The following is a 116,713-nucleotide window of genomic DNA, read 5'->3' on the forward strand; positions in this document are numbered from 1 at the left end:
TCATGTGTTTACAGGAAAATGTAGATGAAGAAACATTTAAAGTTATTTTTCCTGTCTTACAGCCACCTGCATGCACAAAGGCAATAAATTGGACCATGCTTTCTGAAAGGCTCTACTGCTGCCGCCTGACGACAGCAATATATCCTAAGCGGGTGTAGAACTGGGTTAAAGTTATCTCCATTCATTAGCCACCTTTTGAACGATTATCAATTGATTTATTATCAGTGAAAACCACGATATAAGATTTAAGGCGAAACATGTCAATGGAAATGAAGACTTATTCTCGGACGGAGTCACCAATGAGTTTATAATGAGATCATTGTACCTTGTGGTGTTTTTGTTGTCTTCTGCGGGATCGCTCTAATATTCCTGTCGGGACCTGCAGTTATTGCTCTTGTACTTTAGTTAATACTCACTGTGATTAGTCATTGTTAGGAATCTTGTATTGTATAAAGCTGGAATCCTACGTCATGACATTTTTATTGTTTGTTATATTTTTTATGTAATATTATGCTGCATTTCTTCCTTGTAGAATTAAATCAAAAAAATGTCCTGTGACTATGAGCTTTTTATACATTGTAATTAATTCAAAAAATTCAAGTAGAGCTTGGCATAACTCCTGTTTACTAAACACTGTCTGAACATCTTATCATAGTCTTGACATTCAGGTTGCATGTCTCGCTGTTTATTTACTGCAGTTTCAACATTATGCAACCTTTGGAATCAGACTTCAGAGTGGAACTTTCCCACAATTCGCCCTCCCTTCCAGGTGCATGTCATGTGTTGCTGAATAGCTGTGATGCTGACAGGTTTGAATTGCTCAGACAGGCGTGTCTCAACTCTATGATTTATCTTCCCCTTCAGTCTGGCAACATGTCTATCCTGCTCTTATATGTTTCACATGAGAATATTTTTGCCAGAAGGTATGTCCTAAAACAGATCAGTAAATCTGCTTTTTGATGCGTAAGATTTGTGTATCGTGTATTTGTGTAATAATGGCTGACTTCTACCCAACAAGCAAGACAAGCTGGTCCTATATGAGGAGATGGTTCAACTTTATCTTTGTGTCAGGACTTGCTTTGCATAACTTGTCACCAATGATTGGCTTATCCCATCCATCAAAAGGTTATTTGAATACATAAAATAGAAGCTGAAACTTCTAAAACAATGAATGCTGTATTTTCTATCAGGAAAATCAATCTTACCTCAGTTTATGATTTGTGTGTAAAATGGTAAATATTTGATAATGATTTAATTGATTGTGTATTAACCAGCAATGAGCAAATGAACAAGGAGAATACTTAATTAATCAGTCTAGTGCTGCCTTCATTGCTTAGTAAATATTGTAAAACAGATATTCTTACCCTGGATATTTGGTTCAATTGATCATTTCTACATAAAACGACCCATTCATAGTATTGCAATTATTTAAATAATACAAACGATTCATAACAGATTAAATCAATTTTTTTTTATAAAAAAAAAAAAAAGAGGATATTCCGTACATTCCGATTTAAAAGCTGAGCCTGAACGGTGCACCAGAATGACAAAATGGGCAGAGACGCGCATGCGCAGTCACAGTGTTTGCATTCCTCCCTCCCTCCTCTTGACAGCTCGGTAGCTGCTCACCGGCAATGAGACAGCAAACACGGGCTCGGTAAGACACCTCGAGATGGACTTAGCGGACACTTTTCACCACTACAAAGACGGATATTATTTAGACAGCGTTGTCTGTTGACAACAGACAAAGTTTATTCCTCGCCAGGATTATTTTTGTTCGGGAAAAAGGACACTCCACGACGACTGATTTCCTGCGACATACACCGGCTAAGAAGCTTTCACTTTGAAGACCACCTGAGTAAATCTAAACTATTCTTGGCTTTTGTTACACTAACATCTGCAAAACATACGTGTTAAATAGAGAGCTGATACACCAAGTTGTGGAAGAGCGCGGCTAATCGCTGCTAGCTTCAAGCTAACCGACGGCTAGCTGGATTTTCTTTGTTTATTTTATTTGAATCATTGAATACAGTGTTTTTAATCTATCTGACGTCAGATAATACGTCTGCCAGGAAGACTTGCGTCGTTTATAACGACACCCTTGAACGTTCAGCTTTCTAAAGGACATAAATTATCTTGACTTCTCACTTATGGCTCGTTAGTATCGCGGTACTGCAGCTGACCCAGCTAGCTATAGCATCTGTTTTAGCCGTCAGCCACTTCTTGGCCTTTGGTAACTCATTGACGGCAAAGATGCACCACCAGGACTTTTCTGCAGAGAGTAGGAAAACGTCTTTCCACTACCGGAGAGGTAGCAGCGGTGCTCCTGCAGCCTCCTCCAGTGGAGCCAACACGGCTGAAGACAATGCCACCCAGGCTGGATCCAATTCACCCGGACCCCCCCACCACCAGCCACAGTCCCAGGTGGCTGGCGCTCAGGTGAAGAAGAAGAGTGGCTTTCAGATAACAAGCGTGACCTCGGCTCAGATCAATGTGAGCGGCAACAACAGTTTAGCAGATGACACCGAGAGTTACGATGACATGGATGAGTCCCACACGGAAGACCTCTCCTCCTCCGATATGCTGGATGTGTCCGTGTCCAGGGCCACGGATACTGGTGTGCCGGAGAGAAGCTCTTCTGATGAGACCCTCAACAGTCTTCATGGGGTCGACACACCTGGGATTGTGTCTCCTAACGAGCCTCTGCACCCTCATTCCATCCCTCAGGGGTCTCAGCCACACACCTCTATGGTAAATGGGACCATGCATCATCATTATTATCCTCAGCAACACAGCCAGCCTCACCATCATCACTCTGATAGCCAGGGAGGAGGGGAGCCCTCAGTGCCGGCTCTTCCCATCGCTCCCGTGGGTAGCTCCAGCCCATCTATGGCTTCCAGAGCCGGGACTAACCACTCACAGAGGCCATCGATGTTAGACAACAGTAAACCTGCAGGTGGGACAACCCAACCATCAGCCCCTATTGCTGATCCACAGCTACAAGGCAACATGAATGTTTCTAATGTGTCTGCTGTCACTGCTGCTGCAGTTCCTCCTTCTGGGCCTGCAGGTTTTGACAGCACTAGTGTGAGTGGGCACGTGGCTTCTGTTGGAGGAGGAGCAGGCCCGTCTGCTGCTGCCCTCAACACTCAAACCCAACACACACAGACTCAGACTGCTACTGGCTCTCGTTTTAGGGTGGTCAAACTAGACACTAACTCTGAGCCATTCCACAAAGGAAGATGGACGTGTACAGAGTATTATGAAAAGGAGGTTCCACATCCAACTACGTCTGAGGCACCAAAAGGAGTCGAGGTGGCTGTAGAGACTGATTCAGGTAATGCTCTTATTAGTCAGGGCGTACCTGCTGTACAACCACCACACACGCTCCAGCCCTACCAGCAGCCGAGCCAGGACTTCACCAGTCCACAAGCCATGCAGAGCCCACCACAGGGACTGGCCCAAACCTCTCCTCTGACCTATGGTTCACCCCAGGAGGTTGTTGGTGGGGCCAACATGCAGCAGCCAGTGGCTCCCGTCAAGCTCTCTACAGCAACACCACAGGCCGGTGTAAATCAGCATCCCCCTGTAATACCCCAGCAGTTGCCCTATGCTGTGGATACCCATGGCGGTTACCCTGCCTCTCAGTTCCATGCAGGGGTCATAGCTCCGGGAGGTGTCCGACAGCCAGACTTTATCCAGCCCACCGCTCCCTTCCAGACCCAGGTCCAGCCTCCGCTGCCGCATGTTACAGGAATTACAGGAATCTCTATTTCACCAGTTCCAGGGGTCATGGCACAGCCACCGATCAGCTTTACGCAGCAGCTGCCCCATCAAGGTCTGGTAGCCCCCCATGCCCATGCCCAGGCATCCTTTGCAGGACAGCTACAGCCACAAGTCCAGCCCCCCTCCACTGCTAGAGTCCCAGTAGGGCTCACCCATGCCACCCACTACATGCCTTTGACTGCTCTGCAAGCTGACCTCCAGCCTCTCCTCACCCTGGGAGGGAGCTCCATAAGAACATCCCACCTGGAGGATGCCCAGAAGCTTCTGCTACAGCACAAAGGCCTGCTGGGTTTGCCCAGGCTCGGGATGACAGCAGGTGGAGAGGGGGCTGCAGAGGCCGGCGGCGGTGCTGCTGGAACACTGGCCCACATGGGGATGTCGGCTGAGGCCAGTGCCTTCATGGTCGCTGCTGCTGCTGCCGCAGGCCTCAGGACTCAGCATGCTGACGGAGAGGACAGGTGAGAATGCACGGCCTGTTTATTCTAATGTAAGGTTTTCAAGTAAACATTGTAGTTCAGGCTGCTTTTCATCGTAACATTACCTCACAAATACTTTCTGTTGCACTATATTGAAGGGCAAAATGTGCAGTGAAATATATTTGTCTCATCACATCATTGAAACAACCAAGCATGACGTACACAATCTGTTTATAGTGCTGATACTAATAGAGGTTTTTATTCTACCACTGTAACTTTTCTGCTCTCCTATTGACAGCGTCCTGCAGCTGGTTTTGCTGACTTTCATTCAGGAGTCCAATGTCACATTTGGCCATGTTATTGTAAAGATGTCAGTGGCTGGAGTAGAAGTCTGCTGACTCACAGAGGGAGCTGGTGACTCAGCAGATGATCTGCCGTGTCTAGACCCCCTACCATCACACATCCACCTCTATCAGCTCAGGACTCTTTCTGTCGTCAGTAAGACTGCGTTTTCCCTGTTGAACTGCCTCTCACTCCCCCATCTCCCCTCAGGTTTAGTCTTTTATTAGACACTGGATCTGTTGATTCGTACCAACCCCGAGGGAGCTGTGCAAGGGTTTATTTATGTGTACAATTACTCAATCCTATGTTCCTGTTAGTTTTGCTGCTCAAATGCGGTTATTGCAGTTGCAGGTACTTTATAAAAACGCACGGTTGGTCTAAATCGAGTCATTGCCCTGGAAAAAAGCAGCTCCCGTGCCCCATTTGAAGACGCAGTGTTAGTCTTTCAGAGTTGTAGAGGGCCTGATCATGAGTTGTGTTGCATGAATCTAATAAACTCTCCCTGCAGAGAGATGGAGCAGAGAGATGGAGCAGTGTTGTGGCAGCAGTCTAGTGTTACCACTGCACTGTGTTCTGGTTTAGCAGGAGTTTCATGTTGTGAGTACAACAGTAATGCCTGCAGGCTACGGAGGGACTTTGACTGTGTGCCTCACCCAAACACCCATAACTGAAATACAAAACATAATCTTCAATGTTGTGGCTTTTATTTGAGCTGTTGACAACAAATGCTCCCAAATTGATGTCTATATCCTCCGACTTCTGAGGAGTTCCATGGTTAAAACAACAGTTGCTGTGCCAGTAAACATTCCTCTAATTGAATTATCAGCACAGCAGTTCATTGGTGAGCTGAACTGTTCATGTATTGTCAGCTGCTCACATTGTGAACGGAGAGACGCAGGGTGCAACAACTACTGGTTTGATCTTGACGTAGTCATATTCAGCTGCAGACAGCAGGACTGTATTCTTTGTGGAGGCTTTCGTCAACAATTCGAGGCATTACTGTGCGTGTCTCAGTAAGTGTGTTTCCGTCTCTCCGTCTGTTTGTCGTGAATCAGCCGCTGTCCTGCAGACTGTCTGAGTGTGCCGTCTTTGTTCATAGTCATGGTCATCTCACTCTGTGATCCTGCTTTGTCTCTCTTTTACTCATGTTCTCTGTTTAATCTCTCTTCATCACCCTCTCATCGTTCTCTCTGTCGCCTTTCTTTTTGCATCGTGTCAGCTGTCCAAGCTGTTGTCCTCTACCCTTTTCTTCTCGACAGTAGTCTGTCTGTCTCTGTCCACTCTTGTAATTTGTATGAGCAGGTAAGCAGTCAGTGTGATCTCACAAAGTCCAAGAACATCAACTGCGTGAGTAGTGACAGTGACGCCACAGTATGACGGACACTGCAGAGAGATTCTTGTTTTTGTTTTTCTACCATTTAAATGAATACGTTCAGAAATTAACACCAATTTTGAATGTCACCGATAGATTGAAACAAAGTGCTTTGTTTACAGTACAATATTTGGGTTCATGCAACTAATTATTTTGCTTTTTAAATAATTTTGTCCACAGAATGACGTCTTCAAATAGTGTTTGTCTGACCAACAGTACGAAACTCAAAGATATTCAGTTTCCAATCATTTAAAATGGAGAAAAGAAATCGGAGACATTTGGAAATCTGCTTAACGAATGACTTAATTGATTATTCAATTACGAAAATGGTTGCTCTAATTTGGGTCAACCCTAAACGGCGAGGAAGACAGTGACTGTGCTCTAAACATTTGTGACACATCCCTTTTTTCAATATATATATATATATATATATATATATATATACATACATACATATATATACACACACACACACACACACACACACACACACACACACATCAGTTACTTATTTAACAACTATTAGGATTGTTGTACCAAGAGCACAAATCAGCTGCATTCATTCTCATGTTCAGTTGTGAATACTTGTCGTGAGTCCAGTTTGGCTCTTTTAGAGCATCACGTTGCAGCTGTCAAGACTTTGACAACGCGTGATCCGGCACTGCTGTGTGCGTGATGTCATGTTGTGAAACGGCGATGTGGGCGCGTCTGTGTTTCCCAGGATGCTTTGCGGTCTGTTTGGCTATCTTGTCAGTGAGGTTGGTGTCAGTGAGAGTGCCGAAGGGACGGTGATATGAATCGGGGCCTTCGTCAGCTCCTTGTTTCTCCTTCAGCCTGCAGGTCGGTGACTTTTGGGTAGATGCCAACACTCGTGACTTTCACGTGCACACTTCCAGTGTGTTATCCACCTGTTGGCTGTGTGATATCTCTCTCTCCACCAACAACTACAGAGAAATAGGACTTTTCATACAGGTTGTAGAGGATGCATTTACTTATTGCTCACCACAGTTTGCAGATGTGAAGACGACACGCACTGTAAAAAAACAATAGTCCTCTTTAAACTGAGTTCTATTAGCTGAAGAGCTGTTTCAAGTTGCTTTCATGCAGAAATAGAGATTAATAATATCACAAAGCACTTCTTTTGTGAGCACAGTCTGCATCTTTCTTTTAGAACTTCATGTTCTAGTAAAAATAACACCGTACACTGGTTCAGGGCATTCTTTTAGAATCATTTACCTTCTATTCTAATAAGTATTTCCTTTAAGTGTGGATTTCCCATCTTACTCCACATCAAATATAAATGTAGTATCATAGAACATTTAGTGCGTTTTATTCGGGACATTTAACTGTATGACCTCATCCTTTGGAGCTGTAAAAGTTAGAAGTGCAGTCTTTATTGATTATTTGTTCCTTCTGCACACAGCATTATCAGTTGTATAGTTTCCTGCTGTTAAGATGAGAGTCTAAAATTGTGAAGAATAACATGTTAGTGTGGTCTCTTGGTTGATTTTAATATCTCGGTATCGATGATAAACCGCCTGTCGAGCTCGGCGGTCGTACCGGCTTTGGCTTGTGACGTTAATGCTGACGCGCGTGTTTTTAATTGGCTCTCCGTCCATAACAGAGCTTTCATGAGATCCCGACAGCTAGGACCAAATATGGATTCATGCTTGGAGCGACTGTCAAAAGAAGAGCTTGTGTTATTATGATGTTTAGACATTTTTTACTTTGGTTGGAGAACACATGCCAAAATTCGCTGCATTGTTTGTACACCCTTTAATGACAATAAAACGTAACAAAGACAAGAATAAGATGACACACATCTGCTTAAAGACTAAAACTTAAGCATCCGTTAAGAGATTACACATATATATGTTGCCCTTTCTCAACAAATGTCAGCGTTGCTGCCTGATTTGTCCAAAAGTGTATGTTACATTTTATATTAATTAGTCTTTGGAATATTGTAAAATATAGAAATGAAACCTCTGTGATATCCCGTCTGAAAGACCTCAACACAGGCACATCTGCTGGTGTGTTTTTTTTATCTCGGTGAACCCCAGGTAGTTAGAAACAGATGTGCTTCTATGGAAACTCGCCGACTGTAATGTCTGTGTGCAACCAGACATCTTGCATTTAGCACATCATGCGTGCAGTGTATATATATATATATATATATATATATATATATATATATGCCGCGTTCAGTGTTTTGCAGTCTTGGTTTCTGTTTAATCGTGTTGTCATACGTGTTTGGATCTTTAAATTCAGACGGCAGCTTTGTGAAGTCTCTTGCTCTGTTGTAATCTCCTGGATGTCGAGAGCAATAAATCACACCTGAGGGTAGTTCAGCCGTTTGTCTTTTAATGAGGCGATGAAGTCACGCTTCAATAGAGATATAAACCCAACTGTCAGTCTCCTCGCTCTCTCTCTCGCTCTCTCTCACGCCGTTGTACTGCTGTTACCCCACAAGGTGGCGGTGTTGCTTCACAAATCAACAGTTGTTTAAATAACCCTGAAGTGCTCTGACCTAAAAAGTGCCTGGCAGCTGAGTGGAGAGGTCTTTCCTGCACGCAATGTAGGACTCACAAAGAATCTCCAGTGCAACACACACACACACAACTCGCAGCTATCATGTGGATGCATTTGATCTGTTTTTTTGTTTTAGGAGACTGGTGTCCCGTTTGCTCGCCTTGTGCCTTCACGCAGAGCCGCAGATTGTTGAGAGGATGTAAAATGTGTCTGTGTCTGTCTATGTTTATGAGCTCGCCCATCAGGATGATTTCTGTGTACATGCGTGTGAAATGGAAGGTGTTTACGGGAGAGACGGTGTTTTTTTTTTAATGCTGCTTTTTCCCCTCCTGGCGTTTACACCGAGGGAAAACATGAGCACAGAGGAGGAGAGGCAACGATACTAGTTTTAACCGGTCTCGTTGCACACGTATTGCTGTTTTCTTTCCCTTTAAACTACTTTTATGAGGTCGGCTTCAGCACAGGGACAGTGTCTTGCTCAAGGGCTCTTCAGCAGGGCCGATGAAATCCGTCTCCATAATCTGTCCCAAAATATTTACGAGTCATCTCTCACGGAAGGCCTTTCCCCTTCCAGTTCCTTTCTTTTTGAAAGAAAAATGTGACGTGACCCCTCTACTACCTGTCAGAGAAAGACATTAATCCCCCCCGAGAGTGACACTTCCTGGTAAAGAGAAGTTCTAATTCTGTGGAAAGCCTCGACCCTCACCCTTGGGGTTTGTAATTATGGATTAATACGACATAATTGTTGATTTATGATTTCATCAGGACATGATTCCATTCAATTATCGCTCAGTCCTATACGTTCTTATAGATCTCCTTCCTTTAGTGTCTTTGTGGGTGCATACATGCCAGAGAATGAATGATAAATCTGATCTACGAGTCGGTCATCAGAAGAATCTAATTGGATATTCTGCTTTTTGGGATAGTAAGCTGGATATCTTTGGGATGTTTTTCCCGCATGTCTCCTCTTGACATTGTCTTCGTGATGATTTTATACATCACGCGTGTAGAAGGCAAACGGTCCGTTATTATTTTGACCCGTGTCTGCACTTCATAGAAGTTGAGGAATGTGTGAGGCTGTCGACAGCTCATCCATCACAAGAAGGCCCGTCTGCAGTGAACTAGTCGAGATGTTGGAGCTCGGCCTCCCGTCTCCCTCGTCTGTCTCTACCGTGGCCCATACGGCACAGAGGTTATGTAAGGCGTTGCGTGCATGGCAGAGACCGATTTCATGCTCCGAAGCTCTGTGATGCCACGGGAGCTGGTTGAGTTTTGGGTTGTTCCTGCTCTGTGTTTGGGCAAAGATCAAGGGCGATTATCAACAGGCAGAGGGTTGTATTTGATTGCTACCTTTGCCTGCTTATGAATTATACCTTCCCATAATTGTCACCATGTTTTTTTTATTTCTAAATTTGGAAGATCTAAGCACACTTCCTTTGTTTTAAGTGTGTGTTGTGAGGTTTATCTTGCTGTCGGCATTTGCTCTCCTCTGTGTAAAATGCCGGCGTTCAAAGCCTCCGAAAACCGGATCCCTCCAGTTTGCGAAACATAGCCTGGCACACTAAAATGGGACACACGCGAGTGCATGTCTCCCAACGGCCTGAGGACAAGTGATGCGGAAGGTGGCTGGCGAATCACGGAGCGGATAAAGAAAAAATAGTGAGGCGGAAGTGTTACTTACACTCAGCTGGGTGCTTTTGTGAATATGTTGATAAAGGAAGGGCTGTGGTAGAAAAGGGGGCGTCTCCTTCTAGTGCATGGACAGCGAACACACAGGGAGGCTTTTAGGCTTCTGTTCGCAGTATTTGTTCAACACTCTTCTGGAACATTTAGCCACTGGAGCTCAAAGATATCTCTTCTGCCTTCTCAAACTCTCACCTGGAAGGTGATTATTGTGGTGTGATGCAGAAAGTATTTTGTCGTTTTGTGTTGTTAAAGGCTTACGGGAGCCTGGTAATTGTTTGGCAGGGTGCAGCGCTCATTACCTAACTAATGAAGTCTGGAACATCAACACAGACCAATAAGGAAGATTTAATTAGGCATTTAAGTGACTTAAACTGAGTATTATTACATTACCACTACTTCTCCTGACAGCATATAAATCTCCCACGTGTAGTACAAGTATGTAGTACAGCTTTAACATAGTGGTTAGGTAATATATGGGTCAACCCTTTGCACACTAGCTTCGGACGGACGTGGATACAGCATGAATGTGATGTCATGGCGTCAAGGTCTCTCGCCATTGGCTGAGCTGAGTCCGTTGCGCCATCGCCGATTGGCTGAAAGTCTCTGGAACACTCCCCTCAGACGATCTCCGAGCCTTTTGTTCCGAGTGTATGCCGACCCCAGATCTGCAAGCACACGATGTACAGATGGATATGAAGAGTTTTCGAGCAACAAATAAGAAAAAACAGTCGCTGCTAATCAACGATGGTACCTTTTTTTTTAAGTCACAAAATTCACATTTTAGTGGCGTTTTATTAGTTTCTGCCACTCTCCCGTTGCTTTCTGGCCCCTCGACTGTTTCTCGGATTAGTGACACATGCAGTGGAGGAAAGAAAAGATGTGACATTCACCTAATGAGGTTAATACATTCACTGCGTGCATTGAGCTCAATCCCACCAACAAACACAACTGCGCACCATCTTCTGTCACGGTCGCCTCCTCCCTTTTGTTCTCTGAAGTTATGTTTTGAGGTACAGCGTTGATGCGTTGGAGTTTTTTGTGCCCTGATCTACCGTCTAGCTAGCCGTCTTGTTTTGATCGGCTTTGTTCAGACTGTGATGCACGCTTGCGTGGGAGATAACATGGAGGTACACGTGAGCCGTGCTCCAGTGGAGACCCATACTGTGTGTGTGCATCCGCTGATGAGGAGCGACAGGACGGCTGAAGACATGCTTGGTTCAACATACACATTCTCCTTAAGGAGGGGCACCATGTGAGGAAATGTGTGGAATGCAAGAAGTGGATGTTCGGGGGAATTTTAAGGGACCCTCTCGTCATTATAGACAGATACCAGGAGGTTTAGAGTAGGGTACCACGGCGACGTCCATCTCCATCACTGAGGATACAAACAGGAAAGACGTGAAGGGGCGAGAGGTTGCAGACCGATGGGAGTGGCTTGTAGGTGTGTGGTCATGAGGAGCTCATCCTGTTGGACGGATCACTGTAATCTCTGCTGAGAGTTTATAAAACAACAGAAGGGGAGGTGACATCCCAACCCACCCACATATCTCCCCTCACCAGACCCAGTCGTCTGAGAGTCGATGTGTGATTCAGGCTTCGTACGGAGGATTCACGTTCCTGTTGTACACACACACACACCTTCTCATCCCCGTCCTCCATTGTTGGTCGGGGCTCCCCCATGTGGATCTCTAACAGCTACGGGGAGCAGGGGATCGGGCGGGGGCGAGGGGTGTAGTAGTGGGGGGGTTCAGGTCTGAGGGATTAAGCCGGGGGCTTTGTGTTGGTGTGTCTGATCGGTGTGGTGGCGTCCAGTTGATTGGATGTTTCTCAGTGCGTTTGAGGACACCGTGTTCTCGCTCCTGCACATGCCTGCTGTTACACTTGACTGTGTGCGGGTAGGAGAGCGGGGCTGGCTGATGTTTATTCACCGTAACGTGGCCCTTCACACGTCCGGACACAAGACTTTATATCTCGTCTGCTTTCAGTTGAGCTTTTCCCTCCAATCTCAACTGCCAGAGATAAGCACCATGTTCCAGTTCCTCAATCGATCCAGTCGGCCCATGTTTGCTTCCCTTTGTTCAGTTATCACGCCACTAATAGACTTCAGTCTCCAATAAACCCATATTCATACAGCCTGTCCAACAACAAATATACAACCTGTAAAAACACACAATTATCCTCCAGTTGAGTGTTTAATATTTCCCATGACATACAATCCAGAAAACATGTGACTCTGCTCCTTTTTTGGAAGAAAGAAAAAGGAGAACAAATGTTCATTTCCAGTTCTCTAAAATCGCTAAATCCTGTCCGAGTTCCCTTTGACCGTTAAAGCCCTAAAATACAAACGTATACGCAGAGACATGAAACAATCTGTCAGATAACACATTTTATTATTAAGCCAGAAAAATAAACTGGTTCCAGCATCTCAAACGTGAATATCTGGTGGATTTCTTGTTCTTTTATGATATTAAACTGAATATCTTTGAGCTTTGGACATAACTAATAACTCATAGTTGCAGCGCACAAAATAAAAAGGTACATTTGGCCATTTTAATTCAATCAGTACGAGCTAACGGACGAGCTAACGAACTGTTGCTTCTTCACACCTTAGCTGTGTTACATCTGTCTCTGGATCAGTTGGTGGAAGTGTGTCAACGTGGGAGTTTTGAGACCAGAAACGTGGCTGAGGAGAAGACAAAACCCTTCTAGTGTTAGAAAGATAAGTCATTTAATGAATTAGTTGTCGGACAGAAAATTTGTCTTCAAGTTTTGATAATCAGTTAATCATTTTAAACATTTGTCAGGGAAAAATGAGAGGATTTGCCTTTTTTACGTCATTGTCAACTTGAATATATTTGGGGTTTTACACTGTTGGTTCAAATAAAACAATACATTTGATTTCCCTTAACTGATATTTCAGTATCATGGAGAAGGAAAATACATTTTCTTTTCTCTCACATTTCATATTTTATTACTCTATTCTGCAAACTTACAAATTAGTAGTAATTTGTTTCAGAAACCTGTGTGTGTGTGGATAGAACATTATATTAGCAGTTAACAACAACATATATATTTCTTCAATATTTAAGCCCAAGTATACTGAGGAATAGGGCTGCAATTAACTATTTCTTATCATTATCAATTTGTTTTAAATTATTTATTTGAAGAATCCCCTCGGAGACAATGGAAGTGTCTCTTGTCTTCCGTTTACACTGCACAGACATCAGTGTGTCCTCACGCGCGTGAGTTATCACCGACAGGTGGAGTCACTGTTTCAGTCACACTTTCTCCATCACCTGCAGTCCACATTTAAGACATTTTACAGGACAGTTTTGAGACAAAATAGACCAAAATGTCCGCTGTTTAATTTCTGCGTGCTCCATCGTCTCGCGGGTTTTTTTTTTTTTTATAGAGGACGGTGCAGCAGGTACAGAGAGACGTTGCTGAATTATTCCCACGTTATTACCGTCTCCTCCAATCCGGGAGCCGTCCTCCCACCGCATGCATTATGCTAATGAGCTCGCGTCTGCGCCAATCGCGCGGCTGCTGGCGCTGTTTTTCCTGCATGCATCATCCAGAGAGGGAGCTGCACAGCCCGCCCCGCTTCAGTCTTTGTGTGTCCCGGCTGTGAGCTCTGCGGTCGCCTGGAGAGCAGACACCCCGACTGCCCCACAATAATGCGCTATTTTTCTACTTTTATACCGCTGGATTTCCGGTTCGAGGAGTCGCCTTCGGGGGTTTTAATGGGAATAGCATGAATTCCCAATGTTACACAGTGGCGATGGATCTTGGCGTTTGTCACCTGAGGAATTTCTCGATATCGTTTCTGTCCTCTGTGCTCGGGAAGGAGAGCGCGTCAGTCCGGGTTGACAATAGGTAAAGTCACTGCGCATTATCTCTGTCGTATTAGCGCCGTGCTGGAGGATTGGTGACTTCATTTCATGCGTAAAAATGTTCAGGCTCATTGATTCTCCGCCATCAAAGCTTTCCTCGACCTCCATTTGCTTTGTTGCAGACACTGAATGGCGATATCCTCTTATTACTAACATCATTATTGTTTCCTCATGAAAGCTTCCAGCCAGACTTTATGTATTTATACTGTTTGCAGCATAAAACCCGCAGCTTCCTCTGATCCAACCCTGCGGTGTCCTCATGCATGCGGCTTATGATCAACATCTCTTTCTTTTCTTCCAGCTCTTCCGGTGCAAGTGTGGTCGCCATCGACAACAAGATTGAACAAGCAATGGTGAGCGTCATAAATCCAGTCATCTAATATAACCCGCACAGTGTTGGTAAATATGCCCGTTTGGCGCACAAAGGTTATGTAAGCAGAGCGCGCTGCAGCTGTTTAGTCATGATTTAATTGCCTGTTAAAGAATATTTTACGGATAACGTTATGCTTTTATAGGGAGCAAAATTGAGGAGTGAATGAATGAGAAGCATTATGGTGCTTTTTTTTCTTTCTACGTGGGTATTTTTGCTTATAAATCCAGCTGCTGATGCGCAAAAACATCATTTCCCGCATATATGCACCTGCGAAGGAGTTTCCTGCTCTCACGATGTAGACCCATGACCTCCGGCTTGCTGGCAAATTGAAATGGGCAGAGGTTCACACGCTATCCCGTCTCTCTCTTTCTCATGCATATACATACATAGTCTCCCCCCCCCCCCTCCCGCCCCGTGTTGCTAGGCAAGCAGCAGCCTCCCCGCGGCTCAGTATAAATAGCTCTGCCGGTGATAGGCTCCTCCCACTCCGGTGCAGGAACATTTTGTTCCCTCGCTGCGTACTGGGGCAGGGAGGAGGAAGAGGAGGGGATGCTCAGATAATTAAACCCAAATCCTCCTCCAGCCTTCATGAGGTTTAGGAGACCAGGTTTAGGAAGTCAAGAAGTATGTGTGGATCATGGAGTGTGTAATCCACTGTTTTAATTATCGATTTAATCTGGACATTATTTTTTCTATTAATTGATCCCAATTTAGTCGACAAAATGCCAATTATTATTCCTCAAAGACTAAAGAGACATTTAAGTTTTTTTCCTTCGTCAGTTGAGAAACGAACTATATATATAATGGATTGTCCACATAGTTGGTCAGTTAATTGACAAATGATTAAATGTCCCAAAAAAAATGTAAAATGCTCGTCACAATTCATCAGAAACAGAGATGAAGAAATTCCATCTTTTGTCTGACCAACAGTCCAAAACTCCTAAATATTAGATTTACAATAACAAATGAGAGAAGAGCAGTACGTCTTCACCTTTGAGAAGCTGGAACTAGCAAAGTTGGGAGATTTTAGTTTGAACAATGACACACAAGGGGGAAATAAATGAGTAAAAACATGAAAAATATCAACATATCTGCAGATGAGTCTTCTGACTGATCACTTCATTGACTATATGTTCACAGTCTCAAACAAGACTAGATGTTTCACACGACTAACCTCGTCTCTCTGTCTGCGTCCTCAGGACCTGGTGAAGAGCCACCTGATGTACGCCGTGCGCGAAGAGGTGGAGGTGCTGAAGGAGCAGATCAAAGATCTGATCGAGCGCAACACTCAGCTGGAGCAGGAGAACAACCTGCTGAAGAACCTGGCCAGCCCCGAGCAGATGGCTCAGTTCCAGGCGCAGGTCCAGACCGACGGCTCCCCGACCGGCACCGCCCAGCCTCCGGTTCCGGTCCCAGCCGGGGCGGCGCAAGTCCTCCCTTCCGCACAGAGCTCCGGCACGTCTGCGTAACACAGAAACTGCACTCTGGAGAGCCGCCTGAGGATGAGAGGTAGGAAGGAGGAAGAGGAGGAAGGAGTCGTGCCATACTGTGAACTGACTCTCATCAAGACCGACTTTGCCACCGTCTCAAGGCGCGCACACGTTCAACCGGAGGACGAACTTTTCTTTTGTTGCACATTTAATTTAACTAAAAGACTTCTGAGTTGCACCGACGTGTGTGTGTGTGTGTCGTCCGCTTTTATTACCTGCTCCAGACAATCGTCGTCTTCATCGTGATGACGATGAGGACAGTCGACCCATCGCCCAGCGGAGGAAGGAGCTGAACGAATCCCTCGCTGTGAGACCTGTGCAAAGCCATCGTCTTCGCCACACTCCCCATCTCAACCCAGCACTGTCCCATCAGCACACACCTGACATTTTTTACTCTCCTTTTTGTTTTTTAGTGCTGCGCTTCATGCACTTTTTTGTTTTGTTTTTCTTCAATCGATTCAAAAGCGGCGGAAGAAACACAGATTCGCACGACCCATCTGGAATGGGAGTCCTAAAGAGTCTCATTTTACTTGATGTGAAGACGAGGACGCGTCGTCTTAATGTTCTGGGTTTAGAGGGGGGGTTATAAAGAATTATTAAATATATATATATTAGCTGCGCCTCGTTGTTCACTCTGAGAACTCTTTGTTCTCTCGGAAGTTCTCGTCGCTGTCTCCCCCCCCCCCCCCCCCCCCCCCTGGATGCACCCTCCCCGTTCTCGGATGGAGCATTAAACATTCACGCAGGGAATCAAAAGTTTCTTTTGTTTTGTCTTGGGAAAGGTTTGTATTTGTCTGTTTATGTTTCCGCTCTTGTTGATGTAATTAGTGTCAAAGTGATGTGTAAAAATGAATTGATGGAAAGGAAAAATAAGTAGGACTGTTTCTAGGTTGTACATTTTGTACAGATGAAACAAATTCCAATTGAACTCTGCCAAGTGCCTGGTTTCCAACCATAGATACATATATACAAGCTTTTTTAGTTGTTTTATTCAAAATATGTAAATATATGTACATATATATTATATATATATATCTATGGTTTTGCCAGGTTTTGAACTGCCTGTGATGTTACTCACGGTGGCAACACACGAGGATTATTTACTGGACGTCAATGCTCCGCTGACGTCGCTTAACTTCATCTGGACTGTTTCACCGTTTTGGGGACGTGTGATATCGGCCTCTTTTGTGAATAATCATGGTTTCTTTTTTGGTTTTTTTTTGGTCTTTTGTTCAACCAAGTGTTTTGAGTTGCTCGTTGTGCAACTGGAGCGCTGAACACAACAAGACAATTGGGAACACAGAGAAAAGAAAGAGAAAGGAAGGAAGATGCCTAGCAGACGTATGTTGATGTTTCGTGCATGTTCCTCAGCCCATCACAAATGTGACGTTAGAATTGCACTAGACAGTTGCACCTCAAATAAAAAATGAAAACAAATAAGTAAAAAAACTGGACTCTTTTTCAACAATGTCGTGGATGTATAGAAATATATATATAGGCAGAAGTTTGATTTTAGTCATAAACGTACGAATTTTCTCCATTTAGAAACTATAAACTATGGATTTAAATCATTAAATTGATGCATTAATATAGTTTTCCCTCAAATGAACCATGTTATCCCACAAGTTCTAGCTAATAAACATCCCTCACTGCCTCCCAGTTCACCCACAGAAATCCCAGTTAAAATAATGAATGGCTGCGTCCTCCATAGACCTCTGCGCACATGCGCAGAAGTGTACCAGCATGTAAATATTTACTTAAACATCGACCTCTCATTGGTTACATACGACCGAGCCCACTCCAGAGTCGTGTTACGGTTACTCCGCCCACCGCACGTGTTCGTGCGCGCTCGTCGAGGACGCGCGAACGGGAGCGCGCAGATATGTGGGACGACGACGTCACGTGAAGGCGATTATAGGAGCTGAACATTACAACGTGTTTGTGTGTGTAAATTGGTTTTAAAAGCGCCTTAAACTGCAGTATTTAGCTCGGTTTGTGTTTATCACATAATAATAAAAGTATTTTTAATAGAGCATTCACAACTAGGGATTGTAAAAGTGCTTTAAAATAGAAAAGTAAAATGTCTAAAAGTAGTAACCTCTCTGTAACTAGTAACACTAGCTATATACTAACTATAACATAGGGTTGTTCTAGTTTATCCCATTTATTTTGGCATTTTTGATTAAATTCTCTCAAATCTAACATGTAAAATGAAATTTCCTCTCAATTCAGGCAATAAAAACAATATTTTAGAGTTTCGTAGTTGTTTTAATGAAAAGAAACTGCTTAATGTGATAGTTTTTGTTTTGTTTTTTACAATTCTGGTTGAAGTTTGACCTGGCTACAATGAAGAGCTTCCGTTTGTGGTGTCCTGGGACCAAATCGAATTAATTGAGGTCTTTAATCTAGTGAAAATCCATTTAGACGGCCTCGACCTGGCCTCCTCCCGCTCCTCAGGTCAGTCTGATCCCAGACCCCGACCTCGACGAGTCTGACTGGCTGGCTCGGTGGATCAGACGCCGCGTGGCGACAGAGCTCCTGTCCAGATGGCACTTTCACAAATCCCCTTTCATTGACAAAAGGTGTTTTCTTCAAGCACGCCGCCGCCGGGACAGGATGTTCTCCGAGGCAGAGGGACCACACGCGGATTAACCTCGTCTATTTGCGCCGCTCAGAAATACGCTTTGTACACACAGAGAAAAACCTGATAACACTCATTGCTGCGAAATCCCAAATATACACTGCGGATGAAACCAGATTAAGTAGTTGAGTTAAGAGGAAACTAACTAGGAAACAAAGGAATCCATGCAGATGGAGACCTGAGAGGTCACAGAACAGTTTGTTCTCATATCTCCTCTATTCCCGGCAGTGGGCTTCCTCCTCTAATCTCGTCTGTTATTGAACATTAGGACAAAAATATTGAGTAGAAGGAGATGTTTGCTCACATTTTTTCATTCACAAACAACATCTGCACAAACAAGGACCTTGACGGATGAAACAGTTTTGCTTAATGCACAACCAAATGTGTCAGGACTGAGCTGATGAAACTAAAATAAGCAAACGTTATAGATGGTGTCGGAAAATATTTGGCGTCATGTTGGCTCTGTTTGTGCAGATAAAATTAATTATTTTTCAAATAAAACTGTGAAAATAGCCATCAAAATAGAACCCGAACCAATCTGAAGATGCTGATACCACTAATTTGCAAACCACACACACACACACACACACACACACAGTATTTCATGGGGATTTGGTATTTTGTTGGGAAGCTTATGTTCAGTGTTCCCTGTCCTCGTTTGTCCTCCACCCAAAGTCATATTTGTCGGAGCCATGAGCCACCGCCGCCCTCTGAAATTACAAAAACAAACTGCAGACGGAAGCACGGGGAGAGAGAGGCCCGTCGCTGGCGTCCCACTGGGAGAGAGGGGGATTATGGGGGATTACGGCCCTCTCTCATCCTCTACTTGTCCTCCCCTCAGCACCTTGTCAAAACAAGAGAAAGTTTCCATCCTCCTTTCAGACACACAACAGATCAGTTAACCCGACTTCTTAATGACTTCTCTTCCCTCACTCGGCTGATTGTGCTTCTTTTCCGCGTACATCTGGTTTCACTGGTTTTCTAAAATGTCTGCGTCATTGTTTATTCAGCGGTGTTATCGTGAGAAAGCGGTTTCATTCGACAGCTGTAGCTCCAGTCTAGATGATTTGAATTCTTTCTTTGTTTTTGGCTGACACACATTTGCATGCGTCTGTGCAGCCAGACAGTCATTACACCGCTGTGGAGCTGACGCAGCAGGAGAGACGACGGCGCTTGGAGGACTTTTAAGTTCATGGGCCGTACAGTGGCATCAATAGCGATTGATTTCCACGGCCGCACGGCCTGACATCAACAGTTTGATGAAGAGGAGACGGCCCGTCCTCTGCACACAAATGTGCTGACCAGCAACGGTCGTTGGGGCTGTCGCAAAGCCAGCGTGAGCATTGGACGCGTCCTTCCTCGGCCTCCACGTGAACACTCTGCACTCGCAGTTCAGACGGGAGGAAAGAGAAGTTGACCTTGTGCGACAAAATAGCCTGGAACGTGACCTGATTGAGAAAAGACCTGCGTAGACTGTCTTTCAGCTCAGACCATGACACATTTCACGTTTCTCCTTTTTCTGCATATTCACCACAGCTGGTGTGTTTGAGCAGCTGTGCAGCAAATGGTGGACGAGAGGCCGAGGCGTGTTAAAAGCCATGCAGACCTGACCCTAGATCAGCCCAGCAGTTGAAGGCCTCATCTGGCCGTCTGTGCGGACACATCTGCAGGAGAAGCTCACAAATCCTCCTTTTTGTTTGCGGCGGGGGGGGGGGGGGGAATGCAGATAATTTAACACAGCGGAGTGAAACAAACCGTGACTTTTCCCTAAAAGCATATTTGTTCTGCGATCATCTTAGCGAGACTCTTCCTCCACAGACCCTTTCTTGCACAGCAGAACTACTTGGGGAGTAATTTTGCTCTCTTGCAAAAATAAACTGCAAGTTAACTGATCGATGGAGCTGATCCGTGTCCGAGATTTACTCCCCAGTGTGTTTTAATCCTCTTTCATTGCTTCTGAAACTCTTATTTCTGCGTATCATCCATGTCCTCGAAAGCCTCCTTCATCCAGCGTCTGGTACATCGTGTGCAACCAAATCTGAACACGCGCTGTCTGAGGTCAGCTTCTATCACTGCGCTGCTTCCTGTTTGCTTCCCGTTTCTGAGACGGGAAGAGAAATCAGCCGCCTCCTCTTCTCACCTCACCCCGGTTTCCACTTCCATTATCTTATTTTAAAAGCGCAGTGGGAAGACATGCAATTTCAACAACCTCTCGCCATCATTATGTGTCATTATACTTAGAACACTGTCCTGCAAATGGCATCTTCATCTTTATTTGTTCGTCTTGAGACAAACACGGAATGGACGTTGATTCTGATATGGTGAACGATTATGGCTTTTCCAAACCAACTGTCATGGCCTTTAAATGATGACATGGATATTAAATTAATGAATAAATCATTAGCAGTGGCGCTCCACCTTTCATACACGCACTTTAACATTAAATCAGACTTCTATTTAATTATTTACAGTCTGGTGTCTGAAGATAAAATGCCCCCCCCCCCTCCTTCAAATTCTTCCCTCGCGTGGAGCAACACCAGCAGGAAGAAAACGCAGGCGGAGGCGAGGAACAGAGAGCACCAACACAGTGGAGAGAGAAGCCTGCCCGTCTCTCAGGTGTGACATTTAAAGCTCATCATTTCCCTTGATGCACCAGCGTCCGTCTGCTGAATCACTGCAGCATCCGGCACGGGAGACGATGCTGCAGTGACATCACCGTTACTGCCAAAGACAAATTGGCAACGCGTTGCGACTGAATCGACATGAAGCAGCTATTACTTTGTAGAAACTGCAGCAGACATAAACACAGCAAACGGATATCCTTCACCATTGCAACTCCGCTTTATGTTCATTTACCAGGATTTACTGCACTACCACAGCCTATATTTCAGATATCAGGTAATTATCTATTTATGTTGCCACTGAGGTTTTCCATCAAGAAACAAGGAAAACAATGGGCATTGATTGCCTTTTTTTGCCTGAATAATCCCTCTTCTAAACTGAATTACACCACATGGATTGATACAAAGATATGCTGCGTTGATATGTAGGTCAAACACAGCTTACCCCCCTCCTCTCTTGAGGCTTCGAGAAGAACAAGGTGTTCTAGTACATATCGTATACAGCTGACTCGCACGCACCCCACTCGTATATGCACGGATAGACAGACGTTTCCATTATATGCATTGTATCAGCATCCCCATCGAAGACAGCAGGAGCAGCATTACATATGAGTATCAGGAGTGGGAAATAAATAATATATTCTAACGTGAGGTGAAGTAAAATGGTTCTTTAAATAGTTTCTGCACATGTGCAATGTCATTTGTCACGATTGATTTAAAAGCACGCTGAGCTTCCAGACTAATTCATATCTCCTCTCGCTCTGCAAAATGTTCCCAAGCAAGATCTTATGTCCCTCCTTTATCCAACGCCGACACCAATGCTGTATTTGTAACTTTAGAAATGTGGGAGCTGAAGGTTGGTGCGACTCACACCGACTCAGGCTGATGAAAACGTACACAAAGAAGCACACATTGAGGCTTTGAGAGCAAACAAAGGCAGAGGAGGGGTCAGTGTTTCAGCAGCAGGCACGATACAGCAGAGCGTGTCAAATACTGCAGATCTCAGAAAATCACTGACTTTTCAGGCGTTCACCTGCTCAGCATTGTCTGTTTTGTCGCTCTGTGTGATTGTTCTGTGTGAACAAGACATAAGCTGCTGCCACGGCTTACAAATATGAAGAAAAAGATGCGACAGAAAAGCTTGTAATGCGACACGTTTTCAAAGATTCACCCCCCGAGGGAGTCTCTCTGGTAGTGGCTGGTATGCTGGTATGAAACACCTCAGCATTGTGAAATAATCAGCTGAAATGTGCTTTAACGTTGACTGCGATGGGTGTTTTCGACTTTATCTCGGACTCCTCACTGACCTGCAGCCACTCGGCCCACTGACGCTCTCTTCTTCTAAAAAACACAGGAAAAAAGGCAAATATTGGCGTCTAAACACCCACACACACCTGGTGTACAGTACCGAGTGGTAAACAAGCGGCCTCTTCGCAAGCGGGAGTTGAAAAGGGCTGCTGGGTTTGTTTGCATGCTGTGTTTATCTCTGGTCTGGAACCCTTATTTAAAGTGACATAAGAGAAGCACAGCCACAAAGCGTGGCCACTCAGTTTATCATTGTTTTTGCAGCCTGCGGCGAGAAATGTCCTATTTTTAACCTATTTGTAGTGTTTGAAAAAGGGGATCCTGCAAAATGAACTTCCTTCTTCCAGAAAAAAACCAACTTGTCCTCGGCCGAGGGGTGAGCTTTGTGTTTTTTAGTTCTCCGTCATAGAGGAACAGTTTAGGAACAGAACAGGGTGGGTGGATGGGAGGATGTTCATGGCTTTGATTGGCGACGTTTGATGCCTTGTGAAGAAAGAGGGTGAAAAAAAAGCTGCTGCAGAGTGATAAAAGTGCAGCTGTGGTTTCTGTTTGAATAAATCGGGAACAGTATGTACGGGACGGTGCAGAGCTTTTCGATCTCTGTATGTCAGAGACAATAAAAGACACTGGGAGAGAGAGTATATTGAAGTTCCACTTCCTTCCCACCATTGCTTCCTTCTCAGTTTCATTCATAATTTAGTGTCTCACTGCTCTGCCTGCAATTAGGGTACAGAGAGGAAACGAGTCCAGGCAAGTCCCCTCCTCTTGCTAGCACGCACACTTGTCCGTATGACGTCATGCTCGACCCGGGACTCCCTGCTGCTCCCTTTAACTAACCACGATTACAGCTGGAGGGTTAAAAGTGCCTTTACAAACATGACTCACTGCTGCGTGGGTGGGTGAGAAGCACAGACTCTGCCCGCCTCCACATTTTGGCGGGGGGACCAAAGACATAAACAGAATACTGTATATATGTGTATATATATATATGTGTGTGTGCAAATAGATTCATGATTCATTTGAGTCTAAATGAATCCCTATTAGTCACGATGCCTGTCACAAGTGGTCACGCGTCTCTCAGCGAAGCTGCACGCCGCCCACATGTGTTCAGTAATGTAAGCTGGTTTTTGGACAAAGACTTGCTGAATGTGTCCTAACATGCGTTTTTAGAAAGAGTCTGCTAGCCGTGGATACCAGTGCGTTCGAGCAGTGATTCTCAACTGGTGGGTCGCGGACCCGTTTTCAGCTTTGCCTGACAAAAAAAAAAAGAAAAAAAGATTTTATTTTGAATGGCATTTCTTATGCAGCGGAATTATTCCAGCATTTACGGCACTTGTTCAGCGGTGCAGGAAAAACACCGACCAATGCGTTGTGAATCACATCACGTGATGAAGCTCAGCCAATCAAATATAAGTATTCTGACAAGTTTCCTGACTTGAGTGAGATGTACACACACCGTGACACACGGGGGGAGACGAGGACATATGAGCAGAGCAGGACTATTTATTGAGGTGTGAGTCGTGAAAGTCAAATCATAGGACGATCTCCAAAAGAGAGAAATGGCCAGAGAGACCAGAGTCATGAGACTCTGAAGAGTTCACCTCTATGAGTCTGTCCAGTCAAACACTAATTTCTTGTTTTAGAAGATGAGAAAAATATAATATTGTGGCTTTTTCACTTCATCCTGAATGAACTGAATTTATTGCTGCAGGGCAATTCAGTGAAAATTATTTTGCTAAAATGAATTTCGTTAAGTAATTTATTTTATAATCCAGCTGTTATTTTACTTGAAATGAGAAGAACATTTATTTATGTATTTCTATGTATTATTTATAATCCATCCAGTTAAATTTGAAAAATGAGAATATTTGTTAAAATATAATTGATGTGTGCTTTCTTTATTTGATTTGACAGTTGTTTACTACGCAGAGACGTTACTACTGCTAGACTTCTTGAATCTAGATATACCCAAATTATATATATATATATATATATATATATATATATATATATATATATAATTTGGGTCGTGGGTCCCGGCTTGTCATTAAGGGGTGATGGTGGATCCCGCAGCCAGACCAGTTGAGAACCACTGCGTTAGTGTGTGTGTTTGTCTGCGTTGCTCAGGTAGCAGGGTGTGGCTCCGTTATGGGTGCGTGTGTGTGTGTGTGTGCGTGTTAAAGGTTTCGTTTATTACATATATTTTTGGCCTGGGCTATTTCCTGAAGTCAAGCGAAACCTTTTCGGCATGTCACGCTATTACATTAACAATTCCCACATTCCTGATGCAACGTCACACACACACACACACACACACACACACACACACACACACACACACACACACACACACACACACACACACACACTGTGGACCAGTCTGAAGCCCAGCCACACCCTTTAATAGCTCTGCACACCTTCACCTGGTTTCTTTGGAAAATGAACGCCCTCGTTACCAAATAACTCAGACGATTTGAATCATCAATGAATCACATGCTGACAATAATTACTGCACATCTAAGCACATTACAGCAATGTGAAAATCAGGCCACGATGTTTAAAGTTGGTTTCGAGGTCAGCCGGTAAACAGCAGGCTGGTGTTGTTTAGTCTAACGAGAACCAGTGGGAGCAATTCGAGGCCAGCAGAGTCACACTGGTTCCCCCCGTGTCTTCTGAGGGATATCCCTCCTCACCTCTTTTTAATTTGGCTGGCCACACACTTTGTTTCCCCCTCCCTCTTGCACAAACACAGACGTAGAGCTGTCTCGTGAGTCAGGATGAATCAGCTTTGTGGGACGGACCCTTCTCCGGAGTTGCCTGGATAACTTTACAGAGACGGTAATTACTTGCACAAACAAAAGAAGGTCAATGAACTCCCTCGGGTCTCTGGAGGTATAGCCATCCTCAAGTGTACTGAGCCGGCGCGTGAGGCAAACAATTACTGGTAGCACGGAAATGTAGGTTTCTCTGGGACTCTGAAACGGGCGTCCATCTTTCTGAGATCAACTAATCCTGACTTCTCTCCTGACTGCTGCGACCTGGAGAAGAGCAAGGAGGTTCACTTTGTGACTGAACTGCTGATGTCAGAGAGGAAAACTATACTCGGGTGTGTTTATGCACACAGAAGCTCAGCTGATTTCGAACCCACACTTGAGTCAGAGGAGGTGAAGAGCCTCCCACCACTCACCAGCTGCTGGGTGGGAGTCAGTTGTTTATGACTATTAGATATCAGCAAGGGGTCTGGTTTCATGATGGCTGAAACGTTTTGTTTGTCTTTTATAAAAACCCCGCAAGCATCTTGAACCGGAACCTGTGGCTCCTGTAAAAACAACAGCAGATGAGTCACAACACATACTTTCACAACACGTTTATCTTCAAACTGACTTGTTTTCTAAATGGCTTTCACAGAAGACAGTATCCCAGTCTATCTCATTGCAGTTTAGATAGCGTCAGCGATTTGGTTTCCACCTCTATACCGCTCTGCCAACACTCAGCAGTCTACCACACACGACGGATTGGCACGCACTCCAAGTCTCAAGTCTTTTACAGGGAAAATATAAACTCCAAATTGTCATATCAGCTCAGTTTGTTTGTAAATCCCTAAACTCCCCCTTTATATTTTAGCGGCCAAGTGGAATAGAAAAATGTGTCGCAGCCAAATAAATAAAACCAGCAAGTGGTCGAGGGCTGGTGTTACAGTCGTTCCCTAATCAGCGAGGCTAAAATAGCTCAGCCTGGATGACATTTATGTGGAGTTTCATATAAAGGAGCTCACTGCTCCCCAGTGTAGAAACCTCTTGTTTTGTTTGTGCTACACAGTGCGCTTGACAACAAATTAAATTGCATTAGTGTCGTCGCAACAAATAAGTGTTTTATTTTAAGAGTGTTTTTGCCCACATTATAGAATCAAGAAAGAAATATCGTGTAGAAATAGCCATTTGTTGTGTATTTTTAAAAGGCTTCAGCCTCTCTGCCAGTGGCATTCCTACATACACTGGCCTGTCCTTTCTAAGAGGACGTTTTGGGCAGTTTGCTGGACATTAGCCCGTGACTTCATGCGTGTAATATACTGTGTTTCGGGGGGGGGGGGGGGGAGCGGAGGGCCGTCCGGCTGAGGACGCGCTAATAAGGTCAGCCAGACAGAGCGGCACTGCGGTGACGCAGGGAGCCAGACCGGCTGGACGGACTCCCCAAGTGCACCTTGAAGGAAGTGGCCCACCAAACTACATATTTGTGGTTGAGTGGGTAATGAAAACACATTTGCCCGTCACCTCACACACATTCAAACAGACTCCCTGGTTGTGGAGGAATGGCCACGACAAGAATTCTCTTAAAAAAAAGGACAGTTTCATTGTTGAGGTAGTTTTGAGTTCTGGTTGAAGTGGCACAGTCCCGCCCTTGTTAGGGCGGCAGTGGGACTGTCACCTCGCATCACCATCACGCGACCCAGTGGAGCGGAAGCTGCAACAGCGTGTACCAAAACAACACCATCACATCGACAGTTAGAGGAGACACTTGGCTTCTGTTTTGCATGGGTCGCTGCTGGAGAAAATCGATGAACTGTCACCACCCGACCTCAAATCCCATCCCACGCACTGCTGATTTAGTCTCGGAACAGCAGAACAAAGTGCATGCTGTCCTGTTATTAAAGGACAAACTATTTGAGAGCGGAGACATATTTTTAATACTTCTATCGCTCAGACAAAACGTGTGCATTTCATGGATCACATCCAGCAAGAACGGTTGTGAATATCAAACTACTGAGGCTTTTCTGATGACATCGATTTGACACTGCTGCCTCCTGTTGTTCAATTGCAGTAACAGCAAACATTCCTGGTCAAACAAATAGAACTACAGGCGTACGTTCAACCTGACAACAAATGCATCCTAATGTTAAACGGCATCATAAACCATGTTGATTCACGTGGGACTTTTAAGGACCACTGACCGCTGAGTCCTGAGATGACTCCAGCTGCCCTTTGAGCTCGGCTAGCTGTCTCTCCATGTGGTAGACGTCTTCAGACATTTGCCTGAGCGAGTAAAGGAGTAAATGTACTTGTGGTTTGTTACCAAAATAACACATTTGTACTTGTTGGTATCCTCATATAGTTGCATTTATTTTTTGTTAACCTGTGAACTGCCTGGGCCCTGCTCAGTTGGCAGTGGAGGCGCTTGACGATGGCTTCATAGCGCCTGTTCTGGATCTGAAGGAGCGAAAACAAAATTACAATCCTGGCCTTCAGTCCTGATATCTTTGCTCGTGGTTTCTCATAGATGTCAGTCATGTTGACTTCCTTCTTGCCTTACCTCTATGTCTTTCTTTATCCGAGTATGGGTCGCAAACTCTTTCTGCACTTGCTCTCTCTCCTTCGCGATAGTCTCCCTCCTCGCAGAGATCTCCTTCTTCAGAGCATCATTTTCACTCTGCAGAAAAGAAAAAAGTAACAATTAACGTGATTTGTAAAGTTTAGAATATCAATATAATTCAGTATCATCCAGTTATTTTTACTCCACCGTTGCCATTTGCACCGTGTTTCCATTTGGATTCTCCAAATCTTCCTTCAGCTCCTCTTTCTTCTGCGTCAGCATCCTGACCAGTGCTCTTTTCTCCTCCAGCTCTTTATGGGCCTCCGTCTGTTTCGCCGCATGCAAAACAGCTGCTCTGTGACCCTCCATCTTGTTTCGGTAAGTGTTGAACCGTGCCAGTGCCATGTGAGCGTTCTCCTCCTTCTCGCTAATACTGATCTGGAGTTCTGTGTTTTCCTTGCTGATGGCCGCAGAGCGGTCATGCAGGACTTTGGTCTGACGCTCCAGCTGCTCCATCTCGCCCTCCAGCATGAGGAATTCCCTCACTTTAGATCTCAGGCCCTGCTCTGCCATCTCACCTTTCCTCTCGACATCTGAAAGAGTTGCCTGGATGAGGAACAAACCAAAATGTCCAAATCAGTGTCGTCTCTGCAAATATTCATTTTTGTGATATAAAGGCATTTGAAATAAGCAGGTAGATGAGATGAAAGAGAGGTCAATGTGTCTATTCCACAGTTGTATTGCATGGATGCATATGCCTTATCATAAACTATTTGTAAGTGCAAAAACTTCAAATTGAGTTAGATATGTTGTACCAAATGTACTTTTTGCACTATTACATTAAACCATACAACATTCTGCCTCTTTTTTGCTAAACTACTCCTGCATTTGTCATGTGTTGTGTGTTTCATGTGACTTTTGAACATACAAACACTTCATTTTTAAGCAGCTGAAATATACGGCCCTGTGCCACCACAATATTGGCAATATATTAAGTAAAACCAGCATATTTGGGGCATCAATTCCACACTAATACCAACTATTTCTACTGTTACTACCACTGCTAATAGGAAATGTGTACACAGAATAATGTGGTTTACAAGCAGTGTTAGTTTGAGTCGACAATGAATTAATCTAGGGGTAAAGGTGAACCTGCAGGGAGATCAGTGTCTTCTGTTTCTCTTTCAGGGACTCGATCTGGGCAAAGCCATGTTGGCTGACATCCTCCACTGCCTTGGTTAATGAAAACCCACGTTTCTCCTGTGTTCCTGAGGGACACATAAGTATGTTTAACCAGCTGACTGTTAATGCCTTTAGCAATCACATTTAGAAAGCAGTATAAAGCTTTGTTGGCAGCCAAGACGTTAGGTCTATGTAGCTACATGAACCCATAGCTAATTGTGTTATGGCTCCAGTTAAACAAGCACATCAAAGTTAATGGTGAACAAAAAAGAAGCTTAAAAAAGGTCTACAGTAAGCTAAAATCATGCTAGTTAATAATTGGCTGACAAGGTTATGCTAGTTAGGATTAGCCTACATTTATTCATTGTTAAATCACCTTTCATAAACTCGGTTGAACATAGTTTTATTGATTTATGTGATCATGTCTAACTATAAATAATATCTTACCAGCTTCACTCTCTCTAAAGTTAACGGTAGACATTTTGACCGTCAGCTAACGTTACGTTTGCGAGCCTTAAAGCGGTTTAACCATTGACGTGCCAAAATGTTAACGTTAAACGCTAAGCTAGGTTAGCTAACACTCCTCAAATTGATGCAATAATAACATTTGTATTTGAATGATTAAGCAACTGAGCTTATGAAATACAATTTATTGAAAAAATAAGCCAACTATTAGCTAGCGTTTGTTCATTATATCAATGGGCCGAAAAAATAATGGGCCACTACATTTCCCAGAGTTCAATTCGCTTCCTCGACCTCGTTTATCTAACTACATCCGGTTACGGCTAGCTACAGTAGCATTGATCTTTGCAGCACTTGTAAACACTTTAACAACACGTGTGTTAATTGTTTTACTGAACTCGTTGCGCTCTAAATGTGTTACAATGCTCGTTAATCGCTGTTTTCGACTGTGCTCTTTTTGTAGCCGTGTGGTTTACAGCAGCAGAGGAAGAAGAGCAGGATGGAGGACACCTACAGGACGCACCGGTCTGAAACATGTTTACATCACTCAGGTGCAACACTTGGTCACAGAAGCACCACGACGCCTCTATCACAGGGATTTGGGGGACTTGTACGAGACCGAGTCTGTTCAGCGGTATCTCCAGCAGCTCATGGAGGAGTTCAGAGACATTAACAAGAAGTTACAGCACACATACCTCAGCGAGTCGGACAGAAAAGTGCTTCTGAAGAAACACACAGAGCTGCTGCCTCTGGCAAATGAGTTTGAGAGGATGGAACAAGCCCTGAAAGACCTCGAGGAAGTCCTGTCACTGCTGCATAGTAAGTGTTTGTTTCGTTTCTGTCAGTTAAAGCTGGCAAATATTAGTATTTGTCTTGACATTTTGAATTTAAGGTCTTAAACTGTATTAGAATGTGTTTCATGTCAATAAAGGTATTGCAGTCTGTATTATTAAGCACAGTTGGCGTCCATGGTCTTCTTAAAGTCACTCTTAAATTTGAGAATGCTAATACCACGAGCTGCATTCCCTCCTGACTGCAGGTTCAGCCGGTACCAAAGATGAAGATGAACAATTGACCCAGCTGTTGAAAGAGGAGGAAGCACACTTCTCCTGCAAGATTTTGGCCTCAAGGAAAGATGTACGAACACAAAAGCGTGATGAAATAAATGTAGAGATGTGTTATAAGGCAGTTAAAGAGTGAATCTTCTTTCTCTCCAGTTGGTCAAAGCTCTGGTGCCCACCGACCCTCTTGACTCCAGTAATATTCTGCTGGAGGTTGTATCAGGACGAACAACAGGAGGTACGAAAGAATGCAAACTGTTCCTTCCAACTGCTGATCAGTAACAACATGCAGTATGTTTTCTTAACATCTGTTCATGTGGTTTCAGGTGACATCTGTCAGCAGTTCACCAGAGAAATGTTTGACATGTACCAGGGTTTTGCCTTTTATAAGAATTGGGACTTTGAGCATCTGAACTACACGCCTGCTGAGTTTGGTAAGCCACATATGTGTCTGTACTCTATTATTATGAACTAGAAAATGCATTTCCTGCTGAAAATGCGTTGGAATGCTGAAAGGAATCTCAAAAACATTGCTGAAAATAGATATCCAACTTTTAAAAAATTGCAAAAAGCTTAATAATTCAAAAAGTTGAAAGATTACAAATATGAAGTTATATCACCCCTCTCCTGAAAGAGCTGAACATTTTGATATTCGAACGGTTTCTGTAGCTTAAAAGAATTACAGCGGTAGTGATATTTGTTGTAGTAGAAGTTGTAGCAGAAGTATTATTAGCAGTATAAGTATTAGTAGCATTTGAATAAGTACTAGCTGTAGCAGTAGTGATATTTGTAGTAGAAGTTGTAGTCGAAGTATTAGTAATTAGAAGAAGTAGTAGTATCAGTAGTCGTAGTAATAGCTGTAGTAGTGGTCGTAGTATTTTATATAACAGTAGTGGTAGTATAATAAGCAGTAGTAGTAATAGTAAAGTCAGTTTTTGAAGTAGCAGTAGTAGTAGTACTAGTAGCAGTCGTACTAATAGCTGTAGTAGTATTAGTACTGGTTATTAGTACTGGTAGTAGCAGGAATAGCAGTATTAGCAGTTGTGGTATAAGTAATAATAGTAGTGGTAGTAATAGCAGTAGTGGTAGTAATAATATTCATGGTAGCAGTAATAGCAGTAGCAGTAGTAGCAACAGCAAAAGTTGAAGTAGTAGTAGTAGTAGTAATACTAGAAATATTAGCAGCATTCCAACAATTATTTGAGCCTTCGCAGAGCCATATGCACATGACCAGGGAATATTTTTACCTCAATACGCTTGTTCTTTTGGGAACAAGCGTATTGACTTGACTGTGGTTCTCAGGTGGTGTGCACCATGCAGCAGTGAGAATAGCTGGGGACAACGTGTACAGACATCTGAAGCATGAAGGAGGAACTCACCGGGTGCAAAGGATCCCTGAGGTGGGCCTCTCCTCCAGGATGCAGCGTATCCACACAGGAACCATGACTGTCATCATCTTGCCTCAGCCAGTGGAGGTACACTTTACCTTCTGCTTTTCATCAGTCTGTGTAATATTAGCATGATTTTAAAAAACATAATTTTTTTTGTGCCCTGTGCTCATAGTTTGACGTCCACATTGATCCAAAGGATCTTCGCATCGACACATTCAGATCTCGAGGTGCCGGGGGTCAAAGTGTCAACACCACAGACAGCGCGGTTCGCATCGTTCACCTTCCCACCGGTAAAACATGCCAGAGCAGTTCTGCAGCCACTCCAGACTAGAGACGGTTATGCTTTCATGTCTTCTAAACGTCAGACACCCTTCAAACAGGTACAACAGCTGAATGTCAGCAGACTCGCTCTCAGCTGCAAAACCGAGACACTGCCATGCGTGTGCTGAGGGCCCGGCTCTACCAGAGCATGATGGGTAAAGAGACCGTGCAGAGGCATACAGCACGGAAGCAGCAGGTGAGTGAACTCCTCTTGAACAGGGAAATAGTAATATTCACAGATCCTTGTCTTTTTAAACTGTCTTCATTTCCTATCTGTGTCTTACTCCAGGTGGGCACACGTTCTCAGTCAGAGAGGATTCGTACTTACAACTTCAGCCAGGATCGTGTCACAGACCACAGGACTGGGTATGTTACTCGAGATATTAAGGTAAGATATTAAGGGAGTGTTTCAAAATTCTCCATAAATCACAGGAAACCTGTACATTTTATGTTTGTCATTTTCAACCAGTAAACTTCTCGCAAAACTGATCTGTCGTGTCTTTATTTGTTTGCCTTTTTAAGTCTGCTTCTCATGAGTTTAAAATCAATGCCACATGTGTTCTGCTCCATGTGTAGGAGTTCATGAGAGGAGGGGAGGCTCTCCGTGATCTGATCGCTGATGTACTTGAGCATGCAGAGAGGGAGGCTCTTCTGGAGGTGGTGGAGAGCAGCAGCAGCCCGAAACCAGCGCAGTCTGGCCAATCTGCAGACTGACACGACTTCCAGCCGAGTGTGCAGAACATGCAGTATGCCATTTAGTGGATGGGGGCTAAAATATACTTATTTATTTTAATATAAATATTAATGTAAGCTTGTGCAATAGTCACATTGCAAATGATGCAATGTGAGCCAAACTGCAGTTCACTCATACTTAAGGTTTTTATTTTTTAAATAAAACTTTGAATGATGAATTAATATTGTTTCGCCTTCATACAGTTGCATTTCAAAATCATAATTTACATTTTCAGTATCCGGATGGTCATCATTTATTGAGATCACATGTTTCCATCTTTGATCTTGCTGCTTTATGAGAGTTTGAGAATCAAATATGTTTCCACAATGATAAGAAAAATACAAATACGGAAAATACAAAACATTAGAATACCTGTATATAAGTAAATCTGCCTGTACCAGACAACGGGATGAAATGACAATATTGTATACATGAGATAAGACTAGAAAAGTGTTGCACACCTTCATTATGACAGATGTCCGTACAAAGAATGTGGATTGCGTCCAGTGGGAGACATTTTTATAATAAGAAATAAACATATTTTAAGCTTTTTTTTTCATTCTCAGCTCAATTTTTCCTAAAAAAAGATGTGTGCATCTTATGTAAAGAAAAGAAACACCAATACATTTAATATGCTTGAAAAATGTTTAAAAAAAAAAGTTCCTGGAAAGTTTGTGTAAAAGTCTTCCGCTGCATGAAGTTTTTATGTATTTGGGTCAGTCGTCGTCGTCGTCTCTCCGTCGGAGGCTCCTGGATTTGCCGTTCTGCGTCTTGTTTTTCCTGAATGAAGCGGGTCCACTTTGCCCTCCGATGGATGTGATGATGCGCTCCCTGAACTTGGGCTTTGGCTCTCGCGGCAGCTCGGCTGGAGCGCTGGCGCTGCTGTTTCTGCTTCCCTCCACCTTAGGCAACTGTAGGTCCACCTTGGCACTGCAGAGGGAAGACAAAGAAACGGTCAGAGCTTCTTCAGTAGCTGCTGGCACATGTATCAGGGTCTGTAGGCTACATATACAATCATTGGATCAATCAGCACTTACTATGGATCCTCCTCTTCCCGGATCTTTTCCCAGGTCCCATATGGATTGGCAGTTTTTGGCCTTCTGGCTTGTTTCTTCACTGGTGCCGCCTCTACCTTTTTCTCTTCAGGTTCAGCCATTGTGCGTTGGACCTCTTCCTCCTTTTTCATCTCTTCAGCCTCTTTAGGAGCGTCATCACTCATTTCATCTTCTCCCTGCTCCTCTGATGGCTCGGCTTCTGCTTTCCTTTTCTGAAAACAAAGGAGGAGGAAAAGTGTGACGTCTGGATTTGTTTTTGTTACACAGAATCTTGATAAGCAGAAGATGAATTCCTCCTCTCACCCTGAGGCTGATCTTTGCAGCGTTGGACTGCTGGCTTTCTTGTTCAGGGACTTCAGGCTCCTGAGGTACCAGGGCTGCGCTGGACCTCTCCTCTCCTCCTGGTGGGGGCGGCTCCTCCTGACTCTCTCCCTCTTTGTTGGGCACAGTTCCAGGTGCTTCAATTGAAGGAAAGCCTGCTGGCTTCTCCCAGCTGGTCTCTGTGAGGTAAGGAAGATAGCGCATGTGATTATCAGACAGTATCTCCATAACGAAGACGTGGTAACAGGGGTTTTAAAAAATATTCCACCTCCAGTCTCTGAGTTGTAGTAATATGTATAACCATCAGGACTGACAGCTTCCTTCCATGGACAGCCTGAAGAGCTCTAAAGACAAACAATGTTAACATATTAGCAAACAACAATTTGAAGTAAAATGTATAGACTAAAAATGCACAGAAACTATGACAAACATTAACCTCTGTCCGTCCAGGCTGTGCAGAAGCCGGGTTTTCTCCCCGGACACCCTCTGGGTTTTCTCCCCGGACACCCTCTGGGTTTCCCCATTTAGATTCTGTAGTTAAAATACAACGACAACATAACGCCAAAACCAGGTTGGAAAGACCCAGTTTGTATCAAAATAATATGAGAGTATGTTGGTTGTGTTTTCAAGTTCTTCTCACCTCCAGTTATTGTGTTGTAATAGTACATGTGTCCATCTTCTGTCCGTCCTTCAACCCAAACCTGAGCCTCTGTTTGGCCTCTGGACTTCCAGCTCGCTTTCGCTTGATTTTTCTGTTTTTTGGCCTGAGGTCCTGCCCGGGGTCCGGCCCGAGATCCGGCCCGAGGTCCTGCCTGAGGTCCGGCCCGAGGTCCTGCCTGAGGTCCGGCCCGAGGTCCTGCTTGAGGTCCTATCTGAGGTCCTATCTGAGATTTTGACTGAGGTTTTGCCTTTGGTTGTGGCTGTGTAGTTACTTGGGCTGGTAATCCTAACACAAAAACATATATTTAAAGTTATGAAAGAGCAGAAGCTCCTCCTGCGTAGGAACACATTACATTGTATTTGAATGAAATGTCAAATTACCTGCCGACTCCCTTTCCATCCTCTTCAGATCTTCCTCATATGCCTTCAGCGCAGCCTCCTCCATTGCCGCAAACTCTTTTGACATACGTGCCTCCTGCTTGGCCTTATCGATGCTCTTCTTTTTAATCTGCAGGAGGAAAGATAAAATGAGACGAGTGGTAGAGGCTAGTAGCCAATAATAAGAGAGCTTTAGAGTCGGAGTGTAAAGTCTGGACCTTATCTCTCCTGCCAGTCCCGAGGACAGTGCCAACATGGGCATGTTTTTCTTAGCTGTGTATGTCACTGAGAACCGCCATTGATTACAAACACAGAAAGAGTCAGTACATATGAATGTTAATAATACCTCAGAGATCTTTGCAGCCACATTTTCTTTGTGATTCTTCCCTCTTTCGTGGAACTCAACGCTCTGCAGAGCAAAACAAACATGAGGAGACACATTGGCATAATATGTGGATACAGTCTTCAGCAACATGAATCTTTCGGCCAACTCACAGGCTTATTGTCTGCGATCCAGCACTTGCAGTACTGGCAGAATTTCCTTGGTTGTGACTTCCAGTAGTCAGCCCTGAAAATGCACAAAATTATCATTCATTATCGAAACAAGTATGAATCATATCATCTTTAGCCTGGACAGCTAACGCGGCTAACTAGCTGGAGCTTTTCATGCTTCTTTATTCAACATTATATTGTAATAATACTCACTAAACTTACAGAAGATTTCTCTGATTGTATCTCAATACTTACATTTCAAGCCTTGGCGGTTTAAAGTACGACGAAAAGTATTTAAAACGAACCAAATAAAAAGACAAACGCTTCCCACATTTCAGGAGTGACAACAATGGCCGTTTATTATGACGTCATCGCCAGTCGCCGTAGAGATGAGTCCTCGAGCTGATATATAACATATTGAAAAACACATTAGAATTAAATATATATTTATATATTAGAGTTGATACATACATAAAACAAGTTTTGATACTGATGGAGAGCTACGGTTTCGGATTTGGTTTTGAAAGACGTTGGTTATCCTCTTGTTTTACACTCGGTATCGTTTATATTTTACTTCTTATTCTCTGGAGCCATGCATGCTGTCCCATATGGTCTAGCGGTTAGGATTCCTGGTTTTCACCCAGGCGGCCCGGGTTCGACTCCCGGTATGGGAACAACTTCTTTTAAACTCTTTCTAATGCAAAGACTGAATTTTATTCATATAAAAGCTGACGTTTAATTTAACTGGAAACTATGTCACAAAACATGAACTCATAGAGCTTAGTTAGACAATTAAAGGAAATAAACGAAGCCGCTGGACACAATATGGTTAATTGTCCATCTCCCAAATATTCAGCAGTATCTTTTGAAATACTTGTGAGAAAACTTTAATTTCTAAAAATGTATTTTGCATTGAACACAAAAGCACAATAAATTCAGTATGAATGGGATATTATTCAAATAGAATAACTGTAAGAGAAGAGCCAGGGCTATATCAAACTCTTTTTGGATTTTTGAAGAAACCAAACCCCAAATTTCCCCTAACACTGTTAAGTATTTAAAAACAAAACGTGTTTAACTGCTTTGAATATAATCACGGAAAGAGCCGTTCGTGTTTATCTGTCTTTTTAGAATTTCTCCACATAACATATTTTGCTGTTTGTCACTGTTGCGCGAGACTGGTTTGCGTCATCATTGTGCACCCGGGACAAATAGTGCGTAGAAGTCCGCGACGGACCACGCCCCCTCAGTCTCTCCTTTATCTTGAGCCGTTTTGCCGGTGTTTTGCCGGTAATCAGTCTTCTAATCCAGTGGAGAAGCTCTCGTGCTGCCCATGAACGGGACCATGGCCGCGTGCTCACACCGGATAACGTTAGGGCCGTTGGTGGCTGCCATCGACCAGGGCACGAGCTCCACGCGGTTTCTGGTAAGAAGGGAAAGGTGTTGGAGACAAATGGTGAAATGTTACCATTCAGAATGCCATTTAAAACTATATCTTGCCATTAAAATGTGGCTAAACTCATTTATTATTGTTTATTGATACATCTTACTTAGTCCATGGCAAGTATAGCAAAACACAAGTGTATTTAGTTTTTGCTCTCCAACTAGAAGGAACAGATGTTTTTATGTATTGTTCTGGTGTGTGGCCATTTCTCGCGACGTCGTTTGGATAGCTCCTTCGTGTCATTTCCTTGATGTGTAATGACCGCTGGCAAACGAAAGAATGATTTCTTGTCTCTATCAGCTCTGCTGCCACAACCAAAGACAGCACAAAAGTTCACCACCGATAGGTTATGCGACTCAGCCGTGCATGCCAATGGCTTTGTGTGTACTCCAACATGGCCGACAGCTAAACTGTGACGTCACACGAGACCACTCCATTGCTAAATATCGGACCAGATCTGTATATATGTACTCTTCCAATGACGAGAAGAGAATTGTCGACGACCGTTGCTTTGACGTCTCGGACCCATCCACTGACAAACTGATTATAAGCGTCGAGCCCTTTGTAGCACTCCAACTCGTCTTTCGTGTAAGGACTGGGGGTGTTCACGAGATACGCGTAGATGTTGGCGTAGTTTACCGATGGAAGATAAGTAGGATCGGCACTGAAACGATCTGCACTCATCGTATAGGGATCCAAGTTACCAATAACCTTCAATTTGGCCAGGTAGCGAACCTTTGATGCACTATCCAGTGATTCAAAGTATTGTATTTTCGCCGCACTTCCTTGTTTACGCGCCGCCATGTAGGATCTGTATGTACTCCAACATGGCCGACCGACCTCGTAACTAAGGAGATCGTGACGTCGGTGAGACCACTCCATATTCAATGTTTACTCAGCGCAAACAGACACGTGTGTTTGTTTACATTGTACGTGCATGTCATTGTGTGCGTGTGTGTAGGAATTCACTTTCAACTAACTCCTAACTTCATCCCCCCCCACACATATATATATATATATATATGATCCGACGTTAAACTCATATCACGCAATGCTGAGGCTGCATCTCTGTGTTTCGCCTGTTGTACACGCTCGACACGTCTCTGGTACCGACTGCTGTCACGGGCCGATGAAGCTTCGGTAACCTTCTCATGTCCAAGTTTAATTTATATTTCCTTTATTAAATACTGTTCACAAACGAATTTGCAAATAAAATCACTGACCACTTATAAAGTGATCCGCACATACTCTAGTGTACGCCAAATTCCATTCCTTTATATCTCGAGAGATGCGTGACAGCCATTTCTCGCGACGTCGTTTGGATAGCTCCTTCGTGTCATTTCCTTGATGTGTAATGACCGCTGGCAAACGAAAGAATGATTTCTTGTCTCTATCAGCTCTGCTGCCACAACCAAAGACAGCACAAAAGTTCACCACCGATAGGTTATGCGACTCAGCCGTGCATGCCAGTGGCTTTGTGTGTACTCCAACATGGCCGACAGCTAAACTGTGACGTCACACGAGACCACTCCATAGTTAATAGGGCACCACAAGCACAAACTGTCCCACAAACAAGACACATGGTCACAGATTCTGTTTTAATTTATCTGTGGCTTCTTATTAGAGCTTCTGCCATTTCTCTCTCTTTGCAGGTGTTTGATTCAAAAACAGCAGAGCTCCTCAGCCATCATCAGGTGGAAATCAAACAGAGCTTCCCCAAAGAAGGGTTTGTGTAAAGCTCCGATACAACTCCTTAAAGATGCTTACATCATTTAGAAACGTGTAGATCTGATTTGCTGGTTTTTTTCCCCTTATTTTCAGATGGGTGGAGGAAGACCCCAAAGAAATTCTGCAGTCGGTGTACGAGTGCATGGACCGGACGTGTGAAAAGCTCACCCAGCTCAACGTGGACATCTCGAACATTAAAGGTATTCATTCACACGTGGTGTTTATGCTCCCCTGGAGACGTGTTCATTTATTTCAAAGACGCGTTAACGATCTAAAATCTTCGGAAATTGTTGCTTGAATCTGTCCAGCTATTGGAGTGACCAACCAAAGAGAGACCACGGTTGTTTGGGACAAAGAGACGGGGGAGCCCCTCTACAATGCCATCGGTAACGTTGTGTTTCCATTCATCCTGGTACAGATGTGACATTCTTTACGAATGTAAGCGGTCTGGATGTGGACACAAACAGCAGATTGATTTTTTAGTTTGTCGTTCAGTTTGGCTCGACCTGCGGACTCAATCGACAGTTGAACGTCTAATCAACCAAACTCCAGGAAAGAATAAGAACCACTTGAAGGCGAGTCACGCTCCGCTCTCTCTTGTTCGTTCATCGTAACGCGTCGTTCTTAATTCAAGCACCTTGCTGAGTCGTTTGTTGTCGTCCCGCAGCATAAGACGGGGCTCCCCATCAGCACCTACTTCAGCGCAGTGAAGCTCCGCTGGCTGATGGACAACGTGGACGAGGTCCGCGAGGCCGTCGTGTCTCACCGCGCCATGTTCGGCACCGTGGACTCCTGGCTCATTTGGGTTCGTAACAGTTGTGTAGATGTCATGATGGTGACAAGTGCAGAAACTGACTCTTTGTGTGTATTATTTTATTTTTTTCCAACAGTGTTTAACCGGGGGCAAGTCAGGCGGAGTCCACTGCACAGATGTGACCAACGCCAGCAGAACCATGTTGTTTAACATCCACACTTTGGACTGGGACCCAGAACTCTGCACGTACGACATCCGGCTGTCACTCAAAACACTAGTTTATCAACATTAATAGCCTGGAAATCATTCTGATGCTCTTTCCCGTCAGGTATTTTGGTATTCCCATGGAGATCTTGCCCCGAGTGAGGAGTTCTTCTGAAATCTACGGTCTCATGGTAAGCATGCATACAGTAAACCCTGCTTACAATGAGTCTATCATATTCCTGTTTTATCCTAATATCTTCACTGCTGTGTTGAAAGAGTGGTGTTCTGTTTTAAGTGCATGAATGGTTGACTGATCAATTATTTTAGGCTTTTATCTTGTGTGCCATTGTCTCCCCTCTCTCACTGGTAGAAAATTTGTTCTAGCCGGGTAAGTAATACTCGCCATCGCATCATTTGCCTCATCATGCACAGCAACATGTCATGCTTTTCTGTGGACACGCCGTCACACAGTGCATTTCCAAGATTCACGCGACGGCTCATGCCTCCGTAAAACGTCCTGCAGCGCTGATAAATTCCCCCGAAAATAGAAATGTGCGCTACCTGCTCGGCAGCAGACAGAAAAAGTTAGCGACTAGCTGGTGAACATGGAGGAGCATTTAGATATTTCACACAGGAGTTAATGCAAATCGAAACAGTTTAACCAATCAGACAGCAGAGAAACGGCTTGGTCACAGACATTTGTTCAGTGACAGGACCCAGCAACACACACACACACACACACACGAGTGTGTACATGTACGGTGTGTTGGAAATGTACTGGATGCTCCCCGTCCCTCATTGCTTCTGTGGTGGCATGTCAGCCTGACACCGCGTTCATCTAGTTCATCCATTTGAACAGTCCATCCTGTCAAAAGGAATAGTTTGAACCAAAAATACAAGTAGAATCAATGTGACTTCAGCATGAAGTTCCCGGTTCACTTATTAAACAGTTCATCTCTTCTTTTGGCAGAAATCCGGAGCTCTCTCAGGTATCCCCATTTCAGGGGTAAGTTCATCTCTAGTTTTGCTTTCCAGCGTTGTCTCTCCATCGCAGTGTTCAATGGCTCCACCTGATGGACTTATGTGTGACTCAAACGCAGTGTCTTGGCGATCAGTCGGCAGCGCTGGTTGGACAGATGTGCTTTCAGGACGGGCAGGCTAAAAACACGTCAGTGGCTCTGTGTGGTTTCATTCTCTTCAGATGTGTCGGTTCTAGTATCAGTAGTTTGATGTATTTTGTGTTTTTCAGCTATGGAACTGGCTGCTTTCTCCTGCGAAACACAGGAGCCAAGGTACAGTACGACAGATGAGCATTTTAACGGTGACATCTGAGCACGTTCTGCACACAGTGGCGTTGTTCTTCTGTCGTTCGCAGCCTGTAATGTCTGACCACGGCCTTCTGACCACTGTGGCTTACAAACTTGGTCGAGACAAACCTGCCTGCTACGCACTCGAGGTACAGCATCTTAAATGCACTCATATTCCTTTCATTATTATCAGTACTTCTAATCTCAAAAAGATCTTCTCTCTGGTGCTTCTTGCCAGGGCTCTGTGGCCATTTGTGGAGCCGTGGTTCGTTGGCTGCAGGACAATCTGGGGATCATCGGATCGTCTGAAGAGCTCGGTACGCGTATAGTTCTGACGTTTCTTCACTGATTACTTGAGTCTTTATATTTAAGGAAACACGGGTCTGTTTATGTATTGTGGTTTACTTTTGGTGAACCCTTTTCCCCTTTCTTTCCCGTTGCAGAGAAGCTGGCTGCATCGGTCGGTACATCCTACGGCTGTTATTTTGTTCCTGCTTTTTCAGGTCTTTACGCTCCGTACTGGGAGCCCAGTGCTCGAGGGTAAGTCCGAGATCTACCCCGCAGCGCAGCTAAGAATCAAACCATCGGCTGGAGTTATTCACGCAGCCGTCCTCTCTGGTTCACAGGATCATTTGTGGGTTAACGCAGTTCACCAATAAGAGTCACGTTGCCTTCGCTGCTCTGGAAGCTGTGTGTTTCCAGACTCGAGAGGTGAGCGCTCTCTGCTTCTCTAGAGTCCTGCAGCCTGGCACATGATGCACACGCTAACTAGCCCAACCAACTTGTATAATACTCAGTTTTAGCTGAAAAGGCATTTCTAAGTTCATATAAAAATGTGACACTGGGGTGACAATCGCCCTGAATGCTTGTGATATTTTTTGTGTTTGAATGCAGATACTGGACGCCATGAACCAGGACAGCGGCATCCCGCTGACTCAGCTCCAGGTGGACGGAGGAATGACGTCCAACAGGCTGCTGATGCAGCTGCAGGCAGACATCCTCTGCATCCCTGTTGGTAAGATGTCCATTCATGTCTCATCATGTTTGTTGGCTGTATTGCGACATGATTGTTCTTCTTCTTGTCGTCCTGACTGTTTGCAGTGAAGCCGTCCATGCCCGAGACCACAGCTCTGGGTGCAGCGATGGCGGCAGGAGCAGCAGAGGGGGTGAGTGTGTGGAGCCTGAGCCCAGAGGACCTGAGTGAAGTCACCTCCGAGAAGTTCGAGCCTCAGATCAACCCCGACGGTACGGTGAGCCGCCGCCGCCGCTGACTGGCAAAGACGCGTCCTCAGTAGCCGCCGCTTTGAAAAGTGAAAGGTCTGTCTGTGTGTTCTCAGAGAGCGAGTTCCGGTACGCTCGGTGGAAGAAGGCGGTTCAGAAATCCATGAACTGGGAGACGACGGAGCCCGTCTGTAATGGAAACGGTAGGAAGTTTAGCGCTCGCTGACGAGCCAAATTCAGACTCTAAAAGTTGAATAGATGTTTTCCCAAATATTAAAGGATAAATATAATGCCTCCTGATATATGTATGACTGTCTGTCAGTAGGTTGGTGTCTTTGTTTTGTTGTATAACTGCTCTTCTCGCTGTTTAAATGACCAAAAGGTGAGGCGAGTATCTTCAGCAGCACCCCCCTGGGCCTCTACATCATGGGCAGCATGTTGATGTTAGTCTGTGCCAAATACCTCGCAGGTCAGTGTCGACTGGATGATAGACGGCTGCATTTCTTTGTGTGTTTGACTTTTAAGTGCATGTGGTTATTACGGTTTGATGAGAAATAACAAAGCAAATACATTAAAGTGAACAGTCATTGATTTCTTTGTATTGTGTTTGTTAAATTAACAAAATGTTCTGGTTTCTGTCCATCAGGCCCCGACTGAACTCGTGGAGGCGAATTGAAACAACGCTCTTCATGCCGGACCACCACTTCACTCATGGGACCTTTTCTTTATCGTCTTCTCTTTGAATGTATTTTTCTGTGCAGCGGGCATTGGTACATTGGAGATTCATTTCAGCGGGAGTTTGCGTGCAGTGTTTATTTCAGTCAAAACTCTACCAATAGTAGTTCATGTTTTGGTAACTCTGCGTTCCGTGTTATTCCAAACCCTCCACTATGAGGCACAGAGCACTTTATGTTGTCATCCTGTTGGAGCTGTGTTCTAACAGAGTTTAATATATTTATTTTTTTCTGGAGTGTTTGCAGTTCATGGAGTTATTTGTTGACCTGAAGGGATGAAATCACTGTATTCAAAGTGCTCTTTTGGAGTGTAACCACACCTTACTGATGGATATTTATGAATGAATTGAATATAATGGAAAAGTCGTCTTTCATGTGCAAGTAAAATTAGAGAAACGGATTTAAAATGATGGCGAGCATGAAAGCAAAGTGTGCTGCCAATCCGAGCGCCGACTGTGGAATTTGAAGAGGAATTGTTACATGTGGAACAATGATCTCGCTGCACTTTGGCTCCTCCCTCATTCCCTTCATCTCACACTAGATCCGAAGAGGAAACAAAATGCAGCCGGTTCAGTTTGACACGTAATCGGGGAGGGAACCGGGTGTGCTTGTGAAAACCCCTTTATGAATGGAAACCGGTTTTATGGGGGAATGCGTGTCATGAAAATAAAGTTATGTACTTGTGAATTGTACGGTTACTCTTTGGTTTCATGTCTTTAAAGATCAGAATATATAAATGAGGCTGTGTTGTGCCACTTATGTCCAGCACTTGGAGCTCATTTCTATATTAACTGACCCTCAATGGAGTATCGGCGTGAGGGCTGGACTTCAAACTGACTGTTTTTGATGTTCTTTTGAATAAGCACAGGCTGACTTCATGCTTCTTCGTCATGTTTAAGAACTTTGTTTTGAAACTGGTCTGAGCCTCGCATTAGTAAGCTGTCAACCAGGAAGTTGAGTCAGGTGTGTGTGGCAGTTGATTTGTGATCTTGCAGCGACAAGACGAAAGTTGCGGACAGGTGAGTCAGGATATTTTGCTTTTATTATTTGCTCTGCCGCTTTACATTCCAGGTGTGTGGGAGAAGGAAGAACTTCAGTTGTGTTTTATGAGTGACTCCTTAAACATTTTAGATCCAAGAGGGGACAAAACCAGAGGACAGATTCTACCAATGGGGACCAACGATAACGGTCAGTTTGTAAGATTATGGATGTTTTTAAAAATGATGAAAGTGAAACCAGATACTCTTCTTGTTCCTGAACATTTGATACCAGTATTGTTCAAAACAAGGGAATGAGGAAGTCCACCTATTGAACGTATCTCACTGACATTCGAGGACATTTAAACGAACCAAACAACAACTTGGAGTTGTTTTAACATCTGGACCTTGAAGCATATTCACCGTTGGGTGGGAATGTAAAACCACACACACACACACACACACACACACGATAAGCAATCTTCCATGGCTGCTTTAAAAAACCTTCTATGGAGGACGGACACCTTATCTGCTTTAATATACAGCTTACACATTCATGCACAAGTATTAATCTAACAATGTCCATTACTGTTGATACATCAAGTACAATTCTGAATTCAGGACTTTTACTAGTAATGGAGTATTCTTGTAATTTGAGTTACTTTTACTGAAGTGAAGGATTTGAAAACTTCTTCCACGCCTGTTTGTTTGCCAACTACCTCCAATGTATGTATGATGTCTATTTAACAACTGACAGTCCCCCCCCCCCCCCCCCCTCCCCAGGCTTTCTGATCACTGATCCCAGACCACCAGAATACTTCCAAGCTTTACAGAAGAAGACCGTGAAAGAGCTGCTCGTGATGAGACGCCAGGTAAGTCACAGGTAGAAGTCGACTTTACAGAAAGATATTATTTCTTCATAAATGTGTTGAATCTGGTTTTGGAGTCGGATTATTCAATTGACAGCTCGGGAACTCTTCTCTTTTAGAGATGGAACTGCTCGCAGGACGACAGCAACTTGGTGCACGCATTTAAATCTGCAAAATGTGCAGTTCGTGACAATGAGCCGAACCATTTTACGAATCGTCTCTTCACCGCCTCCGCTGGAACTGCTCCCGTTACCCCACAGCAACCGCACCGTCCGGCTCTGCAGCGACGAGCGGCTCCGGCTGCTGACGCGGACCTTTCCTTTTTTCACTGGCAAATACAGCGAGAGCTGCAGAGGGTCGGAGGAGTTCCCCCTGAGCTGCTCAACACGCAAGATGCGGATGGGGACACGTATGTACCCATGAAGAAAGTGTGAAAATAACATTTTCATTTGTGTTCATTTGTGTTACTCCAAAGTTGGTAGTGGCACTTATGCAAACCTGAATGAAGTAACATTTGTTTGCATGTGTCTTATTTCCTTTCCACTTGCCAGATGTCTTCACATAGCAGTGGCACAAGGCCGACGGGCTCTGGCTTATGCGCTTGCTACCAGAATGGCTCGATGTGGCTCTCTGGACATGAAAGAGCACAATGGGCAGGTACAAAGGCTTAGCGAGTTCGTTTAATTCGTGAATAGTACCCATTTAACCCACACGCGCCGACTCTTTGTACGTAGACCGCTCTTCAGATCGCAGCCGCCACCAATCAGCAGTTGATAGTCCAGGACCTGCTGAGACACGGGGCGCAGATCAACGCGCGGGACTGCTGGGGCCGCTCTCCTTTGCACGTGTGCGCTGAGAAAGGCTACTTTCTCAGCCTTCAGGTGGATTTAACTGCTCGGTTGCGTGCAAATGTCAATGATTGAAAATCAGTTTGGCACATAACATGATCATTTTGGGATATTGAATGTTTTCTACACTGTCTTAGAGCATCTGGAGGACCCTAATGGGGAGCGGGCAGCCAATTGACATTGAAATGTTCAATTATGATGGTGAGTACGTCTTATCCGAGTTAAAACCTGCTGCGACTCTTACGCAGAGTGTCTTTGTGATGACGTGCTGTTCTCTGTCTGGAGGTTTCACTCCGCTGCATGCAGCAGTGTTGTCTCACAACGCTGTCGTTAAAGAGCTGAAGAGTCCGGGGAGTCTTTGTGCATATCAGGCGAAGGCGCTGATGCAGAAGACACAGATGTCTGTGGAGTGTATCAAGACTCTGCTGCTCATGGGCGCCTCCTGTGGGACAAAGGTAACTGTTCAAACCACACTGATTGGTATTAAAAAGCCACTGAGCTTGGATCTGAGGGAATTGCCTTGTTTTTCATTTACGCAGGACCTAAAAAGTGGAAGGACGTGTCTTCACATGGCTTCTGCGGAGGCAAACGTCGAGCTGTTTAACATTTTCCTCGCGCAGCCCTCTTCACTGTCGGTCGTCAATGTTCAGGCAAGTTGTTTTATTTTGTGACAAAATCGACTGTGACGTGAGCGTGGCACATACAAACTGCGTGGAACGCATCGCGTGATTCTGCGCGTGTGTGTTTCAGACGTTCAGTGGGAACACAGCCCTGCACATCGTCAGCTCTTTGCAAAATCATGACACTCAAGTGGAAGCAGTGACGCTGCTGATGAGGAGAGGCGGCGACCCCGGGGCCAGGAACTTTGAAAATGAACTGCCGACTCAGCTGGTGCCAGGAGGACCCGTTGGTGAAAAGGTATTAATGATGACGTCATCTTAATGTGAGGCAAACACTGTTGCGCAACACCGGAAATATATTGAAAATACCATTTAAGTAGTAAAATAAGTCACATTAATTCATGTAAATTAAAGTGCATGTTGTTTGAGAATCAGTACGAGTGATGATTTGAGTTTTTTTTTTTTTTTTTTTCTAGGTGCGGAAGATCCTGAAAGAGAAATATTTGAATGCGTGAAGCTCAAAAACACTGTCAGTCAGACAGTCCGATCTATCGTAATAATATTTGCCAAAACAAGGCAGATGCAGTTTGTTTCTGTGAAACATGCCATTGTTCATTGCTATGTAATGCCCAAAGAGAAAGTGGAGATATGATTTGTATTCTTTTGTTAATTAACCTTTATTTGCATTATGACTTAAGGTGGTACGTTTAAGATTGCAGTGCAATCGGCAAACTTGCTCTGTAAATCTGTTATTGCTGGAAACAGTTTAATATTTCTGCAGGATTATAATCGTGGGTAGAAATGTTACGCTGCATATCATTGTGTTTGGAAATACATTAACAGTTTAACATCTTGTCGGTTATTTTCTTTTTAGTAATTGTTTTTGGTGTTCATAATCTTGTTTGTTTAAAACATGTGCATGCATTTTCTCAAAGGTTTAACATGAATGTAGGACACATTCTGACCACACACCTGTACTACATTTTATTGGGAAAGGGTTATTGTTTGAGGTTATATTCTGATATAGTTTGAAAAACATCAGGTATAATTTGGTGTTCTGGAATTAAATGTATCACTGTTTTGAATATGTTGTCTTTTCATGAATTAATATCTACAAAGTCTTGTCAGCTTTTTTTTTATCAGCTATTAATACTTCATTAAGAAGAGGGAGAGGAGGATCATTATTGGATGTTCACTTATCTCCCCTTGTGGTTGTTTATTGAACCTACATATCAGCGACACTTCAGTTTAAAAGGAAATATCCTTTTTGAGATGTGCTGTTGCAAAGATTTTGGACAGCATATCGACAAACTGAGTCAGTTGTCTCCATCACAAGGACACCAGGACTTAAGGACATTTAGTACTACTAGATAATTTAATCATAACATTAAATTAGGAAATGAATGAATAAAGAAAAAAATACAACATAAAAATGTGTCGTGAGAAAGAAGAGTACTTAGAATGCATTTCTCAATAATCAAGTAGTTTAAATTATTTTATTTTATTACTAATGTGTCGAGATTCATATGGGAGGCCTCATGAGAATCATAAAAACCTACACTTAAGGATTTCCCAGCGAAGTTATACTGTTTCAAAGATATTCAACAGGACTGTGATGGGATACGGTCGACGTTGGGCCCAGTTCCAATTCGTAGCAGAGGGACCTCTGTGAAATACGTAGTCGTCTTTTCTCATAGAATATGTACTCTTATTCTGTTCCAGAAGTCAATTAATCTTGTAGTTGTATCACTGCGTTAAGTGAGATGACATATTGTGTTTTAGTCCGTAATGTAGTGGTGAATGAAGCCATTTGGAATGCGGCCATGACTGGGTCCGTTGCGTCACACCAAAACAGGAAGTTCTCAGGCTGCGGGCTACATCCGCATTCTTTAACAAGTGTTTACATCGTGAGGACTATCTGTCATTGGCACAAACGACAAACTAGGTAGTAATTGTGGTTGAATGCGTCTTTCAGCTCATGTTTTTGGTATTTAATTTAAACAGGCACTGTCACAGGGTGCTGTTTCTGCACGATTAGCGTACAGGGTTCTGCGTTGAGTTACAGTGCCTGCTCTTATCCAGCTAACCCAGACAGCCCCGTGACATGAAGTTATGGAGGAGCGTAAGCTAAAGAGAAAGAGTCCCAGGACCTCCACCAACACTGCGGCCCCGACCGGTGGCTCTGGCCGGAAGACCAACGCTTCCTCCGGGGTACGGCACGTCGGCTCCAGCCAAAAGAACAAAAATAGGAGGTAGATATCATCTGTTTACCTTCTTCAGAAATAACAGTGAAAGTGTGAGGTTGCGTGTCAGATGTTTGGTTAAATCTTTGCACTACTGTTTAGTTATTTAATGTAATATTATATTTCATTCAATATATTGTGCATTTGATGTTTAATATTTTATTTACCTGTACCATAATTGCTGCTGTAGTGAAATAAATTCCCCTTGCGGGATTACTAAAGTATCTATCGATCCATCGATCGATCAATCTGTTGTCACGTTTTCTGTTGTTTCCTGTCTCTTCCAGGGGAGTGAGAGACAAACCCAGGCATCATGTGGGCTTGGGTGGGAGGCCTAATCAGAACCAGGGCCTGGCAGCACCGATCATCCAGCACTCCTTTCTGACCGATGTCTCGGATGTACAGGAGATGGAGAACGGCCTGCTCAGTCTCCTCAACGACTTCCACTCGGGGAAACTACAAGCGTTTGGTAGTTTGGACTTTTCACCAGAAAAACATATGGTCAGAGAGCCATAGAGCCACAGATACAGCTGGACCTTTAATATGGTATGTCCCCTCTCCCTGTCAGGCAACGAGTGCTCCATTGACCAGATGGAGCAAGTGAGAGAGATGCAGGAGAAGCTGGCGCGTTTGCATTTTGACCTCCACAGCGAGGTGGACGAAATGCCCGAGGACCAGAGGAAAGTAGCCTGCGACACCAACATGGACAACCTACTTCTTAATGTACGACCGACTTTATCCTTTCTGTGTTTTTGTTCACGTTTAAGCAGTAGCAACACACCCAGATGTTATAGCTTGTGATGTCGTCCTGCTCCTGAAAATCCGATGTGATACAGCACGTTGAACTCCTTGTACTTGTTAAAGTACTTCATTGATGTGGTGGAGCTACTCAACATCCCAGCATTTAGCTGCTTATTCCCCTCCTAAGTGTTAAACTCTTAAAGAGTTTAGTCAGACGCTTGTTGCATGTTGAAACAGGATCAAATATTTCTGTACAAACTGTTTGCATGTATGACAAAATCAAAATGTTCTTTCTCTCCACAGCTTGAGGAGCTGAGTTCTTCGATGTATCCTTTTTGACATTCAACATGCTTCAAGCATGATATTCGTCCTTATAGCTTTTGAAATAGAAGTCAAACTTCTTTGCCGTCAGGTTTCCCGACAGTCCAGCACTAATCTCGTTTAAAGACGTCAGACTTTTGGCTGTTTTTCCTTTACCCGGCTTCACCAGTCAGAAACTGAATCTGGCCGACTCCCAAGAGATCCCGAGGACTGCCAGCATGTGATCTTCTCTTCTCAACCTCATCTGACCCAGACCCATGTCACCTAGAGGGGCTGCAACAGATATGGTGGCGTTGAGGCAAGCTGGAGGCTCTATTCCTCTTTAAGTATTGTGGCAGTTCACCAGCGTTCCCTGTCTGTAAAGCAGCATGGATTTATTGTAAGACGTCACAACAGGGGTGCAGCAGAGCCTTATTTTTCACTGCCTACAGTAAATATAGTACAAAACAGTTATAATGTTGTCTGACTAAACGACAGGATGACAGTAATTAACCTCCTGAGATATGATTGAATGTATTCTCTTATAGTCAGAGTTGTATAGAGGGAGTCTACCATATGTTAAGCTACTGGCTGACCTACAGTACTTTAAATATTGTTTAGATTTGCAATACATTGCTAACCAAAGTGATATTGATATAAACTACTCACCAGCAGTTGATTAATTCACAAGTCCTTGAAATGACATCTTCAGTGTTTGTTTATTCGCTTTGTTTTAAGTAAACTGACTTCAAGCTTGCTCCTTTAGCTATTCTCATACATATATATATATATATATATATATGTATGTATAACCTCACTCTGTTGCACTTTGTCTTGTTGTCACAGGTCACTAAGTGTCTGTAACGCCACAAACTAAAGACCCGGAGCTGAACTTCTCAAAATACAGATGCAGAAATCATGTTAATAACTGTTTCTCAACATATCGCTTTGAACCCAATCATGTATCTTATTTTAGAGACAATAAAAAAATGTTTGAATTACAGTTAAATCTAAAAAAAATAACATTTAAACACTAGAAACTGCACCGTTTTTTGCATATGACTTCTTGCTACATGCGAGTGGCCTGATATCAGCTCCAGCACCTTGTTCAGTGTTGAATATATATTTGCACATATCCACGCAACATGCAAAACACACTGCACATCATCACTCGTGTTTGTCGGGTTTGACGCTGGAAAATACTGAATTATCCAAATGTTGACATCAGAAGCATGCCTTAAATTTCTGATTTAAAGCATTTTTGCCTTATTGGTTCGAACCTTTTGAATTGACTTGCAGAGAGCAGGTTCTGTATTGAGATATGTGATCATGTGATGCTGCTTTGATTGTAAATCCTACTTTAATTTGCCACTTCTTATTTTAACCAGTGTTGTTGGGGGATTATTTCTGAAGTGTTTTACTCTTTTGAATGTTTGGTGGTTGTATTTTTATTGACCTAATAAATGTGTTGTCTGAATCTCCTGGCTACATCTTCTAAACCATCCGAGGATCCTTGTGAATAATAATATTTTCATTTTACTGAATGTATTAATGCACAGATTATTGATTTGGCAGCAATATGATTTCATCAGTGGTGGGCCGTCAGGGCCAGCTAAGCCTTCTCTGCTGGCCGAAACAGAATCACAAAGTTATAGCTATTTTATAATTTAATAATAATAAAGATTCAGCCCCTATTTCTCTATGCTATGCTATGCTAACCTGAGGACGCCGAACGTTCGGAACACCGAACGTTTTGAACCCGGAACAATAATAAAAAACAGCTGGGGCCGAACATTCCCGGCGTTCCGAACGTTCCCGGCGTTCCGGACGTTCCCGGCGTTCCGAACGTTCCCGACGTTCCGGACGTTCCCGGCTTTCCGGACGTTCCCGGCGTTCCAAACTTCTTCAACGTTCGGAACGTTCCCGGCGTTCCGAACGTTATACACGTTGAACGCCGGGAACGTCCGGAACGCCGGGAACGTTGGGAACGCTGGGAACACTGGGAACGCTGGAACGTTCCCGGCGTTCCGAACGTCCTTTTGAACCCGGAACAAAAACAAAAAAACTGCGTTTTTCGGAACATTCGGAACGGCGAACGTTGGGAACGGCGAATGTTGGGAACGCCGTTCCCAGCGTTCCGGACGTTCCCGGCGTTCCGAACGTTCCCGGCGTTCCAAACTTATTCAACGTTCGGAACGTTCCCGGCGTTCAACGTTATACACGTTGAACGCCGGGAACGTCCGGAATGCCGTGAACGGGAACGTTGGGAACGTTGGGAACGCCGGGAACGTTGGGAACGCTGGAACGTTCCCGGCGTTCCGAACGTCCTTTTGAACCCGGAACAAAAACAAAAAAACGGCGTTTTTCGGAACATTCGGAACGGCGAATGTTGGGAACGGCGGCCCCAGCTTTTTTTTGTTATTGTTCCGGGTTCAAAAGGTCACACATCCAGTTGTCTGTTACATCAGAATCAGACTCAGAATCAGCTTTATTGGCCATGTATTTATTTATTGGCGTACATGGAATATGTCTCCGGTTTCCACTCCGCTCTCAATGTACAGACAATAGGCTACACTATTTTACAATAAACAAGGAAAAAGATATAAGAATAAAAAAGGGCCGCAAAAAAGTATTTTACAATCAAGTACGTTTCTCTGGCATTTATAGTTTTCTACTGTACCGAAACGTACCGAACCGTGGCTCCACTGTATAGTACCGAACCGTGAATTTTGTGAACCGTTACACCCCTATAAATAAGTATCAATATATCCCCAAAAAAGTATATATATATATAATACAGTAGTGCAAACAGAGGTAGTCGTGCAATATTATTTATTGTTCATGAGAGTGACGGACAGTGGAAAGAAGCTGTTCCTGTGTCTCGTGGTTTTGGCGTACAGAGCTCTGTAGCGCCTACCAGAGGGGAGGAGTTGGAACAGCTTGTGTCCAGGGTGTGAGGGGTCTGCAGTGATCTTTCACTGAACCCAGTCCACCGAAAACATTATATTTCCCACAATTTAAGCTTCTGCATTTTCCAAATGCACGAGTATTATTCAAACGTATAGTTCGGTTCGTAAGCCTCGTACCAAACGGTTTAATACGAATAACCGTAGCTCACAGCACAGAAGGCCCAGGCATAAAATGCACGGCCTGCCACTGGATTTGATGCTTTATAGACTTTTATCCATCCATAAAGGAATGCACTTATCAAAGAAGTGTGGACAACATGAATTGACAACCTGTTTGCTTCTTACCATCTTGTTACTTGTTAATGCGCAGGAGGCTGTGCAGCCTGTGTGCAGGAATGTGCACATCCTTCTGTTGATGCGTCTCCAAGGTAACTGAGCAGAGCGCCACACCAGCAGCCTGTTGTTCAGCACTCAGCGTTTTATTACAGAGCTACATTGAAGTTGACATATTCGAACATTAGAACCTCAAAGCGTGCGCGAGAAGAACAATGTCGACCCCTCACTCGGTGAAGCGGTGGCAGCTCAGCGGGACGGACTACGAACCGCAGCGAGGCCGCAGCCTGCAGTCCGGAACCCGCTTCAGCACCTGGACCCCCCTGAACAACAGGACGAGCAACCTGCAGGTCAGGACGAAGCCACGCTCGAGGCCCGAAACACTGTTGTTAAATTCGATTTCTTTCTGTTTATAACCAGCAGATGGCAGGGAACACCACGTTATTTCACTGTGCAGCATATGTGATTTAAATGATCCGTTTTAATGTGAAGTAACGGTTTAGCTGGCCAATTAGCCTGATTGCAAACAGGTGCACAAACCGACTGAAAGTCCCTCTCGTTCTGCTTCCGGTCGCGCGACAGAATATATATTATTGGCGTGAAGGTAACGTCGTTATTTGATCATTCAGTTGCACATTGTGAATTGTGTGCAGAGGTGGTTTGAGGCGTCCCGTGTCCTGCAGTAACTGCATACAGGAAAAGGCACGTTGCAACTTACTGAACTGTATTAATAATACAGTATTATTAAGGGTGAAGATATGTTGAGTTGCCCAATCAATGTATGTAGAAAATGCATGGAAACTAAGATAGAGGACACTGTTCAGACATTTCCTTTCTTTATTTTAAAGATCATGACTGGTCATGTAACGATCTTAGTTGTCCAGTGTCTTGTTAGCCAATGTGATGCAACAATAAATAAATATTGCAGCTACCAAAGTTCCACATCCAGTAAGGTTGTTTGCTCTTCTTAAAACTGAGGGATTTAATCACAATCCCTTAACCAATCGAGCATGAGCAGTAATATATGATGCATTATTTGACACCAGAAAATAACCCACATCATGGGAGGACAGATGCCTTTCACATTTATTTCAGAAAAAAATAGATCTAGTTGTATATGTATGATAAGAATATTGTAAAAGCACATCTTTGGTCTTTTTGTTTTGAGTTGACTTGAGTGACAATGCTAATGTTTATTTTATTGAAGAAGATACGAGACGCAGCACAGCCAGACTCTTATGCAATGAGGCGCGCCTTCCACACGTTCTTCACTGACTGTATCAAGCTTTTTGGTTTCCTTTTTCCCCATTTGCTCCCAGTTATTTGAGGAGAGGATCAACCTTGTGCTGCACTGGTTTGACCTGTGGACTGACGGACAGAGGAAACAGCTGTTGCACACTCTGCTCACACGATGCACCAAGTCCCAGCTCAAGTAAGCTTCCCCTTCCCCTTTTGTTTGTGTATTTGTGTCATCACAAGTGAGACCAAGGTTATTGCATTTGTTTTGTTTTTCAGGTTCTGCAAGGATTTGCTGCTGGAGACGGTTCCTGTGACTCAAGTGGACTTCACGTCTGTGCTGCCGCGCTTCTTGTCCCTGTATGTGATGTCGTTTCTGTCCCCCCGTGAGCTCAGCGCCGCTGCCCAGGTCAGCTGGCACTGGAGGGTCCTTGCTGAGCAGGTGAGAGGTGAGATATTTGATGTTTACTGGAGTTTCCACGCTTTACATTAAGACATTTTTCCTCCTCTCCCCTCCCAGGACTGTCTCTGGGCCGGCCGCTGCATCTCAAGAGGCTGGTTCCTTCCCTACACTCCCGTAGAGAAAGAGTTTGGAGCGTGGAAGAACCACTACGTCTCCTGCGTCTCCACGCTGGACTGGCTCACCCCCAGGGAGGCGGCCGAGCAGTACGGGACCCTCAACCACCACAGCACGGGGATGACGGAGGAGGAGGAGGAGGAGGAGGAGAGGAGGAGGAAGGAGAGGAGGATCAGACAGATGATCAGAGACAAACTACAGGAGGAGAAGAGTGAGTAGAAAAGAAAGACATCAAATGATACAAGATCAGAAAATGAGTCACACTTTTTTGAGGGTGTCATCAAAGTTGCACGTTTATCTTCTAAGCAGAAATGTCTTTCAGTTGCCTCACAAAGCTTGTACTTAGAGACCAGTGCTGCTGTCTGTGATGTTTCCAGAACACGCTTTGAGAACCAGGAAAGCCTGGGGCAGCTACACCAAGCCCGAAGGAGGCAGAGGTGGAGGAACTCAGACAGGGAGGCCCGGCTCTGGAATAACATTCAGCTCTTGGCCCTCTCTCTCCTGGCCTCCGAGGACTGTTGGGTCTCCCAGCGTCTGTCTCAGCCTGGACAGGGGACAGCCTATGACTGCAGCCCAGAGCTTGGAGGGAGTCCAGACCTCCAGTCCTAGCAGGTCTGTTGACGGTGACACATTAGCTTCCCCTCGACGATATCAGCGTTTTATGATACAATACATGTTATAATACAATGCAACCCGAGAGAGCGTAAACCAGACCTCCATCTTGTCTTTCAGTGAAAGACTGAGCAAAGCCAGAGGAGCGCTGTCCTCCTTCACCAGCAGCCCTCCACTGCCACACAACGTCTGCGTGACCCCTCCTGCCCTCTTACTGCTGATCTCCAACAGGATTCCTGCCTATGAGGTAAATAACAAGTCCAGAAAGAGTCTTAACTCAGCATCTACTTCGTAAGAGAAAAAGCAGCGATGAAGAGAGTAAAAGTTGTCAAGTTGAGCATCTCATATTTCTACCCGTCTGCGCTGTTTCTTTCTCCCTGTGCTGCATCTAGTTGGTGCTGAGTGGCGTGAGGGATGGAGTGGTTGTGGTTCTGTACGACCACAGAGGGACTCTCGCAGCTCTGTTAGCCCAGGTGGAGAGGACTATTTCTGGGCAGAGAGCTCAGAGGCTGGGCCTGCTAGCTCCAGGAGGAACGGAGGAAATCCATCTGCTCCACGGTGAGAATTAATAATCCTGCGTATGTTAATGTGTGGAAACACTGCCGGGGTTAGCTCGAGTCCAAGTTCAGCCTCGAGTGCTGGAAGTTTATCTCTCAGGATACTGTGAATCACATCTGCTAAAACCTTTTCATGGCTTATTTTATTATGATTATACCTTCTCTCTTTTTTTTTTACAGTAAGTCTAAAGCTACCTTGGTCCCTTGGCCCAGGACTAATCATCATAAATCTCATAAAATCGATTTTACATTTTTCATGCACCTTTTTGTTTCACTATTTTTTTTATTTTTTATAAAATGATTTCAAACACAGAGATACACTCAAAGACTCCACAACATAACTCTGTGGCACAGTAATTAATGTACTTATTCACAGTTATCCTTTCTGCCTGTGAAGTCGGGATAATTCTATGTATTTTTATTGTTGACTTCATACCCAATTTGTCAACTTACCTTTCAAACTTGACTGGTTAAAGTTGAATATGCGCGTTGCTCAAACTGAAAACTCTTTTAAGGAACCTTATTTTTCTGCTTACAAATCCTGATTCTGTTGACTCTTCAGGTAGTAGCCTGTCAGAGAAGACATTACTGACCCCCGACCATAGAGAATTCTGGGAAAAGCTGTGTGGCTGGGTGGCACCAGCTGAGGAAGGAGGAGGGATTGACATGTTCTCCCCGTTGGCTGCATCTGGTAGGTAGACACAGATGTTGGGACACACACACACACACACTTCTCTGTAATCTGCATCTTCCGTCACTGTCTCGCGAACCTCCACTCTGTCTCTTGCTTTCTCTCTCCTCCTCAGCATCGGGAGTGGCTCTCATGCACACTCTCTCTACTCTGACGGGTCTGGAAGTTCTGGCGCCTATTGGTTTTGCCACCGGAAGTTTCCAGAACAGTGAGTCACCATGCACAAGACTGAAACCCCTCCAAAAAGACATCTCAGATGTGAAGCATCATGTTAAAGCCACAATAAATAGTGTGTTTCTTCACCCTCTCTCAGTCCTGAGTGAGTGGTCTGACGGCGGTGTGTGCAGCGGACTCTCGGAGCGTCGACCAGAGGCCCCGCCACTGCAGTTTGTGTGTGAGAGTGTACTGCTGGGCTGGTGCAGACAGGCTCAGTGGATGGAGGAGGCTCTGGGGGAGCTGAAGGGCTGCCGGGGGCCGCAGCTACAGCGCGTCAGCCTCCAGGCCAGGGGCCGGGCGCTGGGTAGGTTTCACATGCGTTTGGATTTAAATGCACCCACACACATGGCAGGTGTAAACAAATGCCTGAATACTCCGTGTCCTGTAAACTGTCTGAGGAATCTATTCATATATTTACAGGTCATTTTCTGTGGGAGAAAACCTGCCTGGAGGAGCTGTGTGTGTCTGAAGATCTAAATGAGGCTCTGACGGAGGGACTCACTGCTCTCACAAGACAGGAAGAGGTGGACATGTTTCATACACTTGTACAATACAACAAGAGCAAAACATGTTTGTTTCAAGTTGCATCATCAACTGCGGATAACAGGGTGTGTTTCTTTATTTCTGCTCTCACATCTTCAGTCCAGACCTCTGGAGTTTCTTGCCGCCTTCCTGACAAGATGGAGTGAGGGGAAGGAGGGAGAAGAGGCTGGTGGAGGGCAGAAGGGGAGAAACAAAGGAGCAGATGATTTCTCATTGGCACGACGCGACTCAAAGAAACGTGTCGGCCTGATACCTGAGCTACCACAGGTGTGCGATTTTAACTCGTCCATTCGGAGAAGGTCGAAGGAGCACACTTGATCTTTACAGCTCGTTTTGTCTCTTTCTCTCTGCCTTTAGATCGTGTTCGATTGGAGAGGTGCAGCTGCCAGAGAGCTCCACCACAGCGAGTGTCTTTATCTGGGGAGACTGGGCGCGGTGCTGAAGGTAGCTATAGACTGTAACATTAAAAACACCAACAGCAAATTGAGTGAGATTTAGTTTCGATGCGGAGAGGCCATTGTTTCAGGTGCAGTTCCACCTGACATTAATCAGACTGAGAAATATTTCCTGAATGTAATGATGTCAAATCAAGTCCAGAAAACAGACGCAGACAATTTTTAGGAACTGGACCCTTTCAACAAACTACAGGGAGTTTATATCGTCCCTTTTTAAACCAGGTGTTGGTTGATGGCTCTGCAGCTGCATGGCCTATTTGTCCTCACTTTGTTATTAGAATCTCATCTTGAGAAGGATTCTTTTGAGATGTTTGCAGAGCAACTACACATCAAGCAAGTGTTGTTTGTCAAAGGTTCAGAGATCGCCAATGTGTTTATCCGATACCTTCCCTCTTGTGCTGAAGGTGTACCAGGAGCCTCTTACAGCAGCTCTCAACTCCAACAGAGCCATCCTCAGCTACGCTGACATCCACATTGTCCTCAGACCTGTCACACAAATACTGGCGCTCAACAGGTACACACACACACACACACACACACACACAAGTGTTTGTATGAGACTGTCTTGTTTGCGTGCCTCTGTGTGGACATGATATATGTGCGTGTGTTTGCTGCAGGGTCTTTCAGGCAGATTTACAAGCCAGACTGCAGCAGTGGGGTGCAGAGCAGTGCGTTGGAGATGTGCTTGTGAAACTGTGCTCAAAACTCAGAGTTTACACCAACTACCTCAACAACTACACCACCGCCCTCAGCACCATCGACAAGGTACAGTCAGACCATGCATGAAGCACGTAAACCAGGTCTAGAGTGTCCAGCGGTCTGAGAAAGCTTTGCCTGTCTGATCTCAGTGCAGGGAGACGAAGCCTCCGTTCCGGGCTTTCCTGAAGAGAGCAGACAGAACTCTTGCAACACACATGCTGAGGTAACACGTACACTCGTCTTTCTTGGTTTTCAGGGCAATCGTCGGACAACTAATTGATTGTGTGTTTGTGAAGCCTGCAGGAGCTGCTGCTGTGTCCAGTGTGGAGGATACAGGAGTATGTGACGCTGCTTCAAGTGCTGTCTTTGCACACGCACCCCGGCCACCCTGACCACACGCACCTGTGCTCTGCCCTCAGCACCCTGCTGGGATTCAGAGAGTTCATACAGAAGGTGCAACCGCCACACGGAGCGTGGAGGCAGTATCTCGCGCTGTCCTTGATTCATTCAGCCTTTCTCAGACGTTTGCTTCTGTTTCCAGTTGAAGCGTAACTCCGAGAGAGACGGGCTGATGGAGGAAACGCAGCAGATGATCCGAGGCTGTCCGGTAAAATCACAGCTCCCTCCTTTTCCCCACGCTCTCAAAACAACATCTAAAACCAACATGTTGAAGTATTTTTATATTAATATGGTGTGTGTGTGTGTGTGTGTGTGTGTGTAGAGCCTCAGTGAAGGAAACAGGCAGCTGATAATAACACAGGATGCTGCTTTGCTCAGGAGCCCTGATGAACAGATTCCTGAATCACTCAGGTGTGTGGTGATTTTTATTTGTATTCACTTAGTAGATGTTTGACATGATATTTACTTTTTCGCTGAAGTGACACTTTCTAATGACGCATACATTGGGAAACCTTTGCACAATCAAATACCGTATGTTTTATATTACAACACTGCAGATTGTAAATCGAATCAAGACGTTTTTTTCCCCACTTTGTGTTTGTGTGCATGATTAGGACCTTCGAGCAGGTGTCTGACGTGGGCCTGTTTCTGTTCAACGACGCTCTGGTGCTGACGCGGCGAAACGTGCAGCACACGCCGTTCACGTTGGCTCACCGGAGCGCACACACTTTCCTGGCCTCTGTGGCTCTCTCCAGCCTGGCTGTCAGAGCGATCACACACTCGCGCTGTGAGTTTGTGCCATTTAAAGAATACAATGTGTGAATGTTGCCCCAGCTTTCATTCTTTTCTGTAATCGTCAGTGTGTCGTGAATAACGTCGCTGGTGTTTTTGATTACCTTTGTCAGGTTAACGGGTTATTAACGTCTTTCTCTGTAGATGTGCGTCACGCTTTTGTCCTGGAGGGTCCTTGTCGTTCTTGGGTTTGTGCCACAGAAAGAGGAGAGGAGAGAGAGCACTTCCTGTCTGTGCTGCGTTCAGCCACAAGCTCTGCTCTGACTGGACACCAGTGACGGCGCCGTGACGACGAAACACCGGCAAGACAAGAAGAGGTTTGGACGCCACTGTTTGCCTTTTTTTTTTTTACATGATAAGTTAAAACAAATGTTTTTCGGAAATATCAAACGGCAGTTATTTGTCCACAGCACACGTGATGTCAACACGTAGCCCTCCTGCCACGGTGTCACTGGTGTTCTGAGTGTCTCACGTCAACCTGAACAGTATTCAGATTGTAGTTTATATTATTAGCAGAGTATTCCTGTTGTCACAATAATTACTTAACATTAGCATACTTCAACACAATACTGTTGAGAAAACAAATAAATACATCAAAATGCTTTGACAGTACGGCTGATGTTGCTCATTCAAATCAAAGTGTTATTTGGGTGCCGTTGCATGGTGGACCTGTTGTTTTGCAGTGTGTTGATGTGTGATCGCGTTGGATGTTGGAAAGTCGTTTGAGTTATGTTTGCCCGTTTAGTTTTGTCTTTTGTGTTGAGTAGCTTTGTGTAATAACACTCTACACGTACTTACTGTAAACTAAGAATATTGTGGGTTTTACTTTCAATGTAATCACGTCATGCATTCATCCCTTTGACATTAAACCAGTAGCATTAGCTCAACAATCCCAGCATCACAAGTAGCATCTTTCTTTTCCAGGTATAAAAAGTCTTTATTGATAACCAAAAATAACACGACTGTCACATTTCAGATATTATCACTATCATGTAACTGCATTACAACACATCACCTATACACGTATGTACATGATTGCCACCTATTTAAAACCTCCACGTGTTCCACGAGTCATTATCCGCACACCTCAACAGATACAGTACTTAAAGATCAATACCAAGGCTGACGATACAACATGTAACACACCTAATGTTCTAGTATTACTCTTCGGTTTACTTTGTTTTGATCACGGCGACATCTTCACACCAATCTGTGACATTGGAACTACTTTCTAAAATGTTGCGTAGGTTTATTAACAGCTAATACAATGTGGGCACATTGAACATCGACACAAAGCATTGTTGTATGTTGCAGTCTTCAGAGCACCACAGATGAGGATTAGGTAACAGTGGAACAGTTCTGTTCTTAAAAGCATAAAGCAATACTTTGATCGTTTGAAATTGAATATGATTATTGACTATTTCATTTTTTATATCATTTATGGTTCAGTTTAATATCTGATGTAACTATGAGCATGATGTAAGCTGGCCTTTTACAATATTCTGGTGTCTGTGAAAGCATCGCTGTTGTCACAGTTTGCGGTCAGCTAGATGTGGGTTGTTGTCGTCGTCGTTGATTTGTGCTGCGGCCGCGTGTGTGTGCTGCTCTTTCCCAGTGGCTGGATGAGCGGCTGGCGGCTGGCTCTTGCTCGGCGGCGCCACGTTTGCTGCCGTGCCGTTTGTCCCTTTCTGGGAGCCGTAGCCCTTCGGTTTGGGGATTCTCGTAGGTCCTGGTCGTCGGAATGCTTCTGGAGGTATCTGTGGAGGTAAAGTGGGGAAACGAGTGACTTGCAGCAAAGAAAATGAGGAAGAAGTGGGGAGGAAATAGGATACACAGTATAGAGGGGAGTATTGTGACTTTCTCCACAAGCTGAATTGTTTCCAGTAGCCTCGTAAAGATCTGATGCAATACTGATGATGACCACTAGATGATATCAAATCATATTTTATGGGCAGTAAATGACCACAGTGCCAAGCTGTTACTGCATGACTGCTGCACCTTTAAAATGCATAACATCCTTTCAACCATGTTGCATATTCTTACATGTTCTGTAAAATGTGATGAACATTGCGAGCTGCAATAATTGTGTTTTCTGTTGTCTGTCTTTTGTACATCATTTAGTGTCCTTTACCGGCTTTAACATGTAACGCTGCAACAATCACTCGATTAATCAATGAAATGATCAAAAGCTAATTTAGCAGCAGCTATTTTTATGATCTTTTATGATGTTTTTTTTTCCTATTCTCTCACATTTTATAGAAGATGAATCAATAATGAATAAAAGTTGTGAGTTGCAGCCCTCGAAAGGGTTTTGTTTTAAATCTTTACCTCGTTTACTGTGTGAAAAACGAAGAGATTTCTGTCTTGCCGATTGAAGACGTTTTTTTTTTTTCAAAGCTGTCCCTAATATTTGAGTTTATCTTATTGTCTTATTTTATCAATAACAGCGTGTTTGTTGCCTAGAAACCAGCGTTTGTCCTTCGGGGCACAAGAATATCGTGGGAAACATCACATTTCTCAGATTCTCAAACAACTCACTGCTCCGTTTACTGTGTAATCACATTTCAATCAGCGTGTTTACATGTGCTGCAGCGTGCCAGCAGGCTGAGGTAGTATCGGCACTTCTAGAAACAGAATCCTGTTTACTGCGACATCATGAGTCACCTCAGCAACAGCTGGCACACTGAGCCATGTACACTCCTCAGTCACAGTGCCTGTTGTGCTCTTCTTGTAAATAAGCAAGATACTGTGATTTTGAGAAACAGACACGACCTGATATGAGCAAATATACTTGTGGATGTAACCTCACGACCTGCTTTTAATGCAGTATTCTTGGAGGCTGGCCACAAAATATTGCGTTCAATTTTGGGTTTTTATATTGTATTCATGTGTCTCGGTTTTTAAATTAGCTCATAAATCATACAGTTAATCATTTTAAGAACAAAGGTCAGCTGTCGGAGTCTCTTTTATCCTTTTAAAGCTAATAGTTTGCCTCAGGTAATTCGTTTCTTCAAAGTTATCGAGGGATCTAATTGGCTTGAGGTTTTGAGAATTAACAAAAACCTGCAGTGAACTACATCCTTAAATATTCATACGGGGTATAAATGTCAGAATAAGTCGTGTCTGTGCTCCAGCAAAGCTAATGGGCCAGAAAATCTGTCCGGGCTCCGCGTCACGGGAGTGTTTGACATGGAGAGAGGCCGTAATGTGCGGCTTTCTTCTCTCGTGTATCAGCGGTGCAGCAGGAGTTCAACTAAGTACTTCCTCTGCAACACTGGCCCGGCTGTTCCTGTGGCAACCAAACAGGAGGTTTGTTTTGGTGCTTGTGTTGCGGTGGGAGCGAGGCTATGCTTTCACAGTGTCTACCCCTCTCACGCGCAGTATGAAGCCTCGTGTTTGGAGGAAAAAAAGGGTTCCACTGCGGTTATTAGCATTGTGGGCTCTCGCCTGCAGTGATGCTCATCTTTCTGGCATACAGTTTGGTAATTAGACTTTCTCGGCTGCGCTTCGTTCACATCAGAAGCTGATTCAAACATGTTTATAATGTTTCATCGTGAGTTTGGTGTGATTACAACCTCTCACTGTAGCCTTTTCAATGAAATGCTCTTTGGCTCCCAGCGTGTCACTGGATACTCGTCTTATCAGTCTGGCCGGGTACCATGAGCAGATCTCTGTCTTCCTTGGCTGAACCAGATGAGTACGGTTTATGAATCAAGAAGGTCTGAAGTGAGTCAGGGAGTAATTGAGGTCGCAGACAGTAATCCCAGCTGCTGGATGCCTTCTCAAGTCGTGGTCTAATGAATAGCATCTTGTTTAGCCCCTGCATCATTGCGCCCAGACTGCTTTGTATCCGGTTTCTCCAGCTGTGCTCCTTCACACTCATTCAATTTAATGCTTGATTTAATCATGTCCTCCTTGTATCACTGGTGTTTTATCAGCTCTGTCCGTCTGTTTGTTGTACGGTAAAGAGTAATGTTGCATCTAATTCAAGCTCTTCTGATTTTAATTTTCTGTTTTTGTAAAATGTTTGTAATGAGAGTTTGGAAAGGAGGATGAATCCTGGACTACTTTGTGACATTATTTGCCTTTATTTCTCTGGACTGTTGGCTACATGTTGAGCTCAGTTAGCTTTCTGGATGTGTATGAAGCAAACAGCACGAGTCAGTGTCTGATAAACACACACGTAATCCCCAGAAATATGCAGTTTGTATCAACTTGCTCGGCATGCATTCTTTTCCTGCATTAGCGTTGCATTGAGACGAGACATTAATGAATGTGCTGTGACAGATGCAATCATCCCACATCCTCCCCTCTGTATCCTCTCCCACAATCCCTTCCATTCCTGTCTTTCGGTCTCCATCCCCTCATCATCATCATCATCATCATCATCGTCTGGCCTTTGGTACAGATTCAATTTAACAAATCGCACGTATGTGGTAACTTTTCCACCGTGGGCACATGAAACCACATGTAGAAGAATGCATATACATGGAGACACATTCGAACGTTGTACTGATGATTCATGGGAGAAATCAAAATAAAACAGAGGTTTTGGGTTACTACCCAATGAATAGCAAGCTAAGTGAGACTTTCTGCTGAAAGACCACTGAGGTTAAACTATCAACAAATACATTAGTGTTTCTGAGGAGGTTCAGCTTTTCTGAAAGGGCTTTTTATGTGTAAAGTTTCCCGGGGGTGCGTATACATATAAATGGGCAACAAATGGCAGTTTTTCTCTTTCTTCCAGCAACGAAAGATTTGATTTGAAGCATTTTCTTTGTCATAACATGTCAATCCCAGATGGATCATTTTTAGAGGAGTGCCCCAGCACTCAGTGGGTATTGAGCGTCTTGCTCAAGGACACCTCAACACGTTGGATGATGGCCAAGGTAGTAAACTGAGTATTAATATCTGAAATAACCACTGTTTTGATCTGCTGTTGATTTAGTTTGTCATTGAGGACCAGAGAGAGAACAACGTCTCTGAATGTTTTTTGTCATTACATTTTTTTAAATGTTGTGTAATATTGTAACAGACTATCCTGTAACATACTCACCATGTTCTAGTTTTATACAGTGGAGAAGAGCAACTGTAATTCTACCAAATCTTGGTCTTTTTTAGATTCACCTCCAACAGCAGCTTTTTGGCGCAGCAGTCTGAGGTTTAAAGGTTTCAAGCAGAGTTTCCGTTGTATCATCTAAGAGAACACCAAGTTCACGTCCCGCTGGTTTTCGTTCTCGGTCTCTGGGTTTCTGTGTGCTGGATGTTAGCAGCAACTATGACATCAGACCGATGATTTTAACTCAAGCAAGCAAACACATGTGAGAATCCCAGAAGGTTTGTTTTTTTTGTCTTGTAATCTGGACAAGTGCGAGCACAAAGGTTTTTACAGACAACTCTTCCACTTGGGTATCATTTAATTAGGTCTAACAAAGTCTTGACAGTCTTTATGTTCAAACCTGAGAAAGTGAATTGTAATCTTTTGACTACACACGGTGTCTCAAGTGTTAAAAGGTTCCTGTGCATGCACCAAAAATCAAATCAAACAACTGATTTCAATCTAATCGCATTTTTCTCAGATTCTTTTTTTATTTTACGCATTCAGAACATGCTGGATTAAGTGAATCAATGAAATTGGCAAGCATGGATGACAAACTATAAAACATAACACTTATTTTCGCACACTTTAATTCTCAGAAAATCAAACAACTTAATCATAATGCAGTATGTGTAATATGAAGTATAAAAACTGGTATGATACATCAGTGTGAATAGTCAGACTACGTGGCAAATTGGCCACTGAGTACAATACAGTAAGTGCACATAAATTAAAACCTGGTGTTATGTCAAATTAAATCAAATGTTCTAGTGCTTTCAAATGGTATTGTTTTCTCATGCAGGCAAACACTTGTTGGAACTTAATCACACATAACCAAGCAAAACAAACCAAAGTAAAAAGGAAACATTCAAACCCTGGTTTAAGAAAGAATCATAAATCAAGTAAAACAGACATGTAAATGTATCGTGGTATAGATTTGGGGTTTAAGGGTCAATGGTTGAATTGGATCTCATGGGCAGGATTCAGCAACAATGGATGGGATGGAGGGTTTGGGGGATTATCAGGTCAATCATAGACATTACTTACTGTAATTTGTGATGGCCTTTGGATTGGGGTGGAGGTGGGCTTAATCGTGATGCTACTTGTGATTTTGTTGTTGCCTTTTGCAGTAGGAGTACTGCAATTTGCAAGCACCTGAGTCCTTTGGTCCTGCAGTCCAGGTGTGTGGCACGGACTCAGTGTTTGTGACTGTGTGCTGATGCTCTGAATGAAGGGGGTCCCTAAGTGAATGTGGATTTTGTTGTCCTCCGTGGTGATGACGTTTGGCCCAGAGCTGTTAGACCTCTGGACCTGCCAGTTGCTTTGCCTTTCTGGGGTCACGCGGAAGATGGCGTGCCCTCCATGAACCTCCACTGGCTCCGTGGAGAGGGAGCGCTCAGGGGTGCCGGTCGTGACCGACACAATTTGTATAGGTGACATTGCTCTGTCTGGTGTTACAGAGCCACACGAATCTGGAGTTATTGCTCTCGAGTATGTAGCCATAGTGAAAGGTGATAGGGCCCTATCTGGTGAACGCAGTTCGTCAGAGATTGGGGAACCTTTAGATTTGGGGGAAATGGATTTCGCAGTAGGGGATATGGAAGCATTCTGGATGATGGTAATTCTCTGTTTGGGTGGACCTCCACTTGTGGGTATGACGGCAGTGCTGGTGAATGACTGGGTGTTTTCTGTGGTCGGGCTGGTGATCTCTAGCGTTGCTGTGTTATGTCCGTGGTCAGGAGTCACTTTAATGTGCAGAGGCTGCCCAGGACTGTGGGTCAACACAACGTCTCCCGACTGAACGTGGTTGCCGTTCTGTCGCGGTTGCACTTTACCGTTCACCTGATGGGGCGTGTCTTTGTTTTTCAGGAACGGGACTCGGGCTCTTCTCAAGTTGTTTAGATTATTTACGTTAGTAATCAGTGCGGGGCTGCATTTGGTGAGCTGAATCTCGTTGCTGTAATTTGCGTTATCTTCAGGTTCGCTCTCGTCGTACAGCTTCCCATTAACCACGGCGCGTTCCAGTGGGGCTGTCTTACAGCTGGGAGACATGACGTCAAGTGGCTCTGTTTGAACTTCCTTGGTAGAAACATGAAGGTCTGAAAAGCGCCTTCCGTTCATGCCGGGGCGAAGACTTTTGCTAAAGCGCCTGTATCTCTCAAGCTCTCTCGTGAGTGTCTCCATTTCTCTGGCCAGTTCTTTGTTTCTGACCTCCTGTTGGGTCAGTTTCCTCTGGATTGTCGAGTGGTCAGTTTTCATGTGGCAAATGGACTCCTCTGTTCCCATGTATTCATGGATCTTCTCTTTCAGAGCTGCTACCTCTCTGGTCAGATGACTAGACTTTGCCTCCTCGTCCTTCAAGCGTTTATAAAGAACATGCTCTTGGTTGCACTCTTTCTTCTCAGCCAGTTGGTACTTTGAAAGTTCTTTTCTGGATATTTCCAGCTCCTCCATCAAGGCTTTACCTTTCTCTTGTTCATTGGTGAATCTTTTCTCCAGTGATTCAAACTCCTCTGTTTTCAAGAGGTCTCCTTCTACCAACTTCATGTCCTTTAATTTGCGTCTGAGGCGCTCAACCTCTTGTGTCAAATCCTTTACTTTGTTGTCTTCTTGTTGGAAGCGGTTAGCAATGGGTGTTTTGACGTTCTCCTCTTTAGCTTTGCTTCTCACGTATTCTCTTTCTATGTTCTCAAGCGACTGCAACCTTTTCGTCGTCATATTGATTTTAGACTCCAAATCATTGCTCTTTTCCTCTTCAGCAAGCAACTTCGCCTTCAAGTCATCCCTTTCCTTTGTGGCGCTGCACATTTTCTCCTCCAGCTCAGCCTTTGACCTCAGTGCTTTCTTGCTCTCATCAATTAGCTTCTCTGTGACTGACGTCACTTTGTCCTGTTCAGCTTGAAGTTTGCCAGTGCTGTTCTGGACCTTGTTCTCCATTTGCTTGAGCTTCTCTGCCATTGCCTTCCTCTCATCCACCAGCATGACTGTCAGAGTCTTTAACTTGGTTAGATCTTCCTTCAGTGTCAGCTCTGTCTTTCCCAGTTGGCTTTCAGCAGCCTCCAGTTCTTTGACCCTGACTTTTAGGACTTCCAGCTCACTGGTCAGAACCTTTGACACCGTCCTCTCCTTCTCCAGGTTACTTTTGAGTGAGTTGCATTCTTGTTTGCTCTTGCTGAATGCGTCCTCTAATCTCTCCAAGTCCATAATTCTGTGGTTCAGTTTATCGAATTCGGCCTTCAAGCTTCGGCTTTGATTGGCCTCTTTCTCCAGTTTCTTGTTGAGGTCCCTGCAGTGGTCCTCCATTCGGATCAACTCTTCATCCTTTCCCTCCATTTCAAGTACCCTTTTCCGTAACTCTTCAAGCTCAGACATGAGGCTCGAGTTTCCACACTCACCACGGCTAATTTTGTCCCTCAGCTCCTGCAGGTCCTCCTCAGCTCGGCGCAGGGTCTTTTTGGTCTCCTCCAGCTCATCAAGCTGCCTGCTGAGAGTTGACAGCTTCTGGCGCATCTGCCTGCTTTGGGCATCCTCGCTGGTCAATTTGGCAGTCATGGCCTCTTGTTCCTGATGGTATCGACCGCCTTGGTCACGCAGCTCAGCCTCCAAGCGAAAGACCTTTTGCTCCTCTTCCTGCAGACGGGCATTAGCTGAGCTGAGCTCCTCCTGGGCTTGTGATGCACTGGCACTCAGTTCTTGGACCTTTGCGGTTTGTTGAGTCAGCTGCCCTGTGAGACGCTGCTGTTCATCCACAACAATCAACGCAAACGACTTGAGTTTTGTCAGCTCCTCCTTCAGACTTGTGACCTTTTGGTTGTTCTCGTCGTCCTTTCTTTCTTGGTAGGCCTTATCCTGATCAATTAACAGCTTCAACCTGAAAAACAACAAAAACAAGGCAAACATGTTTTTCGAGCAATCCAATTCAAAACCTGCATATGTACATAAAACAGAGAAAGTGTTTGTTTACTCTTGCAAAATTGTTACTTTCCCCCTGCAGTTGCATTTTCCAAAAGTGAATATTGGAGCACCATATATTTAACTGATAATTTGAAAATGTCAGCCTTCTATATTTGGTTACGTTATGAAAGGTGCACAAGAAACTCTACACCCCCACTGTCACTACCCATTGGGCCCACTTCTTCAAGCACTGACACATCATAAACACTGTTATTTCCCCCGCATTTCTGAGGCAGACTAACGTTTTTATGTCATGGAAAATTTAACACATCATAAAAAGTATTACTTTGACTCTCTCAGGTTGGGAGTCTGAAATACCAGTGGTTACATTTCTTTTTGTTCCCTTGTTGCCAGCTAATTCTCAAATGGTTTGGAAACCTGAGTTGCTGCTGTAAATATTAGGCCTTCAGTTTAACGATCAGTTTCCATCGTATTTGACGGTGTAACATGTGCCCAATAAAGTCCTCTGGGAAATAATATGAAAAGGCCGACATGCAGCCAAATGTTAACCTCTGAAAATGATCTCACCAGATAAGATGAGCTATACTGTCAAAATGACGACGATATTTCTGACTAGGATGATGTTGAAATTCACCACTACAGACTACAAAAATCAAAGGCCGTGAGGTAAAAAATCGTTGAGAAAACGTATATGATATTTATATTTCCACAACTACTTTTATCTCGTATTCCTACCTACAATACCATGATGGGCTACAAAGTACTCATATTATGTCCAGGTACAACGCACATGTGCCTTTATAAGCAGTTGCAGTGTGTAGACGGGGTCAGTACATCTCACACATGCCAAAGTGCCTACAGTCCCAGAAGAAGGTATGTCATGTCTGCTGTGTGCGCAGCTGCCAGGCATTTCCACACAGATGGCCCACTGGCATGGAACAATTCTTTAATTAAGGGGTTCCTCTCGACTACCAACCCTCCTCCCCCTTACCAAAACCACCACCTACCCTCCCTGTTTTTCTTCTTCTAGACGTTTAAAGGAATTCCCCCTGCTTCAAAGGCAATTACAGTCCCACAGAGTTCACACAGAACCCCCCCCCCCCCCCCCCCCCCCCCTCACACACACAAATGCACACTCTCAGGGATCACTTATTCCACATGTACACTTGGATTGTGGGCCATGATGTAAGTGTGGAAGGGTGGGTCACGTCTCAGCAGTATGTCACTTCTTTCTCCGGTAGCCGCTAAACGGTGGGAGCGCGCGGGGGGGGGGGGGGGGACACACATGTAACTGCATCCATGTGTTGCGATTAGATCCAGACCAAACAACACTCAATGAAGTATTATAAGGGTATGCATAAGAGTCATTAGTAGTGTGGCTTGGGTGGATTAGAAGATTTGTGTGGCCACGGTTCAAGAAGCAGATTGTACGACTCCTTTCTATTTTAATGTCTGTGAGTATTCCAGGTGCTCAGATGATTGTTTCTGTCTTGCTTTGTTGACTTTAAGTTTTCCCTTGTTACGGAATATACTGGCTGCCTGAAAGTGAACTATTTTAATCATCTTAACTTTCAAGGACTCTGGATAAGAGTGTCGTGCAGGGAGCCTTATCTTGGAACATGCGTGTGTTGAAAAATTACATTTTCTTCGAATGGATTGTGGACGTAGAAACACTAAGTTGCTAAGTGAAATAAACAGACATCTTTCCTGCGAACTAGCCTGTCGCCTCTAATCACTGTTTATTCAATCTCTTATCTTAGGCCTCGTTGTTTTTCTGGTGATGTCATCAGCTAAAATAGTAGGGGCTGGGAACTTCCAAGTCCTGAACTGGATACTAATCCTGTCTACTGCTGCATTAAAGGGCACTTTGCACTAATAAAGGCAAATCCTTTGAGAGGAAACGACATGGCTCATGTGCCCAAAAAACACTGCTCGCCTCACACCTGTGAAATCACTTCTAGCCCTTTATGGGCTATTCCCTCATGTACTTTGTGGTACATACAATGTTGGTCCAGAATAACCTCATTCGGGACACACACATAGACGAGTGAATTTGGCCGTCAGAGCCACGTCTGAGGCCATTTTTGGAGTTAGATATAACTTAGTGACAGTCTGCATGTTATACAGTTGGAAAGACAGTAGACGAGTCACCTTTGGGGAAAAGAATCCTGCAGCTGACCCTTAAATAATGCTGGAGACCCAACCCTACTTTAAGGAGTAGTAATAGCTCAGTAATAGGAGTAGTAATAGCTCAAATAACCAGCTTTCGACATCAGCTATAAGTCAGCAGAAGCAGTTGCCACATGTGTTCAGGGAATACATAAATATATCAGCTGATCCACAAAACATTTCTCCCCATCACGATGTATCTCACGTCGTTATAGGGCAGAGCACCGCACAGCTTGAAAGAACATCATTTTGGAGGGATAAATAGTCAGGTGCTGCACATAAAGCTGGTGACATAACTGTTTCATGGCTGTCAACATTACAAGGCACCTTACCACCCACTCTGCAGCCTGTACAACAGGCACCAATTTCAGATTGGTTTCCCCTTAAAATAGATGCATGACCGCCACCGGGGGCCGTTAACATGTCATGGAAAAAAAGGGTTGCATGGATTTAATTGGTGGGGGTAGAGGGCCAAAATGGGATTTCTAAACTTTACAGGATTCATTCTGGCTTTGTTGCAACATAACTGACATTAAAAAAAGAAAAGGAAACAGCAGTCAGTGAGTCACAGCCAGCCACAGATTCACAGAGGGCTTCCCTCCCTTGACGTGGCTCCCGAAGCTGGAAACTGTGGCTCACCCGCTGCTTAAAGCGGTGTTACACGTTCCATATGTCATTTCCTAACCACAAGTGATGAGGTCATGTATGTACAGACCGATATATCCTGTGCATTCACACATGGCCACCTCCGCTTCAACATGTGGATGGTGGGCCGAGTGCCCTCATGTGTGACCGGGTTTGAAGGGGGGGACGCTGATTGATGCAGTGTGTGGACTGTATGTAAAGGGCACTCGGGCTAAGTGATATGCCCCCAGAGTGCAATCAGCATGTGTCAAATATGTAACTCTGATTTTGATGAACTTCCTGGTTGTGGTGGTGCGATGGTTAATGGAGTGGTGTGTTTCCAAAAGAGACCTAGATGTCATGTTTAATGAATTAGATGACACAGCGTATACATTATGGAGCTACCAGAGGTGGAAAGTAACGAAGTACATTTACTCAGTGCTGTACAATTTTGAGGTACTTGTACTTTACTGGAGTATTTCCATTTCCTGCTGCTTTATACTTCAAATCCACTTCATCTCAGAGGGAAATGTTGCACTTTTTACTCCACAACATGTATTTGATAACTTTAGTTACTTTGCAGATGAAGATTATATATTTAAAAATATGAATAAACTAATAAATGATCTAAATTTAAAAAGCTACCCAACAGTGTTATATATAATATATATATAACATTAAGGTGCATAATGAGTACTTTTACTTGAGTGCCATAGTATATTTTGAGACTAATACTTTGACTGCAGGACTTTTACTTGTAACATAATATTTCTACACTGTGGTATTACTACTTTTAGTTTTGTAAAACACATGAGTACCTCTGGTTTCTACATGGAATCCCCTTTCAGTACTTTAACACCACAATATTCTTTCCTCCAAACACAGCTTCTTCAGAGGACTAATTGAATTCGTATTCATTTTATTTACGTGATATCAGTTGTTGGTGACAATCAGATGAGTTATTATTTTCATATCTCTTCGTGAAATAGAGATGTTTACAACCACCGTCATCTGACAATAAAAAGCCATAGAAAGTACTTGATATCTTAAAATACTTAATGCCGTTCTAAAAAACAGAGGGCTGTACATCCTGCATGTATTAAATATACCGTCGTATAATCACAGAATGTGTACTGTAGTGTCTGGCATACTCTGTCTCTTACGCTGTCTTTTTATTTGGCTTTTCTTTGCCACACGATCCTTGTACTTGTATTTATTATCCTATGTGTGGGAAACTACGTTGTCAGTATTTCTACGATTATGCTACCTTGAACAAATTCCTGCCCTGTAAATTTGCAGAGCCATAAATGTGACTTGCTCAACAACACTTTCCGGCAAGACTGAGATTCATTACTGTCTAAACAGTGAATATCTTTGGACTCAGCATGTTAGAATAGCTGCTCCAACATGTGTTTCAGCATTTCTTTATGGATATTTCAGGTCTTACATGATATAAAACCCCTTGCTTCAAAACATTAATGAAATTCCTGCCATCGTTTATATACTAATACACTTTTTAAAAAGACTTTAAAACTTTTCTAGATTTCGTTAAATAGATTGAGGGACTTTTGTTGTTGGCTTCTGCCGACTAAACAAAAACCTTCTGGATTTAGAAACTTCTTTGACGAGTTGTTTGAAAGAGAAACGTTTCAGAAGTAACTTACAGCAACTACACAAAAAGAACTAACTCTAAAGCCGAAAGAAGTACCGTTAAAAACACACTCTATGAAACTTAATGCAACAAGGTACACAAGAACGGCAGCAGGAAATGATGCTACTTAACATCTGTACGTCTCCAATCCAATCAAGAGAACGATTTAAAAAACAAGTTTTGAAAGTTTTTCCCCCCTAAATTGAGTTTTGTTTGAAAGCCTACCTGCGCCGAAGGCTTTCCCGTCTTCACTGCCATGAGCTCATTATCTTCCCGTACAACACTCGACCCTCAACTCTTCCTCTCTGTGTGTGTGTCTCACTCTCTCGGTGCCTGTAATGCGGGCATTCCTGCAGTCAGACCAAACAATAAGGGATGTGCTCCCTGCCTATGGACCATTACATCATCAGCATGTCCTTATATGGAGCTTTGCATTGCAGAGGCTCGCAAGAAGGGGGTGTGCTTGCTCACACGTGTAACTGCGCGGTGTGTACCTGGAGGTGCGTATTTCTCAGGGTTTGAGCGAGTCTGCTGAAGTAAGTGTAACTAAAGGATGTGGCAGAGGAGAGGGAGAGGTTCTTCTTGACGTATGTAATGTGTGAAATATCTGGCCGGTCTGTCGATGCTCAGGAGGCAGGGCAGTCGGCGAAGAGAGACAAGGAGTTCGAGTTACAGTATTTCCTCCTGGCTCTTGTCAGCATCAGTCATTTATTCAGCCGAGGAGGGAGGAAAAGAAGAATCGGCTTGCAAAGTTAATGAGAAAATGTTGGAAGAGGATTTGTAATTGAAACCAAAGCTCAAGACAAGACATGTAACACGTGTCTTTGACGTGTTAAAATGTGTATTCACCTTTAGCTTAGCTGACTGGAAAGAAAGGGACACAGCTGGCCTGAAGTAAATAACAAAACAACAGCTCTGAAGCTCATATCTTGTTTGATTTATCCCTACAAAAATAAGAAAGAAATACAAATTGCACTTGCGCACAGTACTTGGCTGCATGTACTCTGTTCATTTCCACTCCTAGTATGTACTTCGTCTTGCTGCCAACATTGTGAGAATATCTGAGGCGAGGGTTGGGTCGGTACACACCTGTGGGTGTAAAAGTGGCTTTAAGCTAATGGCTCCGCAAACAAAATAATGGCTTTTCATGCAGCAGTGTAATGGCAGCCAAAGCCAACACACATTGCTCTTTATCAGTGGCACATTGTTCAGCTCACAATGCCTCAGTCTTTACTTCCATTATCAGATTGCTTTTACCGAACTCACGCATGTCTCAGGCTGTCGCTGGCGACTATGTCATGGCTTCACAATGGCTGAGGTCACTGTTGCTAAATGTCACGAGCTCTGCCAACCCAGCCGAGGGACAGAGAGATTTGCTGGATTCATTTTAAAGCCGCACTCGGCCGGATTTTTATGTAAAAAATACAAACGTACATCTTTGATAAGTAGTCAATCGTCGCACGTCAACCAACCTGGCTTCATGGCTCGACTGAACTTCTGCCAGAAGCTACGTAGCACAATTACAAGTCCCCGGTTGTCCCCTCTGTGCTATCATTCATTTCCAGCTTTAAAGGATGTAATTAGACATCAGAAGTGAAGTAATGACAGGAACCGAGGCTGGTTTGTTCAGCTTTAAGTCCACACGCCATCTCTCAACCATCGGCACAAACTTCTGGCCAACTCTGAGTTCAGAAATGTAAACCAGAAAGCTTCCATCGTAGTGTACTCTTAAGCTGAATTGAATTAGTTGTTCTCTAAATGTTGACAAATACAACAAATGCCAGTGTAGACACTGTGTTTAGTGGCAGATGGAGCAGCTTTTGTGAGTCACAGCCGGAGCCAGACTCACGGACAAACTGAAAACATGTGGCCCTACGACTTATGTAAAAACTTGCAATTAATCACAGCGCCTTCCACCAATTGGAGGAGGCTGCTGTTGGATGATAATGAATGAGGCTGTGTTAAAAACAGTTTGGACGGCCATCTTGTGCACGCAGCGCCGACAGAAGCCAAAGATAGCATTTGTGTTTGGTCAGGAACACGCCATGCTGCCTGTGCAAACACACCACATTTCATTTGGTTTGGGGAATACTGCAAGTCTTAAACCTGCCACTGTGACGAGGAAGACTTTTCTCGAAGCGCCGTGTGGTAATTGTCACGTGTGTTGTTGGAAGTCAGAGGGCCAGAGGGATCAGAGGCTGGAGAGGTGGTTGAGCTCCCTGCTGGGACTGAAGTCTCAACTCTTTCCCGCTTCTTAAAGAAACCGGTTCCTGTGTCCACTCGAAAGTATGACAACTCGATTGCTGAGAGAACATTTTCCCTGGATCACTCTTGAGCCTTTAAAGTAGCATCTTAATACCTTTTCACCAGGACCATGGGCACCAGGGAGCTGTAGTGCACACTTGGGTCAAGCAGGATTGATTTCAGGCAATTTAAAAGATTGTGTCACGCAGACCGACAACTGAGCCCAAGCTCTTAACTATGATGTATTTTAGTTTTGTGCTCTCTCCCATTTCCTTGCAAAAAACTGTTTCTTCTTGGAGCAAACAATTCAGTCGTCCAAAATTAGATTCTATTTCTGGTTGTGGACATATTCGGGGCCAGAGTACTGTGTACTTGAAACAGATGTCAGGGATCAAACACGAGAGCAGGCCACACAAGCTGTGACAAACCTCTGCCAAATGACAAACAGTGGCGGGATGAAGATGTTTTCTGTAACCTCTGTGGGATGACTATCGCGCTGACAACACAGAAAAGTACGTTGAGGTTTGGGATTTGGTTTGCATGAGCAACGTGTGCGGGTCGTCAAAGGTGGTCGTTCAGTCCAGAGGGGCGGTCCTTCGGCATTTCGACGTGCTGCCATGTTGTTCTCAGCTGAAGCTACCTGAAGATTCCAAGAGTCGAAACATGAGCCACACGGATTAATGAAGGGATTTATCTGCTAAATGATGCAGCAAATTGGAGAAACTAGGTCTTGTCCAACTGAGATCTGCCCTCGAAGGCTGAGTTCAGACCAACATTATGACTTTGTCTCGCTGTTAAGATGCTGACCACATCATTTTCCAATTTGATTGTGACTGGGGACCCGTGTTGCAAGTCGTACCCCTCTCTCTGCATTCATGTCTTTTCTTTTGCCATTTTCTGAGGGAAATGTGGTAAAAATGAGCGCTGCATTTCAATGGAAACTCAACTAAAACTGTCAAATCTTCTCGCCTGTACCTGCAACAAAATGTTGTCAACAATGCAAGGAACTATATTCGGTGTGAATGACCACAAAGACTTGGCTTCTACCTTTAATGTTATATCAGGGAACACATGATATGAGATATCCCTGATTTCTGTTACCGAAACAGCCTGCGACCAAACGTGACGAAAAGCACAGCTGTCATCCGAGCGCATTGGTGTTGTGCGGGAAAAGACACCTGCCTGAGAGTTTGTAAGTGCACGTGTGTGTGTGCGTGCGCGCTGGCTGGTACCTGATATCTAGCATGAATCTGATAAACCATGAATTAATGACCAAACCAGATGGAGGCCGGATATTTCCTACCTCTGTGAGAGCTGCAGCAGTGAATGCTCGTCTGTGTGTCACACATTTCCACGTTTTTTTTGTTTTTTTTGTTGCCCTGCAGTGATGTGTGTGTGTGTGTGTGTGTGTGTGTGAGTTCAGGAGCAGCAGAACCAGACAAAGACACACACACTCACCCTCTCCACCGAGCGTGGCTTTGTGTTTGGTGTGATTTCTGATGCACATCAGACAAACCGTCTCAGCCTGACGCACACATGCTGCCCGGGGCTGATTACCTGATAGGTGACATCATCGACTTGTAATCAAATCCATGTGTCTCCTTCCCTCATCCCTATCTCTCGGTCTGTCTCTGTCTCTCGCTGGAATTCTGTCGCTCTTTGTATCCACCCATGATTTTGTCTCCACATTCCTCTTTCTGCTTGCTTTTCTTGTATCCCTTCTTCTCTCTTGTCTTTCTCTCCCTCCCCTTCACACTCTTTCTCCGTTTTTTGTCTATCTGTCTCTTGTTTCTCATCTCAGCCTGGGCTTCGATGTTAAAATGTGATTTTCATCGCCTTTTAAGGCCAAAATCTGTTTTCATGGCTTACCACCAACTCCTTCCAAAACACGTTTTCAGAACAAACTTCTGTTGCAATTCTCAAGTCTGCCATCAATGCTGTGTATCCAACTCCCACTTAAGATACCTGCCCCATTTGCTCTTCCTCCGACTTCTCTACAAACACTGTCCAGCATCTTTAAACACAGGAAATGGCTTTCCTAATCTGGTCATCCTTTCACGACGGCATCAATGGATGAAATCCAAGAGCCCAGCGAAATACACTCCGCTGGTAGGGGTGTCACCACATTGCTCTTTCAGCTCCAAAGGCCGTCACACACGAGGCTCAGCATGGAGTCAGAGGAGAGTGTGGATGGGCTGCGTAGCAACAAGTTGCACAAGGACGAGCCAGGTCTACTTGTTCCTGGGTCTGTGACATCATAACCCTATTCATTCATACATTCACACAGTCGGTGATTTATTGCCAGCTGCCCTTTTACTTTGATTAGCTACTATCTTCTTCATATTTGTTAGATTCATAGTTAGAATCGTAGCGTATGTAGTTGGCAGGTCAACAAAATCAAAATCCATTTTGTCCTTTATGTGTCTGAACAGAGAGGTTGTCGACTTTCGTAAGTACACTGAAGTGCATTCCCCTGCCTGTGTGCCACAACAGTCGATGACGCACCGCCGTCTCTCTGCAGATGTCCTCGTTCATCATTTATCTGAACCCTCTCATAACGCGTTGCCTCTGTTCTCTTCCACCGAAGAGCGAGACCTCGCATGACACGCATGGTTTTTCAGAAATAATGGCGCACACGTGGGGGGGGGGGGGATTAGAGCGATTGGAAAGAAATGACAGGTGATCTGTTCGGTTCACTGGAAAGATGGAAGATCGGATTACAACAAGTGAAAAGATGTGGCAGGACTACGTCACCAACAATCCCCGCCTAGCAGACAACGTGTCTGACCATTCCACAGATGACTCACATCAGTGTAACCTGCCACCTGTTTTAAGTTTGATGGACGCGTCAAGACAAATATAAAAAGTGTGCACAAGCTTCTGCACATTCAGCCGACACTACACCAACTTGATGATTTATCTCTCCCTCTCCTTCCCTCTCTCGTCTCTCTCTTCCTCTTCCTCCCTCCCGTCTTATCTTCCTGCTCTCCTCGGCAGCCTTTCCATCACAGCCAGCCAGCTGCTCGCTGCGTCCCGGGATCCTCCCACTCGCTGCTCGCCTCTTTGTGTTCAGGAGGAATGTAAATGATGGTGATTCGGGATGTGGGGTGTGACGCTGGAATTTACTTAAGTGAGACAGAGCCGTGATGGACCGTGCGTCTGTGTGCTCGTCTGTCTTAGTGGGCGTGTTCGGCTGACATCACTCTCCTCCCAGAGAGCTCGGAGGGGATGACACCCCGGCTGGGCGGTGGTTTGGGATCCTGGACACAAGCTCTTTCTATTGTCTGCTCACTTCCTGTCCAGGCGTGCAGCTGTCATTATCCCAGCTACTTGGAAACTGGCCTAAAATTGCCTCTGACTCTTAATTAAAATATGAGGAGAAGCAGACTGAGGCTCAGCCGTCATCGTTTCAATTTCTCATGGATTGCCGTCCCATCGATGCTGTTCTTGGCAGCGTGTCGCCCTTTTGTTTCCCGTGGGTTATTTCCTCACAAAATGATTGCCATAGAGTGTGTCACATTTAATTGAATTGAGTGATGCAAACCGCTTGAGCTAATCCTCTGTAAAATAGATGGATGCTTGATTGCACTTTGTGTTATGAGACAACTAAATAGCTGCTTGTGTGTCATGTATCTCGAGTCACAATGCAACATGATCTCATCCTCGTCGTATTTTGCCGCTTGATTTTGCAGAAATGACGCAGAAGGATTGCGCGTGGTTAACGTCGTGAAACGCCGCAGGTTAGATTGAGGCAACAAAACTAGGACTAGTTAGAAAAAACATGATGTTAATATAATACAAGTCTTTGCTTGAACCACACACCCCTCCCTCCCTCTTTGTGCTCACCGTCTAACAATGACGCAGATGGGTTCACTGTACTAGTTGAAAGCCTGGTGCGTCTCATACACAGACTAAGGTCTTAGTGTTTGATGCTCAGGCAGTGAGACTGCAGACAGGAAATGGATATCTTTTTTTAATGTTCTTCAGGTCACCTTTTATCCTGCAACCTGGTTTAGGTCCAGTCTGCTCCCTTTTGTAGCTGGTTTCAACCATGACTTTATGCCACGCCAGTCCATAAAATCTGAAACCACTCAGGGAAGTAAAGGAAGGAGCATGTTAGGGATACTGCGGTAAAGTGCAGCCCTGGTGTTTTCAGGTCTCTTGGCTGCATCAGGATCCTCGTGGCAGAAAACACTTCTAATGTCGATGAAGTGCGCCGGCGGGATGCCTCTGTTCACGTCGAGGGGCTGCCTGAGAGGCTCCGGTCAGCAGCGTTATTAATGAAAGACCTGAATGTTGGATTTTAGCCCGTCTCTATTCTGGGTGATGTCACCGTCTGGATAGACACGACGAGCCTCACCTCAGTGACTGAACACAACACAGGGCTCACATCTGGAGGGGTTCCAGAGAGGCGTTACAGTGAACATATACACCTGGGAGGTTGCTAATGCAACAGCAGTCTCACACTGTTGGCTGCTCAGCTGCTCCACTTGAGTAGTCGGGGCTTAACTGGGGCTTAAGCTCCCAAAGGATGCCCAAAAGCACTTTTTGGGCCAATAACATTCCCATCACACGCCTACTTTTCAACATTTGGTCTCCCAAAGGCACCAGGGCCTTGAGCTCTGGGAGCCTGGTGAAAAATGACTCTGTGGACTCAAACCTAATTCCAAATCAGTTTTTCATTTGATCCAAAAATTTGCATTTAATTTGACCCTTCCCAAGCAAGAGAAAGGCTTCCATTCAAAGTGTAATCTTAAAATGCTGATGCCGTGCAGTTTGTTTGAAATGACGCCAACGCCTAGCAGAGCAAACGATTAGCTGCTAAATCTGATTTTTTTTATGATATTTTGGCTTGAGCATAAAACTGGCGGTAATATACGGCTCCTCGAAATGTGAGCTCATATTTTCTTTGTTTGAAAGGAAAAAAAAAGCACCTCAGGAATGAGCTCATGCTATACTTACATTAAATTAGAGAGATCCAGGCATAGCATTTATTCTCTCTTGTGTTTGCTCTTTGTCCAGACCGCAGATACCGTACCTCCTCCTTGGCACGCTTAACCCTTACAAGAGCCCTCCTGTTGGATGCTTTTACACAGATTATAGGTGATGTGAGGAGATATTCTCTGCACTGGCACTGTGGCACTTCAACACTTTGTGGGCTGATAATAAAACAAAACATGAGTGTCTTCTGGAGGAATGAGATGAGGAACTAGAACAAATAAAGCATAAAACATTTAATGCCACACTCAGCTCTGCAGAGGCCTCTTAAGGGCAAAGTATCCAACCTTACTTGTCTCCTTGCTGACATGGATACTTCCCCTTTCTTCCACTACACTAAACCATGAGAGCCTCCTGAAACTGGATAGACCCTTTAAACCGTTTTTCCACCCTTTAGTCATACTTCCCACCCACCCTTCTTCACCCTCTGCCAGGAGGATTTGCTCGGTTTCAAGGCCAAAAACATTTGTCCTGAGATATCAGCCCCTGGACTTTCAAAAAAAGTCTGATTTCATTACACTAATCTTTTTATGGTGGAGCACACAAACAATTTTAAATCCTGCCGCAACCCCTTAAAAAGAAGCAATCATCTCCTGGACGTCCTTCTGGGGTCAGCCAGCAGTTCATGGCTCACCAGGTCAACGCAGCATCTTTAATCTTGGAAAAATACAGTGTAATTGAGGTTTTGGGCTTGGATCAAAAAGACCGTTTTACTTTAGAAAATGACATGTAGGACGAGTGCGGTTCAGAGTTTTTGGGCGGAGGAAGGGAAGGTGGATGTTGTTTGTTTTGCTGTTATGACACTGCAGCTCAACACGTGTATTCTCATAACTTATCAACCCTGGGAGCCATCACAGTTGTTGCACTGGAGTATTAATTAGCTCTGCTCTGGTCTCATCTCCTGCCACAAGACGACTTTGAGGATTTGGTTTCCTGTTAAGCCCTGCACATTATTGAGAGTGAAATTACATCTCTGCAGAGGCTTGGTAGTCTTGTAAAACATTCAACTGTTAAACATTGCTTCCACATGTTTTATACAAACATTACTCACAGCTACATCATGATTCAATTGGAAGGATTTCCTTCAGATATTTCTGAAATCATTCGTTATTTGAGGGAAAGGTGTGTCTGAAACGATAATGTTCACCCTCGTATCTCAGCCTTGTAACAGGCCAGCTATTCTCCAGTCTCGTAGCCTTGCAGCAACGCCTTCTCATCAATCATCTCCGGCACCTTGCATCGGATCTGGGCGGAGGGAATTTAAACCCCAACTGTGGCTCTTATTTCCTGGTTGGTCTGAGAGTCCTGTCAAAGCCCAGGATGCACTGCGGCACGGTGGTCCCTCTGACAGCTCTCTATTGTTGTCCGCCAAACAGTCAATCCCCAACGTTTTACATTTTGGTCTCCATATCACATCTTGACACCCGACCGCCTCAGTCTCGACAGGTCCTCGAATACAGCCTCCCACAACAACCATCAACTGTTTTACATCTTTAAATTCCTTTGAGATGATGAATGTTAAACATCGTACCGATACAAGAAGATCCAACTCCCTTAGCTACCAATAAAGAGCTGTAATTACTCGGACCCAAAAGCAGTGGCTTTGTTTTCCAGACAAACTTCGTCAAGGAAAAGTAAATTAAACCCTGCTCCGTGTAAACACCCGTCATTACCAGTTAGCCCCTCTAAATCAGGTGCTTTACAAGAGCTATTTCCAATTTTACTCAAATCCCATAAAGTTCCTGCAGACACAATGACTCAAGAAGTGGATCTTTTACTGGATGTCAAAATATTTACCTAAAAATAAATATAGATATTCTAAGACAGTTAAGAAGGTAAAAAAATATATAAAATTCAATTTTGTGTTGTATTGTCTGTTGAGGTCGTTTAAGGTGAGGTGAAAAGCATCAATCCCTGCTTTGCCTACACAGCAAGGTGTCCGTCATCAAGATGAGTGACGTGTGGCGGGGTGTGAACTTCCCAAATGAGAGGGAGGACTTGTACACGAGTTCCATTGTGTAATGAAGTGAGAGAGAGAAAAGATAACTGAAAGCGATCCTTTTTTTGTGTGCCAAAAACAGGGTTTTATTGCCTGTGAGGCTCGGCTAAAACGACTCTTCCTCCCAGTGGCTGAAACAGGATATGAGGTCATGAGTTGTGCTGACACAAACGTCCTGAGTGGACTCATCTGCCAAGGTGTTGCCGGAATACTTTTTCGTAATATATTCTTATACACTTTATTTTATCTCCCCATTTAGTATTCATAAGCAAAAAAAATAAACAATTAATAAATATTTTTAACACACTTTAAATTTTAAACAGTTAAAACAGTTATTTAATTTATCTTATAATGAATTTAATTGTTATTGTTATTATGTTGCAGGGCGAGATCAAGTCTTTAAGTTTGTATATAATGAATTTGAAGCTTCCATAACTGGTGTATAAACAATTTAATGATTATCAATATAATGAAGTATGTATCGTACTTCTATTTATTGTTGAAGTACCGGTATATATATTTTCATTTCAAAAACGTTTTTTTACTCCACCCACTGTTGAATCTATGCAATGTGGCCGAAAGCTCTGGTGCATGTAGTAAGTGGACCTTGAGTCCATTTTAGAGCACATTTATAATCATATTCTTTACACATTAGTACAATCATGCTGCATACAGCATCCATAGATATAATAGCAGCTTTGTAATACCATTATTACTTATCCATTAATCCAAACACTTTTAAGTATTTATTAATGTATTCATTAATAAATACTTAAAAGTGTCCTGCTTACAACTAGATAATATGTAAATCAATCCATGTACAGCGTTTGAATACCAAATATGTAATGACTATATATTCCATCATGTTGACGGCCTGCTACAGCACAGCAGCAATCCTGTCTTTGTTCAAAACAAAAGGGGGGAAATGTCACCACATTGATTCACTTTCCCTGTTTGCACAATCCACCGAGGCCACGTCCAGATAGCCCGTTCCCCACAATGAGACATTTGAGTTGGCAGATGCAGGCGGGCTCTTCCCTCCCTCCATATTTCACTCACTATCTCGACACCGAGTTGGCTGCGAGCGCAGGCAACGGGCTCATTGTTCAGACGCTGCAGCTGCCAGCTACGAGGACGTAATGTGCAAGTTTCTCGCTGTCGCTTCCTTGCAGCCTTGACGGGACGGGAGGGAAAAATTGCTTCCCTTTGCCATGTTTTGCCAGGCTGTAACTCAAGAAGGCGTCTGCCAGAACAAATGTGAGAAGAGGGTCAATCGGAGAGGTTAGCCCTCAATGTATCCTCTGCAATGCCAAGCTCGGATGTCGTTCTTTGGATTTTCTCCGTTGCCTGTTGCAATTTGAGTCTCGCCATCATTCGCTGTCTCCAGCTCTGGCAGAGGCCCCGCACGGTTCACAGCAAGCGTCGAAATGTCATGCTCACTCTACATTAGCTGCATTTTTTTTTGACTCCTTGACCCCCGGCCCTCCGCCCTCGCTGCTATTTCCTTTCACAAATAGAAGATTAGCTCGTTCATCACTCCTGCAGCTTCCCAGTCACCAGAATCGTTTGTCAAGCTCTGTCCAGTGGACTATTCAGTTTGTTTTGTTTTTTTTCCAAACGCTGACAGACGTTACAAATAATCCGTCTTAACACTGTGGCTCAATTTTACTGCAATATTTCATGTGTTGTCAAACAGATGCCATTTTGCCATCAACAAAGCACCACGTCACTGCAGAGACACGATCCGGTCTGATAACGCAGCCCCATACTGAGGCTCACACCCCTTAAAAACAGAAAAATGCACTTTAACATACATACTGGTGAGAAAAATGACTTTTCCCACAGTGTTACAGCAGAAAATATGCCTTTATTTGGCCACCTTCTGCACTCCTGTCTGTGAAACGAGAAGCTGATTTCATAGATTTCTTCAAATGATTCCACACTTGCTCTACAAAACCAGTGAAAAGACTTTCCCAGAACAGAAACAGCGTACCGTACCGCATTTAAGTTCTATTTGAAGGCTTCTCTCCTTTTTTAAAGCAAGTTTTGAAAAAGGTTGGAAAATAAGGAGCAGCGAGTCTCGCGTCCTTGTGGTCGGTGAGGTCTAATCGCTGCATTCTGTCAGGGAGATGTAATCACATTACGCCATGCAATGACGACTCTCGGGGCCTAATTACCACCTAGTTTGCAGATGTAGCGGAGTAACACACACTTTAAATAAGTTTAAGATTACCTTCATATTTTAGCTGTGAAATAATTCCACGATTAAAACAAAAACGCAATAAAACACACAAAATAAAACTCGTCAAAATCTTTGTTCGTCTTTCCACTGTTCCAATAATCATCAACTCTGGTTTGAGAGTTTGAAAGAGGCACTGAATAAGGAACAGATATTAAAAAAAAGAAGAATTAACAGCTGTCTTTGTTTTACTAACCCTGTTCTCGTCAGTTTGGTTGGAAAAGGGTATAACTGCAGGAAAACATTTCAAATAAATCACTCTGCAGGCCGAGTCAGTGTCTTACAGTTTATAGATAACGTTGTGCAGTTCAACAGCTTTAAAGGTTAAAGTGACAGCAAAAGAGGATGAGTTGCCTTGCGTTAATACCATCAGCCTTGTCTCAGTAGAGTCAGACAAATGAGCCAGAGGTGGAGGAGACTGTGGAGCGTTCTGCTCCTTATCTGGCCAAAGCCGAAGGAGTGTTGGCCGACCAGCCCGAATTAGGTCAGTGGCCACTCAGTTTTTCCTACGATGTGGAAATGATAGTGCCGAGTGTCTAGATACACAAGCAAAGCATTCTATGTTCCCATCCCATCAATACTTGTAGATCATACCCCAAAACGTCATTTTACTTTGCACAATGATGTCAAATGTCGGTGACTGTACACATGGTTCCCTATATCGTAAATACGGAGTGATTTTAGATACAGCAGTTCTCTAACTTGGTTCAATTATGTTCCATCTGTGGAGCCAATCAGTGCTCAGAACGAACACAGGAGGACCAATCGGATTCAGCGCCTTCCGCATGTTGCCCCACGGTTCTGTGCCTGCACTTGAAGGAGCTGAGAAGATATGAAATGGTGCTTGAACTGAGATTTTGAGACGTTAAATATGTTTGTGTTATCAAAGAAATTATCAAGGCAAAGTTAACTTCATGATTGATTCATTAATGAAAAATTCCAACTTGGTATTGGTATTTTTAAACGAGTTTTTAATCACATTAGCTACAATGCTAGTCAATTGCACAGGTGCTGCTGTTTGTTGTCACCAGTAACTTAAGTTACTGTTGAGTTGCAGCAGTTAGCAAGAATATACTTCATTGTTAAAGTCACAGGGACTACGGTACTTAAAGAACCACAATTTAGATCAAACTGTCGCTGTCAAATAAATGCGTTGAACTCGAAAATACTTTCCCTCTGACATTTATTGAAGTTGAAATAAATGTACTGAATTACTTTCCACCACCGGCGACTGATGAAAAAAAATCCAATTTTCCTTGATGAACACATCAGCTGTAAATCTTCTTGAAACCTTTTTTTCTAATGATCGTCATAAAGGCCAGAACATCACATCATTTTTGGCAACGGAGCCACCGTGAGCCCAACGCTGGTGGGGCTTCAAAAGCGTACAACTGCAAATATCTGAGTCACGTCATATGCTGCAGTCAGAGCGATGAGTAGCTTTCCTTCCCATAAAAGGAAAGGTTTCAAAAACACGTGCTTTTCCTGTACCAACATTTAACAAACAGAACATATGTTCCCCGAAAGTTTAGAATGTCTGAGTTTGAAACTGACCAGACAATTTCTCCGAAAACATATCTCATCTTCTCATGCATCACATCAAAAAGTTTGACGCTGGCTTTGAAGAGGAATGTATAAAATGCACCAGGCTGAGACGTCGTTGGGAGGAACACAGGTGTGCTCCTCCTCCGAGTCAGGAACAGACGCAACGGCCTCAGCAATCACACGTCGGCTACAGCTGACGAATGAGGCCGATTTCTGTCTCCTCACCAACAGTTTTCGGAGTACTGATATCTTAACAGCGCTTAGGTGAAGACAGATCCTGCTCATGCATGCACTGGAATATGTGTGTAAACAGCAAAAACATCTGCTTGACAACTTCCTAAAACACTGTGTAAAAGTTTACAAGCTGCCTCTAAGGCAGGCATGTCCAAAGTCCGGCCCGCGGGCCAATCACGGCCCGAGGTCAGATTTTATACGGCCCGCGCCTTCTGTCTTAAAATGCATTATTTATGGCCCGCCAGCACAGTCAAAACGGAATGAATAAATCATACAAATTCAACATGCAATTCTTCTTTTTACCTCATGGTGGCAGCACCACTCTGTAACTGTCTGGCTGTTTGAAATTGGCTCTGACCCTTGAACTGTTATGGCTACGGCAAGTAAAAAAAGGAAAGTCGATAACGAGGGCCGCCGCTTCCAGGAGAGGTGGAGATCGCAATATTTTTTTCACCGAAAACCGAAACAACTGTGTCTCCCTAATTTGCCATGAGACTGTTGCCTTGTTTAAGGAATGTAAATAATAAAAAATAATGTAAAGAGACACTACGACACCAAACATGCTAATGCTACAACTAGCTATCAGAGAGCGTCCGTGCTAGAAAAGTGAAGCAACTCCAAGATAACTTGGCCACACAGCAGCGGTCCCTTTCACATGAAAACATCATCAAAGTAAGCTGCGGAGTGGCCGTGGTAATTGCTAAACATGACAAACCTTTTACGGAATGTGAGTTTATCAAAGACTGTGTTATGAAAATAGCAGAAAACATTTGCCCCGAAAAGAAAACAGTTTGCTAATGGTTGCCTGGCTCGTAACACTGAAGAGCTATCATCAGATACTAAGAGACAACTTGATTTTTTTCGTTGGCCTGTTTCATGTGTGTTGAACTTAAATGTGAGACAACTTTTCATCACCCTCACTAAGTCATATTTAAGATTGTCTTGAGGTGAGAATATTGATCGGTTCCTATGTAATTAGCTTTTAGATGGCTTGTTCTTTGTTATCTGACTTTCAAGATGTGAAAGAAAGGCAGAATAGTTGTTGAGATGTGTTCACACATGAATGCTTACATTTGGTTACATTGCTATTTGCTGCCTTTGAAAATAAAATGATAAAATAACAATGTATGTATAGGCTACTTGTATTGTTTAAAATAATGTCAGCAGGGACTGTTGGCCCTTGGGCATTTTCACATTATCAAATTTGGCCCTCTTTGAAAAAAGTTTGGACACCCCTGCTCTAAGGTGAGCTGGCAGAGACGGGAACAGGAATAATTAATAACCCCCAAATAAATCCCAGATCGCTGTGCTCTGTTTCAAAAGAACAGGTCCGGGTAATAAGCATCTCAGCGACGGTGAGGACATCGCCGAAGAATGTTCTCCATCGGATCCACACTAGTGACGTCGCCACCGCTGCAGTTAAGTCAACCAGATGGCATGAAGATATATTGTGTGCCCTGCAAAGCATTAAGACGAGGACGTGTGGCGTCACGTGAGCAGCTACTGTGCTTTTTATCTCCAAAAACTCCCCCTGATGATAATCATAATAAATACTGATTTTTGCGCCAGCACGTTTGTCTCGTTTCCTCTACGGGCTGTTTTCCCATCACACCCTTTGTTTCTGTGGCAGGTTCACAGCTATTGCACGCGCTCATGAAGGCCCTGATGCGTTGTGCAAGCGTGATGACTGATGACATCCAGAAAATGCTGGGAAAGTACGCACATTCTACGACTGTGAATCATAAAATGTTGCTGAAATAAGAGTGACATTCAACAAGTCACAGACATCTGATTTTAAAATGTTTCAGCACACTGAAAACACACCGACTTCAGTCAGTGGGATCCCAACGTGAGCCGGGATTTAAGTTTCGTTGCGCTATGCATGAAATCAGAGGATACAGATGGTCATAAAACGAGTTTCTGTGCAGAAGAACAAAGGCGAGCAAAATGCCTGCTGTGGCGAAGCTGTATGCAGCGAATGTGTGTGTGTGTGTGTGTGTGTGTGTGTCTGTGCGCTGAAGTCATGTCGTAGGTAACATCTGTTGATGGTTAAGATGCCGCTCTCGCTCTCACACCCCTGCTGCTCCTGCAGTATCTGGCGCGTGATGAGGTCATCTTGATCGCCAATTAATCAGAGGGGAGCCGGGCTCCTCGCCAGGGTGAACCGGTCAGCAGTCAGAGTCAAAACCCTGCTATGATATGAGGTCAGAATAGACAAACAAGTGATGAGTAGAGTTTCCTCTTGGGGGGCAAAGCTATTTTGGGGTTTTCAGTTTTTCTAGCCCTCTGTAATAATGTTTTGGACGGAGTGCAGAGCAGAACAGAAGCCGCTGAACAAACTCTGGGTTTTGTGCTCGGGCGACGGACTAAAATGGCGTTTACTCAAGCTCCTCTGGGATTCTTTGCTTCTTCCTGAGGCTGCCTTGATGCCATGTTCTACCGCTACATCTTTAGAGGAGTAGTGGGCTGTTACATGAAAGAAATGTATCTTCTTGTTCAAACTTTTTTTTTACTGGAAGCTTTGACAGCACACGGGAGTTCATCCCCAATTTGATTGGCTGCTGGACTGCAAGTTTTAAAAGATGAGTCCGTTTTGTTTCAGCTTGGGTCTGATTTAGTTTTGTTCTGGGAACACAGAGACTGAAAATATACGCCCTCATCAACTGTTTCCGTGGTGATCCGGCGTCTTGTTGAGCATGCAGAGTGATTGATGCTTCTCAGAGCCATTAGCTTAGTTTTTCCTTTTTTTGCTCTCCTCTCAGTCGTATAAATCTTTCGCTTTTTCTCACGCGGTAATTAGCTGGACCCTGGACAGAGGCCTGTTTTTCATGGCAGCCTGTCCTTCCTGATCTGCCCGGTGACAAAGCGCAGGCCGTCGTCACACAGTCCGCCGGTCCAACTCAAACATTCTGCTGCAATGATGTGAGAGACGATATGAAATGTTACGTTACGAAATGAAATGTATGCTGAGTTTTGTGTGTGTGTGCGTGTGTGTGTGTGATATTGCTGAGGAAGCAGTAAACAGAACACTGCAAGTGACTGCTCTGTATTTGACATCCACAGAAGATACGTGTTTCCACCTCATTGAACACGTTATCAAAAGGCAGCATCAACAGAGTTCAGTAAAAGGTGAAGACGCTCGTACCGTCAGGACAGAGGAGATGACGGATGACTGCAGCAGTCGTAGTTTGGAAGACTGCCATCTTTCCTTAGGGGCTCCCTGGTGTTAACTCGTACACTGACCTCTCGCGCTCCTGCTCCAGCAGGTTGGTGAACTCGTCGCTCTTCTTCATGAACTCTCCGTGGTCCCTCTTCTCGTCCTCCAGCTTGTACAGGGCCTGTTTGTGCGACTGCTCCACCATCAACAGCTGCTCCAGCATCCGCCGGTGCGTCTCCCTCTGCTTCTCCACTAACTTGTCCAGCTGTGGGGGCAGCACATAGAAAACACCTGTCACATCTGGACTGCTCTGTGTCAGTCAGACACGGTCACTGAGGGTGTTTCAGGCCCTGTATCGAGTCTTTTAATTGAGAGTTGGTGTTACCTCTACCATGGGCCTCTCGTAGATGTCCTCCTGGAAGACGTCAGCCTTGCCCTGGATGGCGTCCCTCTGCAGGGACTGCAGGACTGTCTGTGGTGTGACGAAGCCATATTTGGCCTCCAGCAGGGCCATGTCCATTTTCTCTGCCTTCAGCACTGTGATCACCTCATCTCTGGCCTGCAGTGGGGGAAGAAAGGGGCGCTTGGTCCGACTCAACTTTGTGAAACAGGATGAACAAACAGCAGACTTAAAATATGCAGCAGCAGGATTACGTTTTAGCAGGAGAGCCCTTTTAAATATTATATATATTTGCTTTTCTCTACCTTGTTTCCTTGTATCTAGCTTCTTTAACCTCAGCGATAACGCAGACTTTGCCGTGTTCCTATCGTACAATAACATTGATTGATTCCTGGATCCAGAGCTGGAATGACAGGAAGTAGCCTCAGCTGTTGGCTGTCTATTAACACAGGCTTTTAGTCTTTCTCAAGTGCCCACTGAGCCACCGTGTCTGACTCTATGTCATCTCTACAGCCTGGATTACCTGCAGCTCTCCCTCCAGCAAGCTCAGTAGGAAGACGAGGTCATCTCGGGACAGGTCCCTGCCCTTCTCCCTCCGACCTGCCTTTGCAGCTCCGCTGGCGCTGCTACTCCCGCTCTCACTCCCACCAGCACCGGTGCTGTTCTTAGCCGCCTTGTGATTCCGCTGAATGGTGGCGGTGACGTCCGGCGGCTCCCGGTGTCGGCTGCGGCGCTCGGCCCTTCCCGAGGGCTCCTCTCGCTCGACAGATCGCTTGCGTGTGTCGGCCTGCTGCTGCGCCGCCTTGGCCTTGGTTATGTCCTCCAGACTGCTGCTACGGGATCGCATCTTCCTCGACCTGTTGGAACGAATGGAAGATCGAAGGATGAGGCTGTTTTTTTTTTTAATATCCTTCATCCAGACGCACACACTGCACCACGTCTCCTGTTAGTGTCTAAGTGTCTTGCATTAGTCTTGTGTGTCTTATGCATTATTTATCTTTGCATTAAGTTAAAACAGAGGCAACGCAACAAACAGAATACATGATGTGCCACATTTGAATCCATGACTTTGACTTTTAAGGGCTTAAAAGAACGCTGAACAGTCTCAGATGCTCTTACACTGTCATGTGTAATCAATCTGTGATGTTTGTTTCCTTCCAGGAGTTACTGTGTGACGAATGAGATACCTTGATGTACATTTTCTGGCCGGCTGAATTAAATCAGTCCCGCCAGAGGATTTAAGCGCTGTGGTCGTCTTGTGTACCTACTTTGTCTTTTTTACAGACGACGATAGGTGGTCCGATGTGTTTGAGGCCGGCGAGTGATCGGGAAAAAAACGGTGATATCAGAGTAGATAAACAGCATCGTGGCTTCCTGCCAAGGTTTGCTTGGAGTGTATAGTTTGTCTTTGTGACATCTGGTTCATGAATGGGCCTTTCAGTGACTCACTGATTTAGATCAATCAAAAGATGATAAATAGGTGAACGCTGTAAGCTGCAGACTCGCAGGCAAAGCAACTCCTTTGTCAAGTAGTGTCGTGTTTCCAGCGTTATGCTCGGCTAAAGTAAATATATTCAAAAGGCAAAGCCAGGACTGCGATGAAAACATGCTGAGACTCATTTGTACGAGTGTTTGATGTGAGAGAAGGCATTACATCATCCATCCGTTTGGAATCATATCAAATTGTTTCCAGCTCAAAGGTTTGTGTTCTGGCTGGAGACAGAATTTCACAACAGCAACTGACTTTCATTTTGTCAATTTGTCAAGAAAGTAACTTAACTTGGACTTAAAGTAAAAGATACTTCTCCCAGCACGACTTTGCAAATGAATATTCTCAGCCTCAGTGCAGTTGCCGCTGAGACAGAAACGAAAATCTCACCACTCCAGCCGAAATTTCCTAATTGGACTTTCGGAACAATATGTGCAAGACTCCTGCAGTGTGTGTGCAGCCTCCGTGTGAGCCCCTCTGACAGCTTATGAGTAAGAAAGATGGCTGAGCGATTGCGTTGTGCACACTCTCGGCAAGGCGCCACATGATTCAGAGCTGAGGTAATTCCCTGCAGTCTAAGACAGACTCCACCTCGACTCACTCAGAGATCGGGGCTACAGGCGATGGACTGAACAGTGTGTGTGTTTGTCCAGATGTAGGTGATGGACATTCATATCGTTCATGTACAATATGTTTGTAACCTTCCCTTCATTAGAACAGCATGTAACCCCTCTAATGAGTAACTAGGTACGTAATTAAATCTGCTCTCAGTTACTCCTGACGGTCCTGGTCTTTAGTTATTGGTTAATTGAGCGAAGCAGTAAACACAACTGAAATACTGGAATGGTGAGCACGAGTTTAGAAAATCTGACCCAAGCTTTTCTGATTTGTGTCCATGGACTGTCATTTTTTAAAACACCTTTCTTTCATTACCAATTTGTCATTTGAAGATTTGAATGAGATCAACCCAAAGCCGTAATTCCACTTAATGTCCCAAAATGATTAGTTTAACACAATGAGCTTTTATTTGAAGCTATGACAGATATATATACCCGTCATAAACATTTTGAATGTGAGAAAAAGGAAGCAAACTGGTCAGACTTAAGTGGATTGACCTACATGGAAGCAGAGCTTCAAACCTCATCAGTTTCACAGTCCAAATCTAAATTTAAAAAAGGTGTAAACAGACCTCAGCAAGCAACAGTGCCAAATGAAAGCACAGCTTAAAAGCAAAGATGCAATTTGGAAATTGCATCGTGTTGTCTATGTCGTCAGCTTGGTGAAGGTGTGAAGACAAAACACAAAGTTAATTGGCCACCATCTGGTTGAATAACCCCGACGAAGCCTTATGGGGCATTTCTTTAGCAGATCGAACCAGAAATATTCATGGGAGTGAATCATTTCCTCGAGAAAACGTCTTTGGAAAGATGTTTTTAGTTGGAAACCTGATCTACACAGTCCAGTGTTTCTCATGACTTTCAACCTACAGTTATCATGTTTGTACCTGTGCTTCTGACGCAATATTCATACATCATGATCTCCATCTGTTGAAGTACTCACGGACAATAAAAGCATGAATGAACGGGTGTGTGACATGTGTCAAACGGCCCAGAGATGACTTAACCGTGCTTACTAATCCCATCCAGCCAGTGTGCCGCGTCTTTTTGTCCGAGCAGCGTGAATAAACGACAATCATTTTCATTTTGTTGGCGGGGGGGGGATCAGTGCCAGAAAGTGATGTTATGATTAACAGGTGCTCAGATCTTAGACAAGGGACTTGGCTGCTTAGCTAGGTTTTGGCAGTTAAGTCAACATATTGGAAAGAATCGTTCAAGCACAAGCCTGATAAGCACCGAGGGAGGATTAATGAATGTATTCTTTTGGTGTAACAGTTCCGATGACTTTTCATTTCAGGTATGCATACATTTATATACGGACATATAACATGTGTGCACACAGTAGCTTTTGTTGACGATCAGGGTTTTTGTGGTGGACCGCTGCCATCCGCTACACTCAAAATTAGCAATATTAATAGAAAAACAGCTTATTCATTCATGAGCTCTCTTTCCTTTTCCCCCTCCTTCCCCGAGGCCCTTTCATTACCTTGTGCTCTCATTAAGCAGTCAAGACAATGTCCAAAGCCAAAAGCAAAACTGTTCCTGGAAACAGTTGGCAGTTTGGACTTGTCTCGCCGAGACCACCATAGTTTCTCCGACTAGCTACCAGGTCAAAAGGCTCATTTATTCAAAGAGTTTTTACGCAATGAACTCCTGCCAGCCAGTCACTAACTCATAAACCCTCATGAAGTCCGTCTACAGCAGCCATCAAGTCATTTGATCACACATCTGAACACTTCAGAAAGCGATATAGCTTGTTATTTTGGGGCATTTGGATCTCTTCTGTGACTGTTGGGACCCACAATCTAAAAACATCTGGGGAAAAAAAGCATTTCCCAGATGTTGTCGATACACCTTTAAGTACACTCTCAGCCCATGCTGTCCCTGAACAAGGTGGCGATGACTTCACTGTTTGCGAAGCAAAGGGAGGGTCGTTCATGTCAAGAAGGTGAAAGGTGAGGAAGCAGGTGTGCTAAAAAAAACAAAATACTCCCCTCTTTCCTCCAGCACACACACTTACTATGCATGGAAACACATACACATGCAAACAGGAGCCTGTTTGGTCAGTAACGCACAGACGCTCTGAGAACATATGCATCGCACCCACACACACACACACCGCTGCACAGATTACAGAGTGGATTCCTGCAGCCTGACATCATGCTGCCGTCAATGTGATTGAGGGGGAGAGGAACGCAGATCAAAAGAGAGGGGAGAGAGGGGAGGGAAAGATGGAGGAGCTGCAGTAGATCCTTTGGAGGTTCTGTATGCTGTACTGAGGAGCTTATATATGCGATATATGGATACATACCCACAAGCTGGTTAGCATCTGAGCACATTCGTCTGAGGCCTGAGAGAATTGCTGGTTTTGATATCGGCTTCTTGTTTTATGGCCAGAAGTTTTGCCACAAAATCGCCACTTTTCCTTTTGGCTCAGTGGAAGGCTCACATCGTGTTGGCTGGGCAGAGTGAAAGCATCTTGAAAGAAGCTCGATAACAACATGAAATAGTCCATATAATGCATGTTCCTGTTTTTACGGTGCAGGAGTTAATACAGCTACGGGCTGTATTTACGGAAGAGTTGAGACGCTTTCAGAGCCCATTAATACAGCAGATACGCCATCTATGAAGACTGTAACCTTGTCTGTTTAGGAGCAGGTGCTTTTGAGAAAGGGAGGATGGGGTTTGAGTTGGCGATGGTAATATCACACGCATCGCACCATAAGAAGGGTCATCCGGTTCAGGGGCAGGCTGGCTTCGCCTGGCAGGAGACTCTAAAGCTGCATGAAGAAGTCATTTACAACTAAAACTGCTTCTGATTCTTTCGCTTTTTTGTAGTATTTGTTTGTTAACCCTCCTGTTACCTTCAAATTTACGAACATCTTTTACTATTGGGGTCAATTTGACCCCAGCAATTTCAACCTCCAGGAAATGCTCATAATTCAAATGTTTCTCCAAGTTTATGTATTTGGAACTTTTTGCTTGTTTGTTGACGACCTAAATAGCGCATTCAATTTTAAAAAAAAGACACCCACCCCCTTAAACATCTGGGAATACCTGTTAAGCGACGATGGAGAAATATGCAGATCAGAATAAAATCTCACTGATTGACATATCATTTAAAAGAGATCATTTGTTGGTGTTTTAATGGCTTTATATTATCTCTAAGTACATATTTTTGTCATCTGTAAAGTTTGGAATGAAAAACGATTTCTGTTATTAAGACGAGTAACATTCGTTATGTTCCGGGTCAATTTGAACCCAGGAAAAACAAAACCAATTTCCAAAATTTTGAAGGATTTTATTTTTGTTAAAGAACATCATCATCATCATCATCATCATATTTAGAGACGTTAAACATTGAATGGGGTCAAATTGACCCCAAAAGTAACAGGAGGGTTGTGATCCGAGATATACTTCTTTGAAAAAAAAGAAGAGAAATATATAATTTTCTTTTACTCTCACCATAATTGTAATAGCCAGCGTCTGTAATCAGGCTACACATGATGTCATGCACTTATGTAACTGTGGAAATACGTTTTGTTTTACCTAAACCTTTGAAGAGAAAATAAATTGCACCGCCTACACTGGTCGCAGGGAAAGCTCAATTACCTAAAGAGATAAAACGAAGCAACGCACGAAACTAATTTGCACCCAATTCACATGAAACGCTGCCAGAGATGCAAATTGTGTTCCCTGTGAAATTAGATTGCCACCGTTCAGGTTGATAGAAAGAGTTGTTTTCCCCCTGATTAGGCAACATTTAAAAAACATCCAGATCATTTTCCCTGTTTTCAAATCCAATCCTCTGTTCCCCCCCCCTTTTTTCAGCTTCCTGTGCAATTCATGCAGCCTGGATTCCACAGGAGGAGAATAAAAGGGTGTTGGGTACTGGTCAGTGTAGGCACATGGGTTGGCTGCAAGAGACGGAGAAAAATAGATGCATGAATATGAAAGTAAACGTAACCCAGGAGCACTCACTATTCAGAGTCCACCAAGCATCCGAAAATGAATGATGTTTGCCACTTACTGCACAGTTTGTTGTCGCAGGCGTTGGGGCAGTCACCGCAGGAGGGTCCTGTTGTGTAGGGGCGAGAGTACTGGAGGTTTCCGCTGTAAAATAGCCCAAAGCATCAAGTATTAAACTGCAGTGCACATATATATATATCAGGCCAAACATGCCGCAGGCAGAACAGCACCCTGACTAACTATTCAGTGATGTGTAGAAGAAGAAATCAGATGCAAATTGCAGTTGTTCGTCTCATCACAGAGGTTTTTTGCTTTGCATCCTCTAATGATGTTTCTGATATCTGGCTGGAAACGTACAACAACTAGAACACTTTTATTAGAAAAAGAAAATGTGTGTATCTGCATCATTTAATCTTTTTACTCATATGCTGCAGAAGTGATTTGAATGCATCATCGGGATGCTACCATCTCCAACATGTTGCTCGCACTCGGCCGAACACCTCTTCTCAGTTGGTTATGCTTGTTCACAATCTCAGTCGGGTTAGTTTGGAATGTGGACAACTTTGTGGATGCTCCTGCGGGGCCTAAACAACCAAAAAACAAGATTTTATGAAGTGTGAGTGTGTCTGATTATAATCAATAACAATAGTAATATTAATGATAATATAATCGTGATCATTTCAAACACTCACCTCCCTTCAGGTATGGTTTTCAGAGAGGGGAGAGAAAGAACGGTTGGTTAATTCCACATTAGGAGCAAAAATAACGGACGTTTAGAAAAATGCTCGGAAACGTAACATAACAGTCAATATCGTTTCCTGTTAGAGATGGAAATTGATGTCACTTACCAGCTCGGCACCGAAGGCCAAGGCAGCGAAGACGCCCAAGGCGCACAGGACGGTCAAAGTGGTGACATCCAAGAGCCACAGGTGTCGCTTATATACGCAGTACCGCACCGACACGTGACAGACCAACAAACTGGAGGGCAACATGGCACCTGTGAGATGCCCTTGGTGAGGTATGGCACCCATCTTGAAACGCTGCCTTCATTTTGATCTGAACTACACACCCTGTAACGTTTCTTGACTGCAGCTTGCGTGATGCTGTCGTCCTGTCCACAGACATGTATACGCCTCCTGACAAAGTACTCGCACCTCGCCTGTGGAAGTTGCTGCTACAGTAGTTGTGCTTTTTACAACGATGGCACAAACAGACTGACATCGTGAAAACAATATCTTCAATATTTGCGTATTACATGTAAGTTATTTTGTATTCTCTTTATTCAGTCGATGATGGTGTTTTTTAACATCCAGTGTCCATCATACATTCTGTTCATGATGATTCTGTATTAATGTTACCGAGCTTGCGTGGAGCCTTATTTGGGACCCTTGGCTCTGTTCAGCCAGCAGAGGGCAGCACTTTTTCAGTTTTGGGAGTGGCCTTTTGGAGCAACAAAAAAGAAGTATCAGCATGCACTCATTCATCCACTGGTGCATTCTCAGCACCCATCAGAGTAGTGACAGAGGATTGACTGTAGAGAATTACAGGGTCACTGCATCCATCATCTGGTCCACATGCTGTCACACACACCCTGCCTCTCACTGAAAGATGAACTCAGAAGTGTCAGTCATTGAGTCACGTGTTGACTCAGAGTGTGTGATTCTCCAGACATCACAGTCACAGTCAGCTCCAAATTGTATTCTATGAAAGTTTTAGAATTAAATCTGGATTGTTGATATGGCATGAGGAACGATAACGTCGCTTCTCAAATGGACACGTGTATATCAATACATGCACATGCATGAATATGCATCATTAATTGGCAGGTAACCCGTAGTAATCTCGTCAGCAAGCATAAAGATGGCGATGTCGGTCAGTCTACCGCTTCAGTCTGGACTGAAAAGTCGTTTTTCTTTGATTGACTCCCAGAGGATGAAGGCAACTGACTTCGGTGAACATCTGGCTTTTCCTCTCGCGCCTCCAGCAGGCTGACATTTGTGGCTTTGACAGAAATATCTCCAGAACTATTGAACGGACATGAAATGTGATCACAACACAATCCAATGAGAACAGTTGCTTGAGCTTGAACTCAAATAATCTGTCGTTAGGGACATACAATATGAAGTCACAAACTAAACAGAAATGTTATATTTCTTATTATCTCCCAAGCTAATAACTGCTGCGTCTCCTCCTTTTAGCCTGGAATCCAATCTGTCCAGTAGCCGACAAACCCCCGGGCTAAAATTAGGGGTCATCCAATCCCCTGCACAGTAGAAGCGAGACCAAGGCAAGAGCTGAGGCATCGGGGAACTGGACTGTAGTCTGCTGCATTCGTCCTTCAGCTGCCAAGGTTTCATTTATCGAGTGATAAAGGGGTTTGCCACCGATCAGCCTAAATCACAACGTACAGTCGGCTTGTAATTGAGATTCCAAAATGAAGTGTTTGAATGAACTTAAAGGAGGAATTCAGAGCTGTCGCTTTAACAGCAGTGAGTCTCTTCACCACCTCCAGACACCAACACACATCAGTTCATCTGCAGCTGTGCGTTCCAGATGTCCGTGTCAGTGGAACTGTTCGCTTCACTCTGAAGACAAATCACATTTGTTGTAGTTTGCTTTTTTCTGAAGTGTTCCCGGAGCTGTTTTTAAACTGTTGGTGAAGTGCATTGTGGGAGAGCACAGCTCTCGCTTCCTTTCAACACCTTATATTTAAACTTCCTCATCCAGGCAACAACTCTCAATTTAACGAATCAAAGAACACTAAAAATGATAATTAAATGTAGCCTTTGCTTCCTTCCATCTCTTTGTCCCTGCAGGTTTGCCCCCAGCCCAGTTGCCCAGCAACCGCCTCATTAAGATTTGCGCTGAGTCATTCTTGCGTCTTTTTACAAGTCATATGCTGTTGTACATGCACACTACAGTGTGCCACAGTCTCAAGGATAATGCCAATCAGCAAAACAATTAGGTGGACTGTGTTGAATTTCCAAACATGTAGATGTGATTTGTTTATAATGAGCAGTTTGTGCATCCAACATGTCCCCCGTCGCTTCCTGTTGGCACACTGTTACGGGGGATCAAGATCTCATTACAGGGATATCTTGAGGGGAAGTGAGGTGATTGTAATATTGCCTGCGATGGTCGGTCAGTTCAATCACATTCGGAGCTCAGACGTCTGTGATTTGCCGCTTCATCGGCTCAGCACACAGTGTGACAACGAGGATTTTGATAACCCCATCGATCGCTTGCTTTGTACCACAGGAGACAGAGTTTGTCCTGAGGTAACCCCAAAGTGAGAAAATAGACGGTGATAATGCGGCTCTCTGGCTTGCGAGGATATTTTGAAGTAAAAGCGCGTCACTTTCAGGATGAGCTACACAAAGCCGCAGTTCATCCTGCACAATTTCCACGGCAAACTCTGGAGCACTATTGTGGCTTTGGCCTCCTGCACTGCCTATGAGTCATCTTGGCAGATGGGTGTAATGCACCCTCCTTCACCCTCACCGACACTATGCGCTGTCGAGCCCTGGGCCTCCTCCCTGCAGCACTGCTGCCACACACAACCCCACTCTGAACAAATCACACCCATTTAAATCACACCCAAATCTGTCCAGTGTTGTTTGGACTAAAGTGAGTAAATTAACAGGCTGCAACGCTGACTGTGACACTCCTGTCCTTCCCTCTTCTGTTCTTTTTGCTCTCAACATGTCTCTTGAATAACAGGGAGCAGGGGAAATGTTAGTGGGTCAGCAGTAAATAGCCTGATAATTGACCCTGTCATTTAGCGAATGCGAAAGCTACGCAAAGTCACAGCGCCATGCTAAGCCCTCTCCTGTCAGCCGGGTCCGTTTCTGGAGCAACAGCAAACACAGAGTGGGGCAAGAATGGCGGCTTGAGCTCCAAGAGGAGAGCTCCCAGCAGGGCTTCCTTGTTTATTTTTCCTCCGGTGCATATTTAGCATCAAGCTGCCACCTGTGTCGCTTTATACAATCATGTTACATATGCCAAGAATTTCACAGCCAAAGCCGAGTCCCTGGTGGGAATACAACGCAGAAATAGCAGCGAGATGTTCATATTGACGTTGGCATGATTCAGAGCTCTGTAAGGAGTTCCTTTACATGATGTACGGCTACAAAGCAAGCTATGCTAAGGTGCACCCATGGAGAACACGCTGCTCTTTGCTCGGGTGCAAGTTTAGTGAACTTGTAGTTTTTCATCAGTACTTTATAACTGCATCTAGTGTGCTAAGAAGGTGATAATAATGCTGTATGTTATTTATACTTTTTTAAAGGAACAGTTTACGATATTTTCTTTCTTGCAGAGTTAGGTGGGAAGACGGATACCACACATCTGTTTGGTGAATATAAGGACATAGCCAGCAGCTGGTTAGCTTAGCTTAGCTGGAAACAGGAGGAAATAAGCTAGCCGAGCTCTCTCATTTGACTCAGCCATTAAAAAACAAGGTGTAAATACAACCCCTGTCTAACAGCTGGCAGAGGAATCTTTGTGGTATATTTAACAAAGAACATAGGCACTAAATAAAGTAAAGGTGGTGACGCACTGACAAATCCGAGCTACGTAGGATGACTGACTTTAATAGCATCCGGAGGTTAAGCACTTTTTTTGTTCAAGAAGTGAAACGCTAGAAATATGGAATCATAATTATTCTACCATCTCCTTCTTATCATGCAGAGCGGTGCTCCTGATGCTCTCTGCTGGCTCTCTTCCTGTTTAGTTATTCTTGTCACGGCATGTGTTGCGTGTGGAGTGAAAATAGTAAATTTGTTTAAAATGTGATCGAAGAAGAACTTCTTCTCTCAATCTACGGAAGAACAGGACTTAGACATAACACAACATTGGTTTGAGCTGTTTGACTGCTGTTAAAGGAAACGTGTCAAACGTCTTCAGTTGCTCTCATGGGAACGGGTTCTGCGAAAGCACCTCCCAGCTGGTCTTTCAAAGCCCACGCCGCTGCACAGACTGATCTCAGTGGGATTATTTTGACTTCTCGTCAAACTGTGAGACGCACAGAGAGACTAATGTGGGACAACATCGTGCGCTTCTCTCCGGGTGTATTTATAGTGCTCTTTTCCCAGAGCTGTGAGCGGCTGGTATTCTGTGAGAGAAACAGGATCCACGGGACTGAAACAAGTCACTGTTTCTGCAGCCAAACACCATGTGTCCCTCAGTCAACGCTGCTCTTGTACTGGGTGACCCCACCGGAAAGAAATCGGCTTGTAGATGTTTTATGGCGGTTTTAGACCTCAGGGAATCAAACAATGGGCCTCTCCTCTAGTGTATTTTATTTTCTTGTATTTGCAATAATGTAAACACAATTTACGAGTGGTTCAGATCGGTGGTGGGGTCATGTGCAGTTAGTCTGTTGTTATCCAAATCATTTTACTAATACTAATACTTAAGATAATGTATATTTGATTACTTTTTTGATTACTTTGAAGTGGTTTTGAGATTTAAAACCCTAAACGTTCTGGGAATGTTTTTGCCAAATGTTCCGTGAACGTGAGCTTCTCCCCCAACCGTCTCCTCGTATCATGTGACTGTTATCTGTTTTGTGGCGCAAAACAAGGCATGATGGGAATATGAGAGCAATAAACCGTGGGAAAGTTCTGTTCATCCGCACTAGAAGCAACTGAAAACTCTTTTTCCAGGGGTAGTGTTCAAATCCCGGAGGATGAAAAAGCAAGTTTGATCTATTTTTCAGGGGCTGCTTTGATTAATGCATCAAACACCGTCAATAAAGCCTCAGAGCCGGATCTTCTAATCCGACCTGCAGCTGGTGAAGCTCAAGGTGCCAGCAGGTTTGCCCTAATGCGCGTCACCCTAACCCTAACCCTAACCCTAACCCTTTGAATGCCAGTGCGTCCCCGTCATGTTATGACCATAGACGTCACACTTCAATGCTATGATACGTACTGAAACAGATTAACCTGTCACTTCTAGTGGCATGCCAAACCCCAAGCCTTTTAAAGCTGCATCTGGAGCGTGCTGGGGTGTCCTTCTGTCTGCCCCAATATTTACTCACAGGAGGGGAGTTTGTCAGAAATGGAAGCTTTAACACCTGTTGGTTCATTTTCTGTTTATTGTTGTCGATTAAATGTCAGGAAAGAAAAGGGAAAATGGCAACGCGGCATCTTCAAATTGCTTATTTTGTCCAACAAACAGCCCAAAACCCAAATATATGATTTAGAATACAGAGAAAGCAACTATGAATGCAACTGTAAGCTTCATTTATTCATAGCCTGTGAGGTTCACACAAACCTGAATGGATGGTGATGAACAGTGAGAGCTATGCTAATACTGTCTCTTACATGCTTACCACCACATACCAACACATCATCAAACTGTGGACGTCAGCGCAGGACATCAAATCTGAGCACCATGACCATTTTGTAAAAGGAAACGTGGAAAAATAATAACGTCTGCGTCCGAGTTTTACAACTTTTTTCCAAACTGAGACACGATAACCTGGTAACCTGACCCTCGCCCGTCCTCCCTGCACTAGGAGCTGTACGACGAGCTGCCCTTTGGAAGTACCCTGGCTGCAGCCAATACTACCCGTCATGCGACACCAGCGTCCGCTCAAGACAGTATCGCCGCACACGAGCGGGTGAATTATCACCAGGGCTTTGATGTGGTGGGCCGACTGACCACGGGGGTGCGTTACCGTCGCCAGGGGAACCTATCGCGTTTGCACTCGTCAGCAAATGCTCTTGAAAAGCGTCGGTGATTTACTGTGAGTGTGCAAAACTCAAGTCTGACTTTGAGCTCAAAATGCATCTTTTTCAGCAGCGCCATGTGCAAATTAAAGATGCATACACTTTGTTATTTAGATCTCTTGTCTCCTCGCAAAATATATTCAACCCGATTAGAGCAAATTGCATCGAGTCAGATTAAAATAAGATCAGCAGACATTCCCTGTGACCCCCTGAGCCTCCTGTAGTCTCTCTCTTCTGGTGTCTAATCTCTATATCTGTCTAATTAGCGACAACCTTGCAGAAAAGCTGCCACAACGCAGATTACATATACCGCTTATACATATACATATACTTAGTGTTCTGTCAACCCACTCAACATGTCAGTGCATCTGTACTTTAAGATATTGTTCACGAAGGCAAACTGCACCATGTATGTTTGGCAGAAAAATAGAATATCCAGATTTTGAATGAATGAATAGCATGTTGAATATTCAAATAGATTATATTGCCAGACGGAACAGCAGTGATTTTTTCTTGTTAAAGTCACGTGATTCTCTAAAATGCTGACTAACCTTCAACACACAGAGATGCAACCTTTTGCATATTTGCCTCCAAGATGAAAGATGAATATTGGGCTCTGTCAGGGTTTGAGCATGAACACACACACACACACACACACATCCTCGGCCACACAGAGCCTCCCAAAGCAAAGCCTCAGTCTTACCTCTTGCAGCGAAGCTTTAGCCCACTGTGCTGTTGTGCCTCTGCAGTGCCACCGGCTGTGTCTTCAACCTGCCGCCTCCGATGAAGCGGAATCCTCACTGAACGTCTGCTCCGCTCTCCTCCCCGCCGCTTCTCTCTCGATTCCGTCGCGTCCTCAGCTGGCCTCTCGTACAATCCAGGTGGTCTGATGAGGTGGGAGAGAAGAAGAGGAGCGCGTACTGACAGACCGGGGGAGCTGCTGTGTGTGTGTGTGTGTGGCTGGGGACTGTGAAGACAGTCTGTGTGTGTGTGTGTGTGTGTGTGTGTGTGTGTGTGTGTGTGTGTGTGTGTGTGTGTGAGAACGAGAGCAGAGGGGAGAGAGACACGACCTGTCATGCAGATATCAGCCCTGTTGCAGTTAAATTTAAACCACCCTCCCTTCTGACACCTTGAGCCACGGCTGCTCTCCTTCTCCGTCACACACACACACACACACACACACACGGACACACACACACACGGAGCTCTGACGGTACCATATGGCCCTTGGCAGAAGACTGAGCCCTTGGGAGTCTGTGAGTGTCCCCGAGGACACAAAGAGCGAGGGGGGTGCGGGGTGGCAGGAACAACATTTAGACAGGATATTTTTTCAGTTGTTGGTGGGAAAATGAAATAAAAAATGTCCCCCAAAACTGCCACGTCATGCATTCCCTATACCCTGCACGGTTTGGATACAAAATGATGTGTCACATCACATATTATATCTGAAACTAACGTATCTAATGCTTGCCACTGTCTTCGGGATGCACCTTGGTGGATATGTCTTGATATTACTGTCACTATGGACAGTTTAAAACGAAAAGAAACCTTTTTAGTGCATCCCATTCATTCTTCTTCATTGTCAAAACCTGGGGCCTGCATTACCCACAATGCAACTCAAGCCTTTAGTGTGTCATGCAGACATAACTCCACTCCCCCAGATTTGTTCCAATGTTCAAACGCGTAGCTTTCAGCCCCAACCGACGCTGACTCAAGTGACATCACTTAAGGCGAGTCAATCGATTTTGCGCAGTTGCTTCTGGAGCCTCACACAGAGATGGAAGCAGCCTTTCATGTGTTCCCCTTTAACTCATTTTGTTCAGCTTGCAGTGGAGCGGAGTGTGTACCTGCATTTAAGAGCTGAGCGCTGCACCGGTTTAAAAACCTGTGTTACTTTGTGATGCAGTCAGAGAGTCACCGACTGTTGAGTCACCGACTGCAGCGTCTTTCTCTCAGCCGACATCAGAGCCACACAATGGGCATTGTTCAGCTTTAGAAGGCATGCAGAGCTTAAATGAACTGCTTTTAAATGATTTAGTTTTACATTCAAAGTCTGCTTTTATTTTCTGGATTCTGGTTATTTTCATCACCCACGGACGGTTATGTGTGTGTGTGTGTGTGTGTGTGTGTGTGTGTGTGTGTGTGTGTGTGTGTGTGTGTGTGTGTGTGTGTGTGTCCTGTTACTTTACTCTCATTCTATCCGCCCACTACCATATTCAGTCACGTAGTTTGTTTACTTTGAGGGTTTTTTACGACAGATTGTTTCTCTGGTGATATCAGGAACGTCTTGAGGGAATTTCTGCAAATCGTCCACTTGGATTCAAGGATGAACTGATTCGAAGTTTGATGCTTACAGGTCAATGTGACCACGAGTCAAGAATTCACATGCTAATTGTGACAAAAAATGATGAAGTGACGACTTTATTTGTTGGTGGAGGCAACAACCACAAGGCAGTAATTCTAACAATGTGAGATAAGATAAGAGGCCGGGAGGTGGAGAGGTGCTTTTAATAATATGACGTTATATTCCTCAATTGAAAGCTTTATATCTGAAAGGGACACCTTGGTACAGTTTCTTTCGAGTCAGCGAGTTACCATCATCTGAACAAGTGGTGACTCATGAAGTCCGATCATTTGACCTCTAAACGGGTCCAAAGGTAACGGACAGAAACAGTTCACAACTGGTAGACATTTGCAACCAGTGATGAGGGATCACAGCAAGACATGCCTTTATTATTCAGCCAAACCGCTGCTCTGAACACATATTTAAATGATCAGTTTTACAGGTCTTGCAGTAAAAAAAACTCTTAAAAAAAAGCTTATTTAATCTGGTTCAAATAATCAACATGATAAAAACAATGATTTTCACATGCGACACAATTAGTTTCTTGAATAAACAGTCTCATGCGAACGCTCTGCGCTGAACTGCAGTACATGACATCATTTCTCCGTCTTGGTCAGAGTCTCTCAGTCAGTCTGGACACCTTGCTATATACGTTTTGAAGACACTACAGGTGAATATTAACATCTTAATTCCTCTTTGAGGACAAAACAAAGCTTTCAGTGACAGCAAAAGTCCCAGAGGACCACCCGCTGAGCGTTTCCTCCCAGTAAAGAGCAGATACACGGGAGGAAGAGACACTTACACCGGAGAGGAATTGTCGGTATGAAGAAGATGATAAAAGTAATTTTACATTTGATTTTTATTGAGGAATGATTTGTTGGTGCAACGTAAAACCATGCAAATGTTTTCCACTCGGCGCGATGCCAAGGCAGTGTCACAACGCACCAATCTGTCCCACACACTCCTTGACCTCTTCCTCCTTCCTCTCTCCCTCGGCATTATGGGAGCAGGCCGTTTAAAAGCAGAGGTATTTACGACTCGGCACTCTCCTCTCGAGTTCCTGGAGCTCCACGAACATGCGGGACTGGCAGTGTGACACCACCAGCTCGGTTTAAAGATAGAATTAGTTATCTATCTGGCTATTTTGTATCGGGGGGGTCTGTCTGCACACCTGTCTGTCTGTCTGCCTGTCTGTCTGTCTGTCTGTCTTGTGCAGTTAAAGCGGGACCGGAGAGAGAACCATGTGCTCGGCATGACTTTAAGAGAGAAAATCAAACACGCGAGAGCTTCTTGTCGACATTTGGATGCTGATAACACTATTATTTCATCGATTTTGATCTTAATTGTGTTTTAATGTGATTCCCTAAGCATTTCGATGAAGTGCTTTGTTTCAGTAAACGCAACAGTTAAACATTGTGAAAATACTTGAGTCCTGAATGTACTCAACCGTATTTTACTGTTTTAACTGTTTGACGCATATCTAATTTAAATTCATGTTTATTATTTTATTGCCATAAAAGTTTTAAAATGCTAATGTTTAATAAGAGAAGCATCTTGTTTTTAAATGTACAATTTGAATTTGCAGCGTAACCACTTACATGTATTATGTGTCCAAAAAGGGCACGAATTAAAGTATAATATTAAAAGTATGAAATAACACAAAATGTATTGCACTGTAAAGTACAAATACAAAAATGAATTAAAAACGAGGGGTCATTGTTCACTTTCAACTGTGTGTAGTTTTTTTAAAGTTATGTAAAAAGTGTAACATTTTATTGACTTCACTGCCCTTTTTGGACCTGATGTAAATAAAGAAATGTGTTAAAACGTTCAAAAACGTCTTCCTGCTAAACTGAAAGGATATGTCGCCATCTACTGGTCAAATGGAGTAATCACACAACCTTCAGCCACAGGTGAAAACAATGACACGGTGATTTTTAAAACGCCGCAACGCCACCTGTCCACACAAAAAGGGCGCGAGGAGGGACAACCGAACAGCGGGGAAGACGAACAGCGAACATGTCGGACAGAGTTTTCGAACTCCTCAGCGAAAGCCGTGTCCCGCTGAACCGCTTCCCATCAGGGCGACAGCTGCCCAGGACTCCTCCTCCTCTGACGGGGGTGAAGAAAGAACTCCGTTTCTCCACTGAGGATGATGAGGAGGTACATGTGCATCGTGTCACTGCACGTCTTTATCACATTGTATGTTTTGATTGGAGTTATACATGTAATCCCATCTGTTCTCCTCATCAACAGACCAGTAGTCTGTCATCTACTGACCAAAACGGAACGTTTGATTTCAACACTTTTGGGACAGAATCAGGTACCAAATCATAAATGCAACACAGACTGCTTGTTTGACTTGACGACCTTCAGTATTTATTGCAAATGACTTTGAGAATAAAAGCGTTCTCGGATCTCGGTTGATCTCGTGTGTTGAAATGTTTTCCCTGATTTTATGTTATTGCTCAACTGAACCAGATGACCCGAACTCCATGCTGAAAGGAATGAAGGACTATCAGCTGACACTGACTGACTTGGAGTTTATTGAAAAGATGAGAGTAGAGAAATGTATGAAAAGACTGCAGGTGATTTATTTTTTTGGCTTTCTCTCTCACTGCTGCTGCTTGATTGCAGAACTGTTCTTCACTTTGATTGCAATCATTGTTTCTTCGTGTTTGTGTTCGTTGTGCTGATATTGTGACCGTCCTCAGGGGGATCTGGAGGAAGTGCAAAGGTTGTTAATGAAGGAAACGATGCCGTTGGAGCTGGCGTTGGCGTCCAGGGAGAAAGCACAGGCTGAACTCCAAATGGTGAGTTTGAATGACGACAACCAAGTTCTCTAATCTTAAACGTGTGCGTAAAAGTAAAGTGTCGCTTCATTCATCCTGATAACGCTGTTCTTTCTGTCAAGTTCCCGTCCTGTGAAGACCTCACTGAGTGGGTGAAGGTGGTCCTCAAAATGACATCGCCATCAACTGTGTTAACAGACCTCGACGCCAAGTCTCTCCTGGCCATGGTGACGGAAAAAACCATTCGACGAGCCGAGGAGGAGAAGAGGAGTGAGCTCACTCGGCTGGAGAAGCGGGTGGCAAACAAGTACTTACCAGCTTACATAGATGCCACTGAAGGCGGTCAATATCTCATTTTTTAAGGATCATTTTACCTTTTTAACTGATGTTTTCTATTTCCAACTGTTATGCAAGAAGCCATAAGAATGTCAATCTACATTGTAGATGTAGCATTTAAAATCTCCCCCCAAAAACATGCTAACAAGGATTTCTTCAAAACTTAGAAGGAAGAAAGAGGCTCACGCAAAAGGGCAGCTGCAAAAACAAGTTGCCCATGAGCAGGTAAGCGAGGCTCCAATTTGTGCAACGTTTTATTGTTTCGTGAAGTTGTTTTTTTTTTAAGTGTTTTTTGTTCTGCTTCCAGCTGAAGATACAGGGATCAATGAGCCGGTTATCAGACCTGAAATCTCAACTTCTACAACAAGAGGTGAGAATCTGGTCTCAAACGTGCATTTTTGGTGTTTGGCTGAGTGGGCAAAAAAGTAAAGCCTGTAAGGATTTACTGTAAAGAATAACTATGGTTTCACAGGAAGTCTATAAAGCTCTTGAAATGCAGATCAACGCCCAAGAATCACCAGAGATCACAGCAAAAGAAGTAGACTCTCCAGAGGAACTGCAAGCCGCGAAGAGACAAGCGAACTGTCGAGGAAAGGGAAGAACAGAAGCTCTGCAGTCGACTGAGAAGTTGCAAGCCTCAACAAACCAAAGTAAATCGACAAGGAGCAAACTGAGTCACCGGCGCACCGGTGTGAGAGACGATCATGGACGTGAGAACACAAGTGACACTCTGAAGCCCAAACAGAAGAAGACGCCAGCCAGAACTCCATCGCAGGAAGTCGAGACAACCGCACGGGAGTCTGTAGGAGCTGTGAGAGGGAGAAGGACGCCTCCGGGAACCTCGACTCCACCGCTGAAACATCAAAGTCGTGCAAAAGCTGGGGGAGCCACGTCAAGGCGAGCTGCTGGAGATGAGACGCAACACACTGTTCTGAGGAGGTCCAGGAGGATCGCCAGCAGGGCGGCAGTGTGGTCGTAGCGTTATATTGGATGGATTGTTTATTATATAGCGTACAGTCGTCCACCACGAGGTTGACACTTGTAGTTTTTAGTTTATCACATTTTAATTTTCCCAGGATCGTCTTCATTTTAACTTGTTCCTGAATTAATTCCAACAGTGGTTGTTTTTAATTTTTTTTTTTTTTAATGGATGTTTTATAAACTGCTGTTTTTAATTAAATGTTCATTGTTTCATTACGATACTTTGACGCTTAAGCCACTTAAGGTGTACAATAAAGACTATTGCAATTATGACTTGAATTTTAAATGTAAAACTTGATTTTAAGAAAGTTCATCGCCTTCTGTAAAGGTGGGGGTCAAAGGTCGTGGATTAATGCACGTGAGCCTGAAGCCGACACTCATGATGACCTGAATTAAATGTGATGTTTGATTTGTGGTGGAATTGGTCGCATGTCACACATGGGATTCTGTAGATGGAGACTTGATTTAGAGTTCTGTGAGGTTAGGGATCTTTTTTATTTATTTATTTTTTTTCTCTCTTCTGTCGGAGCCAGCGGCCATTTTATCACCTTCTCGTTCACGTGTTCGAAATGAGTCGCAAGAGCTGCAGAATCACTGCAATTTTCCCTCGAGTAGTAATTCGCGGACGGCCGAGCGGCGATTTGTGTGTAACGTTTATCTTCCATCAACTCCCAATCAATGGGTCTGAGTGGGGAAAAAGGAGAACACTCCCCTTTCAGGCTCCGTGGGTCCGGAGCGGGAAAACGTCGCGCTGACAGCTGGCATTTTTCGAGGCACCTTCTAAAATTACAAATTAAGTTAGCACTGACGTTCAGATTTGTCTCATTTGCCAGGATTTGCTTCTCAAACGGCTGCAGTCTTGGCAACTTCTTTCTTAACAACCAAAGTTCTGTTATGCTTTCCCACCTTGGGTCTTGATCCTTGACTTTACCTGCAATCTGGGAGGCTCGTTTTTAGTCTGACTGTAATCCCCCAGAACCTGAAGAGGGATCCCCCCCCCCTCGCCCCCTATGCGTGGACACATCCATGACTGGTGAGATCTGAGATGTTTGTCTGATGGTCAACGACCCGGCCAAGACCAAAGTAATACAAGCACAGGGTGGGGATCATGGCTCCACATCCTGTCATTACGTTTAATAGTCCGTGAGCAATGAGTTTATGCTAGAAAGGGTTTAGTTCTCTTGTTATTCCTGGGTTTTCTCCTCTGTGGCTCAGCGTTCCTCTGCTCCTCTTTGCCAAACCTGGAACCCTGAACTGCTGTTCAGTAATCGAGGCATGGGAACGTTACCTCAAATGCGTCAAGCTTCAGAAATCAGATCTTGTTTACGGAAGGAGTCCAAGCAGACGGCCGGGATCCCGGCCCAAGGAATTCTGGTTCATGGATTATAAAGAAGTTCCTTGTGTCTTTCGCATTGTGGCTGGATAACCGTCCCCCTGTATTTAGGCATTAAAGGCAACACATTGAAAAATGAAGCTTCTTGCAGTGTAAAATAACAGTTGAAAGTTAATGCCATGATGTACCAAAAGAGACCATAACTGATGGTGTTTGTGCAGCTACATTATGAATTGTACCAGTAATCTGCTTTGTGCATTTAGCCTGAACCACCACTAGAGGGCAGTGCTACGGATGTTGACCCTCGACTTTAAATATTTAAAATCTTACATATTTTGTTAGCGGTTGACATATGAGGGGATGAAGTGGGCATAAATTTGCATTTTATAAAGCTTTTTAACACCTTCAAATCAATGACTCTAAAGAAGAGATGTCAGTTCTTTGATCATGTATCAGAATCCTGATGAGATAACAGGCTTACATCTGTTAAAACACCAGTGTAAAGTTTAGAAAGAACGTCTTTGGTGTGAAAGTTATTGATGTTCAGACGTCCGAACTCATCTGTCCTCCCCTGTTACGCTTCTCTGTTTAGCTTTGGACGCCCGAGACAAGACGGAGCCCCCAGTCCCAAGGAAAACCCTGTCGCAGTACATCAGTGAGCCCGTGACACATGTAAGTCCAACAAGGCAGGAATACGTTTGTATGTCAGAATGGAGGAAAGAGTGTGAATCCTGCAGCTCAGTTCGTGAGAGGATGCTCCTCTTTAACCCTCGGAGGGACGTGGGAGGAGAAAGTGTTTTTGTTTCTCTCCAATGATTCGAATCCAGCAGGAAAGGAGAGAAGGCCGCAAGGAAGGAAGTGTTGTAGGTGTTCAGAAAGCAAAATGCAAAAGACAATGCAACAGACTAAATATTTGGACAATGCAATTTAGGGATGAACATGACGAAAGAAAGTTATTCAGCTTCCAGGGGAAGTTCTCCCACAGGGAGCAACTTACTGCATTAAAGGAGTCATTCCCCACACACACACACACACACACACACACACACACACACACACACACACACACACACACCTGTAGTCAATTAGTCCCTCTGCCTGCTGTATCTCATGTAACCGACTCAAGTTCACTTCAATCAGCTGAGCGTGAATTCTCACACGCACAGTTACTCTCATTGTGTATTTTAACACATTTTTCACGACTTCAATTACTAATTATAGTCAGTAGTACCAGATGTAATTCATACACTAAAGAACCCAGCAAGAGGAAGGGTGAAGACTTGTTTTGGAACTGATTTTAAGGGGTTATTAAAGTAATTGTGCACATAGATTTCACAACTGTAACTCCGGTTCTTTGCTGTATTTCTTTAAGTTGAAGTTTTGTTTTGCGACCCTTTGGGTTTAGCGTCTGTGAACCCGGACAGACCTCCATCGCAGGTTCTCAGTCAACACCGTCTGCGTGTAATCGCCCTGCACGCGGCTCCACGGAGCCAATAAAAACGTGCGCTCCTGGCAAACGAAGAGAGAGCGCGCGCTCAGCCCGTGGAAGCTGGACAAACAGGCTCCAGAGCCGAGCTGCTGAGGAGGCACAGACCCACTGCGAAGACCAACAGTCGTCTTCTGCCTTTCTGTTTTTTCCCCGGGGGTCTGGCTACGTTCTTGTTGTTGTTCCGTCTCTGTTTTGACTCGGGTCTCTGTTCCTGCTCTTTGAAATGACACGTGCCCTTCAGACACTCCTGAGTCCGACATGGCGTCCGCACGATGTGAGGCAGGTCTGAGGTCAGCACATCAACACTGAGGCTTTGAGTTGAGGCTGATTTCAGCTGTTTCTATGTCTGGAAGTCATGTTGCTGGATAGTAAAGAACAGTGACATGTCTGAGTAACCTTTAGGGATTTACCAACTGTTGTCAGCGGTCATTTGACACAGAAACAACTGCAGAAATGACAGCATGTTACGGCCTGAAGTGTCAAGCAATTTTAAGGTTGTGATGCATAAACCGTATCACGTCTGTGTGCTTTTGAACCCGTAATAGACGGAATCTGGGATCAACAGTCGGTTTCTCACGCTGGCCAATGGAGCGTTGTGGTCTGCCTGGCGAGGTGTAAAAGTGAGCCTGTTTCTTTTTTGAAGATATTAATGCAAATATTTTGCCAAGAGCAGAAATAAAACAGGGCTTTGTGGCTCCATCTGACACACAAGCAGGAAGGAATTCAGCCTTTTTTTTGTTTGTTTTTTCCACTAAAAATATATTGCTGTTCATCATCACGCTCCAGCACTTGACAATACTCTCTAATGATACTTTCAACCGTTTCACTTCTCAAATACCTGTGGTTTGGTGCTCGCCATAGATCAAAGCGTGTCACGTGCGCTGCAAATTACCCGTGAAGGAGGTGGCTGCGCATGCTCACCCACCCTCGACAGCATGACCTGTAGAATAGGTGGAAGAAAAGGAATCCATCATTTATGGGAAAATGATCCCTTAATTGGTCTGGACAGCTCTGACAGCGATGTTTCATGGAAAAGAGGCACAAAGCCTTGAGTCTCAAAGCCTTGAGATGAATATGCTGGTAACATGATATCAGTATGTTTGGCCATATTCGGTTCAGAGTGTGAGAATGCTTGTCTGGAGCTCAAGGCAAACCTTTGTTCCATCCCCTGGACATGACTTCTTGTTGCAGGCTGATTCTTTCTTTGGCCAGACTGCAGACCACATCAACAGACAATGACTCAGCAGCTTTTCCAACTGTGAGCAAGCTCTTTTTTTTTCTTCTTCTTTTTTTTTTTTTGGAGCCACCTTAAATTGATTCATTTACTTCCCACCATCAAACACCGGGGGTTTCCAAGTCCACACAGATATGTGGCTCCCGTTCCAAGGGCGGCAGAGGAATGAGATGCAAACCAAAGCGTTTGGCCCAAACTTACAGCCAAATAACTGAAACACAGAGAGGGAGGCTCTGCTGAAGCTGCAGTGATCTTGACGGACGGAGACGACATTCATGTCCAAGGCCGGTGGAGAGTACTCCGAGTAGAAAAGCAAATAAGTAGCAAAAGTAAACAGTTATGGATCATCTTCAGCATTTTTCACAATGCAACTCCTTTAATATGTTTGGAGGTAACCCTGCCAAGAACCACATGGACACACGGCCGTACAACTTTGCACCACAGCTCTATTGATGGAGACTTTTTGAGAAACGTGAATGCACCTCGTGGGTGCTTGGTGTTGTTTCGTGTATTCTTATTTGTTCTGCACATGGGGAGAGCTCAAGGTGGCCATGTGGGACTGAAAACACAGGACTTTCACCTGGGAGACCTCTGTTTGTGTCCCGTGTTTAGTTATTTGTCACATAACTTCCATGATTAAGAAATGTCACTGTTGTAGAATCTCAGAATCACGGGTTTTCTTGCAGGCGCACTGATTGCTCGTGTGAAAAAAAACACCCGCCGATTAAGAAAAAACCCTCTTTTGAAAGATAAGCAAAGAATGCAGGTTAGCGTCGCAGTAAAATCACACTGCAGTTCTCCCAGAACCAAAAGCCAATTCAGCCATTAACTTCAGCCAGTAAATTGGTGTGGAATGATTAATTCTTCCAGGTCTGCTGAAACCTAGACGATGGCATCATACTTGGGAAAACATCCACACCGGGATCTGTCCACATTCCACACGTCGACATGTTTCCAGTGCAGCGACAGACAGAGCCAGAAAGAGAGAGGGGGGGGGGGGGCTTGCAGCACCGAGGAGAGGTGATTTGCCCTCGTACAGCCGGCCTTAATGACCTCAGGAGATGTTGGTGGAGGCGGTTAGCGTCTAATGACCCTCTTCCTGTGACGTCACGTGGAGCCGGCGTGCTTTGGTTTGCTCTGTAATTGCCCTGACTTCACCGAAAGGAAAACACACCGTGACAAAATGAATGAACGCTGTTCCGTTGCCTTCCCGACCGTAAGTGGCACGACCGCTGCTACGTATTGTGTTTTCACAAGCTTTGAATGGCTTACTCACTGTGAGACTGTAACCTTTCTTAAAGGTTTGGTGTTACCGTACACATCTGTAAATGTAAGCCCCTGTGGTACGATTTCACATGTCATTTGTGTGCAAATAGCAAATTCTCTTCAAGAAGTTCATCTTAGCTTCTGCTGAAGAACGGCTCTGAACCTGTTCTACGTCTGTGTGTTGTTTTGCGTCTTAACAGTAAGTTGGTACAACGTTCTCCAAACCTCTTTCTAGTGCTGCGTTACTGTGCCAGCATAGTAACACATTTTGGTATTGCAAGCACATGTGTAGCTTGGTTACTCTTCATCAAAAACAGATTTCATGTGATTTCATTAAATGCGTGTTCTCAGAGCAGTGAGACAGCTGCGACACTGTCTCAGAGCTCTGGTGCTTTGGATTTCTCTGTGTAGTAAAAAGGCACGTTTTGTATCGGAGTAAAGGTTTCTTTACTGTACATGCTTGAGTTAATGTGAGAAGATACACGTTTGCCGCTATATTAAGCTGCATCATGACTTCAATTCATGACTGTAAGACACAGTCTGGAGCTCAAAGGGAACGTGAGAGGGCTAAATGGTTTTCTTCGTCCGTGGCAGACCTTTGAACACCGCCTGCTGGCTTTAATGAAGGGATGAAGACAACCTACTGTCTCCAGAACCTTTTGTATCCGGCTGCCAAACTCTCAAACCATCCAGCAAAGATGGAGAGGGACATTGGAGCTGGAGCAGGCTCTGAGTCGGAGGGATTAACAGCCAGACAGAAAAATTCAGAGGAGAGAGAGAGAGAGAGAGAGAGAGAGAGAGAGAGAGAGAGAGAGAGAGAGAGAGAGAGAGAGAGAGAGAGAGAGAGAGAGAGAGAGAGAGAGAGAGAGAGAGAGAGAGAGAGAGAGAGAGAGAGAGAGAGACTAGTCGACTCTCTTCGCCCCTAAATGCTCAATTATTTCCTTTCTCTGCCACATAACCAAGACGGTGCACTGGAGGAAGTGGAAGGTCTGCATTTTTCTGAGTCGTTAGGTGACTTCATGAGATGTTCTACCAGACGGTGGCCATCGACCGCCAAAACCGACAGCTGTGGGTCTGCTAAATGGAAAAAAAGTCAGGCGATCTGAGTGGTACTCAAATATGTGGTGACAGAGCTGGAGCCAGGATTCTCTTCCCTTCTCCTGCATCCGGCTCTTGTTTTTCTTCTCTCTATCATAAATAAGCTCAATAATGCCCCATTTAAAAGAAACTGACCATTAAATACAACAACTCCAAATCATAGTGGAGGTTAAAATGTGGTTGTTGGACAGCTTTTCTCCAAAATATAGATCAAAGCTTCAGGAAACAGCTTCTAGTGAGGTGATTGAGGATAAAGTGCGTGCACAATGCCCCCGAATATGTTCCCGTCACCCTCGAACGATCATGTCAGAGAGAGTGCCAGAAAAAAGAAATAAAGAGAGCGCTTTCACAGATTTCCTTTTTTTTCCCAATGTCCACTTCACTTCAGTGCTTTTTTGGTTTTGGCGCATTAACTTATTTCTTTTGCCAAATGGCAGATGAAAACCATGCTCACCAACAAATGATGTTCAGGATGACTGGATTAATCACATATCTGTCAATCACATAACTGCTGCAACGTTGGGAAAAGGTTTGTGTGATGCTCATGGACAGAGCCATTTTTATAAAGACCGAAACATCAGAAAGTAACGTCAACGTCCCACTTTTGACAGAATCGGGACGCATTAAACACAACTATTGTGACAAAGCATCCACCTGTTAGCACCGCTGCCAACACAGAGATGAAAGAAGGCTGATTGAGGAACAGGAAAGGGAGTAACACGAGTCATTGCCAGGGCAACTTGGCCTGGAGATCTAAGTCGCAGGTCAACAACTACATGAACAGGAAGTCTGCATGCAGACAGGTATGAGGTCAGTGTTTCCACTCAGCTGACTGCTTGTTGTTCTGTTGGGAAGACAGTTCGCTGCTCTGGACTTTGTAAAGTGAAAAGGCATCGCAAGAGAGAGAACATGTTAAAGAACTGAAACGGCGA

General features: G+C 44.2%; 9 protein-coding genes across 18 annotated transcripts; 6 read left to right on the plus strand and 3 right to left on the minus strand.

Annotated features, from left to right (window-relative positions):
- Positions 1-1,653: 1,653 nt before the first annotated feature.
- LOC306797026 (TSC22 domain family protein 1) lies at positions 1,654-17,295 on the plus strand. 2 transcript variants are annotated; one of them, XM_079296188.1, is made up of 3 exons: positions 1,654-4,244; positions 14,326-14,377; positions 15,597-17,295. In XM_079296188.1, exons 1-3 carry the CDS (start codon positions 2,254-2,256, stop codon positions 15,864-15,866), a joined length of 2,313 nt encoding a protein of 770 aa, XP_079152314.1. In that variant the 5' UTR covers positions 1,654-2,253; the 3' UTR covers positions 15,867-17,295. The 2 variants fall into 2 exon arrangements, with proteins under 2 accessions (XP_079152314.1, XP_079152315.1); XM_079296189.1 differs by lacking the exon at positions 1,654-4,244 and adding an exon at positions 13,671-14,007.
- Positions 17,296-27,387: 10,092 nt separating this feature from the next.
- On the minus strand, positions 27,388-29,424 carry ccdc122 (coiled-coil domain containing 122; the record flags this gene model as incomplete). Its single annotated transcript, XM_079296819.1, has 6 exons — positions 27,388-27,484; positions 27,585-27,658; positions 27,762-27,878; positions 27,969-28,367; positions 28,914-29,029; positions 29,391-29,424. The coding sequence occupies 6 exons, from the start codon at positions 29,422-29,424 to the stop codon at positions 27,388-27,390; spliced, it is 837 nt and encodes a 278-aa protein (XP_079152945.1).
- Positions 29,425-29,743: 319 nt separating this feature from the next.
- Positions 29,744-32,892, plus strand: mtrf1 (mitochondrial translational release factor 1; the record flags this gene model as incomplete). Of its 2 annotated transcripts, none has more annotated exons than XM_079296447.1 (9): positions 29,744-30,224; positions 30,445-30,542; positions 30,623-30,704; positions 30,793-30,900; positions 31,769-31,941; positions 32,030-32,147; positions 32,238-32,374; positions 32,468-32,566; positions 32,755-32,892. In XM_079296447.1, the coding sequence occupies exons 1-9, from the start codon at positions 29,828-29,830 to the stop codon at positions 32,890-32,892; spliced, it is 1,350 nt and encodes a 449-aa protein (XP_079152573.1). In that variant the 5' UTR covers positions 29,744-29,827. The 2 variants fall into 2 exon arrangements, with proteins under 2 accessions (XP_079152573.1, XP_079152574.1); XM_079296448.1 differs by having other exon boundaries at positions 32,468-32,544; positions 32,755-32,866.
- A 34-nt stretch (positions 32,893-32,926) lies between these two features.
- wbp4 (WW domain binding protein 4) lies at positions 32,927-36,167 on the minus strand. 2 transcript variants are annotated; one of them, XM_079296445.1, is made up of 10 exons: positions 36,073-36,167; positions 35,821-35,893; positions 35,672-35,734; positions 35,329-35,455; positions 34,928-35,233; positions 34,724-34,818; positions 34,589-34,631; positions 34,270-34,466; positions 33,949-34,178; positions 32,927-33,841 (listed from the first exon to the last, which is right to left on the minus strand). In XM_079296445.1, coding segments are annotated over exons 1-10 (1,350 nt in total). In that variant the 5' UTR covers positions 36,075-36,167; the 3' UTR covers positions 32,927-33,627. The 2 variants fall into 2 exon arrangements, with proteins under 2 accessions (XP_079152571.1, XP_079152570.1); XM_079296444.1 differs by having other exon boundaries at positions 32,929-33,841; positions 34,556-34,631.
- A 918-nt stretch (positions 36,168-37,085) lies between these two features.
- On the plus strand, positions 37,086-43,865 carry LOC306797034 (glycerol kinase-like). Of its 3 annotated transcripts, XM_079296201.1 has the most exons (21): positions 37,086-37,243; positions 38,914-38,987; positions 39,083-39,189; positions 39,298-39,375; positions 39,485-39,564; positions 39,657-39,794; positions 39,880-39,989; positions 40,072-40,138; positions 40,318-40,335; positions 40,918-40,953; positions 41,048-41,115; positions 41,197-41,239; positions 41,323-41,403; positions 41,493-41,571; positions 41,698-41,794; positions 41,881-41,965; positions 42,149-42,269; positions 42,356-42,499; positions 42,592-42,678; positions 42,858-42,944; positions 43,122-43,865. In XM_079296201.1, exons 1-21 carry the CDS (start codon positions 37,151-37,153, stop codon positions 43,130-43,132), a joined length of 1,704 nt encoding a protein of 567 aa, XP_079152327.1. In that variant the 5' UTR covers positions 37,086-37,150; the 3' UTR covers positions 43,133-43,865. The 3 variants fall into 3 exon arrangements, with proteins under 3 accessions (XP_079152327.1, XP_079152326.1, XP_079152328.1); XM_079296200.1 differs by having other exon boundaries at positions 41,048-41,239; XM_079296202.1 differs by lacking the exon at positions 40,318-40,335.
- A 281-nt stretch (positions 43,866-44,146) lies between these two features.
- Positions 44,147-47,608, plus strand: nfkbiz (nuclear factor of kappa light polypeptide gene enhancer in B-cells inhibitor, zeta). 2 transcript variants are annotated; one of them, XM_079296146.1, is made up of 10 exons: positions 44,147-44,397; positions 44,970-45,058; positions 45,175-45,464; positions 45,607-45,712; positions 45,790-45,936; positions 46,041-46,104; positions 46,189-46,358; positions 46,443-46,553; positions 46,654-46,821; positions 47,000-47,608. In XM_079296146.1, the coding sequence occupies exons 1-10, from the start codon at positions 44,316-44,318 to the stop codon at positions 47,036-47,038; spliced, it is 1,266 nt and encodes a 421-aa protein (XP_079152272.1). In that variant the 5' UTR covers positions 44,147-44,315; the 3' UTR covers positions 47,039-47,608. The 2 variants fall into 2 exon arrangements, with proteins under 2 accessions (XP_079152272.1, XP_079152271.1); XM_079296145.1 differs by having other exon boundaries at positions 46,041-46,358.
- A 794-nt stretch (positions 47,609-48,402) lies between these two features.
- On the plus strand, positions 48,403-50,667 carry ccdc28a (coiled-coil domain containing 28A). Its single transcript, XM_079296661.1, has 5 exons — positions 48,403-48,775; positions 49,054-49,235; positions 49,335-49,489; positions 49,811-49,833; positions 49,998-50,667. Exons 1-5 carry the CDS (start codon positions 48,636-48,638, stop codon positions 50,050-50,052), a joined length of 555 nt encoding a protein of 184 aa, XP_079152787.1. The 5' UTR covers positions 48,403-48,635; the 3' UTR covers positions 50,053-50,667.
- Positions 50,668-53,264: 2,597 nt separating this feature from the next.
- Positions 53,265-60,123, plus strand: ect2l (epithelial cell transforming 2 like; the record flags this gene model as incomplete). Its single annotated transcript, XM_079296820.1, has 21 exons — positions 53,265-53,399; positions 54,369-54,481; positions 54,565-54,727; positions 54,806-55,073; positions 55,240-55,474; positions 55,595-55,721; positions 55,867-56,032; positions 56,594-56,722; positions 56,838-56,930; positions 57,036-57,242; positions 57,359-57,462; positions 57,581-57,748; positions 57,839-57,925; positions 58,341-58,450; positions 58,554-58,701; positions 58,785-58,858; positions 58,932-59,088; positions 59,177-59,242; positions 59,357-59,445; positions 59,649-59,821; positions 59,971-60,123. The coding sequence occupies 21 exons, from the start codon at positions 53,265-53,267 to the stop codon at positions 60,102-60,104; spliced, it is 2,946 nt and encodes a 981-aa protein (XP_079152946.1). The 3' UTR covers positions 60,105-60,123.
- A 626-nt stretch (positions 60,124-60,749) lies between these two features.
- Positions 60,750-104,055, minus strand: filip1l (filamin A interacting protein 1-like). Of its 4 annotated transcripts, none has more exons than XM_079296592.1 (6): positions 103,612-104,055; positions 90,623-90,956; positions 90,091-90,258; positions 89,786-89,964; positions 65,972-68,795; positions 60,750-61,583 (listed from the first exon to the last, which is right to left on the minus strand). In XM_079296592.1, exons 1-6 carry the CDS (start codon positions 103,983-103,985, stop codon positions 61,356-61,358), a joined length of 4,107 nt encoding a protein of 1,368 aa, XP_079152718.1. In that variant the 5' UTR covers positions 103,986-104,055; the 3' UTR covers positions 60,750-61,355. The 4 variants fall into 4 exon arrangements, with proteins under 4 accessions (XP_079152718.1, XP_079152717.1, XP_079152720.1 ...); XM_079296591.1 differs by having other exon boundaries at positions 90,085-90,258; XM_079296594.1 differs by lacking the exon at positions 103,612-104,055 and adding an exon at positions 96,236-96,308 and having other exon boundaries at positions 90,085-90,258.
- Between the last annotated feature and the right edge of the window lie 12,658 nt (positions 104,056-116,713).

This window comes from Melanostigma gelatinosum, assembly GCF_949748355.1.
Source record: "Melanostigma gelatinosum genome assembly, chromosome: 24".
Classification (NCBI taxonomy): domain Eukaryota; kingdom Metazoa; phylum Chordata; class Actinopteri; order Perciformes; family Zoarcidae; genus Melanostigma; species Melanostigma gelatinosum.

What these genes read in the sequence shown, in the direction of transcription:
- LOC306797026 (XM_079296188.1), top strand. Translation starts at nt 2,254, where the DNA reads ATGCACCACCAGGACTTTTCTGCAGAGAGTAGGAAAACGTCTTTCCAC. An exon ending in CATGCTGACGGAGAGGACAG is followed by an intron (nt 4,245 to 14,325) that starts GTGAGAATGCAC and finishes CTTTTCTTCCAG; the next exon opens with CTCTTCCGGTGCAAGTGTGG. An exon ending in ACAAGATTGAACAAGCAATG is followed by an intron (nt 14,378 to 15,596) that starts GTGAGCGTCATA and finishes CTGCGTCCTCAG; the next exon opens with GACCTGGTGAAGAGCCACCT.
- wbp4 (XM_079296444.1), bottom strand. An exon ending in GATGGAAAGGGAGTCGGCAG is followed by an intron (nt 35,234 to 35,328) that starts GTAATTTGACAT and finishes TTTTTGTGTTAG; the next exon opens with GATTACCAGCCCAAGTAACT. An exon ending in CGGGAAGAGGAGGATCCATA is followed by an intron (nt 33,842 to 33,948) that starts GTAAGTGCTGAT and finishes TTCCCTCTGCAG; the next exon opens with TGCCAAGGTGGACCTACAGT.
- LOC306797034 (XM_079296200.1), top strand. Translation starts at nt 37,151, where the DNA reads ATGAACGGGACCATGGCCGCGTGCTCACACCGGATAACGTTAGGGCCG. An exon ending in GGACATCTCGAACATTAAAG is followed by an intron (nt 39,190 to 39,297) that starts GTATTCATTCAC and finishes GAATCTGTCCAG; the next exon opens with CTATTGGAGTGACCAACCAA. An exon ending in CATCCTCTGCATCCCTGTTG is followed by an intron (nt 42,270 to 42,355) that starts GTAAGATGTCCA and finishes GACTGTTTGCAG; the next exon opens with TGAAGCCGTCCATGCCCGAG.
- nfkbiz (XM_079296145.1), top strand. Translation starts at nt 44,316, where the DNA reads ATGAGTGACTCCTTAAACATTTTAGATCCAAGAGGGGACAAAACCAGA. An exon ending in TGTCGGTCGTCAATGTTCAG is followed by an intron (nt 46,554 to 46,653) that starts GCAAGTTGTTTT and finishes TGTGTGTTTCAG; the next exon opens with ACGTTCAGTGGGAACACAGC. An exon ending in GAGGACCCGTTGGTGAAAAG is followed by an intron (nt 46,822 to 46,999) that starts GTATTAATGATG and finishes TTTTTTTTCTAG; the next exon opens with GTGCGGAAGATCCTGAAAGA.
- ccdc28a (XM_079296661.1), top strand. Translation starts at nt 48,636, where the DNA reads ATGGAGGAGCGTAAGCTAAAGAGAAAGAGTCCCAGGACCTCCACCAAC. An exon ending in CAAAAGAACAAAAATAGGAG is followed by an intron (nt 48,776 to 49,053) that starts GTAGATATCATC and finishes TGTCTCTTCCAG; the next exon opens with GGGAGTGAGAGACAAACCCA. An exon ending in TGGACAACCTACTTCTTAAT is followed by an intron (nt 49,490 to 49,810) that starts GTACGACCGACT and finishes TTCTCTCCACAG; the next exon opens with CTTGAGGAGCTGAGTTCTTC.
- filip1l (XM_079296591.1), bottom strand. Translation starts at nt 103,985, where the DNA reads ATGACAGGTCGTGTCTCTCTCCCCTCTGCTCTCGTTCTCACACACACA. An exon ending in ACGAGAGGCCCATGGTAGAG is followed by an intron (nt 89,965 to 90,084) that starts GTAACACCAACT and finishes CTGCCCCCACAG; the next exon opens with CTGGACAAGTTAGTGGAGAA. An exon ending in CTGGAGCAGGAGCGCGAGAG is followed by an intron (nt 68,796 to 89,785) that starts GTCAGTGTACGA and finishes GTTGTTTTTCAG; the next exon opens with GTTGAAGCTGTTAATTGATC.